The following is a 143,374-nucleotide window of genomic DNA, read 5'->3' on the forward strand; positions in this document are numbered from 1 at the left end:
CTGCGGAAATCAGAGTACTCTTACAGAAGTAAAGGCAGTGGATTCTGAGTGTCCAAAAAATAAGTCAGCTAACACCCAAATGTGATATGTGATAGTGTACTAAATTTATTATTTTACATAAGGAAAAATGAATAAATTGTAATTTTGTAAATATCTGGGAAAAGTAAAATTCTGCTGCTATAGGATCAGTGAGTGAAATCAGTTTCTCATTCTGAACAACAAACAAAGAAAACAAAATTTCAAAAACAGTTACTCATATCCAGTATTTGGATTCACTAATAAAATGACTGTCCACAATGTTGTTATGAACTAGAAAACCACCACCATGAGAATTATGTTGAAGCTAGATGCTAGATCAGGTCAAGAGAGAGTACTCTGTAGGAGTCATATTTTCTTGGGAAATGCTATGGTCTGAATATTTGTGTCCCCCCAAAATTCATATGTTGAAATCCTAACCCCTAAATTGATAGTATTAGGAGGTAGGGCCTTTGAGAGGTGATTAGGCCATGAAGGTGAAGCCTCATGACTGGGATTAGTGCCCTTATAAAAGAGACCCAAGAGAGCTAGCTAATGCCTTCCACCATGTCAGGGCACATCTAGAAGATGCCATCTAGGAACCAGGAAGTTCTCACCAGACATTGAATCTGCCAGTGCCTTCATCTTGGACTTCCTGGAGCTGTAAAGAATCAATTCCTGTTGTTTATAAGCTACCCAGTTTATGGCAAATTTTTACAGCAGCCTGAATGAACTAAGACTGGATGGGAGAGAGCAGGGTTTCTAAACCTCAGCACTGTTAACATTTTGGGCCAGATAATTGCTGAGGGAGGCTATTCTGTGCATTGTAGGAAGCTTCGCATCATCACTAGCTCCTACCCACTAGAGGCCGGTAGCACCTCTACCTCCAGGTTATGAAAACCAAAAGTGTCTCCAGACACTGCCAAATGTCCCCCTGCGACACAAAATCACCCATACTTGGGACCTGGGGTGGAAGGGAAAAGGGAGAAAACAAGCAAACCCCTTTCTTTCCCCCATCTCTATACTTTCTTTCTCATTTGGTGTAAGAGAAGATAGACCTCTGGGGAGTGCATTTTATTTGGACGCCTAGAATATAGGTAGGGCAGGAGACAAAACTGGTAGGATCATATAGTGGGGCGGGGGGGAGGTCTCCATAGCCAGCTGCTCTCCCAAGGAGCTCTGGGTCTTTGCTCAAGTCAATGGGAAATCATCAAGTGGGATGGGGAACATGTAACCAGATTTGCATTTTAGAAAAAAAAAATCACTCTACTAGTGTGGAAAATGACCCATAAAAGTGCATATCAGAGCAAGGGACATACTTCTCTTTCATAGCACTTATAATTTGTATTTTATTTTCACCAAGAGATGCTCCTATTACCCCTATCACTCAGGAAATCCCAAGGCTCTTAGAAGCTGTGTCAGAAACCAGGAACAAAAACAGTATGTATTTCTTATAGCATCACAATTAGTTTTCCATGTGATGAGCATTATTGTTTGCTGTTACAGGGTCTTAACCACTTGAATAAATCCAGACCTATAGGATTAAGCTTCTTTCTCTGTCTGCAGTGCCCCACCAGTTCCGGCATCATTTCTCACTGCTGTCTGCACAGATGGCATGAGATCCAGAGACACCAAACTGTACTCAGCTCCCCCAAACTAGATCTACCTTTTCAGGCATTCGGAAATTTACCACTTTCTTCAATGTCCTTTCCTCACCAACCCTCTCCCTGGTGGGCCTGCTACTTCCCACTTACTCTTCATTAATAAGCCAAATTCCCTTATGCAATAAGTGCTGATCTCTGCATTTCACAATGGTGAAACTGAAATTTAGAAAGAGATTGTGCATCCTCCCTCCCTCCCCAGATTACGTATGGTCTTTTAACACCTGTACAACTCACCACCTTTCTCCTTTTGCTCCTGCCACCCCTTTCACCTTGAACCCCTTCCCTCCTACCTGGACCCACTGATTCAGGGCTATCCCTTGAAGTCCAGCAGAAGTACCATCTCCTCTGTGAAACCTTCCCAAGTTCCAGGGTAAGCCTACGGCAAGTTCCGCTGCAGCCTTTGTAACTCCCTCCAGGCAGTTACTGGGTTTTGTTCTTTTTCTTTTTTTGAAGACAGGGTGTCGCTCTGTTACCCAGGCTGGAGTGCAATGGTGCGATCATGACTCAATGCAGCCTCCAACTCCGGGGCTCAAGCAGTCCTCTTGCTTCAGTCTCCCAAGTTGCTGGGACCAGCACAGGTGCAAGCCACAGCCCCTGGCTGATTTTATTCTATTATTTGTAGAGACAGGGTTTCCCCTATGTTGCCCAAGCTGGTCTCAAACTCCCGGGCTCAAGCAATCCTCCAGCCTCAGGCTCCCAAAGTGCTGGGATTACAGGTGTGAGCCATTGGGCTCAGCTCTTGTTACTGGGTCTTAATCATTTCTGTATCCTCCATGGAGTTTAGCAAATGAATCTTGTACTTACTGGGAACTCAAGACATTTTCGTTGTATCAGAATCCAATTGATGCTAGCCTCAACAGAGTTTTCCACTGACTGGTTATTTTTAGAATTCCAGGGTTGTCCTAGTATTTTGATACAAAACAACTGCTTGCTAATCATGTTCCACTTTGGCTAATTTTAGGAGAAAGGGAGATATAAGCCCATTACTTATAGAAGGTGTTTTATTGTATTCACCAAAGGATAATGGGGAGAAGAATGCAACAGTGTAACAATGAAGGAAGGAAATGAACTAATTCCTGTTGGGGGAAGTATACAGCAGCTGTGCACCCAGCTGTAGGAATGTTTTCAAAAGCAAAACAAAACAGAAAGATGATTGGATACAATGAAGCCAATGGAGCACTTTTAAGAGAGGAAAGGGAAGGTCCCATCACTGCAGTTAGCTGCCTACACTGAATTTGTGAATCCTGCCTCAAGACTAACTATGGGGGAAAGGATTGCTTGAGGGAATATTTTATGTGAAAATTGTTAACTTTTCTGTTTGCTATTCTCTTTGAACTTCAAAGAAAAGGAAATGATCAGAGGACTTTTACAAATTCACCAGGACTTTTCCGGGGGTGACAAAAGTTCCATTGACGTAATGAGAGACAGTATCTTTCTGTAAATTACCCCCTCAGATTCAATAGGATGTCTTTCAACATTTAAAGAAATGAGTTTGTATATTTATCAAATTTTGTTCCCAAAGAAAAGCCTGTTGCCATTATGTGTGCTTTATTGCCAAAATTGAATACAACTCTTTAATAAAATATAAGCAATATGGTAAGATGAAGAGCAAAATGAGATTTTCCCTAGTTCAACAGATAGAATTGAAGTAACCATCAATTTAATTAGGCAAGCAGGGCTTGCCAATTAGAATGCAGGATTCCCTGGAGCCTTTTAAAACACAATGTAGAGAAAGTCGTTCTATCTAGCCCAATATTTACAGTTGTGGAAGTTATACACGTAATTACAACATAAATATCAAGATTTCTTGAGTGAAACTGGGTACAAGTGAAATAAAGGAAAGTTATACTTCAGATTAATATCATAAGAGAGAAAAAGGAGCTAGACCCCTCCCCTGTGATCCCCATCACTGCACGTCCCAGATTTCACAGAGAAGAGGGGTAAACTTGTGATCGTTTACTCTCCATGACATCAGCATCTCAGCATGGTGATGATTGAATGTCCGTAATTCAGTCAGGCGACCCAGGAGACAGGCAAAGTGTTGAGGATTTTCAGGTTGGTGAATCTTACACAACTTTTGTAGCACATCAAGAAGTGGCTCCTGAAGCTTCTCTACTGCCTCTCTATCCTTTATATATTGTCTATCTGTTTTGAAGTTTAAAATAAAATGACAAAATTAAAAAGTGGAAAAGCATTAATTCAGCATAATTATAGCAACGTTAACTATTTTGAAGTATAAGTTAAATGTTGTACACAAAATGTAAAAATTAAGTGTTCAACCTGATGAATTTTTATGCACACACACACGTAATTATAATGAGATCAAGATACAACACACGTAATGCTTCCCAGAAGCCTCCCTAATTCCCCTTCCAATCAAAACCCCTAAAGATAACCTGTAGGGTGGACATCAGCATCCTTTCTGGTGAGTATATTCTCAGAAGTGAAATGACTGGGTCATAGGACATATCCATGCATAACTTTAGTAGGTTCTGCTGAATAGCTTTTTAGTCACAAGTCATAATTTTTATGGTAAAGCAAAATAACAACTAGCTTCTGCCTCAATATAATGTATAAAAATGGTCTAAGGCTAGCGTTGTTTTTATGCTTTACAAATCATGAACATGGCATCATTCGACTCCCAAATTATTAACGTAACCCAAAAATATAGAAAAAAAATATGGAAAGAGGTATTCATTTCAACAACAACAAAAAACTGTTGAAAAAACATTTTCAACAACAAAAAAAAACTGGAAATATCCTGAATATACAAACATGTGGTAAAGATTAAGTAAATGATTGTATATACATACAATGGAATACGTAGCACATATTACAACTTTACCAATGTAAATTTTTAATGACTTGGGAAATGACTTTTGAAGAAATATAAACTCAGAAAAAAGTTCCCTATTATGTTAAAAAGTATGTAATTTCATTTAGATCCCTGCTCCAATGCCACCCACTTAGAAAAGCCTCCGGTGACCACGAATTAAAACACCATTTTTGTGCCACTTTCTTTCTTTATATTCTCATTACATTTTTTGTAGCATTTACCACCTTCTGAAAAAATATTATTGTTTCTTCATTTATTATCTTTCTCATCCTACCAGAATGCAAGTTGCATGGGAGCTGTGTCTTATTGCATCCCCAGGGTTTAGCACCATGGTTAGTACATAGTAGGTGTTCAATATACATTTATTAAATGAATAAGTGTGATTTTTTAAAAAAGACTGAGAAGAAATGTACTGAAAGGTTAATAATGGTTCTATTTGGATGGTAGAATTATAGGCCACTTTACTTTTTCTTTATATTTCTGTGTCTTCCAGATTTTTTTCAATAAATGTTATTTCTAGTATACTGAAAAAAATGGCATAAAAATTAAAATGTAACACTGAAATTACCTGGAGAGAGGATAACGATTGCTGTAAGCAGAGCATACTCCTCTTGAGTCATTTTCAGTTCCCCAATACTTTTATAAAAACTAAACATAGGTGTTATATATTCATCAGAGATACCTATGGGGGAAAGTTGCAGTCATAATAAAATTTTTGAGTGACAAAACAGTGTAAAACTAGAAACACATTATCCATATAAACACATGCTAATTTTGCAACTATATGCACACATTCAAATAATGACTGTATATTTATTATTTTTATTATATGTCCAAAGGAAGGACATTGCAAAGACAATCAGTTGACAAAATTCTCAAAACATAGCCAAAGCAATGAGTGTATGTCTACTTTTGGCAGTGTCTCAGTCACTACTGAATAATCAATGATAACGCTGCTGAATTGCCAAAAGAATTTCAAAAACGTCTCCATTTTCCAAATGGGATTTAGTGAATCTTTTGAATATGACTATCGATAATTAAGGCAGAGATCACATCTTAAACAACTAACAAAAAATGGTGGTTCTTCAGTCCATAAGTATAGACAGCTTCATTTCTACATGGGCCAGTGCTCTTATCAAAGGGTTCTGATCTCTTCCTGAAGCACCAAGCCGTTACCTACCAAGTGTCAGTACTTGGCTGTTCTCTTCAAACCCAGTATGTCCAAAATCAAAGACACCATGTACTACAGAACTAAGCTCCCCCATGGTTCTCCAAATCCACTTCTTTCCTGGAGTTCCCATTCTTGGTGAGTGGTATCCACACCACCCAACTCCCCAGGCCTGATAACTGAGATTCAGGGACCCAGGCCTGTGACTTCTGCTCACTCTCACCTGATGCTCCCTCGCCTCTTTATTGCACCTGGCATTTACTTAATTTAAGCTTCCAGCTCTCTTCATCTGGATTACCACAGTTGCCTCCTCACTGGCCTTTCTGTCTTTAGTTTGTTTCCCTTTGATCCATCCTCTATCCAGGTACTGGAATGACCTTTCTAAAAATCAAATCACACACTTTCTCCCTACTTCTTACAAAAACCATCTAAACCTCCCCATGGCTTTAGGCATATAGTTTTAATTTTCTTCCTTTTAACGTAGGAGCCTCTAGGACCTGTACCCTGCCTATCTCACTATTCACAATAAGAAGATTAATAGTAGGAGTAGTCATTATGTATTATGCAATATTTTAAGCATTTAATATACCATAATTCATTTAATAGTTGTAAACCTCATGAGGTAGATACAGAGAGGTTATATAACTAGCCCAAAGACACTCGGCTGAGAGAGGTGGAACTAGGATTCAAACCAAAGCTGGCAGGCTCCAAAGTCCTGACAGTGGCAAGGCTAAGCTGCACTCCATCACACTGTATTTCCCCTAGCCACCCTTGGCCACCTGTAGTTCCCTAAACAATTCACATTGCCCAGTTTTTGTACATGTTGTGCTCTCTACTTGAAATATCCCTTTTCTCTATCATCTAGCTCACTCCCCTTTGTCATTGAAGACTTCTAACCAGGTGCAGTGGCTTACGCCTATAATCCCAACACTTAGGGAGGCCAAGGCTGGAAGATTGCTTGAGCTCAGGAGTTTGATACTTGCCTGGGCAACATGGCAAAACCCTGTCTCTACAAAAACTACAAAAGTTAGCTGGGTGCAGTGGCACATGCCAGTGGTCCCAGCTACTCAGGAGGCTGAGGTGGGAGGATCACTTGAGCCTGGAGGTTGAGGCTGCGGTAAGCTGTGATTGTGCTACTGCACTCCAGTCTGTGTGACAGAGTGAGATGCTATCTCTTTTTTTTTTTTTTTTGAGACGGAGTCTCGCTCTTGTTGCCCAGACTGCAGTGCAGTGGCGTGATCTCGGCTCACTGCAACCTCCACACCCTGGGTTCAAGTGATTCTCCTGCCTCAGTCTCCTGAGTATCTGGGACTACAGGCATGTGCCACCATGCCCGGCTAATTTTTTTTTTTTTTTTTTTTGTTTTTTTGGTAGAGACAGGGTTTCACTATATTGGCCAGGCTGATCTTGAACCTCTGACCTTGTGATCCACCTGCCTTGGCATCCCAAAGTGCTGGGATTATAGGCGTGAGCCACCACACCCAGTCGAAGATGCTGTCTCAAAAAAAAAAAAGACTTATTAGTGCCACTTCCTGCATTCAATAAATATTACCTTGGTGCCTGTTCTGTGCATTGCTTTATTCCACAAGAGCCATTGGATGGAGAATCATGGTGACAGAAAAACAAAACAAAACAAAGAAACCTGTGATGTGACTTATGGATTAATTGAGATGAGGATGTTTCCCAGGATTGGTCCAGATGAAAATAGACTGCTCCATTTCTTCCAAACCAGATCCAGAGTTAAAGAGCTTTGGCTGAGCAAATCAGAATAAACTTTGATTTCAGACACTAAAGAGTATAATTATCATCTAACGGTATACTTACTAGAAAGCCTAAATTCTCACTTTTAGAAGAGTATCATAAGTGAAATAACTCAGAAGCAGAAAATCAAATACTGCATGTCCTCACTAAAAAAGGGGTACACATGGACATACAAATGGAAATAACAGACACTGGCAACTCCAAAAGGCAGGAGGGTGGGAGGAAGGTGAGGGTTGAAAGATTACCTATTGGATACAATGTTCATGATTTGGATGATGGATGCATTCACCAGAAGTCCAAATCACATCGTTACACAATATATTCATGTGAAATAGTTTGGATGCTTGTCACCTCTAAATCTCATGTTGAAATGTAATCCCCAGTGTTGGAGGTGGGGCCTGGTGGAAGGTGTTTGGATCACTGGAGCAGACCCCTCCTGAATGGCTTAGTGCCCTCCCCATGGTAATGAATGAGTTCTTACTTTATTAGTTACTGTGAAATATGAATGTTTAAAAGAGCCTAGTATCTCTCTTTCTCCCTGTCTCACCATGTGACACGCCTGCTCCCCTTTCATCTTCCATCACGAGTAAAAGTTCCCTGAGGCCTACCCAGAAGCTGAGCAGACGCTAGTGTCATGCTTGCACAGCCTGCAGGACCATGAACCAAATAAGCCTCTTTCCTTTGTAAATTACCCAGTCTCAGGTATTCCTTTATAGCAATGCAAAACAGATTAATGCACCATGGAACAAATCTGCACATGCACCTCCCAAATCTAAAATAAAATTAAAATAAATTAAAATAAAATGAATACAAAAGGGAAAAAAATTACTTCTAACATGCATGGACACAGCTCTCATTTTCTCTATCTTACAGTGATGCAAATGGTAGTAAAAGATCCCGAAGTACGCTACGAGTTCTTCTTTTCAATAATTACACCCATCCTTTCCGTGGATACAGTATTTCATATTTTTCAAATACGTAAACAAATTTGATTCTGTACAAGAATCCTGTGCAGGAAGTACTGATAAGCCTGTATTACTATCCCCATTTCGGACTTGAGAAAGTAAGGCTCAGAGAGGTAAGCTAAGTTTACTAGCATAATAAATGGAAAACCCAAGTCTACATTTTCTGAATCTTGATCCAGCGCACATTTCCAAATTGCCTTTGATGAAACATATATACATGCCATGAGACGGGTCTCTCAGGCAGCTGTAATCATGGGTAACCTACTTTAAGAAAATCTTGGCCGGGCGCGGTGGCTCAAGCCTGTAATCCCAGAACTTTGGGAGGCCGAGAGGGGCGGATCACGAGGTCAGGAGATCGAGACCATCCTGGCTAACACAGTGAAACCCCGTCTCTACTAAAAAATACAAGAAACTAGCCGGGCGAGATGGTGGGCGCCTGTAGTCCCAGCTACTCAGGAGGCTGAGGCAGGAGAATGGCGTGAACCCGGGAGGCGGAGCTTGCAGTGAGCTGAGATCCCGCCACTGCACTCCAGCCTGGGCGACAGAGCGAGACTCCGTCTCAAAAAAAAAAAAAAAAAAGAAAAAAAAAAAAAAGAAAATCTTAGCTATAAACATTCAGATGAAATAATGGCAAATAATAAAGGAAAGTGATGAATTATTTTGTACTTTAAAAGAGAGGTGTTTTTTGTTTGTTTGTTTGTTTGTTTTTGAGATGGAGTTTTGCTCTTGTTGCCCAGGCTGGAGTGCAATGGTGCGATCTCAATTCACTGCAACCTCCACCTCCCAGGTTCAAGCGATTCTCCTGCCTCAGCCTCCCAAGTAGCTGGGATTACAGGCATGCGCCACCACGCCCGGCTAATTTTGTATTTTTAGTAGAGACAGGGTTTCTCCATGTTGGTCAGTCTGGTCTCAAACTCCCGACCTCATGTGATCCACCCGCATCAGCCTCTCAAAGTGCTGGGATTACAGGCAGGAGCCACCGCGCCCATCCTATAAAGAGAATTACATGATTTATTTAATTTTTTGGATTTATTTAAATTTTGAGCACAATAAATGTTTAAATATTTTTTAAAAAACAGTCTTCCCAAATTAAATCCTTGCCCTTTTCCTCTCTGATCAAAATACCACCCTCTTCTCCCCTTTGACTTTGATTCTTTAATTGACCCCAGTGGACTCTATTAACAACAATGTCTTTGTTGAGCAATTTGGGGATTACATCATGTGGGACATTGCCCTTTATCCAGCTGTTACAGAATGAACTAAATACCCATGACCCAACTAGATACAACTTAAAGTGCAGAGGATTGGAGAATGTGAGCCTGGAGAATACCAGTCCTGGCTTCCAGCAAACCTAGTGGTTAAGAGGTCATAAGCCAGCTCTGAGTTTGAAACCAAACTCCACGACTTGGTCTTGGGACATTACTTAAACTCTTTAAGCCTTCATTTTCTCATCTGTGAAATGTTGTCACATGTAATATAATATATATAGTAGTGTCACATGAGATACATAGAGAGTGCTTAGCACAATGCCAGGTTCATAGTAAATCCTCAAAAAATGTCAGAGTAGATAATTATAATAGTAGCTATTACTATTATTATTCAAGAGAACTGAATCAACACATTAGTCCATCTTAATCTCAGTTCATCTTAGTCTTAGATTAAACGTGTGAACTTTTGTCTTTACAAAGCCATGTTGGTTTTTAAAAACCAACAAATTCTGCAAATTACTGGGGATAAATACAAACTGGCTGATCGGTGATTTGCCTCAGTATTTTTCCAGGTATTAAAGCTACACTAAGTTCTCTATATTCTTGGTAAGGTTGTTCTTTATCATCTTCAAAAAAATGTCAATCTTTATGCTTTCTTCAGCATTCAGAGGCCACACTCATCAATTGTGGTTACCTAAAATAGTAATCTATGGCTATGCCATTAAATTAAATAGTACATGAAGATTTTGGGATGATATTCAAGACAGCTGATTTGAAAATATTAACATTTTAAAAAATTGCTTTGATTACCAAATTTCCTATTTCATTTGCCTTTCTAAATCCCCATACACCCTCCAGAGATGTTGCCTCCATTAGCTATCTAATTACAATTGATAATATGTGGGGAAAATAAGGTTAAACTTTTAAAATGATTATTTCATCTTGTGCATGTTGTAAAAGCCAAGAGTGAATATAGAGAAAATGTAGAAAAGAAATAATGGGAGAGTTAAAAAATAATTTTCCTACAGGATAGACAAATATAAATCTACTTTTGGAATTAGAGGCAACAGTCAGAGTTAACCATGCCAACAAAAACAAAGGGCGTGTAAACCAGCAATTTCTAATTTTAGTATATGTGCTGCTGAAGCGAGCACTAAACCAGCAATTTCTAACATGAGAGATGTAACACTAACATCATCCTAAAGGGGACAGCGTTTTCCTGTTTTCCTGCTTCCTTCTTCTTCCTAGAGAATTGTTTAAAATTTGCTTCATTTTTGCTTGAAAGACCAATTAGCTGATTTTTGGTCACAAGGTGGGGCTATTTTCTAACTTAACCACGAAAGACTTTGCTATGGAAAAGTCTGAACATGCAAAAATAATTTCATGTTTCTGCTCCTGTTTCTTATTTGTTTTCCCTTTTTGTTAAAAGAGGTCTGTGATTAATAAATTATGTTCAATAATCAGAAATATTCTTTGAGAGAATAACCATATGATAGAATTAACACTATACTGCTTTAGGTGTTTTAAATGTTAAAAGTCTTTTATTTCCTAATTAGCTTTCTAGTCGTAACTGGGAACAAAAACTAAGCAGGGGTGTGTGTGTGTGTGTGTATGTGTGTGTTATTTACAAGTATGCATATTACACAAGACATGTATCCTGGTATCTTAAATACCTCTATATGATTTATTCTGATGACGTCCTCAAGATGGACTGAGCATCTGGTTAAAAACGATACTAATTCCTTAAAACCATGCAACTTGAAACTTTTCTAGAAATGACATCACCCCATAGCACAGAGGTCAAGGTATAAACCCCTGACATGGCACACAAGGCTACACCTGCCTTCTGCTTTCCTTTCAAACTAATCTCCCAGCAACCCAATAGTTTCCCTAGGAACTAATGACACAGATTCATCTAAGGCTCCTAAAGCTGACTCAGCTTGTTGCCTACACAGGCTCCCTTTCCCCTCCCTGCCCCATGGCCATACACTATGGTAAAAGCAAATCCCAGCTCCAGCCCAAGATCCAGCCACGGTTGGTCTCATTTCCATCACATCATTACATCAGAGGTTGGTGTAGTTAGGGACAGCAGTGAAATTTGGGCCCATGAGACTAAAGGGGAGTCTACTGGAAAGTTCCTAAGAAAGATTTCCATACTGAGGAAGAGAGCATTTCTTTTTCCTTTGACCAGTGTTATGCCTGGACATAGTGCCTGGAACTGCTTTGGCTATTAGATGACTAGGAGGAGAACCAGCCTGCGGGGAAGGCCAATACGCCAAGGACAGCGAAGCAGAAAGATGAGAAGGATCTGTGTTTCCAATGGTGGATTCTGCTTCTAAATTAACCAATTCTGCTGTCACTCTTCCTCTGGGTTTCTTGTTTGAGTTAAGACATTTTCATAATTTTTTAGGCCATGATGAGTTTATTTTCTGTAGCTATCAGCCAAGAGCATTCTGACAGCTCCCCTAACAAATGAGATACACTTTTTATGTCTTCATGCTTTCTCCTGAAATACAAGGCAGGATCCTTGTTAGACTAAGGTACCCCATCCATGTTTCAAGGCCAAGTTCAAATTTTGCTTCCTCTATGGAGCTTTCCCTGTCACAGAGAAGCAGAATTAGTTCCTTTCTTGTCTAGCTTCAATTCTATTGCAACTTATCACAATTCGCATCTCTCCTTTTCACTGGAGTGTGAAATACCATACACATTTTATAAGAGTGGGAATCAGTTACTATATCTCCAGTGTCTGCCATGCTGCCTGACCCATAAAGGGTGCTTCATAGATGTTTTGTTTTTTTTATGACAGACTCTGGCTCTGCTACCAGGCTGGAGTGCAGTGGCACAATCATAGCCCACTGCAGCCTCGGACTCCTGGGGAGCTCAAACAATTCTCCTGCGTAGCTCAAGCAATTCTCCTGCCTCAGTCTTGAGTAGCTAGGACTACAGGTGTGCACCACCACATCCAGATACTTTATTTTTTGTAGAGACAGGGACTTGCTATGTTTTCCAGTCTGGTCTTGAACTCCTGGTGTCAAGCAATCCTCCCACCTCGGCCTCCTTAAGTGTTGGGATTATGGGAGTGAGTCACTGTGACTGGTCAGATATTTCTTATTCACGTCTGCATCTCTAATAATTAGCATCCTTCAGAAGACATAATAGGAGATTAATAAATGCATGTTAAATCAGGCAGTAGTATGTTTTGGTAGTCCTTTACAATGAAGGTGACATAGTTGTGAGATATCATGGGGACAAGGGATGCCATTAAGACAATGGATATATTCTTGCGGTGCTGAGATTGGACTATGTCCTCTATTTCAACTGCTAAACTTTCCCCCAGGGAGTCATTTGTGCCATACTTTTGGCCCTAAGTAAAGAGCTACCATTAAACTAGCAATTCAAAAAAGAATTACTTTAAACATAAAATATTTAATTTAAAATATATAATAAATGATACACTTCCCATTAGTCCTAGTGGCTAAAAACTATCCGGCCTAATTAGATCTCACCAGGGCTTAGGGGTTACCAGAGTTTGGACTGTCGAGTTCCAGATTCAGCTCAACAAAATTCACCAATATTTATATTCCTGCTATGTGTCAGGCACCATATTAGTGCTGGGAATCTGGGAATATGAAGTCCTCAGGCAGTTAACAGGTTAACGGAAGAAGTAGATACAGTCAGCTCTTTGTGGGTTCTGTATCCCTAGATTCAACCAACCACAGATCAAAAATATTTGGGAAAAGTATCGCAACTGTAATGAACATGTACAGACTTTTTTCTTGTCATTATTCCCTAAACAATACAGTGAAACAGTTATTTACATACCATTTACATTGTTTTTGGTATTATAAGTAATCTGGAGGTGATTTAGAGTATACAACAGGATGTACATAGGTTATATACAAAGGCTGTACCATTTTATATCAGGGACTTAAGCAGCCATTAACTGGTATCCAAGAGAGATCTTGGAATCAGTCCTCCATGGATATCAAGGGGCAACTTGACATAAATAAATACATAATATCTAAAACAGAGTAAGTACAAAAAGCTCGGGAAATACAGCTGAGGAACAATGGATTCTGCCCAGGGGCAATGGAAATATCCTCGCTTGTATTTCTTTAATGTTTCCTCTTAATCCAAGGAAGGTTTCTTCCTATAATTTGAGTCCTAAATTTGCCCATGCAAAAGTTATCATGTGACCACTTTCAAAAGCAAAAGTAGAGGTGTTAAGATTTCTAAATTTTAACTTAAGCGTTTATCCTTCTTATAAATATTCTATCATTTGTTTCTTTACATTTCCAACTCCTCTCAAAGACAGTATCTGAACTGATAATCAGCTTAGATTTGCATCTTTGGAAAATGCAGTTCTGGTAACTGTTTTCATTTTGTGTAAGCCGAAAAGGCTAAAGCAGTGAAATCATATCACAAAAATAAGCACAGTATACTTTAGTATTGGAACTATTAAGGGCTACAACTTCATCACTCTAACAAGATTATCTCCTTTCTCTGACTTCATTGTCTATTCATTTGATCACTGACTTAAAGCAATTTGAAATTGCTAACTGCTACTTATACTTTATCCCTCAACCAAAGGGCAGAAGCCATGTTTTACTTTATGTTCCCTGCTAGCAGATAACTGGGCAAATATTAGGCCTTGGTGAGTGACAGATGCCACATATAGAAAGAGAGCTGGGCTGTGAGTTAGAACACCCGCCTTCATTTCCTCACATGCTTTTGATTAGTTGTATGACCTTGGGCAAGTCATCTTGCCTCTCTAAGCTCATTTCTGCATCTATAAAATAGGAGTGTAACACTCACCTAGTGAGGGTCATTGGGAGCAGCACTAACAGGATGATGCATGTGAAAACAAAACATTGCAAAACATGAGATATATTGTCATACTGGTAAATTCTTACTGAATTGAATATTTTATTTATGTCTCTTGTGAGGATGGAAAAAGGCCCAAAACTGCTATAAATGTCAGGGGTTATTTATATTTGAAGTGAACAGAACAAATTGCTTTGATTTCTGAGAGGTTATCGCTAATTTCCTTAATGTTAAAAATGCAAACTTGCCCCAGGTGCGGTGGCTCACACCTGTAATCCCAGCACTTTGGTAGGCTGAGGCAGAAAGATCACCTGAGCTTAGGAGTTTAAGACCAGCCTGGCCAACATGGTGAAACCCCATCTCTACTAAAAATACAAAAAATCAACCGGACATGTTGGCCGTCGCCTGTAATCCCAGCTTCTCAGGAGGCTGAGGCTGGAGAATTGCCTGAACCCAGGAGGTGGAGGTTGCAGTGAGCCCAGATCGTGCCATTGCACTCCAGCCTGGGCGATAAGAACAAAACTTTGTCTCAAAAAAAACCACAAAACAAAATATAAATTCATTCAGTGTTAGAAAACTTATTTCAGTCCTATAATATTTTATACACTATGATTATTCCTATTTTTATTAACAATTCCAACTTAAACCCCTAGTTTGTAAGTAATGGTACATTAGGAATAAAATCAATGATGCACTAGAATCGTATAGAAACGACTCAAGCACAAATTATATCAGATATGTGCTAAAGCCTCAATTAACATAAATAAACACTCTAACTCTCATTAAAAGCATCTCAGAGACAGTTATCTTTGTGTATGTGATTGGAATTTAATAATAGCAAACAAAAGAGTATGAATTTGAAGAACAAGAAAAGAAATTTCACATCATATTCTTTAAAGAGTTCCGTAGGCATAAAGAGAGTAACTTTGAGACATTATGTTACTCTGGAATTAAACGTACAATAGAAATAAGGATGAATTGTATTAGCATAAGAATAAAAAGTTAGTCTGAAAGGTCATCTTGCAAGATCAGGTTTTTATGTGTCGTGTGGAAGAGGCAATGTTCTGAAAATCCACTGGGAGAAGGAAATTCATAAATATTAATAAATTAAAACATTATACATAATAAAATATTCAGTAGCATGTGAGTTTGGATTTTTTTATTGTCACAATATATGGTTGATATTTGGAGAAAGTATCTTATTATAAACTAGAAACATGCATATTTATTTACACAGATCATATTCTGGAAAACTTCATTGTTGAGCTTTTCTGAAACTTGAGGTATCACAAGTTCTGAAACTTACGAAATTACAAGCAAGGTTTTTTTCTTTTTTATTATATGTATTCTAACCAGCAAGACCCTCATCATGTCTTACCTAGTTATTGCATTAGTAGTTCTCTTTACAGGTCTCGAGTCTCAAGGTGTGATGAAGAAGTTGAGTTCTTGCCAATGGAATGCCAGTAGAAGTTACGTGTAACACTTCAGGATTATTCACTTACAGGGAGGGTGTGCCATTCTTTTTCCTCTTTGCCCTCCCTACTTGCTGGAATGTGTTTTTGTTTGTTTATTTGTTTGCTTGTTCTTGAGATGGAGTCTCACTCTGTTGCCCAGGCTGGAGTGCAGTGGCGCTATCGCTGCTCATTACAACCTCTGCCTCCCAGGTTCAACCGATTCTCCTGCCTGAGCCTTCGAAGTAGCTGGGACTACCGGCACATGCCACCACGCCTGGCTAATTTTTGTATTTTTAGTAGGGATGAGGTTTCGCTGTGTTAGCCAGGATGGTCTCAATTTTGTGACCTCGTGATCCACCCACCTTGGCCTCCCAAAGGGCTGGGATTACAGGCGTGAGCCACCGTGCCTGGCTTGGAATGTGTTTTTACCAAAATGGTGGGGAGCCATACTGGACCATGCAGATGAAGTCAGCTCTCTGTGGATGGATGAGCATGACATCCATCTGTATGGATAGAACTATGACAGAGGGACACTATGAAGATTCCCTATCACTCCCATTCTCCTCATGCCCAGACTATTATAAGATAAAAATACATTTCCATGTTGTTTAAGCCCTCTTTATTTTTTGTCTCTGTTACAGCAGCCAAACCTCTAACTTAAATTATGCATGAAATCTATTGTGATTAATTCTTTTCATATATATTTCCCCTAGAAGATGAAGTCCTTGAGGATTATGACTTCATCTTATTCATCTTTGTACCACCAGTGTACTTATCCCATAGAAGTACTCAGTAAAGGCTTGTTAAAAAAAAAAAATAAGCAAACAGATACAGGTTCTAGTAGAAATGATCTTCCATTGCTACTGGACAGTTGCCCTAGTGGTAGAATCAAATGAAAATGATAAGATTCAAAGCTGACTAAGGATCTCATCAAGTGAGAAGGGGTGGCTAATGAGCCACCACACTGAGAAATATGAGAAGATATTCTGATGAGAGATGACACGAGTCAGAAAAGTTTGCCTGTTCTGAAGGTTTAGGGGATGTAAATCATCTTTACTCTACAACTGATCATCAGAGGGTTTTTTGTTCTTTTTCTTTTCTTTTCTTTCTTTCTTTTTTTTTTTTTTTTCAGATGGAGTCTTGCTCTGTCGCCCAGGCTGGAGTGCAGTGGCGCGATCTCCGCTCACTGCAAGCTCTACCTCCCGGGTTTACGCCATTCTCCTGCCTCAGCCTCCCAAAGTGCTGGAATTACAGGTGTGAGCCACCGCACCTGGCCCATCAGAAATATTCTTCAGGCAAAAAACAAGTGTTTACAAAGTGCTTAATTTAATAAAAAGGAATAAGGCCGGGCGCGGTGGCTCACGCTTGTAATCCCAAAACTTTGAGAGGCCGAGGCGGGACGATGCCAGGAGATCGAGACCATCCTGGCTAACACAGTGAAACCCCATTTCTACTAAAAATACAAAAAATTAGCCGGGCGTGGGTGGGGGCGGGGGCACCTGTAGTCTCAGCTACTAGGGAAGCTGAGGCAGAAAAATCACTTGAAACCGGGAGGCGGAGGTTGCAGTGAGCCAACATCACAGTCACTGCACTCCAGCCTGGGTGACAGAGTGAGACTCTGTCTCAAAATAAATAAATAAATAAAATAAAATAAAAAGAGGAATAAGACAATTGTTTCTCCCAGAGGTAGCTGATTTGTGGCAGAGAGGCTCCAGCAATATGTGGTAGCCAGAAATCGTGGGAGCCCCAAGGTGTAACCTGCCGGACTTTGGTTTTTGAAGCTTTTGTGTCTTCATGGCTAGAACCACACCACTTGCCTCAACAGGTTCAATTCTGGCCCAGACTCAGAAAACTCTGAGGAACTCTGTGAAGTTGTGCATACCACTTCAGGATTATTCCTTTAAAGGGAGGGTGTACCACTCTTTTTCCCCTTTGCCCTCCGCACTTGCTGGAATGTTACCAAAATGGTAGGGAGTCACATTGGCTCATGTGGATGAAGTCAACTCTCAGAAAACCCTGGGGAGCTCTGTGTGCACCTAATTCTAGGAACTTGGCTCTGGCTTTGTTTCTTGTGACAATCCCTGTCTTGACATATTGATTAAGCTTGGGGAGTTCATCTTTCTCTAAGCTGGATCACATTTCCTTGAAGCTGGGGTTTGACCACATATCCTTGAGCCCCAACTCCTATGGCATGTTCTTGAAAGATATCTTTTCTCAACAAAGTTATCATTGAGAATGAGTGGCCGGGCGCGGTGGCTCAAGCCTGTAATCCCAGCACTTTGGGAGGCCGAGACGGGCGGATCACGAGGTCAGGAGATCGAGACCATCCTGGCTAATACGCTGAAACCCCGTCTCTACTAAAAATACAAAAAAAAAACTAGCCGGGCGAGGTGGCGGGCGCCTGTAGTCCCAGCTACTCGGAGGCTGAGGCAGGAGAATGGCGTAAACCTGGGAGGCGGAGCTTGCAGTGAGCTGAGATCTGGCCACTGCACTCCAGTCCGGGCGACAGAGCGAGACTCCGCCTCAAAAAAAAAAAAAAAAGAGAATGAGTGGGAAGAAATGTTGGAAATTTGAAGAGAGAGAAGGTACAAGACAATTTTCCATAAGAATAAGAGTGAATTGACTAGGGAAAAGGGATACATGAAAAGCACTGAAGTCCACTTGAAGTGTTTGATCACTAACTTTGGGTAAGCCAGTCATACTGTTTCAGTTCTCAGGCTCAAGCACAGAGTAGGTAAAGAGTTGTACTCATCAGCCAGAGAGTTTTCTTAGGTGAAAGAAAGACAAAGAGTTGAGGATATCTGGTGAATGATCCAAGGAAATGATCATATTGATGAACCACGAACCCTAAGACAAATACTGAGGAAAGTGTGGTCAGGCAAAAGGGAGTAGAGTCAATGGCTGGAGGATTTTGTTTTTTGTTTGTTTGTTTGTTTTTTGAGACAGAGTCTCACTCTGTCACCCAGGCTAGAGTGCAGTGGCACGATCTTGGCTCACTGCTGCTTCCACCTCCTGGGTTCAAGCAATTCTCCTGCCTCAGCCTCCCAAGTAGCTAGGATTACAGGCGCCTGCCACCACGCCGGGCTAATTTTTTGTATTTTTAATAGAGACAGGGTTTCACTATGTTGGCCAAGCTGGTCTTGAACTCCTGACCTCGTGATCCACCCACCTCAGCCTCCCAAAGTGCTGGGATTACAAGTGTGAGCCACCGCACCCGGCGATGGACATTGTATTGGAACAAAGAATCCCTAGAGTCAGGGTACCGGAAGGTGGCAAGCTGGAAAGTTAGAGGGTAATATCAGAGGGAACGGATACTTGGGACTGATATTTTGTTACTGGATTAACAGGGTCTAGGTCTGGCATAGAATTGGTAATATCTACCTCAAAGTGCTACAATGAGCAAACAATATTTTTTGTGTAGCAGAATGTCAGCCATGGAGATGGCCCACTTAGATCACCCTTAAAGACAGCCCACAGTAGGCAATATGGCTGGCTGATAGCCTCCAGATGCCACCCTGTGAGTGCTGAGGACACACTTTGACCAGTCTTGTCTCAACTGGTGAGTGAGCATAGTGGTTGTGTTAGTGCTGGCCCATTCAGTGGGCAACTCAGACTAGGTCCCTCTTCAATGTCCTAGCTGAGACTTTCTCAGGACTGTGCTGTGATCTGATCTGATGCTCTTCATGCCCAATCATGCCTTCCTGCTCCCCTTTCACAGGTGTCAGATCAGCATGGTGGTGTAGAGTCTCCTAGACTCCACCTGCTTCCTCCCCCTTTATTCTTCAGAAGCATTTCCCCCAATTAACTTCTGACACATTTAGTCCCATGTTGATATCTGCTTCCTGTAGGACCCAAAGCTCACACAAACACTGAGAATACAGCCGGACACACAGTAGGTGCTGAATAATTGTTACCTTTCTGGTGCTATAATTAATAGATCCAAACATTATGCATATATGCCCTTCGTCTTTTTTTTTTTTTTTGACAAGGTCTTACTCTGTCACCCAGGCTGGAGTATAGTGGCACAATCTCAGCTCACTGCAACCTCCACCTCCTGGGCTCCAGCGACCCTCCCACCTCAGCCTCTCAACTCGCTGGGATTACAGACCTGTGCCACCATGCCCAGTTAATTTTTTAATTTTTTGTAAAGATGGGGTGTCGCTCTGTGGCCCAGGCTGGTCTCAAATTCCTGGGCTCAAGCAAACTTCCTGCCTTGGCCTCCTGAAGTGCTGAGATTATAGCTGTGAGCCAGCATGCTCAGCCTTATACATGCCTTTCTACAAGTGTAATTTTCCTATTAGTAGTCTTGTAAACTTTTTTGGAAAACTATTTTTCCCCTTTCAGCTGACCCACAGTGGAAGGGATTTTCCCCACCTCAGCTAGGCTGGGGAAGGAATCTGGTACTAACCCAGTGGCCATCATGGAAATGGCAGCATCTGACTTGGCTCAGGACCCAGGAGATCTGATGGAGCTAGGCAAAGATTTTTTTTTTTTTTTTTTTTTTTTTAAGGAAGTTGAGCATCCAGGAGAGAAAAAGAGACAGGGAAAGAAAGATAGTAACAACTACTGGATAATTCTCCTGCAGATGCCCTCTCATTAAAACATTTCCATTCATATGGCAGACATTGCACCCCTCTTTTTCATTGTCTGGCAACTGAATCAACTTTAAATGACTCATCTTTGAGGAGGAGGAGGAGGAGAGAGAACACAACAGAATTTCCATATCCAAACTGTCTTTTTCCTTTTCTTACACTCAAATGCAAAAGAGATATCTGTTCCCTAAATTAACTACTAGAGGCAAGGTTTAGAAGAATGTTTAACCAACTTTTTGTTGGTTACTTGTCAGCTTTGGACATTAACAACTCTGGTATTCAGGGAAACAACCATCTGGAAAGTAAATAAACAGACCAGTTTTATAGCTCTGAACACACCTTCATTCATTTTTTTCATTTGTTCCACAGAATTTTGTTGAGCACCCACTCTGAGCCAGGCATGTGCTAGGTGCCTGGGATAAAATACTGACTCAAAAAGAAGAAAACCCTGTCTTATTAAGTTTTTGTTATCAAACTTCAGGCAAGACTGCAGAATAAATATTAAAGTTAAACATGATTTCAAAGAGATTAAATTGGTTATGAGGTCTATTTCAACAGCTTAAAAAAAATGGGACATGCAGCTAATAAGTAGCGGAGCCCATATTCAATCCCGATTCCACAGTCAGTATCCTTAATCACCACTCTCTCGATGAATAAAACAAACACACATTTGCTAGAGTAGAGAGAGTAGAGACCTGTCAGTAAAATGCATAAATTTTGTCATGAGTCATCATTCCTTTTTATTTTATTAGTTTTGTAAGAATTAGATTTGACTGATGGATTTTCTTTTCTTTTCTTTTTATTTTTTTATTTTTTATTTTTTGTTTTTGAGACGGAGTCTTGCTCTGTCCCCCAGTCTGGAGTACCGTTACGCAATCTCGGCTCACTGTAAGCTCCACCTCCCAGGTTCATGCCATTCTCTTGCCTCAGCCTCCTGAGTAGCTGGGACTACAGGCACCCGCCACCACGCCCAGCTAATTTTTTGTATTTTTAGTAGAGATGGGGTTTCACTGTCTCAGCTAGGATGGTCTCAATCTCCTGACCTCGTGATCCACCTGCCTTGGCCTCCCAAAGTGCTGGGATTACAGGCATGAGCCACCATGCTCGGCTGACTGGGATTTTCTTAAAGGGAGCACTGCCACAGTCCATGGAAGCCAGAATCAAATAAATGACAAAGCTAAGCTGCTGAGGCCTTGCCCATCACAGGTTGAAGCCACTATAATTTTCTGCATAAAGAGAGAACCACCAGTGTATGTTCAATAGTCTAAAACAACAATTATATCCATACATGTGAAAATTCAGCCTGTCCTTTAATTCTTTCCTAAGTTGAACTGTCAGTTATTGATTATGGCTTTAAAATCAGGATACTTCAGTAGCTGGCCTAGTGAGTAGCTGAACCACCCATCAGGAAAATTGAATTAGTTAAGAGAAGAAAAGCAGTAAGACTTGTAGAACTGAATGGTGCCTTGGAGGTTACCTGAGTCAGCCTTTTCCCCTTAGCCTGGACACACACACACACACACACCACACACACAGAGAGAGAGAGAGAGAGAGAGAGAGAGAGAGAGAGAGAGAGAGAGATAGACACACACACAATCAGTCCAGGACCAAAATACTTATTTCTTGACAACATAATGTCTTTCGAAAGTTGATAAGCCGCAAAGATATATCTCCCAGATCCTTTCTCTTCTCTCCATTTCTCCTGACAGCAAGCGTCACATCTTTGAGACTTCTTGCCTCCTAAGAAGTGACTTCTGTACTGGCTTACCCTAACACTGCTAGAAAATTTGTAAAGCTTGATTTTGACATTTTCCCTCCTCTGCTCAAAAATCTTCCATGTCTCCTATCACTTGGGAAATAACAAAATAATTATCCCAGCATCCAAGGCCCTCAATCATCTGATTCTGTCTTTTTTTCCTTTCTATTTCCCTTTAATGTAACCCTTAATCCAGTCAGCTCAGCTACTCACCCTTCTTTGTGTGCATTCCCTGAGCTTTCTTGCCTCTTTCTCTTTGCTTCTGCTGGTCCTTCTCTCCTGCACCTTGGGTATCCAAATCAAATCTCATTCAAGTCCCAATTCAAATGCTAATACAACTTTTTCGGAGCTCTGTCAACTAGGAGTCACCATCTCTCTGTTTTTCTCTTCCATATTTTATCATAATCATGGACAGTTAATCTCTTCCCATTAGACTGTAAGCTTCTTAGGGGAAAGAACATGCTTGATTTCTCTCTTCACTGCCACCATAGTACCTTGCCCTTAAATATTTGATAGACTAGTAAATTAATGAATATATTAAGAATAATGCATCTTTTTAAAGTGTGTGATTTTAAAATCTACCAATGATGCTAGTTACACTTTTTGTTTTTAACTAGGAAAAAACATAATGACTATGGAAATATGTCATTAAAATTAAAAATAATTTTCCATTTAAAAAATTACTTCACTTATATTATAGATGCAGAACTGCCTGAAAACTTTCCCTCTAATCTCTATCCTAAAATATTGGTTTTAAAAGTCTTTAAATTTGCTTTGGTTAATAATAAGACGATAATACTTTAGAAAGAAATGATCTTGAGAAGTCATCTCATTCATTCTCCACTCCCAACCCATATATGAAATCTCTTGGGAAAATAAGAACTCATCCTATCTTAAGGATCTCCTAAGATAAATTGCACAGAATTCCTGGTAATTCATCTCAATGTCTCTTGAGCTTCTCTGTCACAGTGTTACTCCACAATAAGTTAAACACTGAGTAACTTGTGCTATTATCTCAACTCTTGAGAGTTAGTATAGCATAGTGGTTAAGACACAAAACTTCTTTTTTTTGAGACCGAGTCTCACTCTGTTGCCCAGGCTGGAGTGCGGTGGTGCGATCTTGACTCACTGCAAACTCCATCTCCCGGGTTCAAGCAATTCTCCTGCCTCAGCCTCCTGAGTAACTGGGATTACAGTGCTACCACGCCCAGCTAATTTTTTGTATTTTTAGTAGAGATGGGGTTTCACTATGTTGGCCAGGCTGGTCTTGAACTCCTGATCTCAAGTGATCCACCCACCTCTGACTCCCAAAGTTCTGAGATTATAGGCATGAGCCACTGCGCCCATCTGACACAAAGCTTCTGAAGTCAGACTTCCTCTCTGTCATTGGGAAAGTTATTTAACCTTGCCCTGTCTCAGCTTTTTTATCTGCAAAATGGGAATGATAATAGTATTTATTCATAGAATATTTGAGAAGATTAGATGAAATCATATACGTATTTAGAAAAGTATCTGAAACCGACCAGGTGTGGTGGCTCATGCCTTTAATCCTAACACTTTGGGAGGCTGAGGTAGGTGGATCACTTGAGGCCAGGAATCCAAGACCGGCCTAGCCAACATGGTGAAACCCTGTCTCTACCAAAAATACAAAAATTAGCTGGGTGTGATGGCGTGCACCTGTAGTCCCAGCTACTTGGGAAGCTGAGGCACAAAAAAATCACTTGAACCCAAGAAGAGGAAATTGTGATGAGCCAAGATCACGCCACTGCACTCCAGCCTAAGCAACAGAGCAAGATTCTGTCTCAAAAAAAAAAAAAAAAAGTTAAATTTGGTCGGGCATGGTAGCTCACACCTGTAATCTCAGCATTTTGGAAGGCCAAGTAAGTCTGATCGTTTGAGACCAGGAGTTTGAGACCAACTTGGGAAACATGGAGAAACCCTGTTTCTACTAAAAATACCAAAATTAGCTGGGTGTGGTGGTACATACCTATAATCCCAGCTACTCGGGAGGCTGAGGCACAAGAATTGCTTGAACCTGGGAAACAGAGGCTGTAGTGAGCTCAGGTCACACCACTATACTCCGGCCTGGGCAAAGAGCAAGACTCTGTCTAAAAAAAAAAAAAAAAAAAAAAGAAAGAAAAAGAAAAGTGTCTGAAACCTAGTAAATGACATATAAATGTTACTATTAAAATGTCTTCTTATTTTATTTAGATGTAGATATATAATAGCTGGATACTTAGTCTTACATACCTGAAGATTTTAAATAAATAATCTTTTTTTTTTTTTTTTTTTTGGCTGAAGAATCCCAACTCCTTTGTGCTAGTTTTTAAAAATCAGATGAATTTTCCAATCTTTACAAAAGTCTTCCTTTGGCTCTTCATCTTAGTGCGGTAAAGGGGTAGTTTTGCTACTTTGCTATTACAACAGAGATATTTGAACCAAGCCTCTAGAAGTCTTATCTATTTAACATGTATCTTTTTAGAGTCATTCTTCATACTAGGCACAACAAGCATATAACATTGCATAAGATGGGCAAGAGCCCCACCTTCATGGAGCACACCAATTTTACTCATAGAAACAAACTCTTTTACCATTAGCCAAATCACTTACCACTATTTCGAATTCTTTCTTCCAATAGGTCAGAATGACCAGACGGAAGTTTCTTATTGAAAATCTCAGCTGAACGAAGGAACATAGCTTCAACTGCAGACCCTTTCAGCAAAGCAATCTGGTCTTCATGGTCCAAAGTTTGAAATCCTAGGTAATGATGATAATCAAATTAGTATCAAGGAGTAACAATATTTTATGATAACCATCATTGCCATTGATAAAACATTTTCATCAAGTGATTTTGTAGTTGTTTTACAACTGGGTAGTCTAGTTGAGTCCATTTGTACTCGCCAACAAAATAGAGGCTGTTATCTTCATTGAGCAGAATCTATTAAACAAGCCGGGCAAAGGGAGATGCAAGTCCAAGCAGATACATATATTATGGCATAGATACACTGATTCAGATGAAGAAACCCTCAGAAACTAGATGCAGGCAGATTTTCTTTGAGCCATTATGTTAGTCACACCTGATGTGACAGGGTCAACTCTGCAGATTGGAAGCATCTACAAGCCAGAAAAAAACTTTATATGCACCCAGAATATTTAGCTAACTCACGAGACTTTAGTCAAGCTAAAGAATGGGTAGTATTTCCCAAAAAAAGCCAATCAAAGTCAAATTGGTGTATCTGCTCTGAACTCAGTACTGCAACACACAGGGTAGGGGAAAATCAGAAAAATATGGTAAGAATTGCCAACCTGATGAAATGTAACACTGCCTGGAAAATTCAAAGTCGTTATCCAGGCTTATATGGTACAGTCCCGACAGCTTCTCTGAACTCATTTTCTACTTCTTATTCCCCCTACTTTTTGTGTTCCAGCCACACTGACCCCCTGGCCCTGCTATGAGCACACAAGCCTCTTTTTGCCTCAGAGATGAATGTTCTTCCCAGATATCCCCAAGCCCCACGTCCCGCTCCCTCCTGCAATCAAGCCTCTGCTCCAGCATTCCCCAATCTAAAATACACTCCCCACCACTACTAGTATCTACTTTCTTTATTTTAGTTTATAGAACTTATCGCCACCTGACATGATATTATAGATTTATTTGCTTATTCATTAATTATCTGCCACCTCTACTGGAGTGTACATTTCTTGGAGGTAGAGGCTTTGTTTTTATTTTCTTTTGTATCCCTGTTTCCTGGCACATAACAGGTACCTAGGAATTATTTGTTGGATAATTGACGGATTGAATGAATGAATGAATGGGAAACAAAACACAAGCTCATGTGCATGCTGGCACATATACTGACATGAATAGAGATAGCACCATCAGGGTCTAAATGGCTTAGGAAGAACTAAATAGCAAAGGGAGTATAGAGAAGAGAACAACGCTAAAGACTGAGCCACCATCCTAGAGGATCTAAGAGCTTCTTTGAGGAAAGGGGCTGTGCCTTACTGCTTTGAGGGACTCCAGCACCCTGGACAGTGCCTGGCACAGGGTGTGCTCAGTGAATACTGAATGGAATGATTCAATTCAGTTTTTCACAAAATATCCCTTCAGTATTGGTACTATATCCCTACTATTACTACTTGTAATAATGCTATCTCTGTCATTATTGTCCATTTTTTTTCCTTCTCAAGGGTCTTTTGCCTTTTATTTCCTTCCACATTTTAAAATTTTCCTTCTGCTTTACTCATTGAACACACACTAATTGTACTCACTCCCTCAGGAATTAGGCTAGGCACTGGGAATTAAGAGATGCTAAGATGTTACTATTGCTTTCAGAGAAGCTACCTTCTTATGAATAAGGTTTTTATTTGTCTTCAATTATTTCTTGATTCAAGACCAGCTGACCATGTGAACTTACAAAATCTCTTCCCATAAATAACCAAAAACATCTCCCTTTTCCAGTTCTTTCCCCCACAGTTTTTACTCTTATGTCATCCAGTTTTTTATTGATACTGCCTTCCATTTAATTAGCATATAGTAAATTAAGTTCCTCTTTCATTGTTAATAAAGAAATGACAACATATTAGTGTTTCAATGATAGAACTTTCTCCTCACACTTTATGAGTTTTATGTAGGCTTATGTCTATCTGTGACACATTTAATAAAATAATAGCATAATGATGGCAAAAAGAAGGCAAATTAACATGTTTAATTAACAACCTATATCAGAAGTTATCTTCTGTAATTTAATATTATAGTATTATGCTGCTATACAAGGTATTTATTATACACTTCCAGACCATGGGATTTCAATACACCAATATTTTAATAAACATTGAAACAACTAAAATCCATTAGCTTAGATAGCATTAATGATGTGGCAAAAAGAATTTGAGGCTAAGATATAAGAAGACTCCCACATTCTAGTTTCTATACTGGCACCATCAGAATGAGTGTGGATAAGTTAAGTCCCTCTCCCTCACCTTACACATACAACTGTTCCTCAAGCCCTATCAGTTTTTGAATCTCTCTTCTTTTTGTTTCTTCTTCTCTTCCCCACTGCTATTGCTTTATTTCAAGCCCTGTTGCCTGGACTTGTGCAGTAGCATACTACCTGATCTTCCCTGCCCCCAGGCTGTTTCCATTCAAATTCATCTTACATGAACATGATTAAGTCATTTCTGTACAACAAAAACTTCATCATTTCCCTCTGTTACAAAAACCACCAAAATCTCTTTACTAACCAGGGGACACAGATTAAATTCCTTAGTTAGTCCTTCATCAGTCTGGTACCAACTTACCTTATTGTCTAACCTAGGAGCCCACCACAGACACTATGCTATTACCACACTGAATTTTCTCTCCCATCTCGAATAATCCTATTCTTATTCATGCCTCAGTGCCTTTTAACAAGCAGATCTCTCGGCCAGGCATGGTGGCTCACTCCTGTAATCCCAGCACTTTGGTCAAGGTAGGCAGGTCACTTGAAGTCAGGAGTTCGAATCCAGCCTGTCCAGTATGGTGAAATCCCATCTCTACTAAAAATACAAAAATTAGCTGGGCGTGGTGGCATGTGCCTGTAGTCCCAGCTACTCAGGAGACTGAGGCAGAAGAATTGATTCAACTAGGGAAGCAGAGGTTGCAGTGAGCCGAGATCATGCCATTGCACTCCAGCCTGGGCAACAGAGCGAGACTCCACCTCAAACAGAACAAAACAAAAACAAAAAAACAAGCAGATCTCTCAACTTGGAATGCCGCTTCTTCTCCATGCCAACTGGAAAACTTCTTTTTCTTTTAGACTCAACTCAAATATGATCATCCCTGAAGTCTCTCCATCTTTCCTAGACACAATTAGCAACCAGTTCCTCTCTGTTCAAACAGCACTTTGTGTGTATGTGTATGTATGTGTATTTATTATTATTATTATTATCACCTTTGATCACTCTCCCTGAAGGTAATAGTCAGGCACTTAGTATAGAGTAGGTATCAACAACTGCTTCCTGAAGGAATAAATGGGTGAATGACAACTTTGCAAAGTTTCAATTTTTAATCTACTGATTTTGAAGAGTTATTATACATTATTTTAAATATCCTTTCTAGTTCTAATATCTTATGTCTATAGTAGTTGACGTGTTAGTTTAAATCAGATATTAGATGATTTTCATTTTACAAAGAACAGACCTGCCTTTCTCAATGTCACAAGACTATTGCAAAGAATAGCAGTGAAATAAGTACATGTGAAAATACTTGGCAAAGTAATACTGAAAATAGAGCTGATCTCACAGGAATGTTTTGAAAAATAAAACACCGTATGTAAAATAGGTAATCTAATCTGTGGGCACATATTTAAACTCTCAATAAATATTAACTTTGATTATTTAAAAAATACCTGGTAGCTTTTTTGTGAATTCTACAAGAACCTGTACATGATTGGTTGCCATTTCCGTTAAAATGAGAAAATTTTCTTCTGCACTGAATTCTTCTTTTAACTAAATTTTAAGAAAAAAAAAGATTAATAAGTAGATAAGAAAACGATAATATAAAACCATTAGACTAAAGAAAAACTAGATTTAGATGATAAAATTTGAAAACCCATCTTACTGTTTCTCAGATCTTTGAAGGGCAATTATCAAGATAGATGGGAGACTTCTTACTCTTGAATTGTTTAATGTTGCTAAGAGTTTAAAAGTCTAACTTGAATTCTCAGCTCTAATCATTTCAAAGTAACAAATTCACATATAAATTATACCTTCAAGGCAGTAAAATCTCCAGGAAATATTAACATTAAACCCACATATTTTCAGATATTATACATACAATTTTATTTGTTATTTCCTGAGGCATCTTCTGTTTGTTATATGAATCCATAATATAATGTAGAAGATTCTGTTGATCTGGGGTGAGTTCAGTTTTCTCCTACACTGGCAAGAAAATAAAAGGTGTTAGGGAAGGTGTGTATAAAGCCTTCTTTCTATATTGTGCATTCATCTGGAGGGACCTAATAGCAGAAATTATTTTTTTTTTTAAAGCCATAAATACAGCCGGAATTATGAGCTCTAATAGAGTGTATAATTTCTTTCTCTGGGTCCTCGGGCAGGCCATATCACATTTCACTGTATTTTCCTATCTATAAAATATGAATTACAAAATATTCCACTTGTGTATTTCTTAGGAATAAATGGTAGTCTGGATATGAAGACTATTGAGCCCATTCATATTGAAGGTCACTGAAAGTTCAAGGTTTAATTATAACTAATGAAAGGTTCTCACATAGTATGACTACTATGAATACTACATTCATATAGTATTCTACATGAATTCCACTTGGAGAAATCATCTAAGAGTATTCATGTGGAGGAGGGATCAACAAACTGTGGTCCATCGACCAAATCCATTGGATTGTAACACAGTCACACTCATTTGTTTATGTGTTGTCTATGCTACTTTTGCACTAAAATGGTAGAGTTGAGTAGTTGTTGTAGATACCATGTGGGCAAAGCTCTTTAAAGAAAAAAGTTTGTCAACCTCTAAAATAGAGAGTCAATAATCTGGACAATTCAGACCCCAAACACCTCTTTCTCCCTCTACAGCATCTTTTGAAGAGTATGAATACTTATGTCAACTCTTTGCTTTCTTATACCAAAGTGTTACTGATGAAGCACTATGGCAAAATAATGCTTTCATATAAAATACTTTTTCTTAAATAGATATAAAATTATGTATTTATAAAACTAAATGTGGATAAAGTTTTCTTTGTCAATAATGAATAAATATTGAGAAGGGTATGGTTTGGACAATTATAGCTTATTGGTTTTTCAGCTAATGGCAAAATAAAATTCCATCAAATATCCTGTGCATTATCACAATGTGTTTGTCTAAACATCTTGGATGATGTTCCCCTATTTTGTCCTGAGTTGCTCAACGGATTTCTTGAGAAATTTGTGACCTCAGTGTGTAGAACTTTTCTCTATGGGTCCACACATGTGTATTCACCCTGTTTTACTCATTTATAAGGATTAATCCACAGCCTCTATTGAGACCACATTCTTCCCAGTTTGAGCCTTTCTTCTCAAAAAGAGGGAAAAAATGGTCAATACTCTGTGGGAAAAAAAACCATTTTATACACCAAATCATTCCTGCTGGCAAACACTAGGTAGTAGGACCGGAATGGAGTCAGAGAGAAGGAAAACTTTCACTTTTTAGTTTATGCACTGCTATTATTTGAATGTTTACATCAAAGTATGTACTAGGAATCCATTTTAATGAACAATTGGACTAGAAATTCAGCTGTGTCTGTGGCTTTAATTTGAAAGCCTCCTGACCAGCTCACTATGTACCTAGAAACTCAGTTCCTGCCAGTCTTGGCAGACACCATTGCATATTATTACCCTGCATGACTTGGTTGTCGAGGTCACTTGTCGCAAGTCACGACCTTGACTGTCTTCATTCATGGTCTGATCTGCATGCTGCTTCACATTTTTTCTCAGTCGCTTAGATTTACACTGAATTTCGGTTAACAAGCCTAAAATAAATAAGCATAGAGACTTCACCAATCATAGAAAGTACTGTTGGGTGTGTGGTCATAAAACCACTGATATGTACCTGGCCCAGAAGATCCCCTATGCAATGACACAGAACTAATGCTAGCCCTTTATGCGTTTTAAGAAGGGAAGGCCAAGGTTTGAGATTTAACCTTGAACAAATAGTTTAACCTCTGTGAATCTCAGTTTCCTCATTTGTAAAATGGGAATCATATCTACCTTATAGAGTTTTGTGTAGATTAAAAGCAATCAGATCATTTTAAAATGGGCTTTATATAAAGAACTTGTGATATGAAAGCATTATACAAATGCAAGGGATTCAGTCAACGAAAAGGTGAATGACACTCTCCCTGTTCCTGCTCTAGGGGACCATGAAAATTAGTGTTTTAAAACATGCCATTAATATTATTTTCAGCCATGTTTACATATTGTACCAGAAGAAGGATATTGAATTTCACATTAAACATATATAAACTTATTGAGAAAAACAAATGTTAGCATCCTTTAGGGAAATTTTTAAAATCCTATTAATTTTGAGAACAGTGCCAATTCCCGAGAATATAGTTAAAAATAAAAATAATGCAAGGTGACTTTAAAAACGTCTTTGAATGATCAATCAACCTCATTGATTTACACTTAAAGGGCGCTATTAAAAATAATGTAAAACAATCTTCCCTTCATCCCATTTAACGTCCTTACTCTTCTCTCAATGCCAATAAAACAAAGTTCCAGGAATTTCTTTGTACAGGGAATTTATTTTATAGAACCATGAAATATCTGCATCTGTTACTGGATAAGTTTGTGTTCGTAAATATTATAGATTGCTATATGTGGCTTCATGCAAAATGTCCTCAGAGCTCCAGCTGGAACAAGTTCATATTTAAGTGATGAGCAATATGAGCTGCACAGTGTCAGAGTAAGTGTTTCCATTGCGAGATTGGATTCCAGCAGCAGCCCCTATTGCAGGCTCTCGTTTCATGTATGCTAAGACGAGATTGTGATCAGCTACTATAAAACTTTCATCCACCCAGACCTGGGTTATTTACACAGACCTATTTTCCCCCAACCTGCACGCATTATTTCCCTGGGTCCATCCCAGTTGCCTGTACAGTTTGGTAACAATAGAACTGGAGTCACCTTCTGAAGGCTTTTATTTCATGTGGCATTCCCTGTCTGAATGCTATCATCCCCTTGGTGACATTTGTTTGTCTATTTGTGTCTTGAGGAGAAACAGGACATATCTCAGAATCTGAGTGGTCTGTAGAATTTGCAGAATGAAAAATTAATTATGTTATATACTAGCATGCATTCCAATTTTTGATGAAGATTATAGTTCCTCACAAAGCCAGCAGTTTAATACAGTGTCTCCTTATCAGATAGAAGGACAAAATTATATTAAAACTGGGAGTAGTTAATTTCCGGTGTAAACCTATACAAATTGGTTCAAAGCTGCACTAAGAGAAGACAGGTTCTTAATAAAATGACTTGGTTTAAAACTCTATTTAGACAATTCAAAGGCAGTTATACCTTATAAAGCACTCCTATTTTTTTCCACAATAGTGAATTTGTATACTAATTAAGCAATAAATAATAAGTATATTAAAATCAAATTTAGAGGAAACTTTTAGACTGTCATTCGTAGCTCATTAAAGCACGTTACTTGAATGGTATGCTAATGCCACTGGGCTCCATGTATAGTTCACTGCGACAAAGAACAACAACAATAAAAAAAAACAGGCATTTATTTTGGGTGACTAAAATGCTCTTTAGTTGACAGTTTGGACAATTTCAGTGGTTCATTACCCTTTTCAAGAACTTAGATGGCTTAGTAGGTTCCTTCTTTAATATGTGAAGTAGCACTCTCGTGATGAGTTACCTGACATCTCCCTCCTTAAGAGATTTTTAGTGAAATGTAATTGCTTGAAGTGAATACCTGTATACATACATTCAGCCAACATTCCCATCTCTTTGCATTTCCTTAGTCGACACTCTTGACACTTTCTTCTCATGTACATATCCATCACACAGTTGCCCCCGTTTTTACACTTGTACACGGCGTTTTTGGTAATACTTCTCCTGAAGAAACCTGTGGGAGAAACACTGAAAAGTGTAAAAAGTCCTCTTACAGCTTCTCAGGAAAAACACAGGTTTGGATTGAGAGATGCCAGGACATTTTCTCACAAACTGCTAAAGAGCACCCAGGCCATCCTTGAGCACACCAGTGACAAATACTTTATATGACATTGTATTGTTGAGAAGGCTGTTGTTTTAAATTTATCTTTCAGAAATAAAGACAAGTTTGAATTATAGCCTCTCTTAGGAAAAATGTGCATTTGTTTTCTAAGATAAATTGCTTTCATAGATCTTTATTGGGGAACAATTCTATGCCAGTGAGCACTAAGTGCCGAGCATACAAAGGCAAACAATTCACCCCGGGCTCCAAGAGTTTAAAAGCTGGCTGCGGACAAAGACACACAAACAACTAAACAAGTGGAATTACATGTTGTCTGGGCTCTGAAAGCTGCGTGGCAGCAGAGCAAACACACAGACTCCTGTTTGGGATAAAGAGGTCAGGATAGGAAGTCAGCATTGAGCTAAGTTTTGGAAAGTGAGTTGCTGTTAACCAGGCATTCAGGGAGAAAATGACATTCAAGGTTTCAATTCAGTACTTTATATGCCAGCCTGGCATAATAATGAAAATGCCAACCTTGAGCTAAAAGCAAACATCTCCCCCGAGAAGGCATAGCACAGCTGCAGCCTGTTAACAGGTAAGATGCCTAGAGTGAAAAAGGGAGGTAACCGGCTTCAACTCTGCTGCTCCATTTCCCCACTTTCTGCTTTCTCCTCCATCTGACTAACCATAGTTCCTGACACTTTCAGAGTCAAGGAGGCAGTGTTGAATAGGGAGAGGACTGTGAGAGAGGTAAGAGAAGAAATGACAGGAAGGCAGTTACTCGACTAGTGTTGCTGTAAGCTGGTTTGTACGTAGCAAGTTTTCAAAGCTGACTCTCCATTGGGTTGGGTTCTTTAGAGACTTCTCATCTTTGGGATACTTTCATCTGAACTTTGTTTTTTGTTTTTTTGAGACAGTCTCACGCTGTCACCCAGGCTAGAGTGCAGTGGCACAATCTCGGCTCATGTAGCCTCTGCCTTCCGGGTTCAAGTGATTCTCCTGTCTCACCCTCTGGAGCAGCTGGGATGAAAAGCGCCATCCACCACGCCCGACTAATTTTTGTATTTTTAGTAGAGATGGGGTTTCACCATGTTTGCCAGGCTGGTCTCAAACTCCTGACCTCAAGTGATCTGCCCGCCTAGCCTCCCAAAGTGCTGGGATTACAGGCATGAGCCACTGTGCCCAGCCTCATCTGAACTTTTTTGATGAGGGCAAATACATCTCTATTCTAGCCCATGGTATGTGTCTCCTTCAACATCTAGGAATTTGGCAATTCACTCCACGATGTTTATACTGAGGTCACTCCTTGTGGTTCTCTTGACATGGACCTAAGATAACCCCATAATGGCTTTCTCTGATCTAGCAATCTCTGTGGAGCAGAGAAATCTCTCCCACTTATCCAGGAGCAGTCAGCCACCCGGCTTCCTGCCTTTCAACTTCTCAGGTGAAAGTGAGACACAAAGTCCCCATGTCCATCAGCTTCAGGGGATACATGTCAACCTACTCAAGTAATCATCTTGAAGACTCTTTCATTGGGCTTGGAGCAATAGGACCTCTTTAGTATACATTTTAGGGACACAAGGGGACACCATTTTCCAGTTCTCAAAAAGTTACTACACGTTCCAGTGGTGGCCCGAGGGACAGACACTCCCGCTTCCAACATTCTCCTTTACAGTAGGGATGTAAGATTCACACAGCACACCAGTCACATGCTCCAAAATCTTTACAAGACCTCTCTATAATTTCCAACTCCTGATCTCTTCATTCTCTCAAAATAAGTGACATGTTTAACTGGTTCTTAAATACCCACTGTGAAATTTCTGCCAGATGGGCTCACCTTGGAATGTAGCATCTAGTGTCTTCATGTCTCTATCAAAACTGAGAGGGGTCCTTCTTATTTTAACAGACTGTTGGAATAATATCTAACATTTATTAAGCACTTAGTAGCTATTGTTTGAACAACTTTACCTCCATTTACTGATTTAATTCTCATATCAATTTTATGATGAAGATAGTATTATCTGTCCCCATATTGTAGATGAAGAAAAAAGGTACAGAGAGTTTAAGTACCTTGGCCATGATCACATGGTTAGTACTTGGCTAGGAAGGTTCAAACCCAGGCAGTCATGCACTAAAGCCTGTACTCTTAACCACTCTCTTGCAATTACCACCCTTGGGTCACAAGAGAGTAAAATAATTTACTGTTAAGTAAAAACTGTCTGAAAGCTGCATTCTCTGACCTGGGAAATACCAAGATGAATAAGACATTCCTTGTCTTCAGAGTTGCATGCTGAGTTGGAATAAACAGAAGTAAATTTACGGCGTAATACAAAATACAAATAATAAGATAGCTAAACAAGGAATAAATTATTGAAATGTAGAAGCAGGTCCACACCATATGCTTGTAAAGATTGTGCCACATTTAAGGAGGAGAGGCAGCAATTACATTGCACCCATGTAGAGCTGCATATTTCTTATGACAATTTTCCAGCAGAAGGCACTTAAAAATTGTTCTAACAAGGTAAGTATAATATGATGATTTCCTAACTGCTAGAAGTCAAGTGCCTCGAAGAAAAGGCATTGTATAGACTTGGAGTGATCCTGATTAATTAAGAGTAGCCAGAATCAGGGAGAGATCCGTGAAGGAAATAGAATTTGATTTGGGCCTTGAAGAATAAGTAAGATTTTAGAAACATGGACCATGAGGGGGGGAAAGACATTCAGAAAAATGAACAAACAGGGTGTTATGAAAATTCCAAGAAATGGTAGATACTCCGTCTTGGTGGCAGTAGGGTAGAGTATGGAGAGAATTAGTGGGAGATGGGTAAGCAGTTGTAGTAGGAACAGAATCTGATGAAGTGTCCTTGAATGCCAAGCAAAGGAGTTGAGTCTTTACCATGTTGAAAGAGGAAAGCCATTAAAGGCTTTGACAGGGGAGAGTATGACCTAGCCTGTATGTTGGGAAGCTCCTTGGAGCAAGGTAAAGAAAGGTGGAACGGGTATTGGAGACTAGAGACAGGAGACTATTGCCATAATACAACTGAGAGGCTATCAATGCCTGAATTAAAGTGGGACAGAATAGAAAGGAGGAAACAGAGAGAATATCAAGCTTTGGTAACTTGTGAAATATGAAAACAGAGGCTGAAGGAAAAGTTAGAGATGTCAAGGTTAAGAAAGTCACGGACTTGCTTGTGAATTTTTCAGATGATGTAAATTTCAGTAGGAGAGATCTTAACATTTTCCTAAATGTCAAATCTAACCAACTAAAGTCTAAAAAAAGACTTTGTGCTGCAGATCAGTGTTGATATTGAGAGTGCAAATACCAAAGCATGCATTTTAAGAGACTAAAAGCAAAAAGAGGACTTTTTCTTTCCTGGTACCAAATCATGACCTCAATGTCCTCTTGAGCCTACATGAGTCAGCCTTCCTACTAATAATCTTCTGCCCCTCCCAGGAATGATTTCCTTTAAAACTGTCATAGATACTGATAGACAGCTTAATAGTTAACAGAATAAAACTCTTTCTTCCAAGATGAGTCAAAGGAACAGTGCGTAGAATCATTCTGCAGGGTTTTTTGACTCTGGCATTAACTGAAAAAGAAATCATTATCATCTCAATAGTTGAATTAATTAGCTTTCACTCTGAGATAGCAACACAATATTATCATTATATCATTTAAATATGGGTACATATACTGTATTTATACTTATGCAAATCTATCCATACACATAACTCTGCCTCTGTCTTGCTCTTTCTTGTGCATATTCAACAATGCTCATATCAGAAAAGTCATTTGAAAATGAATGGAAAGGAAATTCACCGAGGAACAGAGCGTTGCTAGTAATACAGGATGAGTAGACAGAGTTGGCATTGCCATCTGGGGAATGTGTAGCACCAATGGGATCCCTGGGGTAGCAAGCAAATAGCTAGAGGACGGTACTTTTACATGGATTCCTCGATTCTGCAGAATATTGCACACTGCTTTTCTACCTCTATTTTTTTTTTCCCCGAGATGCAGCCTTGCTCTGTGGCCCAGGCTGAAGCGCAGTGGTACGATCTCAGCTCACTGCAACCTCTGCTTCCCGGGTTTAAGCAATTCTCGTGCTTCTTTATACTGGTGGAAGCCACATACCACACCCTATTCTCAAGTCATACACACATATGTGTACATACACATGCATGTACCAGACTCCAGTGACTGATACTGGTAGCCACTGGTAGTAAGCCACCCACTACTTTGCAAGCAATAAAATATTGGTTGATGTTGTAAAACTTTAAGGGTCTACAAGCTTTTAAAATAGCAGCAAACACACAGAGGTGAGTAATTAGATATCTTTCCATTCAAGATGACCTAAATGGAGACAGCTTCTAGGTCTGTCTCCACTTATACAGCACTTGTTTTGTGCCAGGCACTGTTCTAAAATGGTAAATGGCAATTCATTTCCTACTCATAACAATCCAATGAAGCAGATACTATTATTATCGCTTTCTTACCAAAGAGGAGACTGAGTGACAAAGAGGTTAATTTGCTCAAGGTCCTGCAGAGAACAAACGGTAGAGTTCAGATGTGAACCTTGATAGGCTCACCCTCTGCACTCTTTTTATTTTTTATTTTTTTAGACAAGATCTTGCTCTGTCGCCCAGGGTGGAGGGCACGGTGCAATCATAGCTCACTGAAGTCTCAAACTCCTGGGCTCAAGCGATCCTCCCACCTCAGCCTCCTGAGTAGCTGGGACTACAGGTGCACCCCACTATGCCCAGCTATTAATACTTTTTAAATTTTGTGTAGAGACTGAGTCTAGCTATGTTTTCTAGGCTGCTCTCAAACTCCTGGACTCAAGCAATCCTCCTGCCTCGACCTCCCAAAGTGTTGGGATTACAGGCATGAGCCACTGTGCCCAGCTGACTCTGTGCTCTTAACCACTGCCTTATGCTGTCCTTTTAGTAGGAAGTTTACATTTTTAAAAATTATCTTGAGACATGAATCTACCCAGGTTTTACACAGCATGGCAAGTGCACAGCCCATAACAAACTTGTTACCTTCCCCAATTTGAGTTCATAAATGATGGTTTTGCAATAATTGTAGGAACATTAAGATGAATGGGTAACTGATCAAGGTATTTATGTGTGCTTTGTTCTTGCTTCTATTGCTTTTTCATTTTCTTTTCCATCCCAAGAGGGCGGAAACTCTTGTTCACTAGCTGGCACAAAAGCTGCAATGTTTCTGTCTCTAAATAAAGATAACTCTCACATATGACTTTTGTTTTCAACCTCTCATTGAAATGGTTATATTGGATCATCTCAAAGATGTTGGAGGTGGAAGTCAATGCTTGTAGAATTGGGAATGGGATGAGTCTGGGAGGTTCTGTGAGTATTGAACCAGCACTAATAAAGAGCTTCTAGAGGAGTGACAGATCTCCAATGATGTAGTTCTGAGATGAGGACAGGAAGATACTAAAAACCATGGCCTCGAAAACCCTGGGGTAAGATGTCCATGCTGGACTGTGGCTGAGTTGTTCATATTCAAGGGACCAGTTAAAATTTGAACATGATCCTGGGGTTTGCGCATGATCCTGGAGGAAGGAGTATTCTCAAACACAGACCAAATGAATTTCACATCAGCCAGGAGAGTTGTGAGCTTAGAAGAGATTAAATTTGATATAGAGAAATATAGGAATATAACACATCTTACATCACAAAGTGTTTCTAAAAGGTTACACATAATGCATATAGAAGACATAGAGGTGACTACTTAAAGAACTAAGTGAAAATGAACTAAATGGAAATGAAAACGCAATTCATCAAAATTTATGGGATGTGGCAAAAGCAGTGTTTATGAGAAATTTATAGCACTAAAATGCATATATTGATTAAGATCTAAAATCAATAATCTAAGCTTTCACTTTAGGAAGCTAGAAAAGAACAAATTAAAACCAAAATAAGCAAAAAAAAAAGCAAACTTTAGAGCAGAGATCAACGACATTGAAAGTAAGAAAATGATAGAGAAAAATCACTGAAACCAAAAGCTGGTTCTTTAAATAGATCAATAAAAATTAATAGATTCAATAAAATAGATCTATAAAATTAATAAGGCTAGGCTAACCAAGCCCAGCAAGGCTAGCCAAGAGAAGAGAGAGAGAGAGAAGACACAAATTACCAATATCAGAAATGAAGGAGAGGCCCATCATTACTAATCCCATGGACATTAAAAGGAAAATAAAGAAATATGAATAACTCTAAGCCTGCAAATTTGACAACTTAGATGAAATTCCTGGAAAGACATACCCTACCGAAACTCAACAAGGAGAAATTGGTCACTAAAATAGGCCTATACTATTAAAGAAATTGAATCAATAATTAATAACCTAAAACAGAAAGCAACAGGCCCAGATGGTTTCACTGGTTTATTCTGTCAAGCATTTAAATGTCAAGCAGTTAAAGAAGAAATGATACCATTCTGTACAATCTCTTCCAGAAAACAGAAGCAGAGGGAACACTTTCTAACTTATTTTATGAGGCCAGCATTACCCTAATACCAAAACTATACAAAGACATTATAAGAAAGGAAAGCTACAAATTCATATCTCTTTTTCTCATTTTTCTTTTTGAATTTAGTGTGTTAGCATTTGTTTTTGTTTATTTTTATTTTTCTCTGGCATTGTGTTTTGATTCTATTATAAAGATTAGGTCATCAGGTGGGCTTTGGAAGTTATATTCTTTTGAGATGATCTGGACCAAGCTTTTAATCAGCATTTCCCAAATTTGAGCCTACCTTGGGACACCCTGACTCCAAGCCCTATCATTCAACATACTGCAGGACCTCTCAGGCATCTCTGCTGAGGATACCCTTCCTGGAAACTACTGGCTCATCAAGACCATCGACCAGGCTAACTTGGCCACCATGAAGTTGGCCTGACACACCCTAACTAGGAGAGAGGTAGCTGTGCAGATCATCGATAAGACCAAATGGAACTCCTTCAGACTCCAGAGACTGTACAAGAACTGCATGCTGCTGTGCATGCAGTCCCGGTGGGACCAAGAGAACTCAGTGCAGTGGAAGATGGAGGTGTGCAAATTGCTTTGGAGATATCTCAACCAGTTTCCATTTAAGCATATATCCCAGACTTCCAACCCTTTTAAAAGCATTGTCTCCAAAATAACTGATGAGTTTAAGATTTATAAGGCTGCCAAGAGCCACCTGGGAGACAAGAGGAGGGACTGGCCATCCTCCCCATATCCCCAAGCCTTCCACCTCAACACTCCCTCTTCAAAACTGCAAAGATTGGAGAGGTGTGTCCTCCAGGGCATTTCTTCCCACCAGTCCCTTCTTTTTTTCTTCCATGTTTGTTGGGAGGGAAAATGGTATTACAGAAATAAATAAAGACCATTCACACAATGGCTGGGCGCAGTGGCTCACGCCTGTAATCCCAGCACTTTGGGAGGCCGAGGTCGGGGGATCACGAGGTCAGGAGATCAAGACCATCCTGGCTAACACGGTGAAACCCCGTCTCTACTGAAAGTACAAAAAATTAGCCGGGCTTGGTGGCAGGCACCTGGGGCCCCAGCTACTCAGGAGGCTGAGGCAGGAGAATGGCATGAACCTGGGAGGCGGAGCTCGCAGTGAGCTGAGATCCTGCCATTGCACTCCAACCTGGGCGACAGAGCGAGATTCTGTCAAAAAAGAAAGCAAGAAAGAAAGAAGGTAAGAAGGCAGGAAGGCAGGAAAAAGAAGGAAAGAAGGAAGGAAAGAAAGAGAGAGAAAGAAAGAAAAAGAAAGAAAGAAAGAAGAGGAAGGAAGGAAGGAAGGAAGGAGGGAGGGAGGGAAAGAGAAAGAAAAAGAAAGAAAGAAAGAAAGAAGAAAGAAAGAAGAGGAAGGAAGGAAGGAAGGAAGGAAAAGAGAAAGAGGAAAGAAAGAAAAAAGAAAGAAAGAAAAGAAAGAAAGAAGAAAGAAAGAAAAAACAATAAGAAAAGCAAAGAAAACTGAAGTGGTTCTTAGGGGTTGCCTCTAGGAGCAGGTGAAGAGGGTAGGGCTGGGGCTTTTTCCTAATGATATGCCTTTCTTACCATTTGACTTTGGAATCACGTGCACTCATTGCTTTGATAAAATGCTTATTAAGTGATGAAGGAGTCTAAAGGAGTAGAAAGCAAAAACCCACTGACACTGTCAGACCTACTGGATGTCTACTGAGAGGACAGGGGTTATGATGCTCTCCTGGAGCTTGGCTTTGGATATCTTCAACGACAATTTAAAGTGCCAGGGAGGCAAACTCCCAGAAGCTGGTGGCCCACAGTGACCAGTACCTGCTCCCAGCATCTTTCCTGGGGTTCCTAGGGGTGTTCTGGGTTCCTAATAAGTGAATTCCAGCACTGGGAGGTGCCTGATGCTGCTTGTAGCTGCCTGAGCCCAAGTGAATTCGTTTGTTCTGTGGAGTTAAACCTTTCACCTCCAAACTCCTGCTTAAATGCCTATTTCCACTTTTTCTTTGGTGTAGATTTGTAACTTTTCTCATTTAGTAATTTATGCTTTAGGACGTTTCTTTTAATCACTACTCATACATATTGTTTATATGTTTGCTTTAAACATGTTCTCTTGTTTAAATTTAGTTTTTATCATGGTAGTTTGTCTTGCCTCATCACCTATGTGTTTATGTGGAATATCAGTTCATATCCCCTGGAAATCATCTTATTACCATTGCATTTTTCTCTATCTTCTTTTCGATACTCTTTTACTGATTTTATATTTCTTAATCTTTTTGTTTGCTTGACTGTTTTCTCTTTTTGTCTACTTTAGCTCAGTTATGTAGACTGTTTTTCTGCTTTTGCTTTAGAATGGTGACTATGAAGGCAACAATTTGGTCTGGTTTGCTCACCAAGGCATCTCCTATGCTTAGAATACAGCCTGGCATACAAATTGGTACTTAATAACACTTGCTGAATAAAGAATTGGGTTAATTAATCAGAATAGGGAGAGTTTTGAAAACAGTGTATGACCCCAACTGGGGAGGCTGGATGAACAGAGGAATACCAAATAAGAATTCATCAACAAAACAACATCTAATGATTATTGAGCACGTAAGAGTGCCAGGTACATCATGACTAAAACCCCAAAAGCAAATGCAACAAAAACAAACAAGTAAATAAATGGGACCTGATTAAACTAAAAAGATTCTACACAGCAAAAGAAATAATTATCAGGGTGAACAGACAACCCACAGAATGGAAGAAAATATTTGCAAACTGTGCATCTGACAAAGTACTAGTATCCAGAATCTATAAGAAACTCAAACAAATCAGCAAAGGATAAAACAAGTAATCTCATCTAAAAGGGAACAAATGACATGAATAGACATTTCTCAAAAGAAGACATACAAATGGCCAAAAAACACATGAAAACATGCTCAGTATCACTAATCATCGGGGAAATGCAAATTAAAATGACAAGGAGATACTACCTTACTTCTGCAAGAATGCCCATTTTTAAAAAGTCAAAAAATAATAGATGTTGGTGTGGATGTAGTGAAAGGGGAATGCTTTTCACTGTTGGTGGGAATGTAAATTAATACAACCTCTATGGAAAACAATATGGAGATTTCTTAAAGAACTAAAAGTAGACCTACCATTTGATCCAGCAATCCCATTAGTGAGTATCTACCCAAAGGAAAAAAAGTAATTAGACAAAAAGACACACGCATATATATGTTTATTGCAACACAACTCACAATTGCAAAGATATGGAACCAACCTAAGTGCCCATCAACCAATGAGTGGATAAAGAAACTGTGGTATATATATACCATGGAATACTATTCAGCCCTAAAAAGGAATAAAATAATGTCTTTTGCAGCAACTTGGGTGAAACAGAAGGCCATTATTCTAAGTGAAGTAACTCAGGAATGGAAAACCAAATGCCATGTAAGCTATGAGTACGCAAAGGTATACAGAGTGTATAATAGACTTCAGAGACTCAGAAGGGAGGAGGGGAGAGAAATGTGGGATAAAAAAATACATATTGGATAAAATGTATACTACTCCAGTGACGAGTACACTGAAATCTCAGAATTCATCACTATGCAATTCATTTATGTAACAAAACACCACTTGTACAACTGTGCCCCCAAAAGCTATTGAAATTTTTTTTAAAAAATACTTTTTAAAAAGAGTGCCAGGTACTGAGCAAGATATTTTAAAAACAATATCCCATTTTTTAAAAATTCATCACAACTCAATGATAATAGTAATAATAGCAGGCAATGATTGAGGATTTTCCATTGGGAAGAACTGTGTTAAGTACTTTACACACATCAATTTATTTAATCCTCATGACAATCTATAGATACCTGCTACAAAAGACTGTCCTGAAGATTAAATGAATTAGTACATATAAAGCCCCCCAGAACAGTTCCTGCACATAGTAATCACTTGATATAGGTTATCTATCAACATGATTATTACTATCATCATCATCACACATCACCAACATTACCATCATCACCATCATCATCACCATCACCATCATCATCACCATTATCATCACCATCATCACCATCATCATCATCATCACCATCATCATCACCATTATCACCATCATCATCACCATCATCATCATCATCTCCTCATCCTTATCATCATCTTCATTGTTGTCCTTATCTTACAGGTAAGGAGTCTACAGCGCGGAAAGGTTAAGTAATTTAGGACACCTGGGAAGACAATCAGCTGGGATTGGAAACCATGTTGTTTGCCCTCAGGGTCCTACTCTTCCCATGATTTTCATAACACTTACTACAAAAGGCTTCCAATGCAGTGAAATAGTTTGGAACCCCGTCTTGCACCATACTCCGAGATAATTTGACCTCTAGAATTCATTAGGATCATTATTAAATTGTTTAAAATCAGACCTCACCTGATCTTAAATAGGATGTCAAGTTTATATATAGGTCAGCACTCCTCAGCTTTCACAAATGTCCATAAACAAAAGATACTTTGGAAACACTACATCTATTCTATACTGGAATAGTTTCAATAATTTTGGAAGCTTTTTTAAAACTTCAAAGCTAAGTCCAATGCTGGTTCACAATCTTATACAAAAACATATTCAGAAAGGCAGTAGGGTCACTCACTTACTCAGACAGTATCTTTTAGGAATTCTACCATTTTCTGATGTGTGTAGACTCTCTTGGCATTGAAATGAATGTGACAGACACTGACCTATTTGGAAATGCAGCCATTTGAAATTTTCAGTCAGATGCTGATCGGTTTTGTTGGTTGAGGTTTGAGGTTTGAATCAAAACTCATTCAGACATTAGCACATTTCCATATGCCTCACTGATAACTGAGGGCAAAAGAAAGCTCTTGATTTAATCTAGTGCTGAGAAAGTGGCAGTCATTGTCACTGTGCACGATGCTTGTGTTCCAAAGTTATTACTTTAAAAGATTGAAAACCATCATTTCTCTCATTGATGCCATAAATACTTATGACAAATAAAAACACCAAAGCAAATTAAAATATTTTTAGTGGAACCAGATAAAGAGACCAATGTAATGAGGAAATTTAACCCTGATCTTTGTTTTGTTTCTAAGGTTTCTTTTTTGTTTTTTTAAATTCTCTTGTGTTTTCTTTGTTTTAAGTATCACAGGTCTGACAAATCTCCAGTGAAATCCTAAAGCAAGAGAGCTGGTAAATTCTAATATATAATATATTATAAATCTTGTACAATCCACAAAAACGGCCTGCAAAATACATAATATCCCCATTTTGCAGATCTGAGGCTCAGAGAAAGTAAGTGTTGTATAGTATTTAAGGATTAGCTAGCTCTATATCTACTGTACCTCCCATCTAGTCTAGTTCACATCCTATTACCAGAGGCAGGAACTTGCCCGGACTCCCTTTGCAGCTAGTATAGTGGATATGATTTAAGCTCTCCCATAGAGATGCCCTTGTAAGACATTTGGAAAGTAGAAACAAGCTGTTCTGTTGTTTCTACTGGTAAGCAGGATCGTGGAGTTTTGCTGTGGCAGCATCCTGACTTCTAGTCACTAGCTTTGAGGGTATTGAAAGGCAGGGGGCAGGGTATTCATCGTTTATAGCTGCACATTTGGCAGGCAAGCCCCGACTCTGGAGCTAGTGATTGCCAATGAAGGCAACTTCCTGATCCCTAGATGGCAGCTGAGGCGTTGTCTTCCCGAAGCCAACCATCCTGAGGTGGCTTCCTGAGTTCCCATCTTCTTGCTTTTGGCAGAAGAGCAACCGGCAGGCCAGTTCTGCAGTGTGGCTCTGAGCGTCTCCTGGAAACTTAGCATAGATCCTGTTACTCTGACTCTTCCAAGGTCTGTATTAATTCCTTTCTGCCTGAATTGTTGGTTTCTGTTTTACTTCGCTGAGTTCTAACCAGTAAATATTAAGTAACTTGTTTATTCAGCCAAGAAGTGCAGAGCCTAGATTCAATGTGAGCTTGCCAGCCCCCAAAGCCCATGCTCCCTTTGATGGAAAATTCGCTTTGCATCTGCTGAGTGCAGATATCCAAGAGATGTGCATGGGGGAAGAGGGCAGCAGGGTCAGTGGGGAAACCAGGCTGCCTGAGCAGCTCTCACAAGACCTGCAGGCATGAAGCATCAGTCCTCTGATGTGCACTCCACCCTATTCTGTCCTTCTCCTCTGGTTTTCCTCACAGCCCTTCCTCAGTCCTCTATTCACTAATCTAGGATAATTTTCATTTGTTTTCACAGGAGAACACATAAGGAAGATAAGGGAGCCTGTTTTTGGCTTTTCAGTCACCAGAGCTTAAGCCCCCAAATCCTAAAGACCAGATAAAACTTATTCAAGTTGGGAGGAAGCAGAAAACTAAAGAGGAAGTCAAAGAGCTAAGACATGTTAGGTACCTGAGAAGGTCCTGACCTCTGTCCCTCCCAACTCCCTATCCCCAGACAGAATTCTAGGATAGGTGGATTGAGAGATGATAGAAACTCTATGTCATTTGGGATCCCAGAAGACGAGGATTCTTGTGCCCTTTCCTGGGTAGAACTGGAAAAAACCCCAGGGTTCTCTGCACCCAGCATGGCATAGAGCAGATGAAACGGCGGCATGGTTTCTCTGGGCAGCCAGGCATCCTAACACAGCACTGAGGCAACATCAGAACCCACCCACCTGAGCTGAATGAAGGAGACAGACAGGGCCAGACATGATGGAGGAGTGTGCTCAGGACCCCAGGATGATGCCACAGAGACCTTTCCCACTGGTGACTGAAGACCAAACAGAACAGCACTCTAACAGATCTCGGACTGTGTCAACAGCTGTGGCACCAAGCCCCACCCAGTCCCATAGCTGTGAGACCAGAGCCCCACTCCCCAGTGTCCAATCCCTCCACAACCCTACTTTAATCCTGGTACTTAGATAAATCCCCAGAAGAATTTTGGCTGGGGTGAATGGAATGATCCTGAATAAAATAAAATAAAGTTTCCACCAGAGCTTGAGACTGAATTAAATCCAATTAAAAAAAATAAAGTTACATTTCTCTCACATATGGGCTGTGAGTTGAGTCTTGTGCTCACTCACTGCACAGCTTCTAGTTAATTTGTACTCCAACCCTTAAGAGTCATGGGTCAAGGCCAGGCGTGGTGGCTCATGCCTGCAATTGTAGCACTTTGGAAGGCCGAGAGAGGTGGATCACTTGAGGTCAGGAGTTTGAGACCACCCTGGCCAACATGGTGAAACGCTATCTGTATTAAAAATACAAAAATTAGCTGGGCATGGTGGCTGGTGTCTGTAATCCCAGCTACTTGGGAGGCTGAGGCAGAAGAATCACTTGAACCCAGGGGGTGGAGGTCACTGTGGGCCGAGATTGCCACTGCGCTCCAGCCTCGGTGACAGAATAAGAGTCCGTCTCAAAAGAAAAAAAAGAGTCATTGGTCAAGAACAGTGTTCAGCAAACTGCAGCCAGCCGTTTTTGTTTTATGTTTTTTTATTTTCCTGCCTATTTTTGTAAGTAAAGCTTACTGAAACATAGCTATGCTAATTTTCTATGTGGCTGCCTTTGCACTCCGGTAGCAGAGTTGATTAGTTGCAACAGAGGCTGCCATGGTGTGAAGCCTGAACTTGTTACTGTCTGGATGTTTACAGAAAAAAATGTGCCAATCCCTGGTGTAGAACATGGGCCCTGCCTGGCTCCAACCCATCCTCTCCCTTACGTGCCTGTCCTTTTCCTGACACCATGGGGGCAAAGTCTCAAATCAAAATCAATGGAAAAATTTTGTCTTTCTCTGCTGTTAAAAATATACTTATGTCCAAATCCAGCTTCTCCTTCCTAAACCTCCCCAAAGGTTGGCTCTCTTCTGACTACTTTCTTCGTCTCCTTGCCTTCTGTGATCCTGCACTTTCTTGTAGACTTCTATCTTGATTACTTCTATTCTATATCCTGTGTGGGTTTCTCTTCCCCTGACCACCTTTAAGGTAAGTGTTTTCTAGGGTTGTCCTTGGCCCACTGGTCTCACTCCATTTACCCTGCCAAGCCCCAGAACTCTTTGCAGGTGGACCAAGTTGCACTTGGTCATAAGCACAGTTCACAAGACAGAAAGACAAATTCACTCCTAAGGAGATAAGCCATCCCAGGTTAGTGACTTCAGGGGTTCATTCCCTTGGCTTAGACAACACTGATACCTTAACACCTAAATAGACTGTTTGGTTTTATTCCTCTCGCCACTGAATTAGTCAATATTACCCTTGAGCAAACAACTGAAGAGCACAATGATCACTTAGTAGACAACCAATAAAAGGCATCATAGCCTGGTGGTCAATCATACAGGCTCTGGAGTTAGATTATAAGCTACAGTTTTGAAGCTCTTATTAGCTATGAAAACTTGGGTAAGTAGATTAACGTCTATGCTTCAGCTACCACTTCCATAAAATGGGCATAAGACAATCAACACCACTAATCATCAGGAAAATGTAAACCAAAACTACAATAGGTAGCACCTCACTCCATTTAGAATCACTATCAAGAAATCAAAAGATAAGTTTTGGCAAGGATGTAGAGAAAAGTCAACCCTTACTGCTGGTAGGAGTGTAAATCTGTGTAGTCATAATGGAAAACAGTATGATGTTTCCTCACAAAATTAAAACTGTAACTACCATGTGATCCAGGAATCCCACCACAGGGTATATCGCCAAAGGAAATGAAATCAGTAAGTCAAAGAGATATCTGCACTCCTATGTTTATTGCAGCATTATTCACAATAGCCAAGATAGGGGATCATCCTAAGTGTTCATCAATGGATGACTGGATCAAGAAAATGTGGTATGTATACATAATGGAATACTATTCAGCCATAAAAAAGAATGAAATCCTGCCATTTGTGATAACATGGATGAGCCTGGAGGATATTACATTAAGTGAAATAAGCCAAGCACAGAAAGACAAATACCATAAAACAACAAAAACAAACAAAACCTACAACAAATTCAATTTAATCATAAGTTCCCTTTAGCTATGTGTGAGGTTGTGAAAAGGAAAAAAGCTAAAGACTCCAACTAAGCTAGATACTCTAACAGTCTTAAACATTAAGCTAAAAAGTCTAATAGTCTTTTCCTACAGATCTGTGACTGCACAACAAAGGTGAGGAGGCAGGAGCAGAGGAGGAGAAAATGGGAAGTTGCCTGGGAAAAGGGAAGCAATTAGTTCAGGGATTTCAACAACCAATACAGTAAAATCTGAAAGAGAAAACTGCCAGTCAAAGATGCTTACCTTTGCACCCCTCACAGGTCAGTGCATTATAGTGGTATCCAGAGGCTCTGTCTCCACAAACAACACACAGCTCATCCCCTTTGATCCTCCCTGCTGACGCGCCCATGCGGGGCTTCTTTGTTACAGGCATCTCTGCTACCTCAGTCTCTCCCTGGTAGAGAGACTCAGCTGGCATTCGCCTGAGTTCATATATTCCAGGAGAGTACCACTCTTCAGGCTGCTGGGGGTAGAAACCCAGGTTGGAATAATAGGATGATGAGGAAATCTGTGGTTGAACTTGGGGAAACTGAACATTGCTGTATTGAGAGTATGGTTCCACTTCCAGGTTCTGTCCCAGAGGACCAGCCACTTGTTCTGTTAAAACACCTGAACAAAAGTGACAACAAAACTGGAATGAATGTCATCATTCTGGAAATTAGAGAGACAGTTTGGCGTAATGGTTAGGAGTTTGGGCTCTAAGAAAAGATTGAAACATTTAACTACATAAAAGTTTACAACTTTTGGCCGGGCACGGTGGCTCACGCCTGTAATCCCAGCACTTTGGGAGGCCAAGACGGGCGGATCACAAGGTCAGGAGATCGAGACCATCCTGGGTAACATGGTGAAATCCCGTCTCTACTAAAAATACAAAAAATTAGCCGGGCGCGGTGGCGGGCGCCTGTAGTCCCAGCTACTCAGGAGGCTGAGGCAGGAGAATGGCGTGAACCCGGGAGGCGGAGCTTGCAGTGAGCCGAGATTGCGCCACTGCACTCCAGCCTGGGCGACAGAGCGAGACTCCATCTTAAAAAAAAAAAAAAAAAAAAAAAAAAAAAAAAAAGTTTACAACTTTTTAAGAGTATATATACATAATATAATTAAATGACAAATTAAAAATTCAGAAAAAATACCTGCAACATAGAGGACAGAGTCATCTCATTAATGTATAAACAGCTCTTGAAAACCAATAAGAAAACATTTGAGAAGCTATGGAAAGAGGGATAAAGGAAAGGAATAGTTTTAGAAATATAAATGTAAGTGTTTTGTAAACAGAAAAAATGTGCTCACCTTTGCCAATAATTAAATTTAAATTGAAACTAAAACATTACCGTTTTCATCTTCAAATGTGTGAGAGTTTAAAAAGTTTGATTATACACACTATTGGGGAAAATAAATACTTTTTGGGGGAAATTTGTGAATATTTTCCAGTTTTTAAAACTTCAATGTCCTTTTAACCCAGCATAAATTTTCCACTGCTTGAAAATTTATTTTAGAAATATCCTTGAACATCTATGAAAAAGTGTTTTGTAAAAATATTCACTTGCAGCAAATTTGCAAGAGCCATAAATTGGAAAATAATCTAAATATTCATCCATATGAGTCTGGTTAAATAAATTTGTTATATCCATACACTGAAATACTAGGTAGATGTAAAACAATTATTTAGATTTCTATGTGCTGTCATGGAAAATTTCTACAATAAGGTGCTATATGAAAAAGGCAAGCTATAGACCAATGTGTATATTCACATGGTTATTAAACACCAATGGGGTGTGTGTGTGTGTGTGCAGGTGCGTGCGCACAAAGGCAAATTTCTGCATGATACAGAAGAAAGTAGGTGGTGGTGACTGTGAGAGGTGTTATTTTCACTTTATATTCTGGGAGAGAAGATTGCATAAATTTTTTTACTGTTTGTAGTTTTTGCCATGTGTATATCTATGTGTTATTTTAATCATTATAAAACAAAGGAGGAACTTTAAAAAAAGAATACAGTGCCTGCAATCTATCTACTGTATTCAAATTCCTGCTCTGTTACTTACAATCTGTGTGCAGCTGGCAATTCCTTAATGTCTTTAAGTTGCAGTCTTCTCCTAATAAAACAGAGAATAATAACACCTACCTCACTGGATTGATATAAAGATTATACGAGATAATGTGTGCCAAGTGCTTTGCTAAATGTTTGGCACACAGGAAGTGCTTGATAAATTATAGCTGACTTAAAATAGGAATAATAATTATTATTCTTACTACCATCATTATTAAAGGAGCCCCTTATTTAGAAAACCTCTAGGTAATAGAAAACCATCAGGTTATGAAAATGCTTCTATTTCCTGGAGACATCAACTATGGCTCTTTAGAAAATAAAAATATTTAAATTATGCAAATGCTGAAAAAAGACATAAATAAGAGATGGGAAAGTTTACAAATGTGTCTGACACTTCCAAATGTTGTCAGACAATTCCATCTCTTATGAATAATTCCATCTCTTATGAACAATGGGACTTTGAGCAAATTATTCAAACTATTGATAAACATCGGTTTTCATGGCAGCAAGTTTGGGATGATAACATCGACATCAAGGGTTAGGCTGAGGATTGAATGAGATAATACAGATTCACAGTTCCTTATCTGAAACCCTTGCAGTCATATGTGTTTTAGAAGTCAGAATTTTCAAGATTTTAGAACAGAATACTGTGCTATTTATATATCCCTCCCAGCACAGTCTGGAACAGAACACAGAATCAAATACGGCAATATTTTCCACAGTGAAATATATGAATATTTACAGTCAGTACAATAAGTAAAGACCATAAATAGTTTCACATTCATTCAGGTCAGGTTCTGTCACCAAAAAAGTGTGTGCCAAACTTTTATAAAAACGTTGTTTTGGGGGGCTTTGGGGATTTCGAATTGGCAATGCTCTTTGCTGTGCTCAAAAGATAGTTGAAACGATTACTATAATTATTATGATTACTATCACTATATTTTGCAGAAAACTTTTATAGAGTTCTTTGTAGTGGCAGGCACTTGTATGTTCTCATTTATTTCTCACAAAACCCTATGAGTTAGGTAACATTATTTTCCCCCACTTACAAATGAGTACCATGAGGCACATAGAAGTCAAGCAACTTTACTCCTACCTACCTAAGTAGATGAGATTTGAGCTCTAGGAGTCCAATCTCAAAGTCCATTCACTGAATTGCTGCTCTCTGGGGGTAATTTCAGGTGTGTGATGCTTAAAAAAAAAGATATTCAAAGCCCCTCTCTGCATCCTCCTACTTGCGTTTGTTACCCTCTTCTCGGTCTCCACTTGCATATAACGGGCCTGCAAGTTTCTGCATGACCCTACCCTTGCTTTCTTTTCCAGCCATTTTGCATGTTTGGACTTCTCTGTTTCTTGAATGTGCCTTGCTCCTTCCAGACTCAGGATTTCTCCCACCTGCTGATTCCTGAACCTGGAATGGTTCTCAACACAGCCAACCCCTCCCAGAGCTTCATCTCACTAATGTCCACTTATCTCTACATTCCCTGTAGGTATTGCTTCTCTTGGGAAGTTTTCCCAACAGAAGAGGTTTCCAGGTCCCTGGGAGTCATGTTCCTGAATCTAGTTTTATGGCATTTAAAAACCATTACTTACCCTACCTGGGCTCCCTCTGTTTATCTGTAAAGAAAAGACTCCACCCTAGATGATCTTCTAAATCTTCTTTATATCTAAAAGTCTCCATGGGTATATGACTAATAGTTTATGAACATTAGAATTCAGGGTTTTTCTACACTGGCAAAGTTCAGAATATACATATTACATGTTGAAAATAATGCTTTCTGCATTAACCCAGGAAATGATTGACAGAGCACATGGTATACAGTATCTGTACAAAAATCGATTTCCCTTCCTTCTGTCTGACTTATCCATACAAAAAAAGCATAGGCCAGGTACGGTGGCTCACACCTGTAATCCCAGCACTTTGGGAGGCCGAGGTGGGTGGATCACGAGGTCAAGAGATTGATATCATCCTGGCCAACATGGTGAAACCCCATCTCTAATAAAAATATAAAAAAATTAGCTGGGCTTGGTGGTACGCACCTGCAGTCCCAGCTACTTGGGAGGCTGAGGCAGGAGAACCACTTGAACCTGGGATGTGGAGGTTGCAGTGAACCAAGATCAAGACACTGCACTCCAGCCTGGCAACAGAGCAAGACTCAGTCTCAAAAACAATAACAAAACAAAATAAACAACAACAATAAAAAAGAGTATGTCTAACGGACAAAATATTTTAGAAATGGTGCCTTGTCTTACCACCAAAAAATGGAAGGGGAAAAATATGGAATTATTACACAAAAAGAAAAGATAAAAATAAGCAAAATCCTTATCTATTTCATCACCAAATACGATGAAAATTTCTGGAGTGAACGGAATTGAAAAAAACTAAAAAGTATTAAAAGCATTTAGTTTCACTTACACTTAGATTTTATCCTCTAACCTATCTTATTCCCTTAACTCCCCTTCCTCCCTCGGCCCAATTTCTCTCTGCCACAGCTCTAGTAAGGATAAGTAATTTGGGCCGGGCGCGGTGGCTCAAGCCTGTAATCCCAGCACTTTGGGAGGCCGAGACGGGCGGATGACGAGGTCAGGAGATCGAGACTATCCTGGCTAATGTGGTGAAACCCCGTCTCCACTAAAAAAAAAATACAAAATCTAGCGGGGCGAGGTGGCGGGCGCCTGTAATCCCAGCTACTCTGGAGGCTGAGGCAGGAGAATGGAGTATACCTGGGAGGCGGAGCTTGCAGTAAGCTGAGATCCGGCTACTGCACTCCAGCCTGGGCGACAGAGCAAGACTCTGTTTCAAAAATAAAAAAAGGATAAGTAGTTTGCCCAAGATCAAAAACCAATAGAATCTGGATTCTGTAGCATCCAAGGAAATGTATACCGTTTTTTGTTTTTGTTTTTTTTTTTGAGACGGAGTCTCGCTCTGTCGCCCGGGCTGGAGTGCAGTGGCCGGATCTCAGCTCACTGCAAGCTCCGCCTCCCGGGTTCACGCCATTCTCCTGCCTCGGCCTCCTGAGTAGCTGGGACTACAGGCGCCCGCCACCTCGCCCGGCTAGTTTTTTGTATTTTTTAGTAGAGACGGGATTTCACCATGTTAGCCAGGATGGTCTCGATCTCCTGACCTCGTGATCCGCCTGTCTCGGCCTCCCAAAGTGCTGGGATTACAGACTTGAGCCACCGCTCCCGGCCATGTATACAGTTTTTTCCTCCTCATATGACAATTCTAAAATATTTCAGCATTATTTCAATAAAACAATTATTTTCTTTTCTTTTCTTTTTCTTTTTTCTTTTTTTTTTTTTTGAGACGGAGTCTTGCTCTGTCGCCCGGGCGGGAGTGCAGTAGCCGGATCTCAGCTCACTGCAAGCTCCGCCTCCCAGGTTTACGCCATTCTCCTGCCTCAGCCTCCCGTGTAGCTGGGACTACAGGCGCCCGCCACCTCGCCCGGCTAGTTTTTTGTATTTTTTTTAGTAGAGATGGGGTTTCACCGTGTTAGCCAAGATGGTCTTGATCTACTGACCTCGTGATCCACCCGTCTCGGCCTCCCAAAGTGCTGGGATTACAGGCTTGAGCCACCGCGCCCGGCCAAAACAATTATTTTCATAATCAAGAAACACAAAGGAGTCCCAAGTCAAGTCAGATAATGATATCACTGTCATATCACTCTCTGGAATAATCTAGATCAAAATGGAAAGTTTTCACAAAGATATAGATAATATCATGCTAAAACAGTAGGACATCAGTAAAAATATGAGAAAAGTACACAATAATATTAAATAATACTTCTATTCTTGGCCAGATGCATTGGCTCATGCCTATAATCCCAACACTTTGGGAGGCCAAGGCGAGTGGATCACCTGAGGTTAGGAGTTCGAGACCAGCCTGTCCAACATGGTGAAACCCCATCTCTACTAAAGAAACAAAAATTAGTTGGACATGGTGGCAGGCATGTGTAACCCGGCCACTTGGGAGGCTGAGGCAGGAGAACCACTTGCACCTGGGAGGCAGATAGGGTACAGTGAGCCAAGATTGCGCCATTGCACTCCAGCCTGGGCAACAAAGTGAGACTCCATCTCAAAAACAAAACAAAACAAAACAACAACAACAACAACAACAAAACCCTTCTATACGAAAAGCCCATTCACTTCTAGCATTTCATAGTGTGTTCCCTAAATCTCCACAAATAGAGAAGTAATTACACAGGAACCTTACAATCAAAGAACCAGCATGGCCAACATATTCCAAAATGGTTGGACTAGAACAACTTCCACCATTAACTGACCGTGAGATCTTAACTGACTAAGCTTTTCCTATTTCAATCTCTTCTGTAAAAATGGGACTGTTGCTATCTCAGAAGATAGTTCTGAGTGTAAAATACGGTTGTCGAGAAGCAGTTTTGGTAAGTCGAGTGTCATTAAAAGACATGTTTCCTAAAGAATCTAGCAAAATCCTGATTTTAGTGATAGTTAATTGATAGTTAATAAGTAATTATTAACACATAGTCTGTCTTGATGATATAAGTATTGGGATAGTTCTTTCATTACAAGTGTATATTTATAAACATATGCTCATGCTCTCTGTGTGTGTGTGTGTGTGTGTGTGTGTGTGTGTGTGAGATAAACAGTTGCTATTTAGCAGTCACTGTGTTAGGGTCTGAGGATATGAAAGTGAAAAGACACATATGAAGGCCAAGCCTTTCTCTTGTTTGTGTGTTTTGGGAAGTGGGAATGTCAATGGTTGGGACAAAAATAAGTAAATAAGTAAACAAGTAAACAAATACAACATTGTCTGGCAGAAAATAAGATGTGGAGGGAGTAGAGGTAGTTTGACTTTAATTTAGAGTATGCTTTCTGAAAAGGTAAATTTATTTCTGTTTTGATACAATTTAAAAGGGAAAATACACATTAAAATTTACATTTAGGAATTTTTATTTTGGAATTAGTCTATCAAAGAGTATGAGAATTAGGATTCCTTTGTGATGGTTCTCCAGGAAAGTTTAGGAAAGAGTTCTTAAATGAGAACACATGGATGGACTCCAGGGGAGTCTGAGAAGCCCTGAAAATAAAGTAAAATTTTTCTAGTTAGACAGTCTCCAGGTTTCAACACCTTCTCTAAAGGAGTGTCATCTGAGGGAACTTTCTGAGGTGATAGAAGGGTTCTATGCCTACCAATATGGTAGCCACTAACCACATAGGGATATTGAACCCTTGGAATGTGGCAAGTGATACTTAGAGTCTGAATGTTAAATTTTATTTAATTCTAAGTTAAAATTTAAAGTTGAATAGCCACATGTGGCATATTAGCCAGTGCAGCGCTAAGGAGTCTGGGACCAGAACCACTGTACCCCCAAATGGGAAATCAGGTTTGCATAAAAACAATGGCACTCTCCCATAATCTCACAGTGAGTTTCTGATGCTCCTGAGAAAGGGTCCAGGTTATATCCAGCTTTTCATCCCTGGCAGAATGCTGACCATAGTAAACGTTTAATGAATGTCTCTGTTGACTTGCAGTGCCTAGAAAAGTTGCTTTTTCTGCCTTACTTTATTTCTTAATCCATGGTTTCTTCACTAAACGGCAGGGCTTTACCGCAAAGTTGTTTGCTATTCCTGGCATTGGGCCTTTGTGATGTTAGTGCCTCTCCCTGCCTTGTCAGCTGATCACCTACTTCTGGTCACCTACACCAGGAGGCCTGCCCCAGTTCCCCCAGGTGGAATTCACCTCTCCTACCTCTGTACACACTTCTATTATGGCACGTATTGGAAGTATATACAATCATTTCTTTTGTTTACAGACCTATCTTCCACGCTGAACTTGAGATGGTATGAGATACTGCCTAAGAGTGCCCTCTGAGCAGACAAATCTGGATTCAATTCACCCACAACTTGTTAGGTATATGAACCTGGGAAAGCCATGGAACTTCTTTAAGCTTCTGTTCCTTCCTTTACAAAGCTGAAATAATGTAGTGCCTGCATGACAGGCTATAACAAAGATGAACTAAGACAAAGAATATAAACTGCATAGTGCCTGACACCACATAAACATGCATACTTTTGTGATGGTTGTCATTAGTCTGTGAACTCTTTGATGGAAAATATTAGATTATATTCTCTTCTTTATATTCCTGGCATCTAACTCAATGCCTGACACAGAGTAAATGTTTATTAAATGTTGGTTAAATTGAAGTAAATGGGAAATTTGCTTCCCTGGCCTTCCAACTCATTTCCATTTCTGAATATGGTGTCGATCATTTTTAAACATCACATTTAAACAAAATGGTACACTACCAAGTCTATGAGCAAAAACATGTTCACAATGATCATTTTTATAAAAATGATTCGAGTTTTTTCTTGCTGGAAATTTAAAAGATGAATTTCTGTTTTAAAAAATATGAAAATAGGCCGGGCGCGGTGGCTCAAGCCTGTAATCCCAGCACTTTGGGAGGCCGAGACGGGTGGATCACGAGGTCAGGAGATCGAGACCATCCTGGCTAACACGGTGAAACCCCGTCTCTACTAAAAAAAATACAAAAAATTAGCCGGGCGAGATGGCGGGCGCCTGTAGTCCCAGCTACTCGGGAGGCTGAGGTGAGAGAATGGCGTAAACCCGGGAGGCGGAGCTTGCAGTGAGCTGAGATCCGGCCACTGCACTCCAGCCTGGGTGACAGAGCGAGACTCCGTCTCAACAAAAAAAAAAAAAAAAAAAAAAAAAAAAAAATTAAAATATGATTTACATTATACTGTTTTAATTATAATCTATGTTTTAATTCAGAGAAAACCAAGAGCCTGGGCCTAAAGCTCAACTCTGTGCTTATCTGATTTTTCATGGACTGTTGGAAGAAACCTGTTGTGAAACTACTTCATTAATTCATGTTTCCCAAACTCTTTTCATTTCTTTTTACCACAACCTACAGTTTTAAATACATTTTATCTCATATCCCCTGTACATACTTCTACATATGTAACTGAAACAAAATTTCATGAAATACCACTTGTCTTTACTCCTTGAGGGACACTCTGATATTTCTATTCTATTATGTTCTAATCCAGTTTTTAATGCTGGTCAGAAGACACTAAATAGATTTTGTGATTCCCTGGGAACTGAGACTTGCCATTTTAGGAACACTGCATTAAACAATGTGTGCTAAAATGTTTTTTCAAGTGTCCATTGATATCAATGTTAGAACTGTCTAATGTTTGGTTTGGAAGAATAGTGATAATTTGACATAATAGTCTGTGAATAATTTTAAAGGAAGCATCCTTAGATTTCATCCCAATAAGATATTTGTCTGTTTAGAATCCAATAAAAATCACTCCAACCCAAACTCCCACCCCAGTCTTCTGGGTCTGACTGAGCCACCATCTTTGACAGACATCTGTTACTGTCATCTCCAACCAAAGTCCCCAGATTTCCTCAGTCCACTTGCAAGAGCTCGACCTGAGAGCACCTGTGAACAGTGTCCTACCTTTTGCGGGCTTCATACTCATCATTTCCGTGAAAAATCCTGACGGTGTACAGCTGCAGTGAGGACTAATTTGAATTGGATTTTCTAACTCCTGAAACTGCATTACCATTCTTAGCTTATTCACAGCAACTGAAAATGAGACTAGGTAAGGAGTGAAAGAGGACAGAGGTTGTGTGGTTTACTGATTAACTTCATTACAGAGCAGAATATTTGTAAATGTTTATGAGAAAAGTCCTCAATGCCAAATTGCCTAGTAAGCTGGAAACGAGTCTCTTAGATAAACATTTTAGGGGAGCACTTTTCCAGTTTAAGAACTTTTAGAGGGTAGGTTTCTGTTCAGTGGCTCTAAAACTGGATTTGGAGGTCAAGTGCCATGCTCCAGGTCCTGACATTCGTTCCCATCAAAAGGTGGCAGAATGGTATGATTTAAAATGGAATGGTATGATTTAAAATGGAAACATTTTAAAGCATAATGCTTGATACGATTTGGCTGTGTCCCCACCCAAATCTCATCTTGAATTGTAGCTCCCATAATTCTCATGTGTTGTCTGAGGGATCCGGTAGGAGATAATCGAATCATGGAGTTGGTTTCCCAACACTGTTCTCGAAGTAGTAAGTCTCACAAGATCTGATGGTTTTATAAGAGGTTTCCCCTTTCGCTTGGCTCTCATTCTCTCTTGCCTACCGCCATGTAGGACATGACACCTGTAGTCCCAACTACTCGGGAAGCTGAGGCAGAAGAATGGCGTGAACCCAGGAGGCGGAGCTTGCAGTGAGCCGAGATTGGGCCACTGAACTCCAGCCTGGGAGACAGCGTGAGACTCCGTCTCAAAAAAAAAAAGACATGCCTTTCAGCTTCCACCATGATTGTGAGGTCTCCCAAGGCATGTGGAACTGTGAATCCATGAAACCTTTTTCTTTATAAATTACCCAGTCTCAGGTACGTTTTCTTTTTTTAAGACGGAGTTTCTCTCTGTCGCCCAGGCTGGATGGAGTGCAGTGGCGGGATCTCGGCTCACGGCAAGCTCCGCCTCTTGGGTTCACACCATTCTCCTGCGTCAGCCTCCCGAGTAGCTGGGACTATGGGCGCCCATCACCACACCTGGCTAATTTTTTCTGCATTTTTCGTAGAGACGGGGTGTCACTATGTTAGCCAAGATGGTCTCCAACTGCTGACCTCATGATCCACCCGCCTAGGCCTCCCAAAGTGCTGGGATTACAGGCATGAGCCACCGCGCCCGGCCCTCAAGTATGTTTTCATCAGCAGTGTGAAAACGGACTAATACAATGCTTAACAGCGTGATGCATGCAGGCCAGATGACCTGGCCCGCTGTTGTATAGTGTTACAGGGGCTGAATTATTCCCACCCCCCGAATTTAATACAGATACTCCTTGACTTATGATGGGGTTACATCCCAGTAACTGGATATCTCATGTAATGTATCGAAAGCTATGCTGAAAGTGTCTCTTTCACACCATTGTAAAGTCTAAAAATAGTAGGTTGAACCATTCATTGTAAGATGAGGATGTATATATGTTGAAGCCTTAAACCCCAGTACCTCAGAATGTGACCTTATTTGTTGATAGGGTCATTACAGAGAAAATCAAATTAAAATTAAGATCCAATATGACTTGTATCCTTATAAAAATTGGAAATTTGGTTAGAGACAGAAACACAAAAAGGGAAGTTGATGTGAACACATAGAGGGGAGACCACCATCTGTGGGCCAAGGAGAGAGCCGTGGAGCAGATCCTCCACGCACAGCTTTCAGGAGGAGCCAACCCTGCTGATAATTTGATTTTGGACTTCCAGCATCCAGAACTATGAGATAATTTCTGTGGTTTAAGCTACCCAGTGCATGTTACTTTGTTATAGCAACCCCAGCAAACTAATACATCCAGGCTGTCTTGGCACTTATTGGCTCTGTGGACAATGGACAAATTCCTGAACCATTTTCTGCCTTGATTTCCTTGGTTGTAAAACGAGGTTGATAACTATATAACCTCAAAGAATTATATGTGATTATTAACTAAAATAGTATTTATAAAATGCTTAGCACAACAGGTGGCTACCCATCATCACTATGTTGATGTTATGATTGCTCAGCTTTGGACTCATGTTGTACCTTGGGTTGCTTATTGAACAGGAATAATTCTATTTTTTACTCTGCAGCATAACTTTTGGACATCAAGTTTAAGTCTATTGGTTGTTTTTTAAAAATGAGGGCTTTAGAAGGGGACTCAGTTGATCCAGGGTAGAGCCCAGACATAACGTAGCCAGATGCACTGTGTAACCTTATGTGAGTCTCTCAGCTTCTGTGGGCCCCATTTGTCCACATCAATAGATGGCAAAACACAGATAATAATTCTTGCCCTACTTAGGCCTGTTCTGAAGATAAAATGAGATAGTAAATATGAAAGCAGTTTTAAAAGGCAAAGGTGAGCTATACAAGTGGAATAATCATTGCTAAGACATTTCTATAGCCTTCACAAGTTTCCAAAGTGGTTCCATACACATTATCTCATCAGATCTTCACTTGCACCCTTTGAGGGAGGTATTATTTCTAATTTCCACTATCTTTAAGCTTATTTCTAAATATATATATATATATTAGAAATATATATATATTTTAAACTCAGTGTCTTTCAATGATTTGTCTATAGTCTACAGTCATCCCATTAGTAAGGTATGAAGCTGGGACTTTAACCCAGGTCTTCTGACTCAAAATCCCGTGGTGGAAAAACTAAGGTACACTTGCTGTAATTACCAAGAAAGAGGAAAAGAGCGGTGGTCTATAGGTATATTTCAGTTTGAATTGCTTGATCAATGGTCACCATCTGCAAAGCCATTTTCAGTCCTCAGTTTACTTCTGACCTCATTCTCCCCTCCTCACAATCCCAGAGCTATCCTTGCCCTGAGAGGATCATAGGTGAAAGAGCTACCCAAAGGATATGAAGCTAGACGAATGATTCAGAATTTTCCATTTCAAGAATTTTCCACTGAGTTTTTCACTGGCCAAAATAAACGGACCTGTCGGTTGCCCTCAGAAACATCTATACTAGATAAGAAATGAGCAGGATTATTTAGTTGGCCCAGGAAACCCTTGTTGCTGAGTGAAATTCACACAGAATATTCTCATAACAAGACAGATTGGGTCCCTTTGCATTTTTCTTATGGATGATCAACTGCCTCATATTATTTTTTCCCTAAAAATTGATTTTTTTTCCCTGAATATATCTGCTGTCTGAAACAGTAACCACTAGCTATGTATGTCTATTAGTCTCTTTTCACACTGCTATGAAGAACTATCCAAGACTGGGTAATTTATGAAGAAAAAAGGTTTAATTGACTCATAGTTCTGCATGGCTGGGGAGGCCTCAGGAAACCTACAATCACGGCAGAAGGTGAAGGGGCAGCAAAACATGTCCTCAAAAGGCGGCAGTAGAGAGAGTAGGAAGGGAGAAGCACCACACACTTATAAAACAACCAGATCTCGTGAGAACTCACTCACTATTATGAGAACAGCATGGGGAAACCACCCCATGATCCAATCACCTGCCACCAGGTCTCTCCCTCAACATGTGGGGATTATAATTTGAGATGAGATTTGGGTGGGGACACAGAGCCAAACCATATCAGGCTATTCAAATATTAAATTAAATTAAATTAAATTAGAGTCAGTTCCTCAGTCACACCAGTCACATTTTAAGTGTTCAATAACCACATGTGAATAGTGGCTACCGTATTGGACAAAGTAGATCTAGAACATTTCCTTCATCACAGAAAGTTCTATCTGATGGCACTGTTTGGCACAATATTTGGGAGCACTGTGAATGTTGTATCCCTCATGCTGAGGGGGACATCAGTTATGAAGGCATGAAAAAAGGGAGGTCCCAGAGTAAATGTTGGCAATGCTTTTTTTCTGAGAACTATCCCTCAGAACAGACATGGTCAGCAGGCTTTAAAGGAAGATAATCTTATTGAAAGACCTTCCCAGTTGAGAAGGTGAATAGAAGTATTCTCTAAGCCTGGAGACTTAAACATTTGATTTTGTTTCCTTGCCTGATTATATTTCAGTTGCCTACTTACTAATTATGGAATGTTTAGCACATTATTTAACATCACTAAATATTCATTTTCACACCATAAAAGGGGAATACTAATGGTGCCTACCTTATAGGTGTGTTGTGAGAGTGAATTTTAGTGGCAAACAGAGTACTTGTGATGTGTCAGGCATTCTTCTTATCACCCTATTAAATAAGGCAAGTAATTTGCACAAAGTTAAGGAATTTGTTCAAGACCACAGGGTAGTAGATGGCAGAGATTGAAATCAACCCAGGAAATCTGTTAACAAATCTAAAATGTACTTAGCTTGATATCTGACACATGAGTTTCTATAAAGCACTCAAGAAATACTAGCTGTTATCATTACAGTTATTTTTATTGTTGTAAGTTAATCTATTTGCAATATGATTTTATAGTCAATCCTTTTCAACTTGCATCCCTAAGAATCTGTTTCTTAGCCTGCAAGGTTGAGAGCTAAGGCCTAGACTGCAGTGGAATCACCCACCAACTGGCCAACTCTCTGACTCATTGCACACCTTTTCCAAACTCTGCAAGCCCTAGCTGAAAGAAGCAGTAATCTATTTTGTAATAAGAAAAGGCTCATTCAGTATTTCTTTCCTTCTCCCATTTCTTTACTCCACTAACAAGAGAACCAGATCTGAGATTCCTTGGGAAAGAAAAAAACCAAAGTCACAGTAAATTAAATACCTTAGAGATTGCTTGCAGCTATGGAAGAGCTGTGGAGAAGAAACAGCAGTGACAAAATATTTCAAGTATGCTAAAGCAAAGCTTCATTTTATCTGAGATAATGGTATCTCGCCATCTTTTGGAAACTTTCAACTTTAATTCACCCGAGAAGTCAGAACTACATTCACTTGAGTTGAACTCAGTGAGATGGAAAAATACCTGAAATCAAATGTCAGATATATTCTACAAAACTGTATTTCAAAACCTTTAATTGCATTTTAAAACATCTGACTGATTCTGTAACATCTGGAAGATTCTTTTAATTTAAGCATAAATCATAGAGAAGAAGCAGATTTCAAAGTGAGTGTATTCTGATACAAAGAAAGCATGAGGAGGCTGAGGAGGGAGGACTGCTAGGGCTCAATAGTTCAAGGCTGCAGTGAGCTCTGATTATGCCACTGCACTCCAGCCTGGGTGACACAGCAAGGCCCTTTCTCTATAAAAATAAAAATAAAGAAATAAAGCACACCCTGAGAAAATGGACATACACAGCTGAGTGAAGCATAAGGCAATGAAAAATAGCCAAAAGAAGTAAAAGGGATTGTATAGGATCTATTTCCTGACACTTGCTAGGCCTCAATCAGAATGGGGTTCTGGAAAGACTATTAGATACAATATTAAATGCAATACAAGACATGGATTCCAAAGCTGTTGTTAACAATGTAATAATGCAAACGTGAGATAGAATGTGTGTTCCCTCCTTAGGGTACCCAGAAATTTATTTACATATTGTTTGCTTTTTCTGTTTTTTGAGACTGAGTCTTACTCTGTCGCCTAGGCTGGAGTGCAGTGGCACAATCCCATCTCATTGCAACCTCCGCCTCCTGGGTTCAAGCGATTCTCCTGCCTCAGCCTCTCAAGTAGCTGGGATTACAGGCATGCGCCAACACACCCAGCTCATTTTGTATATTTAGTAGAGATGAGGTTTCACCATGTTAGCCAGGCTGGTCTCAAACTCCTGACCTCTGGTGATCCGCCTGCCTTGGCCTTCCAAAGTGCCCAGCCTTATTTACATATTGTTGATTCTCTCTGGCTCCTTGAAAGTTCTTTGCACTCCACAATGTTGAGGTTAGCAGTACTTCCTTCTTTTAATGAGTGGAATGGTGTTTATCAACAATTTAAAATGTAACAACTACATTTCAAACTCTGGATTAATTGTAACAGTTTAGGATGCCTTGCAGCTTACAGAGCACTTTCCCATACAGCCCATTCCTTCCTCCCAACAACCTGTGAAGTGTGACATTATTATCCTCATTTTACAGGAGCGAAAACTGAAGTTCAGAGAATCTCACTTGCCTCTGAGATTGCCATTCCCAGTGTCACTGTGCTACGTGAATCAGGAACCACTGTGCCAGGAGCATTGGTTGTGGGAGGATAAGACTGTACTTTCTCTTGCTTCTTCTCTTATTGTTGGAATGCTTTGTCTCTTAATTTAGTCTTTAAGTTTTTGTAAGTTTTGAGTTTTTAAACCATAATTTGCTAAAAGTAAATATAGACTTTAGTTAATATACCATCTCCTATCATATTCACTCTGTCAAATGGTGGGTAGCTGTGGACTTTGTCATTATTACTTTTTATTATGCACTAGTTGCATAAAACCTTGCCTTATTCATTCAACAGAGACGCGTTTTTTAATCCATTAAATTAATCTTTGACCAAGCTTCCTGGCTTGCAGGATCTCCCAGAGGAAAAGAGACGAATCTCTGTGTGGTAACTGTGTCCTTCCACCCCCAGGCCTCTATGTGGATTCAGTTACCAACGGGCTAGATTCCCATCTGGATTTATCAGGGTTGTCTGGCAACAGAATAAATTAAAGGACTTCACGGAGGTGATTCCAACCCCCGTCTCTCTAATTCCATTCTGTCCAAGTTTCTTTTCTTCCTTTTCTAGTGGTGCTGTCACATCCCTTCAGTCCATCTCTGATCTGGGCCATATCTGTGGCAACTGCGAGCGCAGATGATGACCGCAGGCTGACCGCCTATCATTTCAAGAGCATGTCACCCATCCCTATGCTTTCTGCCCAGGACTTCTCTAATCTCACAGGAGACAGCTTGGCCTGAGCTCAAAAACAGTCCAGAAGTGCGGGGAGTTAATGCCGCCTGGGGTGACGCTCAACCAACAGGAGCCAGGGGCCAGTTAATATTAATATATGCTCCAGTCCCTGACCCCTCTGCTGACAGTTCTCTGTGCTACTCCCAGTGGCATCAAGCTGGCCTCACCCACAGCAGGGATCTTGACAACTGACCTCTTTTGTTTTCCCTCCTTCCCTGTTGCATCACCCACTCCCTCGCCTCCACTACCCCATCACCTCTCACATAAACTGCCTTCACACAAGTCCTCATTTGGGCTTTGTTTTTTGGAATAAACATTACAGGGGTGAAGACATTTCCCCTTCACTCTAAGCAAAGCCTTTGAAGAGTGACAGGCCCATGGTCACCTCTAGAAGAAGCTGCAAGTTATCACTGAAAAGGTCATTAGTGTCTCCAGCACCCAATAGTGAGTGCTTGTCAGTATTTGTCTTCAGGTCACCTTCTAAATGCCTTAAAGATGTCATTGAATTACGGCCTTTATAATAACCTGCAGTGAAGGGGACCATGCCCAGGACCACCTTAGAAGGACTTGTTGAGCCATGTACCAGGTGAGTACCATTGAGTCACCACTTCCTGACATGGACAACGGTAGCATTTTTGTGGACTCAAATGTTTAACCTAGATGGGGTCCTAGAATTCCCAGCCTGATAATCTACCTTTACCAATTGAACTTGAGTGAGTTGTTCAAGGCTGCACAGCTGGTTAATGGGAAAGCAGTTGTCTACCCCTAAATAAAAACAAGTAGAAGACAAGGCCATTCTGAGTCCATTCCAGACTTTGGGCCTTTGCACTTGGTATTGCCTTCTCTTCAGGCTGAGCTCAACTGTGGACTCCTCAGGGGCCTTTCCTGACTATACCACTTAGAGCAGCCCATCCCTCCAGACACTAGGGCATCACTCTATTTTGTTGCTTTCATAGCATATATCACTACCTTGGGCATCTTTAGGTCCAAATAAGATAAAAAAAAAATATTATTTTGTTTATTGATTTATTTACAAGTTTATTGTGAGTTTGTTCTGTACTAGGATCTTGCCTGTCCTATTCCCTGCTTTATTCTAAGGCCCAGCATATTGTCAGTGCCCGATATTTGAAGAGAAGAAATGACAGCTATCCGTAGACTATTCCATTAACCTGGTTTGCCCTTATTGTAACAACATGACTGCTGTTTTGAATACACAGTTAACCACTGGAAAAGAGTCCAGCTTTCTGGGCAGTTGAACCCATGGATTAACCCTTCTGAACCCCTGGCATAGCTTAGACCCAGGAGTACTGAGTTAGGCCTGTGGGCTACTCATTCATGGGCCAGTCTTTTCCCTGGTGCCTTCCACTCTAAACACAAGAAGGGGCCATAGAAACCATCAGTGTCATCATGACATACAAGAAGACGAGGAAGAGAAATAAAGGAATCAAAATTTTCTTCATCCTCCCCTTTGGCATACCTTTAGCTCAGGTATGTTTTTGTTTTTGTTTTTCTTGAGATGGAGTCTCGCTCTGTCACCAGGCTGGAGTGCAGTGGCGCGATCTTGGCTCACTGCAACCTCCGACTCCCTGGTTCAAGTGATTCTCCTGCCTCAGCCTCCCAAGTAGCTGGGATTATAGGCATGTGCCACCATGCCCAGCTAATTTTTGTATTTTTAGTAGAGATGGGGTTTCACCATGTTGGCCAGGATGGTCTCGATTTCCTGACCTTGTGATCTGTCCGCCTGGGCCTCCCAAAGTGCTGGAATTACAGGTGTGAGCCACCACACCCAGCCTAGCTCAGGTATGCTAAGTGGTGTGAGACTGAGGGCCTAGGGAAAAGAGATTTGAAAATAATGCTTAGACTTGGATCTACAGCCTAGTGGAGAAAAGGAAAAGGAGTCCTAATGGTCACACATGGTCAGATTAGCTTACTAGAAGAGGGGACCAGATAAAGAGTTGAGGAACATGCTCCAGCGAAGAATTATAGCTCTGCATTGCAGCTCATGCAGCTCATGCTATATATTCTCAGAAACCTTAAATGCAGTGTTAGGAAATGGAGTAAGAATGTGGTCCAGCAAAAGAGAGAGAGGAGAGAACCACACCATAAAAGCAGAAGGCACAGTGCTTCCTTAGCAATCATTTTTAGATGCTTCTAACCTGACGGCATCTTCATGGTTTTTTCCGTATTTACTGACATCTTTTTCACCTTATGGCTGCGGAAATCACCCTGAAATCTTGTGTGCTGGCTAAAAATTGGGCTAGCTTGTAAGGAAAACCCTACAATTTTCTTTTTGTGTACAAATTGGAGCTGAATAGATTGGTTTATGAATCATGAAGCCTAAGCTCAGAAATCTCAGCCTACAGTCATAAAATTTTCCAGCAGGAAATGGCAGTTTTTATTTGAAAAAAAAAAAATCTTAAGTGGAATTTTTCTTTATCTGTGGCATGTGCCAACAGTCCTAATTATTCTGTGAGTTCTGATTGCTAGAAGAAAAAATCATTAAGATGTCTATACATTGATTTTTTTCTGAGGAACCATAGAAGGGGAGGCAGGACAGAAGCAAATGGTGAAGTGGCTAGACATGGAGGCAGGGCCTGTCACTGCCCTTGACTGCACCTACAGGATGAAGATAAGCCAACTGGAAGAAATAAGATGCAGCAAGTACTTGGGAGAACTGCATTTAATAAATAATTACTGCTGCCTTTGGTCTCTCTGAGAGTTACTGATCAACATCTGTTTTTTCCCTAAACCTCTTTTTCCTTTCCTTTCTATTATTTATTACTGGACTCTTATTTATCAAGTGCCTACTAAATATGCACTGAATAATAAAATATTAATGAAATATGGTCACTGCCCTTAAATGCATTTGTACTGTATGGAGGCAGGTAGACATGTAAATAATTATTACAAATAATGACCCCTTTTTGGAAATGGCCTAATCAACTATCACACACTAAAGTGTTAATGACTAATAGGTAACAGTACAAATTATTAATTAACAGGTCCTAGGAATATCAGTAAGCAAATAAGCGGTCATGCCTTCATACATTGAACTTTGAGGAACTTCTAGTGTTTGCATTTTCACTATTATGGTATATCGTGGCCCATATATTAACGTAGGGTGAAAACTGGGAGCATCCTAGGCTCCCAGCAGGGCCATTATGCAGAAGGGAATTATTTTAACACTGGCAGAAAGGCTCCCTGCCCCACCCAAAATATTGCCTTGGCTGACTCTTTGTTAATGTTCTCAGTTGAAACTCTTTATAATGAGATGTTTTTCATAAATGCATAAAGTGGAGCAATATATCATTTTATGGTATCATCTAGTTACAGATCTACTGAAAACTACTTAGTACAATTCGTCCTCAATCCTGCTTAAATGACTAATCCTGACACTGTGCCATAGATCCCCCAGCACCGGAGGAACTGCAAAAGGAAATCTGCCCAGCTATAACCTAAGTAAACTCAGCCTTTAATAGGTATCATATTAAGCCATAAGAATCATGATTTCATAGTTTAGTACCTGCTATAATAATATTGGAATTAGCCTTAGAGCAAGAATCGCTTTCTACTCGCTGCTCTGTTAATTATCTAGCCTCATGGCCTTGAGCAATTCACAAAGCTTTTGCAGTCCTCATCTATAAAAATGAAGACCATTAGGTTCTATGAATCCAAGGTCCAATCTACCTCTAACCTTGCAGAGTAGCTAACATTGATTAAGTACTTAGAAGGAACAAAAACATGTTCTTGACCCTGGGTTGGACTCATCATCTAGGCATTTCCTCATGTATTCCCAAATCATAGTTTATTCTTAGTGACATTCAAATGAACTTGACAACTTACCAAATAAATTTTCAGAAAAAGAAAATTCATCTGTGGTAGGCAAATGGGAATGTTCAATGAGATTCATTTTTGATCCCATCCAAATTTTTCAATTGAAATACACTTTCTTTATGGTGGCCTTCAAAAAAAACTCCTGAAAGGAAAATAAATAAATAGAGTTTGTGACTGTGGGGATGGGGGACAGGTTGGTTAGGAAAGCTAGGGAAGGAGAGAGTGAGATCGTTTATAAGAGTACAAATGGCTCCCTTTGAATGCATTTTACTATAGCCTTTCTGTATATCTCTTTTCTCAATATTTATCATTTTTATACCTCATTGGGTATAAAACTGCCCAAGATATGTGCTTTTATGAGAGATACTCTCTAATTTATCTGAAAAAAAACATATGTTTTCATTCAAATTTCAGCCCTTGGGAGATTTGGGCAAGCTACGATGACATTTTGACTATGTCTTTATTAGAAAAAAGAAACAAATATAAAAGGCCTTGATTTAAAATGACATGAATCCGTCCCAGCTACTCGGGAGGCTGAGGCAGGAGAATGGTGTGAACCTAGGAGGTGGAGCTTGCAGTGAACTGAGATCGCGCCACTGCACTCCAGCCTGGGCGACAGAGTGAGACTCCGTCTCAAAAAATAAATAAATAAATAAAAATAAATAAAATAAAATCAGATGAATCCATGATTCATTATCTTAAACTTTATTCTAAAGAAGAATAGGTTTTTATAAATATTAATAGTGATTTAAAGCCACTTCCTACTGGAATTTTTTTTTACTATCTAGGCATTATGTCAGCAGATCAGAAAATCAGAGATCTTCCTTATATCTGCCTTTTAGAGGACATTTCAGGGGCTTTCATTTTCACTGTCATGATCTACCTTGGTCATGTATTGATCTGGGGCTTTTTAAAAAGATACAGTAAAAAGAAAAATAATGGTAAATCTCACCAAAGTGTCTGAGGTTTCATCTTGAGGAAATGTCCAGAAGAAATCCAGGAACCCAAGAGAAGCAGTGTTCACTTTGAGCTATGTCTCTAGGTCTTCTTTTCTTCTTTCACTCCTTCCACAATGTTTTCTACCTCCCTAAAGAAGTAATTTGAAAGGATAAATAATTAAAAGTGATAATGTGTGCTATCAGAATCTCTTTTCCCAAGCTGTTTTCTGACGATGATTTTCAAACCTTTTTTTTCTGTCTCCACCAAGACATGACTTTATTTACAAATAAATAGCTATTTATATTTGCTGCCCAGGAAGAGAATATAGTGGGTTTTTTGGATAAGTATGTATTTCATTAGTATTTCCCCACTATTCATGTCTCTCTTTCTCTCTCACTCACCAAATGTCCTAGCTCAAACAGAAGTGAGTTTCAGATGCACTTGGCTTCTGGGAAGGTAGTGCACCAGAAAACTGTTTGCTTCATTCATTCATTTATTCATGCTTGCAACAAATATTCAGTGAGTATATATTCTGCACTAAATTCTGTGCTAGATATTTGAAGATAAAATGGCAACAGGAAAATAAACATTCATGATCCATGACATCAAGCTTTATTAGGAATAAATATTAAACAAATAATCACACAAATACACAGATGATTATATATTGTCATGAAAGCTGTTTATGAGGGCAAAGAACAGGATGCTGTAACAGAGAGGTTTGGATGTGAAGAGACAGGGAGTCAAGAGATAGAGAAGTAGCGGAAGGAGGATGCAGTTTCAAGGGCAATTTTTAAAGATAGGTGATACTAGAGCAATCTGCATTGATGGGAAAACACCAGAAGGGAACCAGCTGAAGAAGCAAGAATGAGGGAGAGTCTCCTGAGAAGAGACACAAACTGTGTTCACTGTCAGGTCCAAGCATATCTGGGTCCCTTTGGTAAACCAGTGGTATAGCCTATCAAATTCCACCATGCCCTACTGCCAAACTCTACTATCCATTAATATAAGGGGCTTGGTGGGAGAAAATCCATTCTAAACTCATGGGGAGCTAAGGACCATGAACTTCACCCCAAAGGAAAGCCTTAGCCTTAGAGATATGTGTAATATTCAGTGTAGCTGTGTTTGACCAACCCAGACTAGATTCAGGAGACCTTCCTACCACCCAGAGGTGAGAAGAAAAGGGTTGTAAATAAAAATGAAGTCTGGAGACATTGAGATATAAGGCAGATCCTTCCAATGCAACAAGCAGAAGAGAGAGAGCTCATTTCAACCTCACCCTCATCCTCAAACAACTCTGCCATATATCACAGTGGAACTTTGAACCCAAGAGGGCTAGGCAACAGAGGTGCCCAGCAGGGGAATCATGACTACTGGTTGGACACTGCTCTGCCCCATGGACACAAAATGGAGTTGAAGGAACAGCCAGAGCAGACCTAGTTATAAACATGAAGAGACCCCAAGGCACTCCTGAAATAACTGGGGAGTTGTCAGGGAGGGAGGCTCTGATAGGGAGCTGGAGGTCCTGAAGAGTAACTCAGTAAAAGTTGAGTTTCTGGCTAGACACAGTGGCTACTGCCTATAATCCCATCACTTTGAAAGGCCAAGGCAGGAGAATCACTGAAGCCCAAGAGTTCAAGGCCAGCCTGAGCAACATGACAAAACCTCACCTCTACTAAAAATTAAAAAATTAGCTGGGCATGGTGATGCACACCTGTAGTCCCAGCTAGACTACTTGGGAGGCTGAAGCAGGAGGATCACTTGAGCCTAGGAGGTCGAGGCTGCAGTGAACTCTGATCATGCTACCGCATTCCAGCCTGGACGACAGAGCTAAAGTCTCAAAAAAAAAAAAAAAATGTTGAGTTGTTGTTATTAACAGGACCTCATTCATACTCATAAGCTAGTTGAGGACTAGGGAAATTCAAATTTCAGTATGTACATATCAATTGTATAAGGATATATATAATGTGTATATATAAAAACATATATGAATCATGATACTATATGTGTATACATGCCTGTATATTGTATGATAAATGGACTTAAACACTCCCACTCTGCATCAAAATTTAGGCAATTATTGTTCTAGAGCTTCTCCTATCTTAGGAATAGGAAATTCCACAATTTCCCATAATAATATTTTCCAGGAACTCACAATGTGAATGGTCAGAAAGTTTTCCTAATATTCAACCCAAGCTTATACTCTGTAACTTAAGACCCATTTCCTCTGGTCTTTAAAAATAGAATATCACAGCTCTGTGACTCTGACTTAAGGTTTCCCTCTGTGCTCGCCTTGTCTCTTTTTTAACCTTGAGCCATGTTCAGCAAGCTCCCCTGTACTTCCACCGCACGTTACAGCTTTTTAATATTTTCCAGGCACACTCATCTTCATTTTGGATTCCTGTGATATATTTTCTTCAATACATTCATATATAAACTTGGCACCTTCAAATCAAGTGCCTGGCATACAGTCAGCCCTCAAGAAATGTTGGCTCTATTAAATTACCTGCATTTATTGTTTTTCTTGCTTAGTTCTGCCAAATTCTATGACATTTGACTTGCTCTTCCTAGAGAAATGGTATAAGCCCTATTGGCAAAAAAGCTTAGGACATAATTTATCACTTGCTCTCCAAATGAAAAGTCCAATTCCCCTAATTCTGCATCATTTAAGTTATTATCCCTGATTGGAGACCCACCATGTGAATGCCCCTGATTAGCTAACAGCAGAACTCTCTAGAATCCAGATAGCAGGGTCCACTCAGGTCAGATTCATTGGGTTTACAATTCCTGAATGGGTGTTAAAAAAAACCTCTAATTTTTGAAATGGTAACACAAGCCCGTGGTAAACAATTCAAATAGTATACTGAAAAAAGTCTTCCCAGCTCAGTCACCCATTTCCCTTACCCAAATGCTATTACAATGGCTAGTTCCTTGTGTATCCTTCCAGAATATTCTCACTTTTCAGTATAAAAGGGCCTTTAAATACTGTATTGAAAACCAGAGTTCGTAAACTATTGCCTGCAGGCCAAAGCCGGTCGGCTGCCTGTTTTTGTGTGGCCTGAGAGCTTAGAAGGGTTTACATTTTCAGATGGTTAAAAAAAACTGAAAGAAGAATATTTCATGACACATGGAAATTATATGAAATTCGTATTCAGTGCCTATAAATAGTTTAATGGTACACAGCCACACTCACTTGTTTATGAGTGAAAGAGCCATATATCTATGGCTCTTTTCTCCCTGCAGGTGCAGAGTTGAGTACAGTACAGTAGTTGCAACATAAGACTGCACAGTTCAGAAACCCACAAATATTTACTATCTAGCCTTTTACAGAAAAAGTATGTTAATCCCTGTCTTAAACAAATAACAGAAGGGATTCAAACAATCAAAGTAGTATTAGAGGTAAACTATTAATAAATGTAAAGAGTACCTTGGGGATATAAACCCAGTTAATTAAATACATCTCATAATAGTCAGATTTTCTTTACCTCTTAACAGCTTCTTACTGAGATTAGCAGCTTTAGCCTATTTGCCAAGAGCTTCCATATACGTTATTTGTCTAATTACGGTTACTTCGGTGCCCTTCTTTCTCTAATACTCTTCGCTTTTGTGTCGGGGAAGGAAATGCAATAGAAGAACTCCCAGGAGACCCTTGACTTTAGCTCTGAAGTCTTTCTTTTTTCCTTCAAATCCTCCCTTCCATAAAAGGAGTCATGTTATAGGTTGAGAATAAGCTCATTTACCCTTTAAAAGACCCTTGAAAAACAATATGCTCCTTCAACACACTTTTTGGGTTGACATCTAATGTCTTTCACTAAAAAATAAAATAGTTGCAAGAAATATAATTTCTGACATATTATAAAAATTGACATTTTTACATGTTGTTGCATTACTTTTAAATAATTTGATTAAATCTCAATATCACAGCAACTTTATACCCTCCCTTATCCTTTTAAGAAATAGATGAAGTTATTCTTTAACAGCTGGAAACTTTTTAATCATTCCTGTTCTTCCTCAAGTTTATATTTCATTCCATTCACTTCACGGCAGAATTTTATCCTAAGGTAACATATGTCTACAGTGAGAGTCTGTTATTGGACATTTTATCGTATTTTCTGCCACTAAAATATGTATATAAACTTGAATTTTTTTCATTTCTAGTGACTTTAAGATTTTAAACATTTTTTAAGTTTTCAGGATTTACTTTATGACTAGCTATTATGAGTACCCATTTAATCAAAACTATGCCTTGTCCATTAGACTGTCACTACAAATGAGGCAGCTCATTCTCCATGCCAAAAGGCACAAGTAGAGAAAGCAGTCTATTGCAGAGGAGAGAACACCAGGTCAGAAAGGAAAACAACATCATGGCCGGGCGCAGTGGGAGCTGCAATCCCAGCACTTTGGGAGGCTGAGGTGGGTGGATTACTTGAGGTTGGGAGTTCAAGACCAACCTGGCCAACATGAGGATAATACAAATACAAAAATTAACCGGCCACAGTGGCGCGGGCCTGTAATCCCAGCTACTCGAGAGGCTGAGGCAGGAGAATCACTTGAACTTGGGAGGCAGAGGTTGCAGTGACCCGAGATTGCACTACTGCACTCCAACCTGGGCAACAGAGTGAGACTCTGTCTCAAAAAGAAAAGAAAGAAAGGAAAACAACACTGTCAGGTGATAGCCATGGTCAACAGTTGGCAAAACACATGAAGTAGAGGAAGCAAATCTCCTTAGAAATGCAGCTAAAGGCCAGACATGGTGGTTCACACCTGTAATCCCAACACTTTGTGGGGCCGAGACAGGTGGATCACTTGAGGTCAGGAGTTTGAGACCAGCCTGGTCAACATGGTGAAACCCCGTCTTTTCTAAAAATACAACAATTAGCTGGGTGTGGTGGCAGATTGCTGTAATCCCAGCTACTCAGGAGGCTGAGGCAGGAGAATCACTTGAACCTGGGAGGCAGAGGTTGCAGTGACCCAAGATCGCACCACTGCACTCCAGCCTGGGCAACAGAGCAAGACTCCATCTCAAAAAAAAAAAAAAAAAAAAAAATCAGTGGGTAAAGAAAAGAAAAAGATCTGATTTGAACATGCTCACTTCCCTACCTTCCCCCTGACTCCCCCACTCCCCACCCCTGTCTTGGAAGAAGGATAGGGTGGATGCAGGATGGATTAGCCAGTTGCCTCCTCTATTAGCTTAATCAGTCTCAATTAATAGTTTGTTAACTTAATAAAACCCCAACTTCAAGAATTCCTTCATGCACTGTTTTCCTGAAAAGTTATTAAAATTTATTTTTTAAGCTAAAGTATTTTTAAAATAAAAGGGTCATTGCAGAAAATTGAGGCAATACAGCAAAGCATAAAAAATGTCAAATTGTGTTCTATCATTTTTTTTCCATTTACACTCTCACCAGCAGTAAATAAGAGTGCCTTTCTTGTCATACCTTTATGAGCATCACCCACTCTCACTTTGAACAATTTTTTCTAATTTATTAGGTGATAAATCCTATCTTGTTGTATTAAATTACATTTCTCTGATTAGCAGTAAGTTTGAAAAACATGTCTTTACAACTATATTGGCTATCTGTGACAGTTTCCATTTTGGGTTTACTTCCTTTGCCATTTTTCTATTGAAGTGTTCTTTTTTTTATTGACTTAGCAGAGTTCATTGTATGTTGAGTGTATTAGCATTCTATTTTATTTACTACATGCCTTTAAATTACCTTTACCTAAAAAGTTTTGCATTGTATGTAGTTAAATATATCAGATTTTTTTAAAGGTTACTTTTATTACTTATTTTTAGTTTATGGTACAAGGTGGAATTTTTTTTTTCAGAATTGCTTCTTGAGTACATTTTCCCTTACCCATTGGTTTATAATGCTTCTTTGATTAAGACTTTAGTTTTCCATTGATCATGCAGTTACTTCTTGTATCAGTATCATCATCCCTTCCTATTATTGATCATTCTCTTTCAACATTTCCTAAGATACTCTCGCTTGTTTTCTATGATAAAATTATCACATCTTGTATCACATTCTTAAAAAGGAAAGTTTCTTTGGGAGTTTGAGATGGTGCCAAATGTAGATATTTAGGGAGAAAATCTGCTCATTTCTGATATTTAATTTTGCCTTTCAAGGGCACAGCATGTCTCCATTTGCTCAAATGTGTTCTTATACCTCTCAGTCTTATCAATTTTTCCCCGTATGTCCCAGTTTGTTGATGGATGTTTCCTTGTCGTTTTTCTCTCCCTCCTCCTCGTACGGTAATTAATGCTTTGACTTCATCTCTTTTGTCTTTACTATATCACCAGATTGTAAACTTCTAGAAGAGAGGAAGCATTGCTTATATTTATTTTGTATTCTCTTTGCATAGCTAGCAATGTTTTACATATGCAGAAATAATAGCTTTGGTCTAGTATAAATATTACTGGGGATGAGACATGAGAAGATTAAGGGTGGAGTGCCAGTTCTGACCTTCCGTAGCTTCACGCATGACCTGTAACTGCTCAATCAGCACCTCCTCCCGACACTACCACCAAAAGGCTCCCCTGATTGGGGGGTTAAATCAAAATAATAGGGTTGCTGTAAAGACTAAAAAGTGAACCTTTCATAGGTTTTCAAATATATGTATACAGTGACATGTATAAAAAAAGTTCACCGCATTGTTTCCAATGGTAAGAAATTGGAAACAGCATAATGTCCATCAAAGAGAGAATGGATACAATAAATAAATTACACATTCACAGTTGAATACTATACAGCAATTAAAATAATTATAATCTGAACTAAAATAAATGACTATAAAATGAACTAGCAGCTGGGCATAGTGGCTCATGCCTGTAATCCCAGCACTTTGGGAGGCTGAGGTGGGTGGATCACCTGAGGTCAGGAGTTTGAGATCAGCCTGGTCAACATGGTGAAATCCCATCTCTACTACAAATACAAAATAGTAGCCAGGGGTGGTGGCACACGCCTGTAATCCCAGCTACTTGGGAGGCTGAGGCAGGAGAATCGCTTGAATCCAGAAAGCGGAGATTTCAGTGAGCCGAGATCGCGCCACTGTACTCCAGCCTGGGCAATAGAACAAAACTCCACCTCAAAAACATTAAAAACTAAAATAAAATAAAATGAACTAGAACTAGATGTGTTCATATGAATAAATGGGAAAACATCATATTGAGCAAAAGAATCAAGTTGCAGAATAATACATATAGTTTGATGTAAAGATATGCAAAATAGTGCTACATATTATTACTGTTACCTACTGCAGGGATCAGCAAACTATGACTCTCAGACCCAACCCAGCCTGCCAAAGACCAGATTTGCCCTTTTGTTTACTTGTTGTCTATGGCTCCTTTCTAAGCTACAGTGACAGAGTTAACTACTGTGGCTACAATACAGTCCATATGGTCTGCAAAATCTAAGATATTCAGTCTATCCTTTGTAGAAAACGCCTGTGATCCTTGCCTTAACTGTAAAGACGTGGATGAAAGTAATGAGCCTCATATTCAGAATAGAACTGCAGAATGTGAGTGGGCAGGTACATAGGGAGTATCTATAATATCTGTAATACTCTCCTTCTAAGTTGAGCAATAAATACAAGGAATTTGATTATATTACTCTATTTTGTTGCATGTTGAAAATATTTCACAATGAAAAAGATCGAATGAAATTATATATGGAAAGTTTCCTATGTAAAAATATGTAAGTTCATACAGGGCTTCTCTCTTTCTCACACATCCTCGCCCTTGCTACACACCATTCTTAAAGCTTTGAGGAAAAAGTAATTCCTTCCCATAAAATGTTTGGGGAGCCTAACTGTGGTCAGTGGGGAGCTACTGGAAATTTTGAGTGGCACAATGAAATCAGTAGTTACGATTATTCTAGTGAGAAGGTGGGCTGGGGAGGGGAAGCAGTAAAAGAAGGAGAAACATTCAGGAAGTTGTTGTGTTATGACCAGAGTGCATAGCAGCGTGGCGTCAATAGAGGTGAGAAGGAAGGAATTTGTGTGGCGTCAGTACAGGTGGGAAGGAAGGAACTTGTGTGGCGTCAGTAGAGGTGGGAAGGAAGGAATTTGTGTGGCATCAGTACAGGTGGGAAGGAAGGAACTTGTGTGGCATCAGTAGAGGTGGGAAGGAAGGAACCTGTGTGGCGTCAGTACAGGCGGGAAGGAAGGAACTTGTGTATGCCATACAAAAAGGAGGAGGAAGGAGAAGCAGCAACCCGATGATACAAAGTTTAAGCCTTGGGTATTGGTGAAAGCAGGAACAAAATGTTTATTTCTAAAATGCTGTAACCTAAGTCTTCCTTTAAGGACTCAGGAATTATTTCAGAAATGGTATGCACTGTTTGTTTTTATTGTGATAAGACACATAGTTACTGGTAGCTTGGACTCCCACTTTCTGGTTATCAATATTTACTTATTTAGATACTGTGTGTCACGGGAAGTTCATGGTGTATGGAGCTCCTCTGATTTAGCATAAACCACTTGCAATCGGAGACCTTGGAAAGACACTGCTGCAATTAAATAACTTTGACTCTGATGATAGAGGAATCTTAGTTTTTGGAGGATGAAGATAAAAACCGATTACATGCATTAGTTCACTATGAACTCTACACATCAAGCCATCATTCATGGTGACATTGTCTCAAATGAACTCAGTTGTTGATAGCAAAGTATACACTTTGTTGGATATCTATGTAATCCATTTTTAAAGGGCAGGAAAAAACATGAAGGTTTTCTAACCATCATCTTTTTATGCTCAGAGGAAGTCTTAGATTCTGCCCGAAGGGTGGAAACACTTTTTTTTTTTTTTTCAGACAGAGTCTTGCTCTGTTGCCCAGGCTGGAGTGCAGTGGTGCGACTTCAGCTCACTGCAATCTTCATCTCCTGAGTTCAATCGATTCTCCTGCCTCAGCCTCCCGAGTAGCTGGGATTACAGGCATGCACCACCACATCCAGCTAATTTTTGTATTTTTAGTAGAGACAGGGTTTCACCAGGTTGGCCAGACTGGTCTCGAACTCCTGACCTCAAGTGATCTGTCCTCCTTGACCTCTCAAAGTGCTGGGATTACAAGCATAAGCCACTGCACCTGGTCTGGAAACACGTTCTTAAGGAATCCTTAGTGAAGGTCACTGGGCAGTTCTGTAAGGTCACTTCTGCTAAGGCATTCAGCATTAGCTGTTCACATGCACAAATCAATCAGGTAAACTGGAACAGGGCTTACCCACAATATTATTTTGTTTCTTCTCAAACTTCTTTTGCTGTTTCTAAAATCTCCATTGAAAGGCATACTTCCTTCAGGTCTATACATCAAAAATACCTGCATCGACCGGGCGCGGTGGCTCATGCCTGTAATCCCAGCACTTTGGGAGGTCCAGGTGGGCAGATCACGAGGTGGAGAGATCAAGATCATTGTGGCCAACATGGTGAAACCCCATCTCTACTAAAAATACAAAAATTAGCCGGGCATGGTGGCACACGCCTGTAGTCCCATCTACTTGGGAGGCTGAGGCAGGAGAATCGCTTGAACCAGGGAGGCGGAGGTTGCAGTGGGCCAAGATTGTGCCACTACACTCCAGCCTGTTGACAGAGTGAGACTCTGTCTCAAACAAACAAACAAACAAACAAATAAATAAGTAAATAAATAAAAGTACCTGCATCAACCAGATATCCACAGCTTTCGAAGCTTCTCTGCTCTCTGGAGCTTACACAATGGTGCCCAAACAACAGCTGACCTTTATTTCCAACTAGATGTAGAAGAAGCACCTGGAGTTGAGGCCTCTAGGACCAGGAACCCAGAAGTGAATGTCTTCTTAAATTTTGCACCCTCAGTGCCTCATTTGCCTAGCTCTAGGTCTAACCCTGCTTCTCAACTCCTTGACTAGCACAAACTCCAGGAGACTTTCATAACCCTGGGTATCTCTTCTTTGTAGTGGTGTTACGACAGTAATTCAACCTTTGTTTTTGTGGATTTGGTTTTCTGTTTCTCCCATTAGACCAGCAGCTCTGGGAGAGATTACATTGGATCTCCAATGCCTAGCACAATGCCAACCAGGTACATCTTAGATGCACAATAAATTCTTGTTAATTGAGTAAATGAACAAATGGTTGCATAAATAAATAAAGTAACTAATACATAAATAAGTGAATGAATAATATACCCTACTAGATAACCACCTTTAGAATCAGTCTTGTTTGGGCCATAGGACAGAAATTAGTGAATAGAGGCATACAACACAACACACACAAGAGCCGAAGAAGGAGTCTTTTTTGTCACATAAAAAAACCTAACAACTAAGTCTGCTTCCCCACAGTGTAGACTAATTAGTGAACGGTAACCATTTTTACTGGAAATCTCTTAAGTAATAGCCTTTTCAGTCTCCCCATGGGAACCGTTTTATACATGAGTCGACCACCCCAGAAACTGTTTGTTTCAGGGTTTTTGTTGTTGTTTCTTTGTTTGTTTGTTTTGAGACAGGGTCTCTCTCACCTGGGCTGGAGTGCAGTGGTGCCATCTTGGCTCACTGCAGCCTCGACCTCCTGAGTAGCTGGGACTACAGGCATGCACCACCTGCCCAACTAATTTTTTTTTTTTTTTCTGAGACGGAGTCTCACTCTGTCGCCCAGGCTGGAGTGCAATGGCGTGATTTCGGCTCACTGCAACCTGGGTTCCACCTCCGGGTTCACACCATTCTCCTGCCTCAGCCTCCCGAGTAGCTGGGACTACAGGCACCCTCAACCATGCCCAGCTAATTTTTTGTATTTTTAGTGGAGACGGGTGCTGGGATTACAGGCGTGAGCCACCGTGCCTGGCCTCAGCTAATTTTTTTTTATTTTTTGTAGAGACAGGATTTCACCATGTTGCCCAGGCTGGTCTAGAACTCCTGAGCTCAAGAAATCTGCCCACCTCAGCCTCCCAAAAGTGCTGGGATTATAGGAGTGAGCCACCATGCTGGACCCAAATAGTTTTAATTAATCTCCCAAATTTCCCGTTGTTAATTTCTCTTCCATTAGAACTACCAGGAATAGTTTTGTTGTGGTGGTTGTCTTCTAAATGTTGGCTCTTCCTAATTAGGAAAGTTTGTTTTTTCTTTTTTCATGTATGTACATTAGTCAAAATGGTCAAGAAGCTATTTGTTTAATGCTTTCTCCGTGACTAACTTGTCATCTTTTTCAAATACTTCATTGGATCTTCTGAAATATTGTGCCTCTTACTCATGTAAATTGTTTGCAAAGATGGCCACGACAACTGCTTCCTTTCCACACGCTCTTACAATGTGAGTTTGCCACTCCTCTCATCAATGCACGAAGTCTGTTTCCCTAGCCCTTGGACCTGAACTGGTCTAATAACTTCCTTGATCAACAGAATGTGGTGGAAGTGAGGTTGTGGGACTTCCAAGCCAGGCCTTAAGAAACCTTGCAGCTTCTGTTTTCCACATCTAAGAATGCTGCCCTGAGATTGCCATACTGTTTGCAGATATCCCAGATTTTAAAATCTCATGGAGAAAGAAGTCCAGCTCTTCCAACTGTCGCAGCTGACAGCCACATCAAGACCCCAGATATGAGTGAGGCCATCTCGGTTCTTTCATTCCAGTTGATCTCACATCTGAATGAGCAACATGAGTGAACCCAGGCACAACCAGCAGAGAAGCTGCTCAACTGCCCCACAGAACTATAAGAATTAATGGAGCATTCCTGTTTTATGCCACTAAGCTTTGGGATGGTTGTTACAAAGAAATAAATAACTGGCAGAGAAATCAGTACCTAGACGTGAGATGCTCTCTAAGAAAATCCCTAACATATATAGCCTGGGCTTTGGGATTGAGGGATGATCTGAGGCTAGAAGGGCAGCAAGGAGACGCGTTAGTGGAAACTGGAAGAGCGGTAAGAAAATTCCCATAGGAGGTGGGAAGGTGGCAGTCCTTTTATAATCATGAAACCATCTGTAAAACTGTCTCCTGTAGTTACTTGGAAGATAGAAATGTTTCTAATACACTCATAGATCTAAGATTTCCCTCTAGTATGGTAGATGTGCCTGTTGGTCTCTTTAGCTATGTGTGGTAAGGTATTTACTCTTTAAAAATGGCATTTCAACATCAATTTCCCATTGATTCACTCATTTATTTAGTCAGCGTACATTTATTGACAGGCACTGGACATAGTAAAAGATAATGACTTTTCAGAAAGCTTAGTCGAAAAGTCAGGCAAGAAAAACCCAATTATAGTAGTGTGAGGATTGCTACAACAGAGCTAAGCACAGGTGCCATCAGGAGCCCAAGCAGGGACATTCATTCATCCAATATTCATTAATTCTCTACAGTATACCAAGTTTCGGTCTAGGTTTTAGAAATACAGTGGTAGGTAAGACAGAGGGCTTACATTCTAGAGGGATAAGTGAATAATACACAAGTCAACAAATAATAGGATTTCTAATGAGGATAATAAGGAAGTAAAAGAGAAGGATACAGTGTTGTAGTTGAACACTATTTTGGAGAGGGCAGTCAGAGAAGAGCTCTCTGAAAAGTGGACATTCGAACTGAGATGTGAAGGACAAGAATGAATAAGTCACGCAAAGGGAAAATAAGTTCAGGCAGAGTGATCAGCAAAAGCTAAGGGCCTGGGCTTGGAGTGTTGGAAGAACAACACAAGCCCAGTGAGGCTGGAAATGAGTGAGCCAAGAAGGTGCTATAGGAGATGAAGTCTGAGAGTAGGCAGCTCTTGTATGGCCTGTGGGCTATGGTAAGAAGTTTGGATGTTCTTCTAAATGGAAGTAATTGATGAGTTTTAAACAAGGGTATAGCGAGGAGAATGAGGGAAATATTTCTGAGCATGGAGGGTTGATTCCTGAACCTAATCTTGAAGGAACAGGCATTAGGCTAGGAAAATGGCACGCAACAGGGATGGCTATAGGAAGGGAAAATAGCATGCTGTGTTCTGAGCAACCCTAAGTAGTTGTCTATGCTGTAGCTAGTGGACTCAGCTCAAATCAGTGGAAGATGGATGACCCATTCAAGAAATCATGGCAAGAAAATTGCCTATGCTTTGAGGGTAAAAATGAAGATATCCTTATGCATCATTCTTGGAAAATACATCTTAGATGGATTAAAGACTTTGAAAACTATAAAATTATTGGGAGAAAATATATTTATGATCTTTACGGATTTGGGGATTGAGAAGGACTTTATTAAATAAGAAGTAAATAGGAAAAGAATACATTTGAGAACATTGAAATATAAGACAGAGATTAAGGCATTATAAACAAAGCTAAATATATTAAAATGGATGAAAATATTTACAACATAAATAACACCAAAAATATTAGTACAAACAATATATAAATGATTCCTATAAATAAAAACAGAAAGGATAAACAATCCAAGAGAGAAACTGGCAAAGGATACGAAAAGGAAGTTCACCAAAGTGGAAACACAAGTGGCCAGTGAACACATAAAATATCTGAAACTAATAATAATTAGAAAAATGGAAATTACTATAACTAAATACCATTCTCACCTATCAGATTATCAAAAATTTTTAACTTTGATAATATTTGAGGTGTATAAAAATATGTATTCTCACATATTGCTAGTGGGGGCATAGATTTTAGTCTTTTGGGGGGGCTCTTTAGCAGTGTATATTAAAATAAAGTGCAATTTTAATTCCTAGGTATCTTTCCTAGAGAAATCTTTGCCGGTGTGTACCAGGATGTTCACTGTAACATTGCCTCTAATGCAGAAAGGGAACAAACCACCTAAAAAACCATCAACAGTGGAATGACTAAATGAACTATGCTCTATAGTATCAAATATTAGGAAGTGGTTAAACAAGATTAAAGTGTTTTGGTTTGTATTAACATTGAAACAGTGAAGTAGAGGAGAATGGGGCTAGGGGAAGGTCAAAAAATATTTTGGACTTAGTTATAATGTTGTAGCTTTTAACACAGTGACTACATTAAGATATGTCAGTCTCCTAGGGTATCATTTCCTGTCCTCAATTTTGCCAATTATATAATCAGATGCTATAAGCAGATATATTTAGATTCTCTAGAAGAGAAGGGTTTGCTTCATTTTCTTAAAACAATTTTAGGACTGTACAGCATTTTTGAGCTTCTATGAAAATTATAAACCTCTCTCTAGGAAAGACATATACAAAATACAGAGATTTTTCTAAATTAATACATGTTTAAGAGAAGTTTTATGTTCACTATAAAATTGAACAAAATGTACAGACAGCCTCCATATACCTCTTCCCCCCAACCCCCCACACATGCGCAGCCTCCTCTACTTTCAACAACTAGCACCAGAGTGGCACATTTTTTTTACAAGCGATGAACCTACGCTGACACATCTTTATCAGCAAAAGACTATAGTTTACATTAGGGCTCAGTCTTGGTGTTGTGTATTCCATGGGTTTTGACAAGTGTATAATAACATGTGCCCACCATTGGTAATATCATATAGAATGATTTCACTGCCCTGAAAATTCTCTGTAAAATGCATAGGTTTTTAAATGTAGTCTCAAGTGACCCTGGCCCTCTGAAGCCCAATTATAGCCTCACATTCAGTCGGGACTCCAGGAGAACAAGAATCTTTTTCATGACCACTTTGGAATGACATTTTTTTGTCCCGTCTCTGCCCTGCAAATTCTGGATGGCAACCAGCTTTTGTTCCTTAAGCCCCAGGCTGGTATCAACTCGTCATCTGCACTGGCAGCTTCCATAGCTCTCGAGGACATGGCAGCAAATAGCTCTCTGCTTAGGAACAGTCTCAGCCCAGAGCAGTGTTTTTATTTTCTGTAATCAGCAACATCCCACAGCAGGACTGTCTTCTCCATGCCCAGCTATATTATTTACCATGTTTTCCAGATAACTGTGTTAAATATATCTACAGGACTTGAAAATGCAAAGCCATACCATTTCTCCTTTTCTTTACATTCATAACATTAATTAAAGTGTAAGAGACCCAGATTATCTCAGGTTCATTGAGACCTGGAAAATGCCATCTAAATCTCTTTAAAATGGGAAGCAAAATCTCAAAGTTTTGTTAGGATTTTATCTTAAAAAATGAAAATTAATAAAAATTTATTTTATATTTATACATATTTATTTTAATCACCACAACCCTGTTATATTTCTTAATCCTAACAAATAACCAATCTTATTTTTGTCCTGTGTAATATTTGCAATTTTACTTTGCAATCAAGTTGCATTATATTAGTGTCATTTTATCACAAATTTACAAAGCAGATAGAGTAGGAATAGTAGGTGTTCCTTTATGGCCAAAATTGGAAATGGGCAAACTGAGGGAGAAAATAATTCACTGTGAAGAGCAAAGGGGTTAGGGGATTCCAGAGCAGGGTGAGAGAAGGGAGAGAAAAGAGAGAAGGATGGATATTTGTACGTAATGATTTTTGCCTCTTCATACAGCTTGGTGACTAAGGACTCATATAGTGATGCCTGTTAGCTACATCGTCACTGGTAGAAACGACTGTGACAATAAAAAGTACATGGGAGGAAAATTTTTCCTACTTCTTATTTTTAAAAAAACTTGAGGTGTTGTCTCACTATGTTACCCAGGCTAGAGTACAGTGGCATGATCATAGCTCACTGCAGCCTTGAACTCCTGAGCTCAAGCAATCCTTCCATCTCAGCCGCCCGAGCTGCTAGGATCGCAGGCACTCATCACAGTGTCTGGCTTGTTTCTATATTTTTTAATTTCCCTTTATAATCTATGTTGCTGCAGATTAAGATAAAAATGAGACTGAGAGCAAAGAGAAGGGAAATCTCTTTCTATGAAGAAAAGAACCTTTTCTGTCCTTTATGCACCCACCTAATGACAATGTGAGCCTTTGAAAATCTATCACATCATGATATGCATTCTCATGGCACTCATAATCCAGAGACTGTGAGCCAGGGCAGTTCTGAGCTCCTCTAAGATGTCCCTAATCACAGCAGCTTGGAGAGTTCATTGTGGTCTTTAATTAAAATGCTGATAAATGAAATGTCCAACAAGCTATCCTAGACTGGTCTCTGGGTGAAAACAAATAGTGCTCGAAACTTTTCAGTTTCCCTACTGATGGTGCAATCACTCAAAAATGCCCTACGCAGGAGGTTTCAGGAAACATCAGACTTGTTCCTGGGTTTAACAAATCACCCCTGTCAGGTTGGAATGCTTAACGGCTAGGATCCCCCCGCCCCCCCATCATTCCCCATTTCAAGTTTTTCCAGCCTCCACTAATATCGGAGTAGCCAGGAAGAGGCTTTGGAGTCAGAAAGACTCACCCTCAAATTTAGGTCCTGCGACTTCCTAACCATCTGCCTGTGCACAGGTTACTTGTCCTTTTTGAGTCTGTTTTCTCATCTGTAAAATGAGTATAAGAAAAACTCCTGGCTGGGCGCAGTGGCTCAAGCCTGTAATCCTAGCACTCTGGGAAGCCGAGGTGGGCGGATCACCTGAGGTCAGGAGTTCGAGAGCAACCCGGCTAACATAGTGAAACCCCGTCTCTACTAAAAAGACAAAAATTAGCAGCATGGTGGCACGCACCTGTAGTGCCAGCTACTCAGGAGGCTGAGGCAGGAGAATCGCTTGAACCCAGGAGGCAGAGGTTGCAGTGAGCTGAGATCACGCCACTGCACTCCAGCCTGGGAGACAGATCGAGACTTTGTCTCAAAAATAAATAAATAAACAAAAAAGAAAATAAAGAAAAACTCCCATACGGGGTTGTTGTAAGAAGGAAACAGGCAGGTGAAGTAAAGGCTAGGACATGTTAGTAGGCACTGAAGAAAAGTTAGCTCCATCACACACTCATGCATACACACATTTCTTTTCTTTTCCTTACAGAGTACAAGGGCCTCACAACCATTGGATATTCCATTGCAACTGGCCCGATCTTGGAGAGGTGGAAACGAGAGGAAGGACAAGGATTCCATGACTTTCCCTCTCCAGCTGTGGGGAGAGGGCAGAGGTACATGGTGGGAAATTGCTGCAGATCTTGAGGAAGGGTCAAGACAGCTTTGTCCCTGGCCAGTACTTCATCAGTTAACCAGGAATTGCATCAGTATTTGTTGCAACATCCTCAGAAAACAGAAAAGTCCATGGTACAAATGGCACAGATCCATAATTTGGAGGACTGGGGATAGGAAGGTAACACAAAGATAAAAGCATCTATCATTTTATAAAATCACAACTAGAAACAAAATGGTAGCTCCATGTACATCTTTCCCTCTCTTCTCCCTTCCTTTTTTTAGGAACAGAAATAAATATATATACACCACTTTATTGAAGTGTGACTGACAGATAAAAGTTTTACATATTCCATGTATACACTTTGATGAGTCTGGGGATAGGTATACACTCATTAAATCATCATCACAATCTATACCATAAACCTATCCATCACGTCCAAAAATTTCTTCCTGCCTTCTTATTTATCACTAATACTATTTCTAAGGGTCCCTACCCCTCTTGTCAGTACTCCTGAAGTGGTTCTAAAACAGCACCAGAAACAGCATCAGATTTCTTTAAAGCTCAAAGCTCAGGTGTTTCTTAGAGGAAGAATTCAAGGTGAGTCACCTGTCATTCCCTCCTGCCCCTCCCTTCTAAATAAAAACCCAATTAAAAGAAGTAAGTGAGGCTCTACAGTTGCCCCATTCACTTTGTCAGTAAGGAGACAAAGAGATATCTTATCTATAGATTTAGTCCTTGGACAATTTCGTTACTAAAGTTCTTCCTCATACTCACATTTCTTTTTTTTTCTTTCTTTCTTTTTTTTTTTTTGAGACGGAGTCTCGCTCTGTCGCCCAGGCTGGAGTGCAGTGGCCGCATCTCAGCTCACTGCAAGCTCCGCCTCCCGGGTTTACGCCATTCTCCTGCCTCAGCCTCCGAGTAGCTGGGACTACAGGCGCCCGCCACCTCGCCCGGCTAGTTTTTTGTATTTTTTAGTAGAGACGGGGTTTCACCGTGTTAGCCAGGATGGTCTCGATCTCCTGACCTCGTGATCCGCCCGTCTCGGCCTCCCAAAGTGCTGGGATTACAGGCTTGAGCCACCGCGCCCGGCCCATACTCACATTTCTATCTTTTAAAAATATTTCCATTTGATATTAATATTCGAAGTGCAAAGCAATAGAAGAATTTACAACTGAAGTCAAGAAAGAAGAATTTTTCCACCTACTCTTCTTTTAGGGAAAAATTTCATTTCAATTAAGCATAGGTTAAATGTCCTATTCTTACTTCCCAAGTCATCTGACATTAGCAATATTCCCAAACTCACTTCAAGATTTGATAAATCACCAAAATATAGCACGCTATACAGGTCAAATTGTTTATGGAATCAGAACGGAAACATTTCTGAAATTTACTCTCTCCAGTGATTTACTCAGGTGACCACAATGTTAAAAGAATATTTCTAAATAAGTTTTCAATAGGTAAGCAACTGCTAAGACTCATTAACTTCTACTTCTGTTTCTTTTCATTTTTCAGTTTCTTTCTTTTTTTAATTTTCAGGACTTTATATCAAACTCTACTAACTTAGAATTCATTTATTTACATAAATTACTGATGTCAAAGAGAAACTTTTAAGTGACTATTTTTTCTCTGTTGCCATGAGATAGACACCCCACTCCCAAAGGAATTAGGTACTTACTTGGATTGTTTTGGGTCAGGGATGGACTTTCAAGGCCCTGGGAGGATTCTGAATCGAGTCTTCCTCTCCAGATTCCAGCAATTTTGCTACAAATGCTCAGAATCCAATTTCGCATTAGGATAAGTCAGGGAGACAATGAGGTGAGGAGGAGGAGAGAGTTCTAGTGTGCTGTGCATGATCACAGGCGGCCTTCCGGGCTAGCAGCAGCATCTCTTCCTTGGCTCTGTGCCTCATGGACACAGATTAGTCATTAACAATCCTTCCCTGCTAAATGATGTAAACATGGAAAGGAACCTTGGGAGAGCCTCGAGATTCCCAAGACAAACCCGCAGAGTCCCAGAATGAGGAATGTGACCAAACCAAGGAGCCCTGCAGCTTGCCTTTGAAAGCACTTCTCCTCTGGCCATTTTGGGGGCTCCTGGGCACCCATATTTCTGTGCACATTAACTAAAATCAAACTGTCATCTTCCCTCTCTCTCACTCCAACTTCTTTGAATAGCTCTATCACTTCCCAGGGACTGAAAGCTGGGAGGTTTTTTGACTCTTCCCTCTGCCCAGCCACTCATATCAAACAATAATAGATTTGGGTTGATTGTATCTTTGGAATGTCTCTTATTTCCAACCCACATTGTTCTTCTCCTAATTTGGGCCTATCATAGCTTCCTTTCTGGATGACATTGGTCCCATAACCCCTTTTTCTTCTCTTCCCTTCTTCTGCTTTCCAAATTGTACAGCAATGTGGAAGCATGGACTCTGGTTAGATGCCAACTCTTTAGTCACAGCCTTGAGCAAGACCCTTAGCCTCTCTGAGTTTCAGTTTCCTCATCTGTAGAATGGATATGGAGAAACCATCTCATGGGCTGTGATGAGAATTACATGAGCAGTTAAAATGTTTATAAAAGAGTGTGGCAGATAGCAATCACCCAACAATTTGTGGCCATTATTATTTCTTTCTTTCATTAGTTGAACCATCATTGATTGATTGTCAGCCTACTATGTACCCAGCAACTTGCTAGGCACTCCCCTCATAAAAAATCCCCAATGCACTCTCTATGCCTAACAAACAAACACAAAAATGCATGACATTTAGAACCCCTTCCACCTCTGAAGATCTAGCCCTAATGTCTCTAGGATTTTCTCACATTCTGTCTCCAGACATCCCAACCTCTGCCAACCTGTACCAAGCTCTCCCGCCTCCACTCCTTTGCACAGACTCTTCCTTCTACCTCAGTTACCTTCTTTGCACACCCACACATCTTCCAGGCATGAAATAGAAGCAGAGTGCTCCCTGAAGCCAGCCCCATTCCTCATCTGCCCCTACTCTCCCTACCAAACTCCCCTGATCTTTCATTTATAGTTTCCTTGCTGTCCCTTAACTCCTCTGACCTTATATATTATAGTTTTCTACTTGTTTTATCTCTTTTACAAAAACCAGGCATGGTAGTAGACTTGTCTTTGTATCTACTGCCTGGCTTAGCACAGTGCCTGTCACAGAAAAAGCATTGTGTTTTTTGTTTGTTTGTTTGTTTGTTTTTGAGACGGAGTCTCGCTCCGTCACCCAGGCTGGAGTGCAGTGGCCGGATCTCGGCTCACTGCAAGCTCCGCCTCCCGGGTTCCCGCCATTCTCCTGCCTCAGCCTCCCAAGTAGCTGGGACTACAGGCGCCCGGCACCTCGCCCGGCTAGTATTTTGTATTTTTTTTTAGTAGAGACGGGGTTTCACTGTGTTAGCCAGGATGGTCTCGATCTCCTGACCTCGTGATCCGCCCGTTTCGGCCTCCCAAAGTGCTGGGATTACAGGCTTGAGCCACCGCGCCCAGCCAGAAAAAGCATTGTGTAACTCTCTGTTAATCAATGAGTGAGCTGAGAACCAACTTTGCAAAGTAGCATGGCTGCACATGCACGTGTGTGTGTGTGTGTGTGTGTGTGTGTGTGATGTGTGCATTTCCCATCTGTGGTGTGTGTTATTTGTTTCCCGTCACAAGGTCAGCTGGTAGAAGATCTACATTCAAACCTGTTAGACATGTTATATTCTGCTTCTCTTATAAAATAGCCTTTTTGTAGGTCCTACAGGCTCCCACTTCCTACTTACTTCTGGGGGTTCCCAATGTACTATGGTGCATCCTCCAGCCCCTTTGGCACAAGGGAGAGGGGCACCCCAGGCCTGTACATTTTCATTTGAAGAGAGTTTGCACTGACACTCACTGCACTCTGCAGCTATGGGCTGCCTGAGGGACTCCTATGTGACTTCTATGTGACACCAAGCCCATTTCTTCTTGGATGATGAGAGTTTGTACTGTGATTTCATTCTCTCCAGCAGAGAAGGAGACAATGACTGAAGACACAGACTCTGGCACTGGACTGGCTGGGTTCAAATCCCAGCTCTGCCACTTATAAGCTGTGTGACCTTAGACCTTTGGCTTTTACTTAACATCTGTCTCAGTTTTCTCACCTGTAAAATAAAGGTATAATTCCTATGTATTTCATATGAGGTTATTGTAAGGATTTAATGAATTAATCTATGCAAAGTACTGGTACCTGACACACAGAACGTGCTGTGTAGGGGTTAACTGTTGTTATTTGCTCTGAGCCTTCACACTGACAATCGTATTTGCCCACTGGACTGGATACTCCCTGAGGGTGGCATGTATTTCTCATCCTTTTGGATCTCCAAAGGTGTAGCACGTAGTGCTGGGCATGACATAAGTGCCCATTCAAAAATTTCAACAATTATTTTTCTTCTCTTTATACCACACAATCAATCCATTAGCAAATGTTTAAGTTTTACCTTCACAGTATATGTATTGAATCTGATACCTTCCCACCACCTCCACTGTCATCTGTCTGGTCCATGCCAGGTTTCTTGCACCTGGGTTTGTGCCATGGCCTCCTAAGTGGCCTCCTTATTTCCATGCTTGCACTCTGTCATTTGTTCCCAGCATTGCAACCAGAGTGATCCTACCAAAACCAAAGGATCATATCGTTCTGTTGCTCGAAACCCCCACTGGCTTTCATCTCTCTCAGAGTAGTGGCCAACTTCTTACAGTGACCCCAAGGATCTAAATGACCCTGAATCCTACCCCATCCCACCATAGCTCTAACTTTCTCTATCACTCACCCTGTCATGAGTGACATGTGACATGTCATGAGGCCTCCTTGTTGTTCTCTGAACTCATAAAGCACATTCTCTCCCCAGGGCCCCTGTACTTTCTGTTCCATTGCCTGGATTGATTTTTGCCCAGAGACCTTCCATCGCATGCTACAAGTTTCTACTCATCTTACCAGAGAGGCCTTTCCTGGACACACCAAATACAATGCCATTTCTCTCCTCAGTCCAGGATATCTCTTCTCATTCTTTTTTTTTTTTTTTAGGAGACGGAGTCTGGCTCTGGCTCTATCGTCTAGGCTGGAGAACAGTGGCGTGATCTTGGCTCACTGCAACCTCAGCATTTCAGGTTCAAGCGATTCTCCTGCCTCAGTCCCCCGAGTAGCTGAGACTACAGGCACATTCCACGACACCCAGCTAATTTTTTGTATTTAGTAGAGATGGGTTTTCGCCATGTTGCCTGAGCTTATCTCAAACTCCTAAGCTCAAGCAATCTTCCCATCTCAGCCTCCCAAAGCACTGGTATTACAGGCATGAGCCACCACACCTGGCCTCTCTTCTCATTCTTACCTTGCTTTATTTTACCCTGTAGCACTAAGCACTGAGCACCACTTGGCATACATGGACATATTTCATGTCTCTCTCACTATATGAAACATAAATAGACGACTACACCTATCTTGTTCACCACTGTGTCCCTGATAACTGGATGTCCCAGGCAATGTGCTAGTGCTGAGTAGGAGAGGCCCAAAACCCAAGCTCTGAAAGCTCACCATCCCATGAAGGAGGGAGACTCAGTAAAATAATAACAGCAATAATAATAATAAAGTAAATCCCATAAAGAATGAATAACATTCACTTGTGTTATGTGATAAGATGGAAAAGTTCAGGGTGTCACAATACTCTCCATTAATCATAACAAACAGAAAATGTGCTCTGTATTCGTGGGATTAATTCTAACTAGCACAGAAAGAAAGAAGGGGAAAAGGAACAAGCATTTACTGAGAAGCTAATATTTTCCAAACAGTAAGTTAAGCACTGGTGAATCAGCAGTGAACAAAATGATGTGGTCCCTGCAGTGATGCAATTTACAGCCTGCTGTGGAAGACAGACAATTAATAAAAACTACACAGATAATCTTGTAAGTTCTCTTGTGACAGCATGTTATGAAGGAGAAGTACAGGGTTCTGTGATTGCATTTAGCAGGGAGCCCCCACCATGTCAAAGGGGTTTAAAAAGCCTTCCCCTAAGAAAGTGATGTTTTAGCTAAGATGGAAGGATCTCTGATGTGTTGGGAGTGAAAGGCGTTGAGGAGGAGAAAAAGGAGCATTTCAGGGTAAGGAAAAGACAGCAGCAAAGGCTCTAAGACAGGAGGGAGATTGGAGAATCCCATGAAATAAAGAGGATAATGTCTTTCAAGGAAGAATGTAGGGGAGGAACAAAGAAATAGGGGTAGAACAGGAGGTGGGAGCAGTGGAGTGCTGGTAAGTGATTAACAACCAGCTCTCAGAGAGGTGTGTGAATATATACATATAAACATTTATTTTAAATTTTACTGATAGAACAGATAAGTAACACATGTTTTACAAATAATAATAAATATACAATTTCTGTATATTGTAAATTCCATGTAGCCAATGAGTCAACTGGAATGTTTTCATTGAGTTTTGCCAAACTCTTGTATTGATAGCCAACTTATGGTTGCCGTTCAACCATGGTTTGACAAATGGAATCGCATTCCAGACCACCAATCCTTTCCCCAATATAAACATCATTCTAAAATGTTATATGTGATCTACTGTTAAACTATGATTTTCATACAAATTATTTTTGTTAAACTGAACCCTCTTTTGAGTTCCAACTTTATGTATGCTGGAAATTCACTTGTTCGTGAGTGATGTGAGTAGCTTCCTTGCTGAATCAAATAATAGTTTTCATATACTGAGAGAACATTTCTTCAGTTATGGTATGTGTTCTTCACAATGTAACAGCTACTAACATCATGCACTTTTAAGTTTAATCTCTTTGTTAACAGTTTCTTTATCACTAAGACTAAGAGTCAACGAACATTTTCTTTAAAGAGCCAAAAAGTGAATATCTTAGGCTTTGCAGACCACACCTAGTCTCTGTTATGTTTTACAATCCTCTAAAAACGTAGAACTTCTTAGCTTGAGGGATGTATATAAACATCCATGGGCCAAATTTTGCCCACTGACCTTAATTTGCCAACTTCTTAGACCAGTAGCTCTCAATGGAGAGAAGCAGCAATTCTACTCCCCAAGGCATATTTGGCAATATCTGGATACAGTTGTGGTTGTCACAACTCGGAGGGAGTGTCATTTAGTAAAGAGAGACCAGAATGCTGCTAAACATCCTACAATGCACGGCTTCTCCCTCCACAACGAAGAATTATGCAGCCCCAAATATCAATAGTGCCAAAGTTGAACAAGCCTGCTTTAGAAAATCGACAATACAATAAATCAGGTCTTGATTTGTAAATGTCCTAAATATTCTAATCGTGGCCAATTTCAAACTACCAATGTAATGTCAGCTACCAATGGACTTGGGGAGGATGTAAACTGGCACACCATTATATGCCACCACACAGATGCACTAGGCATAAATAACTACAAGAGCATAGATGACCATAAAATAGCAAAATAATTAGGGCATGATAAGTTTTGAGTATTTATTACTTTTGTTTGTTTTAATGTCTTTAATTATAAGTTTATATAATTTAATTTTTGATAAGGGCTATGTTTAACAACAACCAGCTCAGAACGCCCTGAAAATTTAACAAGGGACTCTCATGAACCAGGGTAAGCTGGCTCCAGGGCAGCCCTGGAAGAATGAAAGCTTCTTTCACTTAGTCCTTACAAGTTAGGAGCCAGACAGTATTATCTTCCTTTAACAAATGAGGAGACTAAGCCTGAGAGATTCAGGCAAAGAGACAAAGACTTATGCAAAAGAGACAAAGCAGGGGCTTTAAATACAGGTTTGTTTTCTCCAAAGCTGATAGACTTTCTCCTATCCTGTACTCCACTATCAACCCAGGGAAAGTGAGATCAAAATATTTATTCTGTGAAATGCTTATCAGTACTGGGACATTTTAATTAATTGCTGAATAGAATAGAGATAGCAGTCATTAACATATTGTTAGTGATCAACTCTGGTATAATATTACAAATATAGCAGAAAGGCCATCCTGCCAAAAAAGATTTGCATCCTTAGAAATTATTATTATTTTTATTAATATTTTTACTTCCTTACCCTTTCCAGGATTCTCTCTTTTCAATTAAACATCTGCACTCCTCACCTCTCCCCCTCAGTGAATTAGTTCACAACAGGTCAGAAACGGTAAGATTCTGAAACAAACAGGAAACAAAACAGGTAAACCTTGAATATTAGTATATCAAGGGAGGGGTCTATGCAAGACTCTGAGGCCTGAGTGAGCACTACAGTCAGTGGACAGTGTCAGGGCATTCAGCTTCACAAGGGGTGGCCACGAAGGGGATACTGAAATGGACAAGGAAAGGGAAGGAGAAAGAGCATGGATAATCCAACTGGCCTCTCTCCCCACTGGCTCAGGCTTGGCTGTGAGTGTGAGTCTTTGTCCCAACACATAATCAATCTATTGGAAAGTGCTTGGTGGCTGCAGCCTTCAATCACTTCTTTTTTTTTTATTAGACAACACAGCACTCCAGCAGCTGAGTTCTCAGAAGGAGACAAAATTTCCAAGACCTAAAGGCAACATGGTAGGGGTGGTACTGAAAGCATGGATGTTAGGGTTAGAGGCCTGGGTCTGAACGCTGGGTCTGATCATGAGACCTTCAGCAAGTCAATCTCTGGGACCTTAGTTTCTTTATACAAAAAATATATATAATAGTAGGGAATGAATTCCTATGTCATAAGGTTATTGTTAGGATCAACCTGAAATATCACATGAAAATGTGTGGTAAAAAACACTGAAGAGAAGAAAATGGCATACTCCACTAGATATGAAATCTTCCAGAAGCTAGCAGCCATATGGGAGCCCCATCCACCCCTGCAGTCAGCTGGGTGTTTTTTTTTTTTTTTTTTTTGAGACAGTGTTGCTCTGTCACCTAGGCTGGAGTGCAGTGGCATGACCATAGCTCACTATAATCTCGAACTCCTGGGCTCAAGCAATCCTCCTGCCTCAGCCTCCCAAGTAGCAGCTGTGACTACAGGCCTGTACCACCATGACTGGCTATTTTTTAAATTTTTTGTTGATTTTTTTTGAGATGGAGTCTCCCTCTGTCGCCCAGGCTGGAGTGCAATGGCACCATCTCAGCTCACTGCAACCTCCCTCCATCTTGTAGGGTCAAGCGATTCTCCTGCCTTAGCCTCCTGAGTAGCTGGGATTACAGGCATGCACCGCCACACCTGACTAATTTTTGTATTTTTATTAGAGATGGGATTTCACCATGTTGGTCAGGCTGGTCTCGAACTCCTGACCTCATGATCTGCCTACCGTGGCCTCCCAAAGTGCTAGGATTACAGGTGTGAGCCACCATGCCTGGCCCTTGTTGATAATTTTTAAATTTTTTGTTGCCCAGGCTGGTCTTGAACTCCTGGCCTCAATAGATTTTCCTGCCTCAGGTTCCCAAATCACTGGGATTACAGGCATGAGTCATTGCACTATTTTAAGTAACTGAAATCAAGCTATTTTAAGTGACTCACTGAAGTCCCTGAGTCCATGTTGTGGAGAAACTCTTCTACAGGTGGATGAAGAATGAAGCTGAAGCTTCATCAGAGCTTGGACAGCCAGTGCTAATGATTAGAACTCTTTAAAAATAAAATATCCACAAACTGCTTTATTGATTATGTGACCCAGGAGATAAAATATAACTATATTGTAGTTAGACAGTCTCAAATGAGTTTCTTCACTTATCCTACATCAAATGCATGTTGCTTTCATTATCTTCCCTGCCCCACTCTTCTTTTTAGAGGAGCCCTATATTGGTTATTTTATTTATTTTTATTTTTTATTTTTGGAGACAGAGTCTCGCTCTGTTGCCCAGGTTGGAGTACAGTGGCATGATCTCGACTCTCTGCAAGCTCCGCCTCCCGGTTCACACCATTCTCCTGACACAGCCTCCCGAATAGCTGGGACTGCAGGCGCCCGCCACCACACTCAGCTAGTTTTGTATTTTTAGTGGAGACAGGGTTTCACTGTGTTAGCCAAGATGGTCTCCATCTCCTGACCTTGTGATCTGCCCACCTTGGCCTCCCAAAGTGCTGGGATTACAGGCGTGAGCCACCACGCCCGGCCTATTTTTTTAATTAGACAAGTCATTTAAATTTAAATTACACAATGGTCATTGTAGAAAGGTTGGGACAACCTTTCTAAAAATAGTTTGTTAAGTTTATTGTAGAGTCTGTAAGTTTTCTGTAGAAAATACAGAAAATCAAAAAGAAGAAAATAAAATTCCCCCACAATCTTACAACCCATGTGTTATGGACTGAATTGTAATCTCCTCAAAATTCACAAGTTGAAGCCCTAATCTCAAATGTGATCATAGTTGGAGATAGGGCCTTTGAGGAGATAATTATGATTAAATTAGATCGTAAGGATTGGACCCTACTCCAATAGGACTGGTGTCTTTATAAGAAGAGGAAGACGTACTGGAAGTAAGCATGCACAGAGGAAAGACCATGTGAGGACACAGCAAGAAGCTGGCCATCTTCAAGCCAAGGAGAGAAACCCCAGGAGAAAACAAACCTACCAACACCTTGAGCTTGGACTTCCAGCCTCCAGAACTGTAAGAAATAAATGTCTACTGTTTAAGCCACCCAGTCTGTGGTATTTTGTTATGGCCATCCTAGCAAACTAATACACCATAGTTTCAGAGAATACACTGTTAATAGTTGATATGTTTTCTTCTAAATGTTTAAATACAGTTTTTTTGTTTGTTTATTTGTTTGTTTGTGAGACAGAGTATTACTCTATTACCTAGGCTGGAGAGCAGTGGTGTAGTCTCAGCTCACTGCAACTTCTGTCTCCTGGGTTCAAGTGATTCTCCCACCTCAGCCTCCCTAGTAGCTGAGAATACAGGCATGCACCACCATACTTAGCTAATTTTTACATTTTTAGTAGAGATGGGGTTTCACCATGTTGGTCAGGCTGGTCTCGAATTCCTGACTTCAAGTGATCCACCCACCTTGGCCTCCCAAAGTGCTGGGATTACAGGTGTGAGCCACCATGGCTGGCCTTAAACGCATATAAATTTATATAAATCTTCATCTTTTTCATGCTGATAGTAGATACTGTTCTGTATCTGCTTTCCTCAATTAACATATCATAAGTATTTTTATCACTAAACCTTTCATTACATATATGACTTAATGGCAGTACATTCAGTTCATAGATATAGGCCCTCCTTTAACTAATTCTCAACTGTTGACCGTTTAAGTTGTTTCCAATTTTCCTCCACTATATAAATGATATTGCATTGATCATCCTTTGTAGCTAAGTCTTTGCCTACATCAATGATTATTTCCTGGGCCTGATTTTTAAAGGTGAAATCACTGAGTCAGAGTGAACACATTTTTAAGACTCTACAGTAAACTTAACAAACTACTTTTAGAAAGATTGTCCCAATTTAGATTCCCCTATTAGAGTTCAAATATTTCTATTTCTTGCCCTATTAGCAGCTCATATGGGCCTTGGTGGTTCTTTTTCTAGAGGAGGTTTTCGGTGAAATAACTTCAGGCTTCACCTACAACTCCCAGCAGATAAGCAACATAGACATTCAAGCAGTATTTGTTGAACTGTGTGATATATCCCATTAGCGGTTCATAAAATCAATGTAGTGGGTCATGACTGGCACTTGTGTTCAATGAAATGGTATATAAAAGAACAGCAGAGCAAATATTTGCATTGTGAGTAAAAACATCCATTAATAGAGCTTTTATTTACTTGTATATGTGTGTGTTGATGACACCTAGATTTCAAGGTAACACTGTTGTAAGGTCACAGTTTAGAAAGTTTGAAAAATACTGCTGAGTCAAAAGTTCATTGAATCAGGGCCCAAAAGACTTTGATTCTGGGCCTAATTTGAAGGGGAAGGAAGGCACACAAAATTAGCTACTGAAAAATATATACCATAAGTTGTGGTTTATAATAGAGGAAATTATACATTTCAGGGCATAGAAAATAATCTGCACCTTCCTTCTCCATGTATTTTAGTCACATTACATCTATGGTTGTCGATCTGCCCCTGCCTCTCCCCAGATGTGTTTAATATTCTTCAGTCATTTGAAATTATTAATAATTTTAAACCAGAGGTACCATATTTTTACTTTGCACTGAGCCCCTACAAATTATGTAGCCATTCTTATCCATTAATTCAGACAACATGCCGTCTTCCTGACAGAAAAGTGGAATTCATTTATTTGGCAATGCTGAGAGCTGAAGCAAGAACTCTCAGCCTTGGTGGATAAGGTAAGAGCTGCTTTGAGGGTTTATGACATACACTATTGCAAGGAATCAGCTGTGCACTAGACCACACACGAGGCAATCTGTAGCTGTTTAGAACTTTTGTTCTGCCCAAGGCTTGTGTTCAATTGTTTCAGTCCCAGCTGGAATAGATTGTCCAAACTGCATTCAACTGTTATAAAGAAGTCTTAAAATAGGATGATCCACTTAATACCATGTGCTACTATACGGGTTAATTGGATGTGAAACATTCACAGCAGGTCCTCAATAAAAGATACAATAGAAAGATGAAGGTCACTGTTGGGCCTGAGTGCTATATTATGTCCAACCAGCATTGAAAACCCAAAAGTTGCTAAATGATTAATAGGTAGAACAAATTACCATATTTGGGGATATGGCCTGTTTTATATTTGGAAAAGCCCCCATCTATTTGTGAAATCTAGCTGATAGTTCAATGGTAAACTATCTTTCTTCAACAGAGATAAAGCTACTTATCATCAGAAAAGTGTGAAGTTAGAGCTTTCGCAGTGATTGTAATGACACGTTTACACTATTCTTTGTGTGCTTCAGGGGCTGGGAATAGGTTGTAACTATGGAGCAAAGTCAGATATGATGACAGTCAGAAAGAATACTGGCCTCCTTAGAAATGAGTCTGAAACAGAGGAGCCAGCCAGGTACTTTTCCACAGGAGCCAATCAGTCTTTACACACAGAACAAGTATTTATCAAGCATCTTCCACTCAAAGGCTTTGAACACCCTTTGCAGAATTCCCTAATCAGACATGGTTCATGTGAGTTTTCTCTCTCCTCTGTGCTCTCAAAGCACGCCATGCTCACCCTCTCAAATTATTTTTTATTCTTTATTGTGAATGTTTATTTTTTTACCTGTCTCCTTCATTAGCCTTCAAGTTACTTGAAGGTAAGTACTGTGTTATAGTTTTTTTTAATCTCTGTATCCCTAGACCTGGAACAGCACCAAGCCTACTGTAGGTGCTCAATAAATTTGTACAGTTAAGTAAAAGAACAAATGGCATATGATATATAAAGAGCTCTTACAAATCAATATAAAAATGACCAACAACACAAAAGTGAAATGGGTGAAGCATATGAGAAGGCAGTACACAGAAAAGGAAGTGTAAAGGACTGTTAAACACATAAAAGGACATTAAAACTCAATCATAATATGAACCATAATAAAAGACAAAAAAGAAAATGTGTAAATGGCTGTTAAATCTTTTTTTTTTTTTTTTTTTTGACAGTCTTGCTCTTTTGCCCAGGCTGGAGTGCAGTGGTGTGATCTCAGCTCACTGCAACCTCTGCTTCCCAGATTCAAGCGATTCTCATACCTCAGCCTCTCAAGTAGTTGGGACTACAGGCACACACCACCACGCCTGGCAATTTTTTTTGTATTTTTAGTAGAGAGGGTTTCGCCATGTTGGCCAGGCTGATCTGGAGCTCCCGGTCTCAGGCAATCCATCTGCCTTGGCCTCCCAAAGTGCTGGGACTACTGGCGTGAGCCACTGTGCCCAGCCTAAATGGCTGTTAAGTCTATTAAAAGACATTCAAACTCAATCACAATAAGAGAAATGTAAACCACACTGAGGTATCATTTTTCACCTATTAGATGGGCAAAGATAAAAAGAAGTTCTACCCACACATATTGCTGGAAATGACGCAAATTAGTACAATCTCCAAGGAGGACAAATTGCAAGTGTTCATAACCTTTGACTTAGCAATTCCACTTCCCAGAATTTATCCTAAAAGATATATGCACATATGTATGACGTGATATGTGAACACATAGCTAACTAACTGCACTTTTTCTGGTATGCTCCAGAGCTGGTTATTAGAATATTGAAATGCTTGGGCCATGCCTGTAATTTCAGCACTTTGGGAGGCTGAGATGAGTGGATCACCTGAGGTCAGGAGTTCAAGACCAGCCTGGACAACATGGTGAAACCCCGTCTCTACTAAAAATACAAAAATTAGCCAGGCATGATGGTGCACACCTGTAATCCCAGCAATTCAGGAGGCCAAGGCAGGAGAATCACTTGAACCTGGGAGGTGGAGGTTGCAGTAAACCAAGATCGTGCCACTGCACTCCAGTTTGGGTGACAGAGCAAGACTCTGTCTCAAAAAAAAAAAAAAAATGCTTACTTATTGACGAGTAAATGCTGCTGTCTTGCCATACAATCCCTCGCCAAGAACTCCTAGCCTTTGCTGCAAACCAGCAAATCGACAGGTAAATGCCCGAGACCACATGGTTCCTCTGGAACCCTGCTTCAGCACTATGGGCAGCATCATTCTGGTTCGTCAGTGCCCATGCTGTAATAGTTGTTAAATATTTGGGTATCACTCCTATGTTCAAGGTTATTTTCTGCAGCACAAAACGCAGTAGCAAAACTTGAGAAATAACCTAATCAATAGCTAATGTTTACTGGAGTTTATTATGTGCCATTCACTGTTCTAAGTACTTGACATTAATTAACATATTTAATCCTCACAGCAACCCTAAGAGGAGGTGCAATTGTAATTGCCAGTTTACAAGTGAGAAAACTGAGGCACAGAGAAGTTAAGTAAGTTGCCCAAGATCATATAGCTAATATGTGATCAAGCCAGAAGTCTGTCAAGGTAGTCTGATTCCAAAGTCTATGTTCCTAAAATCAAAGTCCTTCAGGAGCGACTGATGAAATAAATTAGGGTTTATCCATGGAACGGAGTATTATACAGCCATAAAGAAGACGGAGAAGCTCTTTATAAACATGATGGAATACTCACCAAGCTATACTTCTAATTGAAAATAAAGCACAGAAAACTGTGTGCAGTAGATATCTGATGTGTGGATAACATATATATGTGTATGTGTACATATGTATGTGCATATCTATCAAAAATTGTATAAATGTGTATATGTATATGTAAAATCACAAAATAGGTAAGTGGGATATGTCTGGAATGATATACAAAAAAACTGGTAACACTAGTCACGTGCCTCTGGGGGACAAGCTATTAGGAAAAAATGCTTGCCGTGTGTGCCTTTTGTACCTTTTTAATTTTATACCATGTGAAAGTTTTGCCTGTCTTAAAAATTAAACTACAAATTCATCATAAAAAAGAACGATATGACACATACATAAAAATTCTGAGGCAGGCCGGGCGCGGTGGCTCAAGCCTGTAATCCCAGCACTTTGGGAGGCCGAGACGGGCGGATCACGAGGTCAGGAGATCGAGACCATCCTGGCTAACACAGTGAAACCCCGTCTCTACTAAAAATACAAAAACTAGCCGGGCGAGGTGGCGGGCGCCTGTAGTCCCACCTACTCGGGAGGCTGAGGCAGGCGAATGGCGTAAACCCGGGAGGCGGAGCTTGCAGTGAGCTGAGATCTGGCCACTGCACTCCAGTCCGGGCGACAGAGCGAGACTCCGCCTCAAAAAAAAAAAAAAATTCTGAGGCAGAAAGTAAAAAGAGCTTAGAAGGAAATAGAAAAGGCATGTAGCTAGCCAAGGGTGGGCGAGATTCCAAGCTCCTGGTCCTAAGGAATTGCTGAGCACTTGAGTAGGGGATTTCAAGGATATTTGGAGGGTGGGGGAGGGCATCCTAGGGGGAGAAGCTGAGTTAGGGAGACTGACAAATTTTAACAACAGTGATCCACACATGAGGTGAAGGGCCCTGGAGGCACCTGCACCCTGCACAATTCCAAGTGGATACGTGGAAACCAAGAAAGATCTGTGTGTGCAGAGAGTCTAAGAGGAGCTGTCAGGGCCCCCAGTGGCTGAATGAGTTTAGAAGTCAGGGAAATTCAGAGGAATAAAAACTAGAAGTGCCCAAACCTCATCCTGCCCCCACATCCATTGCTGACAAGGAACTAAGCTGTGGAGCTATCCCCAAGGAACTAGGCAAAAAACAAAGAAGTAATTGAAGGGTTGGGAGAAAATAGGGCCAAGGAAAAGCAGTTCAAGAAGCTGGGATTGTTGGTTCTGAAGGAGGAAAATTACTGTCCCCTACTAGACGACGCACCATTGTTAGTGGGACAGTGACCAGCTGGTCTTGGCCGCCACAAAGGAGACAAAGAGGGAAAGGGCTTCAACGCAGCATGAGCAATTTAAATTAGACCCAGAGAAAACCTTTCTGCCAGAATAAAGCTAAGTTGCTAAGCACCGAAGGGACAGATTCTCAGGGAAGATGTGGTATCACTATCCCTCCCTCCAGATTAGACTTGGGGATGTGGATGTCAATCAGGTTTGAATTCTTCTGCTGGACAAGTCAGTCACCTTGCCTGCTTCCCAATGTCTTCATCTTAAACTCTGGGAATGCATACCAGCCTCATAAAGTTGTCATAAGGACTAAGAGATCCTGTATATAAAGCCTTTAGAACAGGGCCTTACATATAGTAAATTGTCATTAAATAGCAGCTAGTGCCCTTTAGGGCAAAAGAGACAGTGGCTATTAGCCATGGTTTTAAGTGACTAAGACAGTTACTTGGGATGGTCTGAAGGTCTCTTTGATTCAAGAAAATATCCCAAGTGCACCATCAATAATGTTATATATGTATATTATATATTATATACATATATAATATATATATAATGAAATCTTGACTTTTCTGGCATAAATATTTATTTTATTCACTTTATTTTTTAGAGACAGGGTCTTGCTCTGTCACCCAGGCTGGAGTGCAGTGCCATGATCATGGCTAACTGTAGCCTAGAACAAGTGCTTCAAGGGAGCCTCCCACTTCAGCCTCCTGAATAGCTAAGATTGGAATAAATATTAAACCATTCATTTCATCTGCTTTGGTCATAAGTTCTGGTGTCAGTCATTTTCCCAAAAATCACATTTCTAACAACCTCACTCTCTGGATGCATATCATACACAGCAGAGTTTTTCAAGAATTTGGACTATGACTTACAGTAATAACTTTCATATCACAGTACAGTGACACACACATTTGTATACATGTAACTGAAATGAAAGCTTACAAGAAAATCTTAGACTTTCTATGTGTCATCTATTTTGATATTTTCTATTTTATTTTACTCTTTCATTTTTTAAAAACACTTATCCTGACCCACTAGATTGATTTCGTGAAACAATATTTATCTAAATCAGTAAAAGAAGTGCAATTACATTCAAAGTTTTCCTTTTGATGAATATTATGATTTTATTTTATTTACTCTTAAAAGTTTATTTTAAAAGCTTCTGCATGTGTTTATATATGTGTGTGCACCCCTGCCAGGCAAGTGCCCTGTTTATTCTGCCTTTGAACTTATCTACCACTTAGTGTTTGAAAGGAAAGATATTCCTAAGACTGGGAAGTGGAAATAGGTTAGTGAGAATGCGTACTCCACTGTACCTTGGGTAGTGGGGAGGACCTCCAAGGAATAGCTACATGGGGCTTCTAGAAAGACTGGGCTCTACTCCCAGGGATTCCAAGTCCTGCTAAGTATTTGGGCACGGCAAGTATGGTGCAGAAACCACTGAACTGCAAGGTCTCATGCAGACTGGGACAATGGATAGTCTAATTGCGAACACCATGGATGGTGTTCTGTGGTGGGCAAAGTTTGACTACAGGTAAGGTCTTGACACAACTCTGGAGCAGAGTCTTAAATGATGATCAAGATTTATTTTCTAGCCAGCTTAACAAAACAGAAAACTGGTTTATTTTTTTCCTAGACTTGAGTTTCTGGTCTGAGTTTTAAACCTGCTCACTCCTGGACCTTGGTGGTACTTCTGCAGCTCTAGCTGAAATCTTCCTTCCTGGACCATGCAGACTGTGGCCTTTGAGAGCACTGCTTCTGCCACATCAGAAAAATTTCTCCCCTGGTCCAGCCCAGCCAATCAGACTCTACCCCTTGGATATATGCTCCCAGGTTGGTGTCTTACAAGCAGCACTGGGACAATAGGCAAAAGATCTACACCAATCTCTGGGATTTTATGATTCAGAAATAAACTCATCCTCCTACTACAACGATTCATCATCATCTATCATATTAGGAAGATATAAGACAAGGTAATACTGTGGGGAGACACATCTCACTGTGGGATGATGAATTATTCCAGACATAAGACACTGTCATCCCAGCCTTCTCTTTCCGGTCTCTAGGCAAAGGAAGTGAGTGTGTCTGTATCAGGCTTGAGGATCAGATATTGTGCATGAAGCTGAGAAGAGTGAATGCTTTGTTATTTCATCAAAGTTCGTTTTCAAAGGTTATCCCTCCCTGCTACTGTATTTATCAAAGAGAATCAGATTATCATCAGAACAAGGCCCAGCATTATTTTATAAAGAAAGCTAGATCATTACTCATTGGGTTTTAATTACTGGGTTTAATTTTGTTGATGCCTACTTTAATTTTCTTCTTCCGAAGAAAACTCTCATGTTTCTTCCTCAGTAAAATCCCTTCTGATGTTATTATTATATATCTGTGAGTACACATTCCTGGTTTATTAACACTTTTCCTTAATTGATTTTTAGAATTCAGTTCCAAACACCAATCTCTATGAATCACTTTGGTAATATCTGCTCTGTGAGTCCATGGCCAAAGATAAAATACAACTAACTGTGGGATTTTTTATTAATGGCTAATTTATTAAAGTATTGCTCTTATAGCATAACATTAAATCATCTATCAGCAAATGTGAGTTCCCTGGACTTGATTGCTGAATGCACAATATTGAAAGCAAAGATATTATCTACATGGTAAAATGAGCAAACGTGTCTATAGCAACCACATACAAAGTCTAAAGTTATTATCAGACCTGGACTTCATTGTTTTCCTACTAAGGTATAAAAAGACGTAAGATGAAGAGGATTACAAAAATGAAACCGATCTTTAGCAATAGCAGGAAAAGCAATATGTGACTATCAATCAGGCCAGTGAAGGGTGGGGGGTGTTTAGATCCCTCAGCCCCTTCAAAAACAGAAGTTATCTTCTGGTACAATGTAATATGAGAAGGACTATATTTTCCACATCAGAAACCTTGATGCATAGTGTAATGAGGATGACTGTAGTTATGGCACAAGCACTCCCTACTTTGCCCTAATTCATTCATTAATTCACTCATTCAATACATATTTATTGAGTCATGATGCTAGGCCAGCCACTTGTCATACAACACAAGGCTGATGCATTTTCTATCTTCATGATGCATATTATCTAGCAAACTCTAAACCTACTTAACATTTTTAAAAATGAAAAAATGCATAAAAGTAAAAAGCAACTGAATGTAATTGAGACAAATCTTAATATAAACCTCTATGGCTGCAAATAGAAGAATCAAAGAAAATTAGATAATCATCATACTTGTCGTATATTGACCTGCCATTTTTTATGTAATTGATACTTACTCAAACTTTCCAAAGTAGATCCTGTTTCCTTCTGTACAGCCAAGGAAGCTGAAGCTGGCTACGGAGCTTGCCTAAAGCCAAGGCTAGAAAGTCCAAATAGTGGGGTGTGAACCAAGGCCCATCAGTCTTCCAACACTTATACTCTTTCCCTATACAGGGGAATCTCTGGGCAGAGGACTTTTCCTTCATTAAGAATCCGAGGAATCTGGGAGTGCTTGCTGGACATGAAAACATAGCTATTCTTCTGGCAGTTTAGGCACCAAAAACCACAACTAATACAAAGAACAGAGAAGAAATATTACTGCATTCTCACAATGCAGCTACCACTAAGGGTTTCCTTCTAGGAATATGAGTAGGGAGAATGAGATGGGATCCACTCAGGTGTGCAGTTAGTAGATTCCTGGAAGGAAACCATTAGTATTAGCTGCGTTCTAAGAAGGCAAGAATATTTCTTTCTGTATTACGTAGCAGAAAAGAATATAAGCTCCTTAAGTGCAAAGGCCACTATTATTGATCTTGGTTTCTATCCTTGGGTTGACCATCGGGTTTTGCACATAGCCCAGGTGCTCAATAAATATAAGATGAGAGGGTGAAGAAAAAAGCAAAGGCAAATGGAAGTGGGAGTGGGCCTGGCCCTTGGTCATCTAGTCTCACTGAGTTTCTCACAGCTGGTTCCATCACAGTTTGTCAGGTGTTCCGGGGTTTCTATTTTTCATCAAACACAGTCTTACAATGCTACAATCTCTAAGCTCAAGTACTGCATCATGTTGGCATAACTGAAGGAGACATACCTAGAGCATATTCGCTTAGTTCCTCATAGAAATGTTCTGTGAGGATTTGCCATCTGTTTTTAAGAGACCGTTGGATAAACAACTTTCATCTGCAAATCATTTTTGTTTCTTCTGAAATATAACAGTTGAAATGACCATGAAGACATGGTCATTTATGTTACCCTCATTATTAAAGTCCATGCAAAAAACTGTTTCGCTAAGCTTATATGCTTTCTTATGTTATGTATGTAACTCATCATGTTTCTACTTTTTGGTCTAGCTTCTAGAAACTTCCAAGTTTGGACCCTCTAATTATAGTTTAATTCATTTGTTTATTCATTCAGTGAACATTTATAGAAAATGATTACTTTAGTTTCATTATCTTTTCCCTGCCTCATAGAGCTTTGATTTCCTTTTTATCATTATTGTAAGTGCTTTTCTATGTTTAGTACAATGTATTTTTATTACATGCATCTTTTGGAAGTAGCCAGGAAATACTAAATGTAAGTAATAAATAACTAAAATAGTTTTATTGTAAATATGGTAAGTCCTGGGACATACAATTACATAGGAGCTAAGCACACAGGGCTTGGAATCCCATAGCCTCTAGAGTCAAATCTCAGTTCTGCTCCACTAGCAGTATAAATTGAGACCAACCTATGCTTTCTGAACCTCAGTTTGCCCACCTGTAAAATGGGGCTAAGAATTCCCACATGAGATGTTTATGAAGATTAAATAAGATAATGTATAAAAAGCACCTAGCATGGCCTGGCAGATGGTAAATGTTTAATAGTCACTACTTGTGTTAAAGCAGGTAAACATACAGCAAATAATTCCGTGCATAAATACCTTGTCTCTGAGGTGGTTGAGCTTGCTTTCCATGAAAAATAAATGGACATTTTTAAAGCCTCACATTTTAAATTAATTTTAAACTATTTTCTTTTGGTCTTCTGCAAGATTCTCGGCCATGTTCCATCACCCCTTGTTGTTGAGTCCTCTTGTCTAATTATAAACTAAATTCTGGCTTGTTAGCAAGAAAGATTTTTCTCAGGCTCTGTTCTATAAACAATACCAGAGAAATCACAGATGCCTTGAAAACCAGGAGGGCTCTCCCAGTCTGCAATTTTTTTTTTTTTTGTCTTAAAGAACCACAAATGACTCTGACTTTAAAAGTTGTGTATTTGCTATCAACAAGCACAGCACATTAAGCCTGTCTCTTCTATAGCACACATTATACTGTCTTATAATTGTTTATTTCCATGGCTGCCTCATCCAAAAACTTCTTGAAGTTTGGCAGCCCATCTCATTCCCCATCCATCCTCTGTTCCTAGCCCAGTAGCAAGCATATAGTAGGTGCTCAATAAATATTTGTTGAATCATTGAATGAACCAATCAATTAATGAAAACTACATGAAGACAAGGACCATATCTAATGTAGTGTGTTGTCTTCTGGGGCACTTATCATAGTGAGTGAATGAATGAATGAACAAATGAATATCATTTAACCAAGTCCACTTGAGATACAAATAACTTTTAAAATAAGAACAATTTAAACATGATTTTTTACCTTCAGCCAGAAAACAAGAACGTTTTAAAATCTCAGAGTCAATTTTTAGAGAACTTTCAAAGCTACGCCCAGTGTTTAAGAGATTGACTATTTTCTTCATGACTATTTGCACCAAATTCTCAAACATTACTACTAATACAAAATTATCAAGTTCACATAATATTTTGGTGTGGAATCTTGGTGGTGTACTTTCTCCTTAGTGACAGGAGAAGCTTGGGCAGAGAGCAGAGAGGGGTAAATGAACCCCCAAGTCCCCAAGATGGAGACTGAGTTTAGTAGGGCCCACAGCTGGAGCCTGGGCTGTGTTCTTCCTAGGACTTGGCACAGTTGGAAGAATGTTACAGGAAGCCGGCCAGGAGTTCATTTAGTACAGAAACCCAGGAGAATCTAGGGAAATAACTCTTCCAAAATTGGATTCAAGGGTAACAAGCCAGTGTAAAGCTGAGGGGTGGTTCTACGTTTTCCAATTGTGCACTCATTACTTACTCAAGTGCTCTCCCTGTCACTGATGATCCTGGCACACACATGAACCTCAGTTCCTTTCCTGGGTTTTCACACACACACATACCCATACATAAAACACAATGTCACAAGACCTATTTTTGTGTGACAGACAAAAAACTTTGGGTGGGGACAAGATTTCTGTCAAGTAACTTGGTACCCCTTCCTCTCTCCTCTTTGTAGGAAAAAAATGTATATATCTTTATTTACCTATACAGGGAAACATCCAGACTCCTTTTATTCTACTTCTCTCTGCCAATGCTTATATTTTCACACCCAAATGGCTCTTAAAGATATATTCCTAAACAAAGGCACTTCCTTCCCTAAGATGAATCTTATACCAGCTATTAAAGAATTATTTTTGCCACCTCAACAGAGATTCCTAATGGTTTCTCAATATCCATTCTTGTTATATTCACTCAGAACCCTTGAATTTTAGTTGAGTATATGGACACCCAGAATAAAGGCTGTCTTTTTCAGCCTCTGTTGCAGCTAGGAGTAGCCATGGAATATGAGCAGACCTCATGTGAGCAACTTACTAGTCATGGAGTACGTCCTCCACTTTCTTTTTACCTCCTTCCTATTGGATGAAATGTGGAGCTGATGGTGAAGGCTGGAGCAGCCATCTCGGACCATAAATGAATGGTATGTATTGAAAATGACAGAGCAAAAAGATAGAAGGAGCTTGGGTCCCTAGCACTACAGAGCTACTGTTCCTGTCCTGGACTATTTATACTCTGACTATTACGTGAGAGAGAAATAGACTTTTCCCTTGTTTAAGCTACTTTTGTTTTGGTTCTTGGTGACAGCCACTAATACTGTATCCTGCCAAATATACCTCTTTACCCAGATATTGGCAAACATCGGCAGCATCAACAGTTATGTGACAGGCATTCTAATCAGATTATCCATTAGAGTGAGCCCTGCTCATTTCTCTTGCGTTATTGTTTTCTTCTTTCATGTAGAATAATTCAGCAGACTCTTATCAAGTTAACAGAATTCTATTGTTTTGGGTTATAAATTTAAAATGTTAGCATTTTATATGCAATGGGATGGGATTTTTCTCAACCAATTCCAATTAATCTTGCATATTGCTGAATTTAACTTTAGTTTACATTTAAGTTCAATTTAAAATTTCTATGTAGATTTTATTAAGCTTATAACTTTTATTTCTTTCAGATTTTTTTGAAAAAAGTATAGTTTTCAAATGTTCAGAAAAAAATAGAATTTTTTAACCCCAAGAAACCACTAGCAATCAAATTCAAGAAATCTTAGGATTTTGTCAAATTTGTTTCAATTCTTTATTTGAAAGAAATAAAACCCTACATACAGTTGGAAAATCACTAGCAATCAAATTCAAGAAACCTTAAGATTTTTTCAGATTTGTTTCAGGTTTTTATTTTAAAGAAATAAAACCTTACATATAGTTGGAAGCCCTGTGGACCCTCCCGGATCCCATTCTCCATCCTTCTTCCCTTAAGGTAGCCACTCTCATGAGTGTTGTGTGTTGTGTGTTATCATTCTTACATATATATTTACACTTTTACTATCTAATCATAAGTATCAGTGTGTTTTCAAATTTTAAATAAATAAATTATAAGAATATCATTCTGCAACTTGTTTTCTTATTCAACATTAGATTCTTGTTCATTAATCTTAGTTCTATTTTATAATTATTCTGCAATGTATTCATTCTTCCATTAATGAACATTAAGGTTGTTTTTACTTTTTCACTATTTCAACCAATGCTTCAGTGAACTTTGTAACTCCAGATGCAAAAGCTCATTTTCTAGAATGTGTGCCTAGAAATGAAATGGTAGTGTTATAGTGTATGCATATTTTAAATTTTAATAAAACTTTGCTAAACTGCTCTCCAAACTTGCTCTACCAATTTATACTCTCATTCCTTTATATCTTTACTAGTGTATGATATTGTCAGATTTTTTTACTTTTTGCCAATACAATGGGTATTCAATGGTATCTCATTATCATTTAATTGGCATTTCTTTGATTACTGGCTAGGTTTACTCACCACTTAGTTTTCTTACTGTGATTTACGTCTTCGCCTATTTTACTATTGGGTTATTTGGCTGTTCCGTTCATTGATAGGTATTCTTTATATTTTGAGAATCTTAACCTTTTTTAGTTATAAGCATTGCAAATACTATCATCTCCCAGGCTATAAGCTGTCTTTTAATTTTGATGTACATAATTTAAACATTTTAATGTTAATTCTTTCTGACTATGAATTGTGCTTTTGTCTTCTGATGAAGAATCCTCTCCTACCTGAAAAAATAAAAACATCCCTGTATATTTTAAGCTAATAATTTTAAAGTTTTGCTTTTCAAATACAGATCTTTAATCCATGGAGAAGTAAATATCATTTGAATTTAAATGTTTTAATTCTAGGAATAACAAATTATGGGTCTTATGGCATTTGAGGGATTGGTGAAAGAAAACAAAAGGAGCCAGATTTTGAAAAAGTAGAAATAACATTCAAAAGTATCCAGAAAAATATCATAAATAGCTGAAAGAATTCTGTCATATGTCGGGGGAGGGGTTCAAATTTTAAGTACTTTTAGGATCTTCTCATTAATTTCTCATGCAGCGTGTGATCCTTGGTTCATGTACTGAGCTCAGTGGGTGCACCACTCCAGGTCTGCTCATCCTCACACACTCTCCAGCCTTGGCCACTTGCCTTTCTTCCCAGGCTGGAGCAATCCCAGAGAAGGCTCACATCTCAGCTGCTGCCACCGTCACCTCATATCCTAATGTCTCCAATTTTCTTAGCCTCCTCAGGAATGAGGACTGGGCTTAGGCACGGAACTGCAGCATCTCCTTTGTGCAGGTTCAACCAGACTTAACCCCATGGAGTCTCTAGTTTTCCCAGCTCACAATTACCCACAGGGACTAGCAAATGAGGGAGACTCAATGGCCTGAAGAGCTGACTTTCACCAATGAGACAGAAGATGAAAACAAACTTGCAAATAAATTTCTTGCCCTTATTCTTCTTCCACAGCATATTGTTCTGAGAATCAGTGACTCCACGTGACCACTCTGGAGAAATCCCACATTAGTCAGTGATGTTTTCCTAAGAAGCCATGCCTAAACTTGGCAGCATACCAGCTTGTATTGCTTTCCCTCCTTATCTGCCCTTTTCCCTCTCTTTGTCTTCTGTAGGATTGTATCCCTCTCTTCAAAAAGCAATAGCATGTACGTTTTGTTTCATACTCTCCTTCTAGGGACTCCAGACTAACAGAATTGGCTTAAATTTTTTTTAAAAAATGTTATTTATCAGTAAACAAAATTCAAAATGTTTATTAAAGCTGGTAAAAAGTTCTATTAAAGATGTTAAAACTATGATCAATAAATGTTGTAAATACTGTATAAATGAGTTGGTTCATTGGCAAGTCAATCATTTGGAGAATTGGCTTGCTTCTGTAGAAGGGAAGACGAAGAGAAGTCCAGCAATCTGAGTACTGTTTAGAAGATACATCCAATAGGAATTTGTTATGAACTCAATGTGAAGGTTAAGGGATGGATGATATTAAGGATACTCCTAGGTTTCTGTTTTGGGCACCTGAATGAATGGCAAGCCCATTCACTTCATTAAAGCAGAAGGAGGGGATTTGTGTGTGTGTTAAGGCTGAAGACTGTCAGGGATGGCCGAAGACTGTCAGGGAGGGCCGAAGACTGGATTTGGGTTGAAGACTGTCGTGGAAGATGATGAGTTCATGGAATCTGAGGGGTCTGAGATATTTTGTAGGCATTTGCACAAGTGGGTCTAAACTTCATGTAGTTCTGAGTTGGAGTCATTGATTTTTTAGTGCTATGATGAATACTGCTAATTGACGAACAACCTCTTCTCTCATCTGCCTTGCTAACAGAACCCCAGTTTTGTTCAGGCAGTGATGTACTCAGTTTATGTGATGAATAAAAATTAAGCCAATCATGGTAACCCCATTTCTCTTTGTCACTGATTGGTTGAGGGTGCACATATAATCCATGTCTAAGGCAAGGGAAGAAGAAAGATTTTCCTCCCTGATAAAACAGCATGAGAAGAAATCTCACTTCCGCCTTCAAAACTTCCTGCCTTCTCACTTTAAATGTGTTATGCTAGAATCTAAAGCTTGGAGTTCCAGCCGCCATCTTGAAGCCATGAGACAGCTCTGTGAATGGCGGCGCTGAAAGGCAGAAACAGCCCAGGTTTCTGATGACACCTCTGAACCCCTGAGCCAACCCTGGAACAGACTATCTCCAGACTTATTGTTCTCTGAGATACTTAAATATCAACATTGTTAAGCCGTTATTGGGGACGCTAACATTTGCGGCGAGTTTCCCAACGTCATACAGATATCTTCTGCATACCCTTGAGAAATGGAGTCATAGAAGTAGATGAGGCTGGCAGAGAAGGTCTTGGATAGAACTCAGAAAAATGCCAATGTTAAAAGGACATAGAGGAATCTGCCAAGCGGTATGAGAAGAACTAGCCCAAGAGATGTTAACCATCCCGTATCACAAAGCTAACAGTAGTTAACAGTATAACAGTACCATGAGGAGATAAATGTTTTTAAATGTAACTCTGAAAATACTCTGATTCTACAATAGTGGATACAAATCATTATGCATTTGTCCAAACTTATAGAATGTACAACACCAAGAGAGAACCCTAATGCAAACTATGGTCTTTGAATGATAAAGATGTGTCAGTGTAGGTTCACTGATTGTAAAAAATGTAGCACTGTGGTGCTGGGTGTTGCTAGTAGGAGAGGATGTGCATTTGTGGGGCAGGGGTATATGGAAACTCTCTTTTCTGTTCGATTTTGCTGTGGACCTAAAATTCCTCTAAAAAATAAAGTGTGTTTTTTTTTTAAAAAGAATGTAACTCAAAACCATCCATTTGGCTGTGTAATTCTAAATCTATTCAAATATTTAGCCAAAGATAAAGTGAAAAACAGAAACCATAGGTTTTAAAAATCTAAATAAAGATTTCTTAATTTCTGGGACCTTCATTCTTTGTTTCACCCCATTATTCAAAATCAAAGATTAGTTTGGAGTCATTTGTTGATAAAGTGAACATCTTTAAATTCCATGCTTAAGAGTTTCCTATGGGTTTGGGTCATGAAATTCACTTGGCCTTGGAGAAATAATTGCTTGTCAGCATGAAGCCAAGCTGATGAATAATTCTGACAGCATCATGCACCAAATTAGTGAACTGGCCAACTTCAAATTTCTCTACTAGCGACTGTTTTTGCCAAGTGTTTAATTGTGAATGGATGTGATAAGTTATCCCTCTCCCTGCACTTAGAATAAATATTTGTAGGCTCAGTGACATTACACTATCCTTATAATGCATTTATTCTTTCCTTGTGCTAGTGATAATTTAAGGGCATAATACTGACTTGTATCATAGCATAAAAGATGAGGTCAGAAAATACTTTATGTGAGATAATAGTGCAATTTTAGAAATGTTCAAGGTAAACTAATTTAGCACAAGGAAGAGGAAAGGGCATGGGAAAGAGCTCTGAAGTTAGTCAGAGTTGGTATTGAATGTTGGCCTCACCACTTAGAAACTGTGAGAAATTAAGCAAGTTTCTTATACTTCCTGAGTGTCCATTTTTCATCTGCCAGATGGAGATAATAATATCAACTCCATAGGGTAGTTCTGAGAACTAAATCATGTCTGCAAAGAGCTAGCATAGTGCCTGGCTCATAGTACATTGTTAATAAATAACTAAAAGTCCTAAATCCATACATTTATAGATTTAATATTGGAAAAGGTCATTGGGGCTAAGTATTTGTTAACCATGTTGCAAAAACATTCTTCCCAATCAGTCACACACTTCCTTTCTTTTCTTTCTCTTGAGACAGTCTCGCTTTGTCACTGTCACCCAGGTGGCATGATCATGGCCCACTGCAGCCTTGACCTTCAGGGCTCAAGCGATCTTCCCACCTCAGCCTCCCAAGTTGCTGGGACTACAGGCATGTGCCACCACGCCTGGCTAATTTTGTGTTATTTGTACAAAGACAGGGTTTCACCATGTTGCCTAGGCTGGTCTCAAACTCCTGGACTCAAGTGATCCTCCCGCCTTGGCTTCCCAAGATGTTGAGATTACAGGCATGAGCCACCACACCCAGCCAGTCACACATTTCTTAGCTTTGTCTATAGTGTATTTCTTTGGGCAAAAAAAAAGTCCAATTTTTATACAAATTATTTGCTTAAGATTTTTCATCCATTTATAAGTGGGATGGACATAAATTTCCTTCTGAGTGTGCTCGCTGTGTCACTTGTTCCATGATTGTCTCCCAGACCCAAGCCTGCCCTTCCATGCTTTGATTTGAGATGCTGGAGCTGGAACTCTGAAAACTGTATTTCTGCCTTGCCTGCTGGCTTCTTATTAGACTAACAAAGGAGACTGCAGGGCTAGAAGAGGAAGAAAGGATTTGCTCCTGCCTGACAGCTTGCTATGCTCTTCTGTCTGCTTCCTTTTCCTGAGTGTGGTAGCCCAGCAGTGTTTCTTTATCCATACAGTGGCTTTTCCCATAGCAACAATGGAATCCAGTTTGGGGTTTTCCAACACTTGCAGAACCAGCCTCATCATGCCCCTCCCCTCAGAGACACCAGTACAGGCAGGGCAGCAGTCCTTGCTCAGAGATCTGAGTTTCAGTTCATGCGGCTCCTCCTCCGAACTTCTATATACTAATAAATCCAACTTATTCCCTTTATTCCTTCACCCCCTGAAGTAGAAACTGCTTTCTGCAGCTGCTAAAATTGTGGTAACTGGGAGTTCTCTTTCTGTCCTTTCAGCTACCTGAGTAACAGTGTTACATATCTAGTTTTCTATTTTTTCCTGTATTTTACCATTTTTCGATAACCAGCAAGCTGTGACTTTCCGAACTAGACCTTCACAGTCCATTATCTTTGTCTGACTTTGGTAACAGAGTCTGGTAGAATTTTTTTTTTTTTTTTTTTTTTTTTTTGACAGAGTTTCACTCTTATTGCCTAGGCTGGAGTGCAACGGTGCCATCTCGGCTCACTGCAACCTCCACCTCCCGGGTTCAAGCAATTCTCCTGCCTCAGCCTCCCAAGTAGCTGAGACTGCAGACACCCGTCACAATGCCTACCTAATTTTTGTATTTCTAGTAGAGATGGGGTTTCACCATGTTGGCCAGGATGGTTTTGAACTCCTGACCTCAAAAATCCGCCTACCTCAGCCTCCTAAAGTGCTGGAGTTAACAGATGTGAGCCACTGCACCTGGCCATGGTAGCCTCTTTGAATGAGTTATAAAGCTTTCCATAGTTTATCATCTGTTCCTGGAAATTCAGTAAAACTCTCCTATAGATACTTCTGGACCTAGTGCCTCCTTAATAGGTGTGTTTTCCAGTTAGAATGGCAATCATTAAGAAGTCAGGAAACAACAGGTGTTGGAGAGGATGTGGAGAAATAGGAACACTTTTACACTGTTGGTGGGATTGTAAACTAGTTCAACCATTATGGAAAACAGTATGGCGATTCCTCAAGGATCTAGAACTAGATGTACCATATGACCCAGCCATCCCACTACTGGGTATATACCCAAAGGATTATAAATTACTCTACTACAAAGACACATGCACACGTATGTTTATTGCGGCACTATTCACAACAGCAAAGACTTGGAATCAACCCAAATGTCCATCTGTGACAGACTGGATTAAGAAAATGTGGCACATATACACCATGGAATACTATGCAGCCATCAAAAAGGATGAGTTTGCGTCCTTTGTAGGGACATGGATGCAGCTGGAAACCATCATTCTTAGCAAACTATCACAAGAAGAGAAAACCAAACACCGCATGTTCTCACTCATAGGTGGGAACTGAACAATGAGATCACTTGGACTCGGGAAGGGGAACATCACACACTGGGGCCTATCATGGGGAGGGGGGAGGAGGGAGGGATTGCATTGGGGAGTTATACATGATATAAACGTTATGCACATGTACCCTAGAACTTAAAGTATAATAAAAAATAAAAAATAAAAAAAAGGTGTGTTTTGAAATTAATTTTCAATTTCCTCTATGAATGTAGGTGTATTCAATTTTTCTATATCTTCTTGAGTCAATTTTGGTAATTTGTATTTTCTATGAAAATTATCCAGTTCAACTCTTTTTTTCTTTTTTTGAGATGGAATCTCACTCTGTTGCCCAGGCTGGAGTACAGTGGCACAATCTCGGCTCACTGCAGGCCCCGCCTCCTGGGTTCACGCCATTTCCTGCCTCAGCCTCCCGAGTAGCTGGTATGACAGGCGCCCGCCACCTCGCCCATCTAATTTTTTGTATTTTTAGTAGAGACGGGGTTTCACCGTGTTAGCCAGGATGGTCTCCATCTCCTGACCTCGAGATCCGCCCACCTTGGGCCTCCCAAAGTTCTGGGATTACAGGCGTGAGCCACCACGCCCAGCCTCAACTTTATTTTCAAATTTGTTGCTATTAAGCTGTTCACAATATTCTCTTAAAATCCTACTACCAGTCGTATTCTAATTTGCCTGGATACAGAATTTTAGGTTCCAAATCAATTTCCCTCAGGCTTTTGAAAATTTGGCCCACTGTATTTTAGTGTTCCACCAACAAGAAGTCTGTTACTACTCAGCTTCTCTCCCTTTTGTAGAGAAAGTTTCCCTTTCTCTTTTCTTTTCCTCTGTAGACATCCTCTATTTTGTTTTCTTTTTTCATTTTAGAGTTCAGAAATTTTAACCACGTGGGTTTTTGCTGCATTCACTCTGCTTGGAATTTTCTGGGTCCTTTCAATCTAAGAACATATCTCTATTCAGCTCTAGAATGTTTTTCTATTGCTTTGCTAATCTTTGATTATTTCCTCTGTCTGGAAATTTTAGGTGAATGTTGAACCAGTTTCCACTTCTAACCATGACTGAGTAACAGGGAAAGGCTTTATGCTCTTTCCTTAAACAACCAGAAAACTAGACAAAATATGTGAAATGATGGTTTTTAGACATTGGGTAATAGACATTTCTTAGGGCTATCATCCCTGAGAAAAGTGAAACAAATGAGGTAAGCCTTACAATTGCCCCATCTTACTTCCTGGAGGCAGATTCCAGACCCCAGTGCGTGAAAGGTTATCCAAACAGAACTCACTTGGCAATCTTGCCAAATTGAGGGGGCAGAAGTCAGAGTTTGAAGAGGTACCATTTCTCAGCTGACAAAAATGAAAGAGTATGACCACACTTTCTGTTGGCAAGACTATGGGGAAACAGGCACCCTTATACATTGCTGGTGGGAATACACACTGGTAAAATAATCCTGGAAGGAAATTTGGCAGTGCATTACAAAACTACATTTGCACTTACCTTTTGAACCAGCAATCCCACTGAAGATACATGTCCAACATGTGTGTATATGTGTGTGTGTGTATATATATATATATATATTGCATTTTTATTGCAATATTTATTGCATTACTGTTTTAACTGAAAAATATTGAACAACCTAAACACCCATATTTAGGACCCTGATTGGATAAACTATGATGTATCTACACAAGGGAGTGTTATGCTGCTGTAAAAAAAGAATGGGAGGCTGGGCTTGGTGGCTCACTCCTGTAATCCCAGCACTTTAGGAGGCCAAGGCAGGTGGATCACGAGGTCAAGAGGAGACCTTCCTGGCCAACATGGTGAAACCATGTCTCTACTAAAAATACAAAAATTAGCTGGGCATGGTGGCACATGCCTGTAGTCCCAGCTACTTGGGCAGCTGAGGCAGGAGAATCACTTGAACCCAGGAGGCAGAGGTTGGAGTGAGCCAAGATCGTGCCACTGTGCTCCAGTCTGGTGACAGAGCAAGACTCCGACAAAAAAAGAAAGAAAGAAAAGAAAAGAGAATGGGGAGCATTTCCATGAGCTGGAAGGGTGTAATCTCCAGGCTATATTGCCAAACGAAAAAAGGCAAAATGAAAAAGTGTATATACAATTTGCTACCCTTCAAGTAAGAAAGAAGGTACTGAGCCAGGCTGGCCTGTAATCCCAGCACTTTGGGAGGCTGAGGTGGGTGGATCACTTGAGATCAGGAGTTCGAGACCAGTCTGGCCAACATGGTTAAACCCTGTCTCTACTAAAAATACAAAGATTAGCCAGGTGTGGTGGTGGGCACCTGTAGTCCCAGCTACTCGGGGCACTGAAGCAAGAGAATCATTTGAACCTGGGAGGTGGAGGCTGCAGTTAGCCGAGATTGTGCCATTGCACTACAGCCTGGGCAACAGAGTAAGACTGTCTCGAAAAAAGGGGAAAAAAATAAAAAAGATTCTGTAAGAAAATATACCTCTTTCTGCTCCTTAGCACAAAAGAAATGCAGGAAGGATAATCCAGAAACTAATGAGATTATTACCTGCAAGGAGTAAGTGGGAATGAAGTAGAGAAGGTGGAGAAAGAGGAATTGGGTGGTAGGGATGGGGGTGGGGCTGGTGCAGGGGCATTTCTCTGAATATACCTTTTGGACAGCCTTGACTCTAGAATCAATGTAATGTTTCACATGTCAAAAAATAAAGTCAATTAACACCAACTAAGATGAGTGTGTCCATGGAGGCAGAGAGGAAGGGGAACAGAAAATGAAATACAGATAGTAACAAATGAACCTAACTATATTAAATGTGAATAATATAACCACACTTGCTGCACCTCTGCCAAGCCAAATCAGAAACCCAACAATACAGCAAGGACTGTGGAAGCCTAAGTCTGCCTCAGAGCCAGAGATCTAACTTTGTTCTCATGTTTTCTCTTGCCTGAACATCTGAATTTCCCTAATTGTTTTACTAGGTCTCAGTTGTTTATCATCATTCTAAATGATATCCTTAGTTAGCAGCTGGAGAAGCTATCAGTTTAGAAAAACACCCATTATTTTTAGATTTGGTTTGTAGTTTTAGAAAAATTGGCTAGTTGCAGTCGCTTACACCTGTAATCCCAGCACTTTGGGAGGCCAAGGTGGGAGGGTCACTTGACTCCAGGAGTTTGAGTCCACCCTGGGAAAGAGAAAGACCCTGTCTCTACAAAAAATTTAAAAAAAAAAAAATTAGCCAGGTGTGGTGGTGCAAACCTGTGGTCCCAGCTACTCAGGAGGCTGAGGTGGGAAGATCACTTGAGCCCGAGAGGTGGAGGCAGCAGTGAGCTGTGATCACAGCACTGCACTCCAGCCTGGGCAACAGAGCAAGACCTTGTCAAAATAAAAAAAAAAAGGAGGGAAGGAGGGAAGGAGGGAAGGAAGGAAGGAAGGAAGGAAGGAAGGAAGGAAGGAGGGAGGGAGGGAGGGAGGGAGGGAAGGAAGGAAGGAAGAAGGGAGGGAGGGAGAGAAGGAGGGAGGGAAAGAAAGAGAGAAGGAAGGAAGAAGGGAAGGGAAGGGAGAGAGAAAGAAAGAAAGAGGGAAGGGAGGAAGGAATATCTAATATAGGGCCCAGCACCATGCCCTGTCAAACAGAGGTCTACAAGTGAAAGAAATCGACATAGCGTTGGTCAAAAAGAAAATTCTTCTGTTATGAAATAAAGGGCACTGTGTTGGGTATTTCATAATCATCAGTTTCTACATAACTTTTAAATGCTCTTCATGCTTGTTAACACAGATTAATAATAGTTAGCCTTTTAATTAATACTTTAATCAAAGTTGGAAGAGAAGTAGGCACCGGTTTTAAAAGCGTGGTGAGAAATTGAATAAGTGAGTGTTAAATGTTCACTGTTGGGCACTTTAAACTCTTAGCTTATCACCACCATGTGTTAAGTATAATTCTTTTTTTTTTTTTTTTTTTTTTTGAGACGGAGTCTTGCTCTGTCGCCCAGGCTGGAGTGCAGTGGCCGGATCTCAGCTCACTGCAAGCTCCGCCTCCCGGGTTCACGCTATTCTCCTGCCTCAGCCTCCCGAGTAGCTGGGACTACAGGCGCCAGCCACCTCGCCCGGCTAGCTTTTTGTATTTTTTTAGTAGAGACGGGGTTTCACCGTGTTAGCCAGGGTGGTCTCAAACTCCTGACCTCGTGATCCGCCCGTCTCGGCCTCCCAAAGTGCTGGGATTACAGGCTTGAGCCACCGCGCCCGGCCGTTAAGTATAATTCTGAGGAATGATCAGAATTGTTTAAAAAATGTTGACCCGGTGATTTTCCATTCAACATTTCCTCTTATGAGGAAGTCATCAGAGACATACACAAATATTTACATACAAAGATTGCAGCATTATCTTTAATAGTACAAAAATGGAAAGTACCCAGATGTCCAAAAATAGAGAAATAGTTAAAGGCGTTATGTCACAGCTATACTATGGTATACTATGCATTGTTAAAACTTATTTTTTCTAAAATTTTTCTTTTATTTTGAGATGGAGTGCTCTGTCGCCTGGAATGCAATGGTGCGATCTCGGCTCACTGCAACCTCCACCTCCTGGGTTCAAGCGATTCTCCTGCCTCAACCTCCCAAGTAGCTGGGACTACAGGTATGCACCACCATGCCTGGCTAATTTTTGTATTTTTAGTAGAGACGGGGTTTCACCATGTTGGCCAGGCTGATCTCAAACTCCTGACCTCAAGTGATCTGCCTGCCTCAGCCTCCCAAAGTGCTGGGATTACAGGTGTGAGCCGCTATGCCCGGCCTCTAGAATGTTTTAATGACAGAATGACAGAATGTTAGAAAATAATGTTATAGAGAAGTGTGTCTCCATATCCTGCTTGCTAACAGAAAAATGTTGGGTATCAATAGCTCAGAGGTATTTTCATTATGTTAAATTTTTTCTTAATGCAAGATAAATATATAAGTTTGAGTATATATATGTATAAAATATGCATATTGTACACCCACGCACATTACCCCCCCCCCCACACACACACACACATTCTGGAACAATTAACAAAGAAGAAAATAATGACCAGATAGAAACACACCAAAATGTTAACAAGGATGATCATTAGATTATAGCAATTATGAGCAATTCCTGCTTCCTTACATATATTTTAGATATTTTCCATTACTCTGCATTAAACATGAATTACTTTTACTAATTCTCTTCTTCCTGTTGCTCAGGCCAAGAATCTTGGAGCCATCCTTGATTTTATTTCTCTGAAACCCCATATCTGATCTATCAGCGAACCTGTCAACTCTACCTTTAAAGCAATTCCGAATCTACCTGCCCATTTCTCACCACTTCCACTCACGATGTTCCAAATCACCATCATCGGTAGCCTAGATTTCTGCCACAGCCTTATTTCTGGTCTTCCTATTTCAACACTTGCACCCCCACCCACACCCCAATTTCTAGAAAGAGCAAGAGGGGTCATAAAAGAACATTATGAGGAGTAAAAGAGAGTCCCATTTAGAGGGCAAGAAGCTGAAGTCTAAAGAGGAACATTTCTAATGGGGAAATTGAGGAAAATGGCTAGAACATTTCAAGGAATACCAAAATCTGACATTGCAGTTGTTTTCTGATTCTGTGTTTAAATCACATACCTCACCTCCCATTAGCCACACAAAACACACAGGAAAAAAAAATCTCTTATCCATTGTCACCTTGAGTTGGTGTGATTTGGGGTTGCTTGTGGTAAATCCATTCAGAGAGAGCACAGAGAAAGCAGAAGGCAAAATGACAAACAGAGCAGGAGAGACACTGGAGTAAGAAGTAACCACTCAGAAAGCTTAGGGCAGGGTCCTGGGTTCCCCACAGTGCATACAATGGAGGCTTGAGTCATTTTATTTCACTATGATGAGAGAAGGGACCTCAAAAGTCTGGGGAACATGAGGATACCCACTCAAGCATTTATGTTACATTAGTATGTCAGGAAAGAGATGGGTTGGTCAAATGCCACTTCCAAATTGTTTTCTAATTGGCTTCATGCGAATATCTCATGAGCAGAGGCAATGTCTCATTCACCTTCATTTCCCCTACACCTGCCACAAAATAGGTGTCAGAAAACATTTGTAAAACAAATGGATTAATGAAGAAGGAAGGAAGGAAGGAAGGAAGGAGAGAAGGAAGGAGAGAAGGAAGAAAGGAGAAGAAGGAAGAGAGGAAGGGAGGGAGGAAAGGAGGGAAGGAGGGAAGAAGGAAGGAAGGAGAGAATTTACAGGTAATAAGAATAACTAGTGCTTCTTAAGTATTTTCTATAGCCATTCTAAGTGCTTTCATGTATTAACATGCTTTCTAAGTGCTTTCATGTATAGGTATTCTAAGTGCTTTCATGTATTGACATACGTAAACCTAACATAGATTTATGTATTTTCTCCAAAAGTATTCAAGTACATTCTCATTAATTTAGCCATTCAACAACTATTTATTGAGAACCTACTATGTATCAGTCACCTTTTTAAGTGTCGTGGTACAGCGGTAATCCAATACAGTCACTGTTACAGGGTTCACATTCCCTCATTGAATTGAGATTAGAATTCAATTCCCCCTGGCTTTGTGTACCTTGTACATTTGTATTGTCAACTTCACTAGCGAACAGATTCATGGTGCAAAGAATTCTCTAATGAGACTAAAAAAGGAGCAGATGTTCTTAATTTCAAAAAGGGTGTTCATCAAAGCTGTTCTTATATAAGTTGTCCAGGTGCTGTTGGTTTCTGAAAATGCTTATGAGCACCAGAGGCTAGAAACTCTGAGGGGATGTCCTCATTATTCCAGTATATGAACAACTAGAAATGACGGGCAGAATCAAAGCAAAGTAATTATCCTGTTAATTCAGGCCTCCACAAAATCTCCTTGTCTCAGCAGTTGCCTTAGTTCACTAAGAATTGACCTAACACAGATTTATGAATTTTCCCCAAAGGTCTTTCGCATTCATTCTGTCACTTGGCAACTATTTATTGAGAACCTACTACGGGTTGGGCACATTTGGAAATGCCTGGGTACAGCAATATTCCAACAGTCACTACTCTCATAGAGTTCACATTCCCTCACAATTGAGGCAGCAGAAGAACGATCCCCATTTTACAGAAAAATAAATGGAGGCTCAGAGAGGTTAAGTGACTCGGATCATGGATCAAGCAGAGAGATAATGGCCCTGTATTCTGATTCTTAGTACTTAGAGCTCACAACACTATGACATGAATAGATTGTTTTCATGAAATAGTTTACTGTAAAATGCTTTGCCATCTGTCACATGCATATTGTGAAGGCTCTTGAACACACAAATCCTCTGTGGCATTGTTATTTAGAGGATTCAGTGCAAGGAGAGAGGTACATAGCCAGCAGGAAAGCTGTAGGTATCCTTGATTCATCTCTTTCTCTTAAATCCCACAGCAAATCTTACCCAGAACCCAGTCACTTTCCTCCACCTGCATTGCTATCACCCTAATCTAAGCCATCATCATCTCTCATCTAGATTTTTTTTCTTTGTTTCTTTCTTTTTTTTTTTTTTTTTTTTGATGGAATCTCGCTCTGTCTCACCCAGGCTGAAGTGCAATGGCGTGATCTCAGCTCACTGCAGCCTCTGCTTCCAGGTTCAAGCGATTCTCCTGTCTCAACCTCCCAAGTAGCTGGGACTACAGGCATGTGCCACCACACCTGGATAATTTTGTATTTTCAATAGAGACCGGGTTTCACCATGTTGGCCAGGCTGGTTTTGAACTCTTGACCTCAGGTGAGTCACCCACCTCAGCCTCCCAAAGTGCTGGGATTACAGGCGTGAGCCACCATACCCGGCCTTATCTAGATATTTGAAGTAGATTTCTATGTGGTCTCACTGTCCTTCTCATCCTTGACTTTCCTCAACACAACAACCAGAGGAATACTTTTAATTTGGAAGCCAGATCTTGTCTCTACCCTGCTAAACACTGCAAAGGATTCCCTCCTTTCACAAAGAATTAAGAGCCAACATCTTTACCATGGCTTACAAGGCCCCACACAATCTGTCTCCCATTTCACCTGACCTCATGTCCCACCATTCTCCCTTTTACTGTAATCATTCTAGTCACAGTAATCATCTCGATGTCCTCAAATCCACAGGGCATGTTTCTACCTCAGGGCCTTTGCATATCCTCTTCTGTCTGCCTCAAATATTTTGCTCCAAATATCTGCATCTTTACGTCCTTCAGGTCTTTGCTCCAGTATGACCTTCTTAGCAAAGCCTTCCCTGATTCTCCTGTTTGAACTTGCCACACTCTCAAATACTTTCATTCCGCCTTATCTTGCCCTGTTTATTTTCCTCATCACACTTACCACCCTTTAAAATAACTACAGAGGAGCAAGATGGCCGAATAGGAACAGCTCCAGTCTCCAACTCCCAGCGCGAGCGACACAGAAGACGGGTGATTACTGCATTTTCAACTGAGGTACTGGGATCATCTCACTAGGGAGTGCCGGACAATCGGTGCTGGTCAGCTGCTGCAGCCTGACCAGTGAGAGCTGAAGCAGGGCGAGGCATCGCCTCACCTGGAAGCGCAAGGGGGAAGGAAATCCGTTTTCCTAGCCAGGGGAACTGAGACACACAACACCTGGAAAATCGGGTAACTCCCACCCCAATACTGCGCTTTAAGGAAACAGGCACACCAGGAGAATATATCCCACACCTGGCCGGGAGGGTCCCACGCCCACTGAGCCTCCCTCACTGCTAACACAGCAGTCTGCCGCGATCTATCCGCAGGGCAGCAGTGAGGCTGGGGGAGGGGCGCCCGCCATTGCTGAGGCTTAAATAGGTAAACAAAGCCGCTGGGAAGCTCGAACTGGGTGGAGCTCACAGCAGCTCAAGGAAGCCTGCCTGTCTCTGTAGATTCCACCTCTGGGGACAGCGCACAGCTGGAGTCCAATAGGGGAAGCAGCGGGGGCCGGTGCAGACGCAAACGACTCTGTCTGACAGCTTTGGGGAGAGCCGTGGATCTCCCAACGCGGAGGTTGAGATCTGAGAACAGACAGACTGCCTGCTCAGGTGGGTCCCTGACCCCTGAGTAGCCTAGCTGGGAGACATCCCCCACTAGGGGCAGTTTGACACCCCACACCTCACAGGGTGGAGTCACCCCTGAGAGGAAACTTCCAAAGGAAGAATCAGACAGGTACACTCACTGTTCAGCAATATTCTATCTTCAGCAACCTCTGCTGCTGATACCCAGGCAAACAGGGTCTGGAGTGGACTTCAAGCAATCTCCAACAGACCAACAGACAGTCCTTCTGACTGTCAGATGGAAAACTATCAAATAGGAAGGACACCTATACCAAAACCCCATCAGTACATCACCATCATTAAAGAACAGAGACAGATAAAACCACAAAGATGGGGAAGAAGCAGGGCAGAAAAGCTGGAAATTCAAAAAATAAGAGCGCATCTCCCCCTGCAAAGGAGCACAGCCCATCGCCAGCAACGGATCAAAGCTGGTCAGAGAATGACTTTGACGAGATGAGAGAAGAAGGCTTCAGTCCATCAAACTTCTCAGAGCTAAAGGAGGAATTACGTACCCAGTGCAAAGAAACTAAAAATCTTGAAAAAAGAGTGGAAGAATTGACAGCTAGACTAATTAATGCAGAGAAGATCATAAACAAAATGACAGAGATGAAAACCATGACACGAGAAATACGTGACAAATGCACAAGCTTCAGTAACTGACTCGATCAACTGGAAGAAAGAGTATCAGCGATGAGGATCAAATGAATGAAATGAAGCGAGAAGAGAAAACCAAAAGAAAAAAGAAGAAAAAGAAATGAACAAAGCCTGCAAGAAGTATGGGATTATGTAAAAAGACCAAATCTACGTCTGATTGGGGTGCCTGAAAGTGAGGGGGAAAATGGAACCAAGTTGGAAAACACTCTTCAGGATATCATCCAGGAGAACTTCCCCAACCTAGTAGGGCAGGCCAACATTCAAATTCAGGAAATACAGAGAACGCCACAAAGATACTCCTCCAGAAGAGCAACTCCAAGACACATAATTGCAAGATTCACCAAAGTTGAAATGAAGGAAAAAATCTTAAGGGCAGCCAGAGAGAAAGGTCGGGTTACCCACAAAGGGAAGCCCATCAGACTAACAGCAGATCTCTCGGCAGAAACTCTACAAGCCAGAAGAGAGTGGGGGCCAATATTCAACGTTCTTAAAGAAAAGAATTTTAAACCCAGAATTTCATATCCAGCCAAACTAAGTTTCATCAGTGAAGGAGAAATAAAATCCTTTACAGATAAGCAAATGCTTAGAGATTTTGTCACCACCAGGCCTGCCTTACAAGAGACCCTGAAGGAAGCCCTAAACATGGAAAGGAACAACCAGTACCAGCCATTGCAAAAACATGCCAAAATGTAAAGACCATCGAGGCTAGGAAGAAACTGCATCAACTAACGAGCAAAATAACCAGTTAATATCATAATGACAGGATCAAGTTCACACATAACAATATTAACCTTAAATGTAAATGGACTAAATGCTCCAATTAAAAGACACAGACTGGCAAACTGGATAAAGAGTCAAGACCCATCAGTCTGCTGTATTCAGGAGACCCATCTCACATGCAGAGACATACATAGGCTCAAAATAAAGGGATGGAGGAAGATCTACCAAGCAAATGGAGAACAAAAAAAGCAGGGGTTGCAATCCTAGTCTCTGATAAAACAGACTTTAAACCATCAAAGATCAAAAGAGACAAAGAAGGCCATTACATAATGGTAAAGGGATCAATTCAACAGGAAGAGCTAACTCTCCTAATATATATGCACCCAATACAGGAGCACCCAGATTCATAAAGCAAGTCCTAGAGACCTACAAAGAGACTTAGACTCCCATACAATAATAATGGGAGACTTCAACACTCCACTGTCAACATTAGACAGATCAACGAGACAGAAAGTTAACAAGGATATCCAGGAATTGAACTCATCTCTGCACCAAGCGGACCTAATAGACATCTATAGAACTCTCCACCCCAAATCAACAGAATATACATTCTTCTCAGCACCACATCGCACTTATTCCAAAATTGACCACATAATCGGAAGTAAAGCACTCCTCAGCAAATGTAAAAGAACAGAAATTATAACAAACTCTATCTCAGACCACAGTGCAATCAAACTAGAACTCAGGACTAAGAAACTCAATCAAAACCGCTCAACTACATGGAAACTGAACAACCTGCTCCTGAATGACTACTGGGTACATAACGAAATGAAAGCAGAAATAAAGATGTTCTTTGAAACCAATGAGAACAAAGATACAACATACCAGAATCTCTGGGACACATTTAAAGCAGTGTGTAGAGGGAAATTTATAGCACTAAATGCCCACAAGAGAAAGCAGGAAAGATCTAAAATTGACACTCTAACATCACAATTAAAAGAACTAGAGAGGCAAGAGCAAACACATTCAAAAGCTAGCAGAAGGCAAGAAATAACTAAGATCAGAGCAGAACTGAAGGAGATAGAGACACAAAAAACCCTCCAAAAAATCAATGAATCCAGGAGTTGGTTTTTTGAAAAGATCAACAAAATTGACAGACCGCTAGCAAGACTAATAAAGAAGAAAAGAGAGAGGAATCAAATAGACGCAATAAAAAATGATAAAGGGGATATCACCACTGACCCCACAGAAATACAAACAACCATCAGAGAATACTATAAATGCCTCTACGCAAATCAACTAGAAAATCTAAAAGAAATGGATAATTTCCTGGACACTTACACTCTCCCAAGACTAAACCAGGAAGAAGTTGAATCCCTGAATAGACCAATAGCAGGCTCTGAAATTGAGGCAATAATTAATAGCCTACCCACCAAAAAAAGTCCAGGACCAGATGGATTCACAGCTGAATTCTACCAGAGGTACAAGGAGGAGCTGGTACCATTCCTTCTGAAACTATTCCAATCAATAGAAAAAGAGGGAATCCTCCCTAACTCATTTTATGAGGCCAACATCATCCTGATACCAAAGCCTGGCAGAGACACAACAAAAAAAGAGAATTTTAGACCAATATCCCTGATGAACATCGATGCAAAAATCCTCAATAAAATACTGGCAAACCGGATTCAGCAGCACATCAAAAAGCTTATCCACCATGATCAAGTGGGCTTCATCCCTGGGATGCAAGGCTGGTTCAACATTCGCAAATCAATAAACGTAATCCAGCATATAAACAGAACCAAAGACAAGAACCACATGATTATCTCAATAGATGCAGAAAAGGCTTTTGACAAAATTCAACAGCCCTTTATGCTAAAAACGCTCAATAAATTGGTATTGATGGAACGTACCTCAAAATAATAAGAGCTATTTATGACAAACCCACAGCTAATATCATACTGAATGGGCAAAAACTGGAAAATTCCCTTTGAAAACTGGCACAAGACAAGGATGCCCTCTCTCACCACTCCTATTCAACATAGTGTTGGAAGTTCTGGCTAGGGCAATCAGGCAAGAGAAAGAAATCAAGGGTATCCAGTTAGGAAAAGAAGAAGTCAAATTGTCCCTGTTTGCAGATGACATGATTGTATATTTAGAAAACCCCATCGTCTCAGCCCAAAATCTCCTTAAGCTGATAAGCAACTTCAGCAAAATCTCAGGATACAAAATTAATGTGCAAAAATCACAAGCATTCTTATACACCAGTAACAGACAAGCAGAGAGCCAAATCAGGAATGAACTTCCATTCACAATTGCTTCAAAGAGAATAAAATACCTAGGAATCCAGCTTATAAGGGATGTAAAGGACCTCTTCAAGGAGAACTACAAACCACTGCTCAGTGAAATAAAAGAGGACACAAACAAATGGAAGAACATACCATGCTCATGGATAGGAAGAATCAATATCGTGAAAATGGCCATACTGCCCAAGGTTATTTATAGATTCAATGCCATCCCCATCAAGCTACCAATGACTTTCTTCACAGAATTGGAAAAAACTGCTTTAAAGTTCATATGGAACCAAAAAAGAGCCCGCATTGCCAAGACAATCCTAAGTCAAAAGGACAAAGCTGGAGGCGTCACGCTACCTGACTTCAAACTATACTACAAGGCTACAGTAACCAAAACAGCATGGTACTGGTACCACAACAGAGATATAGACCAATGGAACAGAACAGAGTCCTCAGAAATAATACCACACATCTACAGCCATCTGATCTTTGACAAACCTGAGAGAAACAAGAAATGGGGAAAGGATTCCCTATTTAATAAATGGTGCTGGGAAAATTGGCTAGCCATAAGTAGAAAGCTGAAACTGGATCCTTTCCTTACCCTTAAACGAAGATTAATTCAAGATGGATTAGAGACTTAAATGTTAGACCTAATACCATAAAAACCCTAGAAGAAAATCTAGGTAGTACCATTCAGGACATAGGCATGGGCAAGGACTTCATGTCTAAAACACCAAAAGCAACGGCAGCAAAAGCCAAAATTGACAAATGGGATCTAATTAAACTAAAGAGCTTTTGCACAGCCAAAGAAACTACCATCAGAGTGAACAGGCAACCTACAGAATGGGAGAAAATTTTTGCAACCTACTCATCTGACAAAGGGCTAATATCCAGAATCTACAAAGAACTCAAACAAATATACAAGAAAAAAACAAACAACCCCATCAAAAAGTAGGCAAAGGATATGAACAGACATTTCTCAAAAGAAGACATCCATACAGCCAACAGACACATGAAAAAATGCTCATCATCACTCGCCATCAGAGAAATGCAAATCAAAACCACAATGAGATACCATCTCACACCAGTTAGAATGGCAATCATTAAGAAGTCAGGAAACAACAGGTGTTGGAGAGGATGTGGAGAAATAGGAACACTTTTACACTGTTGGTGGGATTGTAAACTAGTTCAACCATTATGGAAAACAGTATGGCAATTCCTCAAGGATCTAGAACTAGATGTACCATATGACCCAGCCATCCCACTACTGGGTATATACCCAAAGGATTATAAATTACTCTACTACAAAGACACATGCACACGTATGTTTATTGCGGCACTATTCACAATAGCAAAGACTTGGAATCAACCCAAATGTCCATCTGTGACAGACTGGATTAAGAAAATGTGGCATATATACACCATGGAATACTATGCAGCCATAAAAAAGGATGAGTTTGCGTCCTTTGTAGGGACATGGATGCAGCTGGAAACCATCATTCTTAGCAAACTATCACAAGAAGAGAAAACCAAACACCGCATGTTCTCACTCATAGGTGGGAACTGAACAATGAAATCACTTGGACTCGGGAAGGGGAACATCACACACTGGGGCCTATCATGGGGAGGGGGGAGGGGGGAGGAGGGAGGGATTGCATTGGGGAGTTATACATGATATAAATGATGAATTGATGGGTGCTGACGAGTTGATGGGTGCAGCACACCAACATGGCATAAGTATACATATGTAACAAACCTGCACGTTATGCACATGTACCCTAGAACTTAAAGTATAATAAAAAATAAAAAATAAAAAAATAAAATAAATAAAATAAAATAAAATAACTACAGAAATTGCTTATATATTATGTCAGAAATTTTTCTTTCTTCTATTCACTTAGGTATTCCCAGAAGCTACGATAATGCCTGCTATTACTGGTAGACACTCAGCAAATATAAGTTATTATTATTACTACTACTATCATCATCATCATTGTTTGTAAATTCCAAAGAACAGGAACTATGAGGCTTATAGAGAAAGAAATTTTTTTCCATTTGGAGACACTATAATTCAGAAAATGTGATCAAAGATTTTCATAGTCAAAGATATTAGATTGGAATCCCAGCTCTGTCATTTATTTGGGACCTTGGGTGAGATATTAATACTTGGCCTCTGTGAGTCTCAGGTCTCTTGAATATAAAATGGGAAAAATAATTCCTATATCACAAGATTACAGTACTGAAGAGAGGATATAACACACAGAAAGTGTCTGGTTTGATCAGAGCACAATTAATGTAAACTCTCTCAAATTAGTAGTTTCATTTTATATCGGGCAGATTCTTATTTAATGGTGTGGCTTTGAATACATCCCTCCCACTCTTTGGGCCTCATTCACACAGCTCTATAATAAAAGGGTTCATTGAGGTGTTCTCTCCCCGTATAAGCCCATGACCTTGAGTGGCTTGGAGGGCTCCAAAGGGGCTGACGGGAACCTGGGGCCTCACAAGACATTGCTTCACCCTTTCCCATGGGTTAGCTAATCTGCAGCTGTTCATTACTGAGCCCTTTAAAAGTCAACAGATAATAACAGGAGATAAATAAAACCTTTGTCACTTATTGCTCTACCTTGGTTTTACACAAGTGCTGCCAAAATGAGTTGCAACAGGAACCTTTGAACAGACTAGTCAAATGTTATGTGCTGATAAACGTTTATTTAGAATGCAGCATTTTTTTTTCCCTGGAATTTCTCAGTAATTAACCAACTGCTCTAATCAAGACCCTCTTAGGCAGCTGTTTAGATTAGTTTGTCCCCAAATTTCTCACCACTAGGTGCTCCCCTTTTTGCTCCCGTACCTCCTACACGTAAATCCCAAGTTTTCAAAGTTTTTTTCTACCTAGTAAACTGCGTGCATCAGGTGATCATTCCTGTATTATTTTTTTTTTCAGAAAATATGTTCCCTGATATGGGAAATGCCTGGAGGAAGCCACTCTAGATTCTTAAGGAGGGCATAGAAACGATGAGAGTGATGTCTTATAATTGGTCTGTTAGAACAGATTGGAGATTGGAGACAGGAAGAGGAAAGAGCTAGAAACCTCAGCCAGGTTGGTACATTTATCCAGCAAAGCGGAAACGGCTCGTGGTAATGGGGACAGAAAGTCACAGGTAGATCTGAGAGGCATTTGGAAGAAAGAAGCAAGTCACAACCCCTGATGGTGGCTCAGTAGTGTCACTGCCATAAGAAAAGGGTGGCCTTACTCTTTTGAGTTAAACTGTTCTGCGTAAACACCACCATTGATCAACGTAACAGAATCTAGCGTGGCTTCCTTCAGGCATTTAAAATGGAGTTTGGGGGTCAGGTCCTGTGGCTTATGCCTATAATCCCAGAAATTTGGGAGGCTGAGGTGGAAGAATCATCAACCCAGGCAACAAAGAGAGACCCCATCTCTACAACAATTTAGTCAGGCATGGTGGTGTGTGACTATAGTCCCAGCTACTTGGGAGGCTGAGTTGGGAGGATTGCTTGAACCCTGCGAGGTGGCGGTTGTAGGAGCCATGATTGCGCCACTGCACTCCCGCCTAAGCAACAGAGCAGACCCTGTCTCAAAAAAAAAAAAAAGAAATGAAGTTTGGATGCTGAAATGTTAAAAGATGTTTTGTTGGTTTAAGTGGAAAATGGAGTAAAATATTTCAAATCAGAGCTTGCTTGGAAAATTCAGGAAGAAAAATCGAGGTAGCAAGTGCTTACTAAGTCAAGTGTACAGGCCTTTTCTTGGCATTGCTCATTGTGCAGCTTCCGTTTCCCATCCTCTTTGTCTCTCCTATGCCCACCCTGACATGAAGGCTGCCTTTCCTCCACCTGTTGAAATCTTACATTCTCTCTAAGACTTAGTCCTATTTCGACCTCTTTTATAAAGTTTTTCAGGCAAGGCCAGTGGTTCTGAACCTTAGCTGCACCTTGAGACCACTTGGCACCACCAGTTGCCTGGAGTGCAGCCTGGGTATACCCTCTAAGTGGTTCCAAAGTATAGTTAATGTTGAGAACCATCCCTGGACATAGAAAAAATAAACAAAACAGACAAAGCCCTAGCTTTCATAGAGCTCATATCCTAGTAGGAAAATAAGCAATAAGCATATTTTTAATAAGGCAATTTCAAAGACACTTGCACATGCAAGTTTATAGCAGCAAAATTTGCAATCACAAAAATATGGAACCAGCCCAAATGCCCATCAATCAATGTGTAAAGAAAATATGATATATATATATATAATATATATATTTACACACACACACACACATACACACACCATGGAATTACTACTCAGCCATAAAAAGGAATGAAATAAATAATGGCATTCACAGCAACCTGGATGGAATTGGAGACCATTATTTTAAGCGAAGTAACTCAGGAATGGAAAACCAAACATCGTATGTTCTCACTTATTAGTGGGAGCTAAGCTGTGAGTATGCAAAGGCATAAGAATGATACAATGGCCGGGTGCAGTGGCTCACGCCTGTAATCCCAGCACTTTGGGAGGCCCAGGCGGGTGGATCACGAGGTCAAGAGATGGAGACCGTCCTGGCCAACATGGTGAAACCCCGTCTCTACTAAAAATACAAAAATTAGCTGGGCGTGGTGACGCGTGCTTGTAGTCCCAGCTACTTGGGAGGCTGAGGCAGGAGAATCATTTGAACCCGGGAGGCGGGGGTTGCAGTGAGCCAAGCTCACGCCACTGCAGTCTAGCCTGGCAACAGAGCGAGACTCCATCTCAAATAACAATAACGATAACAATAATAATAGTAATAATAAAGAATGATACAATGGACTTTAGGGACTGAGGGGAAAAGGTGGGAGGTAGGTGAGTGATAAAAGACTACACGTTGGGGGCCAGGCGCGGTGGCTCACGCCTGTAATCCCAGCACTTTGGGAGGCCGAGGCTGGCAGATCACCAGATCAGGAGATCGAGACCATCTTGGCCAACTCAGTGAAACCCCGTCTCTACTAAAAATACAAAAAAAAAAAAAAAAAAAAGTTAGCTGGACGTGGTGGCGGGCGCCTGTAGTCCCAGCTACTTGGGAGGCTGAGGGAGGAGAATGGTGTGAACCCAGGAGGCGGAGCTTGCAGTGAGCCAAGATCATGCCACTGTACTCCAGCCTGAGGAACAGAGCCAGACGCCATTTCAAAAAAAAAAAAAAAGACTACACGTTGGGTACAGTGTATACTGCTTGGGTGATGGGTGCACCAAAATCTCAGAAATCACCACTAAAGAACTCATTCATGTAACTCAACACCACCTGTTCCCCCAAAAACCTATCGAAATGTAAAGATAATTAAGTAAATAAATAATAAGGTAATTTCAGAGAGTGATAAATAAAATAGATAAAAGTACATACAGGAATAAAATAAAAAGAAGCTAAGAAAGTTGAAGAGGCAACTTTAAACATTCTGAGGAAATGACATTGAACTGAGAACTGAATGGTGTGAAGGAGCCAAGATTTAAGGAAGGAGCACTTTAGACAGAGGGAACTACAAGGTGGAGAAGTTTGAATAACAGAAACAAGGCCTGTGGGAAAAAAAAGGATGAGTAGAACAACACAAGATTGAAAAGGGAGGCAGGCCTCAGGTGATGTGCAGACTTGTAGGCCATAGTAAATATTTGTTTTCTATTCTACTTGTGAGGAAGAGCTATGGTAGATGGTTTGCAAAGGTGACCAAACAATCTGCGTATCTCTGTATGGATGTTCCTTTGCAATGTGACTTTGAGGATCCTCTCATCAAGAGGTAAAGTCTGTTTTTCTTCTGCTTGAACTGGGTCTGGCCCTGTAACCAAGAGAATGTGGAAGAAGTGATATTGAGGCCTTGCAGCTTTCATCTCTCTTTCATCTCTCTTTACAATGCTGCTCTGAGTCCACCATGTAAAAAAAAAAAAAAAAAAAATTAGTCTAGCCAACTAGGAGATAAGTGCCATTTGGAGGAGAACCAGAGCACCATGATCAACAAATAGCATCAGCTCCCTGGGAGGCTGTCTAGTCCACCCAACCTCAGTCGAACTTGAAATGACTATAGTCACAAGAGTGACCCGGGGAGACAAGCAGACCAACCGCCTAGCTGAGCTCAACTCACAGTATTGTGAGAAAATAGTTTTGTGTTCTAAAAACATAAAAACAGTGGTGGTGTGTTGTGCAGTGATAAACAACTGATACAGGCATCTTTGGAGTTTTAAATAGGGAGAAAAATAACATGCATATGTTTTAACGACCAATTTTGTCCCAAATACATTGATGGATTTATCCATAGACCCATGAATCTTTCTAAAAGATATAAAAATGTTATAGCCTCCATTGGAGAAAGTGCAACTCACAGGGCTATGTTGGATTACTGGGGCTTTAAACCCTTCTCCTCAAAATGAAATCTGGTCCTCAAACATATTAAAACTGTGTGAAACCATGAACACTAAATTAAAAAGCCAAAAGTCATTTGACTCCCTACCTCATTTTAGCTGAGAATAGGACTTTTGAAATCTGATGAAAACCAGGATCACATTTTAGGCCTGAATTCATTATGAAATATGTTCCTAAAGAAGATTAAAAAGGAAGTATCTGAGAACTCTAAACTGTGTTATTTTGATTCTATGTTCTGCTGAAATAATCAAGGAAGCATTACATCATTTTTTTAAATGTGAAAGATTGAAAACTGATCTTTCAGTTGAAACTACTAAAAAAAAAAAAAGAAAGAAAGATGATGATCTTTGGGCATGCAATCTTGGAAACAACTTTAAAACAACCAGCACTCTGAAAACATAAAAAGCTATTTTGTCAAAAAATTCTGTAGTTAGCAAAAGCCAAGATGTTTGCCCTTGCTGTGCATAATTATTTGATTTTCAGAAAAAGGAGATTCACTTTGGTTATATAAGTAGCATTATTTTTTAAATAGTTCTTTAAGTAACAAGATTTAACCAGCCTTTATGGCTATTTATTCACAGTATTCATAGTATTTCCCATTAATTTCTGAAAGATGTTAGCATATCCTCCTGGGGTGTTTAACACTATGCTTTATAATATATTATAGTCAGATGTTACATGGCTTGAGAGGAAACTATGCGGACTCTTTCAAAATGACTTTACCTATTTAATTCTAATATCTTATATTCACTATTTAGAATGGTGGGAAAAGATGAAAGAGGAATCAATTGGAGATGTTCTCACCTACCTGACCACCTCACCACTATAAGTCAAACTCTTCTGGTTATCTATTGCATTAAAGAAAGAAGAAGAGAGATACGGAGAAGGACAAGAAAGAGAAGACAACTCCAAATGAAGGAAGGAGACAGGTGAAATATGATAGAGAATAAACCAAGGAAGTTAGATGAGGAAAAATGAAAGTGAGAAGAGAAAGTCAGATGCTTAAACCAAAGAATTAGGCTTTTTCACAAAGGGCATCTAGGGCAGTGGTCACAAAGCCACTACATAATTATTAGGTTTCCTTCAGCTTAGCACATTATCTGTAGTTCATTCTGGGCAAATCTTAGCCTCTTTTGGCCCTTGGACAACTTTGAGAATATGGTGACAGTTATAGAATACAGTTGACCCTTGAACAATGTAGTGGTCAGGAGCACTGACACTCACACAGTCAAAAATCTGCATATAACTTTTGATTCCCCAAGAACTTAACTACTAATAGCCTACTGCTGACTCAAATCCTTACCAATAACATAAACAGTCTATTAATGCATATTTTGTACATTACATGTATTATATACTGTATATGTATACATTATATATAGAGGAGAAAAGAAGAGAACAAGAGGAGAGAGCAGGAGAAGAAAGCTACTATAAAGTAGCTAAAAAAAAGAAATGTTATTAAGAAAGTTATAAGACAGAGACAATTTGTTTACTATTTACTATTTATTAAGTGGAAGTGGATCATCATAAAAGTCTTATCTCATCATCTTCATGTTGAGTACGTTGAGAAGGAGGAGGAACAGGAGGGGTTGGTCTTGCTGTCTTAGTGGTGGCAGAGGTGGAATAGGTAAAAGAGATAGAAGAGTGAAAGGGGAGGCAGGAGAGGCAGGCACACCTCATATAACTTTTTTTTTTTTTTTTTTTTGAGACGGAGTCTTGCTCTGTCGCCCAGGCTAGAGTGCAGTGGTGCGATCTCGACTCACTGCAACCTCTGCTTCCCATGTTCCAGCAATTCTCCTGCCTCAGCGTCCCGAGTAGCTGGGATTATAGGCGCCCACCACCACACCCAGGTAATTTTTGTATTTTTTAGTAGAGACGGGGTTTTGCCATCTTGGCCAGGTTGATCTCGAACTCCTGACCTCGTGATCCACCTGCCTTGGCCTCCCAAAGTTCTGGGATTACAGGCATGAGCCACCGCACCCAGCCAATATAACTTTTGTGGAAATATATATGTGTATAAGTGGATCCATGCAGTTCAGACCCATGTTATTCAAGGGTCTACTGTATAGACAGACCCTCTTCTCAGAAAAATGTGCACATATACAGTTAGGTTTAGTTCACATTTTCTGAGGGTTTTCTGGATACCCCTCCCATGAACCCCAAATTGAGAATTCTGAAGGTTTCACCTCAAGGCACTGAGATAGCTACTCCCACAGCAACACTATCCAGAACAACCATGGCTTCTCTGGCTTCATGATCTCACTATAATAGCTCCTCCTTCCGTGTGACAGTCTTTCCATAGGAAATGTGTGGCAAAGTGGGAGGTTTACCAGAAAAGCTCTGCCTCCTCTCCGAGTTTTGATAAGGGAGGTTAGTCCTGCTCTGCCATGACCCTGGCTGAAAGGGTTGTGTCATCCAGCCCCACTGGGGAAAGCTGAGGAGGAAAGGGAAGTGGATGTACCTGGCAGTTCCTCTGAAACCTGGCTGCCATGTTTTTGCAAATGCTACCACACAGATGGCTGAAAGGGTCAAAGTTCTCTCAAGTCAGTAGTGTGTTTCTGTAATATAGTTTAACTCAAACTTCATTTCAGAATCCAGATACGATGAGTGGATATAAGTACGGTGGGGGAGAGAGGTGGGGAGGCAGAGAAGTAAGAAGAGAGGGAGGAAGAGAGAGGAGAAAAGAAAAGTAAAGAAGAGGAGAGAGTAGGACAAGAAAGAGAAGGGAAGAGGAAGGGAGGGCAGGGAAGGGAAGGGAAAAGGGCGTGGAGAAATAGAGAGATACTATTACTTTGGGTTATCCTTGTGTTTGAAGTGCTTTTGAGCCCTGGAATTTCAGTCATCCATTCACTTCAAATGTATTTGTGGAAGAAATGCACACAAAGCCACCTTGAAATTGTTTTTCAGTCAGCCGCACTTTTACATTATCTGTTCTATTATTGTTGCTAGTAAATTTAACCAGTTACTTACTGAATGATACACCATATAGAAATAAAAAGTCAGGTTAATTTTCCCTTGAAAATATCTCTTACAGGTGAAGTCAAGGATTTATAGTCAAGAACTTCATTATTACTCTTTATAATGGTGAAAATGTAGAAACTCTTTAAAGCATCTAACACTGACATCTAAACATCTAACAACTGGTCTAGTTGTTAGACGTTTGGTCATTAAAATCGTGTTCTCATTGATGAGAATGTAGAGTAATTGGAACTCTAATTCATAAATGGTAGAAAGGTAAAATGGTACAAGCATGATGGAAAATTGTTTGGCAGTGTCTTATAAAGCTAAACATATGCCTGCCCTAGGGTCCAGCAATTCTGCTTCTAAAGAAATAAAAATATGCCCGCAAAAATACAAGAACACTTATATAAGCTTTATTTATAATACCCTTCCCCCCCAAAAAATTGGAAGTAACTAAAATGGCTATCAATGGAAGAATAAGTAAACAAATTTTGATATACCCATACAATGCAGTATGACGCATCTATTAAAAAATGAACTACTGATAAACACAAAACATGAATCAATTTTTAAAATATTAACTGAAGGAAAGGAATAGGATTCAAAAGAGCTGATGCTGTATAAATTCCATTTATATGAAGTTTAAGTTCAGGCAAAATTTATCTACAATAGTAGAAATCAGAACAGTGGTTACCACTGAGGACTGTTTATACAGGTATATGTATACAAAGGTAAAAATCAACCAAACAGTAAACCTGATTTGTGCATTTTATTGTATGTGAATTTTTAAAAATCATGTTATCAAAGAATAAATACATGAGGACTTATTATATATGGTTAAGTGCAAAAAGTAGGATAGAAAACTGTAGCTATAGTATGATCCCAATTTTGTTCAAAAATATGTGTGTAGAGCAAGCTTGTCCAACCCACGGCTTATGGGCTGCATGTGGCCCAGGACAGATTTGAATGTGGCCCAACACAAATTTACTAAAATGTGAGTTTTTCTGCGATTTTTTTTTTTTTTTTTTTTTTTTTTTTAGCTCATCAGCTATCATTAGTGTTCATGTATTTTATGTGTGGCCTCAGACAGTTCTTCCAATGTGGCCCAGGGAAGGCAAAAGATTGGACACTTCTGGCTTAGAGAAAAGACTGGTGGCATACATGCCTGAATGTTAAGAGTTATTAAATATGAGGCTGCCTGTAATTTCAGCACTTTGGAAGACTGAGGGAAGAGAATTGCTAGAGGAATTCAAGAGTTATTAAATTGGCTGTAATTTTTTATTTTCCAGTAGGTATGGGAGGGGCAGTTTCTTGGTTGAGCTGGTGGAAGAGAGATCTGGGGTGATAACTGCTTCTTACATGCACTTTCAACAGCATTGCTAAATCTGGTAATGTTAACTTTCAGCCAGTCCTTATGTTCTCAGTCCTCCTCAACCCCACTCCACTCTCTTCACTCTGTCCTCCAGAGGTACCTGGTGCTGGTACCTTCCATTTTAAACCTTTCTTGGGTGCAGTAACATGAAAGAGCTTTCTTCTTTCTTACTCAGTTCTGCTGAAGTCAGTTAAGACTCATGCATCCCCATTCAGCTTTCTAAATGTGATTTTTCTCCCACTTTCACTTTGTCCTGGCAAGTTTATGTGTTTTTTTATTTTAGTTTTAGAAATCAGCTAGAAATGACTGCACTTGTTCTGCCATGTTTAACAAGACAACCTGAGTACCATCACCAGCATAATCTCCTTAAACACCACATCAGATTTTGAAGACCATATTGGTTGAGCACCCCATCTATGCAAGGCATGTACTATGTGGCTGGATGTTTGTTGTGTCTAAACTTGGGATTCCTGGGGAAAAATGAACCCTAGCAAATGAACCCTCACTCAACACAAACACACCCAATAAGCATTGGGTTCAACTTTTTCCTATCTTACCTATCTGTGTAGCTAGGGAAATAGGGGAAATACAGGCGGCCCTGGTTCTCAAGTCCCGCTGCAGTCCAGCAGTTGATGAGAAGAAAGATCTCACACATTCATCCGGTTTTTCACCTGTCCCTATCTCCTCGGGTCTAGAGTAAACTACCAGAGCTCATTCCATCACTTTGATCATACTTCACTGAAATAAGTGGAACACTCTTGACTTTGAGAACACTACTGTCTGGAATTACTGCTAGCCAGTAGAAGCCATAGGGAACAGATTAAAGGTTAAGAATTAAGAGTATGATTTAATTAAGATTAGATTAAAATATGAGTTTGATCTTAATTAGACTTATGGTTAAAGAATTTAAAAATTAAGAATAGATTATTAGTCTTAATTCAGAATTAAGATTAAAATATGGCCTTTAGGGGCCTGACTTTAAATTCTTCTCTGAAATACCATTTACTTATTAATAAATATTTGGGAAGAAATCATTAACCCTTTCTCACTGGGTTGCCATGAGAATTAAATGAGATTATGTATGAAAAGGACTTAGTATAAGGCCTGGGATATAGTACTACATGTAATCTAAAGGAAAAGTCAACTTCCCTGCCCCTTTAGTTTGGCCCATGTGGTTATTAATTCAAGTTAGAATCATCCAGAATCTATTTTATTCCAGGGAATTGATATCTTTGAGGTCTCCGGTCTTCCCTGGAGGAAGCTCATGGCCCCTTTCGCTACAAAGATTTGCTCCTTACAACCTAGTTCAGATCTCTCAGAATGACACATAGCAAGTTTACATCATTTATGACAGTTGGGGTTAGAAAACTATTTCAATATGCTAAGTGAGAATTCGTAAGACCCTGAACCAAGGCTAGAGCTGAATGGAAGGTGTAATTCATGCTTGCTCAGCAATCTACATGTTCCCCTTTGTTTCCTAGCCACCCTTGAAGTTAGGTTGGGCTATGTGGCTAGCATAGGTCAATGGACCGCAACCAAAAGTGACTGTGTTGTTTCCAAGTGAAGCAGTAAAACCCAGTGTGCCTCCTTCTCCTTTTCCCTTTCATGGTGATATCAGAATTTATATGTCCCCAATAATTGACTACAAGATGCTGAATGGAGAAAATACATCCTGGATGCCTGAGTGACTGTCTGGAACAAGCCTCCACTCCACTCCACCCCAACTAACCCACTTTCAACATGTAACACAAGAGAGAACTAAACATTCGCTATATTAAACCACTGAGATCTAAGTTTAATTTATTACCACACTACCCCTAAGGAGGTAGATTAGTTTGAGAGAACTTGTGAAGTTAAAATTAAAAGATATTTCAGTGTTTGTTAATGGCAGACTAGGTAATTCAGACCAATTTTCCTACTAGGAAAGCTAAACTAAAAAAAAAAAAAAAAAATTAATTCTCTCAAAAGCATTGGAAAGCCAACATGGCAGTGAAAAATTTCCAGGCTACCATCTGACATCTGACAGAAGATGAAAATCCAGAGAAGTGACTCTGACATTTAAGGCCACTTTTCTCCTGGGAAGATTTGTTAATTCTAACAAAGCCAGTGTTTGTTAATTCTAACAAAGCTGAGCGGTGTCTTTGATGGCCTGGTTTGGGGACAAGAGTTGGACCCCGGTTAAAGCATTGTAGTGCGGGTTGGGACCCTTAAGTGCTATGCTCCAGCAGTAAGGGTGAACAGGAAGTAAAAGAGCCTTCACACATCCTGTTGTCCAGCTTCAAATCATCTGGATGGCACAAAATACCTAAGGCCCTGCAACTGGACTAAGATGGTCCCAGACGGTTAATGCCCTTAGGCTCATGAAAGAAGCAAAGATCTCCTAGAAGGAAAAAAGAAAAAGAAAAAGAAGAAGAAGCACTATTTCATGGCTAAAATTGCTAAAAATTATTTCTACAAATAATTTTTCAAATGCAATGGCTGATAAAATCAAGAAAAACCAGGCATAGATGCAGTTAAGATAGTATGAATAAGGACCAGCAAAACCAACAACAACAAAAGAAACTAACATGGTCTCCAAATATTGGCACTGAGCAGACTTTAAAACCATTAGCTTACTATGTCCCAGAAAATAAAATATGGTATTGAAAATTTCAGCAAGGAGCTGGAAATGTTTTCTAAAATACATAGCAGAAACGAAAAAGAACCAATAAAAATTCTAGAACTGAAAATACAGTCACTAAGATTAAGAACACAATGGATGGATTTTTACAGGTTAGACCTCACTGAAGAGAGAGATAAAGAACTGAAAAATAAGTCAGGAGAAGATATCCAGCATGACATATAAAGAGGCAAAGCATTGGAAAATACAAAACAGGTGGTCAGACACCTACATACAGTCTAGAATACATTTAACTGTATGCCTAGAAAAACAGGAGAGAGAGAATGGAGCAAAAGCAGTACATTAAGAGGTAATGGAGAGAGTTTTCCCAAGCTGATGTAAGACATAGATCTACAGATTGAAAATTAAATTACATGAACTCGGCAGAGAAAAGAGCGAAGGGGAAAAAATTTTAAGTCAAAGACGACTCTAAGAATTCTAG

The 143,374-nt window shown here is 40.0% G+C and overlaps 1 protein-coding gene across 4 annotated transcripts; it reads right to left on the minus strand.

The window, feature by feature from the left end:
- Positions 1 to 3,207: 3,207 nt before the first annotated feature.
- On the minus strand, positions 3,208 to 88,582 carry NR1H4 (nuclear receptor subfamily 1 group H member 4). 4 transcript variants are annotated; one of them, XM_033220918.1, is made up of 11 exons: positions 88,231 to 88,582; positions 69,607 to 69,741; positions 68,664 to 68,796; positions 48,692 to 49,057; positions 32,730 to 32,870; positions 30,632 to 30,765; positions 29,061 to 29,159; positions 28,633 to 28,732; positions 24,854 to 25,000; positions 5,084 to 5,197; positions 3,208 to 3,824 (listed from the first exon to the last, which is right to left on the minus strand). In XM_033220918.1, exons 3-11 carry the CDS (start codon positions 68,740 to 68,742, stop codon positions 3,586 to 3,588), a joined length of 1,419 nt encoding a protein of 472 aa, XP_033076809.1. In that variant the 5' UTR covers positions 68,743 to 68,796; positions 69,607 to 69,741; positions 88,231 to 88,582; the 3' UTR covers positions 3,208 to 3,585. The 4 variants fall into 4 exon arrangements, with proteins under 4 accessions (XP_033076809.1, XP_033076808.1, XP_033076807.1 ...); XM_033220917.1 differs by having other exon boundaries at positions 3,211 to 3,824; positions 32,718 to 32,870; XM_033220916.1 differs by lacking the exons at positions 68,664 to 68,796; positions 69,607 to 69,741; positions 88,231 to 88,582 and adding an exon at positions 57,956 to 58,095 and having other exon boundaries at positions 3,211 to 3,824.
- Positions 88,583 to 143,374: the final 54,792 nt, after the last annotated feature.

The sequence above is a fragment of the Trachypithecus francoisi genome, unplaced genomic scaffold, assembly GCF_009764315.1.
Source record: "Trachypithecus francoisi isolate TF-2019V2 unplaced genomic scaffold, Tfra_2.0 Lachesis_group11, whole genome shotgun sequence".
Lineage (NCBI taxonomy): Eukaryota > Metazoa > Chordata > Mammalia > Primates > Cercopithecidae > Trachypithecus > Trachypithecus francoisi.

Excerpts from the sequence above, each read along its gene's own strand:
- NR1H4 (XM_033220915.1), bottom strand. The coding sequence starts at position 58,064 with ATGGTAATGCAGTTTCAGGAGTTAGAAAATCCAATTCAAATTAGTCCT. Across the intron at positions 32,871-48,691 it reads GACCTGTGAGGGGTGCAAAG|GTTTCTTCAGGAGAAGTATT; the intron begins GTAAGCATCTTT and ends TTTCTCCCACAG. Across the intron at positions 3,825-5,083 it reads AATCGTTATCCTCTCTCCAG|ATAGACAATATATAAAGGAT; the intron begins GTAATTTCAGTG and ends ACTTCAAAACAG.